The sequence below is a fragment of the Aquarana catesbeiana genome, linkage group LG04 (assembly GCF_042186555.1).
Source record: "Aquarana catesbeiana isolate 2022-GZ linkage group LG04, ASM4218655v1, whole genome shotgun sequence".
Taxonomy (NCBI): domain Eukaryota; kingdom Metazoa; phylum Chordata; class Amphibia; order Anura; family Ranidae; genus Aquarana; species Aquarana catesbeiana.
The window spans coordinates 625,112,409-625,216,029 of record NC_133327.1 but is presented as its reverse complement, the minus strand read 5'-3'; the positions used below and the strand labels follow the sequence as shown (position 1 = coordinate 625,216,029).

The following is a 103,621-nucleotide window of genomic DNA, read 5'->3' as shown; positions in this document are numbered from 1 at the left end:
CCTCCTGACACTCTAGGTTCAGACATGTTGTGTACACCTTTAAATAATACATTGACACAATGCAGATTGATTAGCTGTCTCTGGCTCTGGGTATTAGTCCTCCTGGATAAACAGCCAGGACTCGGTTAAAAAGGTCCCCTAAGGCATGACAGTTTGAAATCACAGATATAGAATATCAATGTACATAGACAATAAATGAACAAATCTCTAAGAAAGGCTACTGGTTACTGTCTATAATACCACTGCTAAAGGGGAACCCCATGCTGGCCTATTATACCTTTAATCCCAATGAGAGCAGGGGCAGATCCAGGGTCCAGTCTTGGGAGGGGCACTGCCAGAAAATAAGGTGTTGCTTACAGAACACATTTGTATTAAAATATATGTATTTAAAGCGGGGTTCCACCCAAATTTTGAACAATATCTGTATATATTCTCTTCCTTGCCTAGATGCTGACATGCCGTTTAAAAAAATTTAAATTGCCGTAATTACCTTTTATTTTTCTATTCTTCTTTGCACTTCCTGGTTCTCCTCCCGTGGGAGTAGGCGTGTTTCTATTCTCTCCCAGACTCCTGGGAGCTAGTCTCAGGCTTCCCAGGATGCCACTGAGCATGTGCGGGAACGAGCGGTGAATGCTGGGAGCACAGCATTCACCACATCCAGGAAATAAATGCTTGTGGGCTTCAAATGCCCACAATGAAGATGGAAACCGCCTGCAGTGAATAATATAAGTTATTCTTTCCGACGAAATCTGACACAGGCGGACATATCACACACAATATGTGAGTATGTAATGCTGAGAAGAAAAGTTTGTGAATGAACTCAAAAAAAAAAAAAAACGATAGATAGGTGGACCCCCGCTTTAACATATCATACAGGTCTAACCTTGTTTAAAACAGTGACACTGTTTTAAAGTGTTAGATGCATCCCCATGCCAGCATCCCATTTATTTGTATTCTGACACATGGCTGCACGGACACAGCCACTATGTCTCAATTAGACATGCTGGTGCTGGTCCCCAAATGCACCCTGCATGCATTCTGGGACCCACACATGACATATTGGGACACAATAGCTGTGTGTGTCAGTAGAAATAAATGGGATGCCAGCACAGGGAAATGTGCAACACTTTTTGGGAAATTCCTTTCTGTCATTCCTTTTAGTAAGTCCCATACTTTATTCATCCGCAAGCCAGTAAAAGACAGCCCGCATGTTAAACGCATGACTGCAGCACACCCTGTGTGAATGAAGCTTAAAGATGAATTTTACTGTCATTCTATAATCTATAGCATCATTATCATCATGATAATCATACAATACAGGTGCTGTGGTTTATGATGATAATGATGATTGGTAATTGTAATACGCAGCATGGAGAGGGTTAATGTACTCACTGACGCATTCGTGACCAATGGCAATTAATTAACCCCTTTATGCTGCATTAGTAGCAGTGTTTTTTTAAACCCCTTCATGCTGCAGCATAAAAGGGGTTAATTAACACTGATGGTGCCACTGTCACTAATGCAGCACAAAGGGGTTAATTAATTGCCATTGGTCACGTCAGTGAGTACATTAACCCCCTCCATGCTGCGTATTACAATTACCATTGTAACTGAATTAACACCCGTCCCCATCCCCCGCCTCCCCTCCCCTCCCCTCCAAGTGTTAACCACTTCAGCAGTTCACACAGCTAAGACAGCTAAGGCAGTGTTGTGTTAAGGAGTTAAGGCAGTTAAGTAATCACTCACTTGCAGACAGTGCAGATGGGCTCTGGCTACAGGTCGGCAGCATCTTGTCTTCAATCTCGCGCTCCCGGCCTCTGAATTGTGACGTCACGCCAGCCGGGACTAGGGAGCTCCTGTCGGGTGGAGATCACTCCGCCTGACAGGGAAGTAACTGCTTAGAAATCCAGGAGCACGCTGGACACCCACCGCTCTGCTGCAGCTCTGCTAATAATACTACACAGTGTGTAGTGGTGCCGACGACCCCAGTATCACTGCGGTCTGTACTCCCATAACAATGCGAGGCCTGGGCCCCTGTAAATGAACTGATGGGGCACACTGAATATGTCTTAAGCCACCTGGGAGCCGCAAGAAGCGGGGGAAGCAGAAAAAGTCCCTGCAGCTGCATTTAGACGATGCCTCGCCAAACGTAAATAGCTTGCGGAGGGAGAAAGCCTTGGAGTCAAATATTTTCGGGGGGGGGCAATTGCCCCGTTGCCCCCCCCGGATCTGCTCCTGAATTAGAGATGTAGTAATATAGGTATTAGTGGTGTGTGCCTTTAAAAAGTAATAGAATAGCAGTGTCCAGGATGCAAGGCCTTGCAGTGATCTTCACTGGCAAGTTGGAGCTCACAGAACAAGAATTCTGAGTGTGGCACAGTGATATGTAGTCAAGACAAAGCAACTGAGCCTGGCTAGCAGTAATCCTTAAAAAAATTCCAGGTGTAAGGTGTCTGTATCAATGTTAATTTTGGCAGCCAATTTCCATTTAGTTTTAGTCTTAGAACTTAAATGGCATTTTAGTTTTAGTTCCATTTTAGTCTTCTGCAATTGTTTTAGTTTTAGTTGTATTTAGTTAACTAAATCTCCAGTACATTTTAGTCGACTTAAACTCATTTTAGTCGTCTAAAATCTAATGGGTGTAATTCAATTGTAATGCATTAGTTAACAATTCTCTACAATTTGCAAACTCATTATATACTGCTGGAGTGAAAAATCTAATATGTTATTTATTATTACATTGAGGTATGAACATGCACTACAGACCAGTGTTAATTTTGAAGTCAAATTTCAATTTAGTTTTAGTCTTAGTCTTTTGACATTTTAGTTTTATGCCCCGTACACACAAGCGAATTTTCCGTATAAACAAGAAGTGAAGCCATCTGGGCCAGGGCTTTTTCCTGAGGGAGATGATTTTAACGCTACGCGGATTTCTTCTTCTGTTATGGGGCTGTCAAGTTCTTTTATATCATTTTCAGTTAATTTGGTAAGCCCCGCCTCCTTCAGAAAATCACTCACCCTTTCCTCTTTTTTCCCTCCTCCGCTTTCCCTTGATCTCACGGAATAAAGAGATGTGAAATACTATCTAAATTCCTCAACTATCTCTCTCGATGAGAACCTCAAATCCCCTTTTTATTTTGAATTTTGTCGATGAAGTTTGTGTCTCTTTTTTTCCTCAGGATTTTTGCCGGGTGTTTGCCTACTTTGTTTCCCCACCTATATTTATCTCTAAGATGTCTATTCATAATCCTATTAGTCTCATTCTCCATTAGATCTTTTAATTCATCTCTTTTAATTGTCAGCTGCTGCAATAGAAACTTGTCTACTCCTCTATGAGCTTTATGTGTCTGTTCTAGCTTATAAATTTCTGTCATGAGTGTCTCTTTCTTTTTGGCTCTTTCTTTTTTCATATCTTTTTTCAATCGTGTGCAGTGTATTGCTGTCTCCCAGGGGCACGCTGGATTATTTGTATCCTGAATATGCAGCGATGGGATTGTATTGAGCCTTCAGCATTGCTGATACTAAATCCAGGATCTAAGTGGTGAATCCGGTGTTGGCCCTCCTCCCTCTAAAGGCTACTCCCTTAATTAGGAATATTGTTTACATGCCCCTGCTGAGATATTTAGCTATATCTAATATACTTTCTTACTGCTGATTGAACTTTCTCATGCTACCGTGACTTGCATAATTTTGCATTCCAATTTAAGATAGAGAGACATATTTCCTTCTCTGTCTCATCTGTGAACCTTGGCCGTGTCCTGAGGAAGCCTAACGGTGAAACGCGTAGACATACAAGGGCTCACTGCACAATAATCATAGATGCTATATGTTACAATTGTCATTGTTTTTTAGATATTGTATTTTTCAATAAATTTATATTTCTTATACTGCTATATCTTCTCCACTGGTTCTTAGCCTAAAAAGTCCTGGTAATACTCAGTACTACCTTATTTTGTATCCTAATTTTTTCATATACAACAACGTCACCTGGGCTCCAGTATCTAGCAGCGCTTGAGTATAGATCCCTTCAACTTGAAGAGAAACTATTGAAGAAGGCCCTACTAGGTTCTTTGGCAAATTCCTAATTTGTGACTCTATAGTCTGAGCCCTAATCAGCTTCTCTCCTGACTGTAAAGTCTTGTTAATTGCTTGACTAGAAGGGTGTGCGTTGACCTCCCGTGTCAATCTTCCGTTCCCTTGGGACTCACTTTTACATGCAGGCAAAGAAGGAGGAGGATGAGGAAATGACTTTGGTTTCCGCCTCTCCCTTGACTCCTTCTTGGCTTTTGAGCTCTGTTTTAACCTGGGACACTCAGTTGGCTCCTTCTCTGAGGTCCCCGGAAGTTTTCCTCTGACTTTAAGAAGAGTATCTTCTGTAACGCTTTTTAATAATTCTGTAAGCAACTGTGGGCTGATTCCTGCTTTGGAACACTTAAGGGTTGATTTACTAAAGGCAAATAGACTGCACTTGCAAGTGCAGTTGCTCCAGAGTTTAGTAAATGAGATGAAGCTTCACTTTACAAAGAATCCCAAATCACATGCAAAGTAAAAAAAAACAGCGTGATTGGATGATGGAAGTCAGCAGAGTGTCTGCTCATTTACTAAGCTCTGGAGCAACTGGACTTGCAAAGTACTTGCCTATAGTAAATTTACCCCATTTTCAAAATTGGGTTGTTCCTTAGATACTGTGGACACTTATCAACTACTTATACAGCAGGAAAACCTTTGCCAAAAACAAATTTCAATACCAGTAGGAAAAAAAAACACTTTTATCCTTGTTAAGTGGTCTTTTTTATCGCTGACTGCTCTACTGGCCTCAGGCTAGGCTGCAATGTAGGTAGCTGGCTGGTGGAAGATAATGACAGGACATGTGGTATTTTCTGTTGTTGGTGTGTAGATTGTGTGAGAGGGGATGGGGGTTGGGAGAAAAAAGATGTAACTGGCAGCAAAACATTTTATAGGGCCTGGGGTCACAAAGAAAGTTACAGAGTAGTAAAGACAAAACAGCGGAAGAGTAGGGTAACAGCCCTCATTGCAATGGCATGTACAGAATGCATGCAAAGGATACACAGGATATATGGCTGAAAGCAGCTATAGGCGATCTCTAATCTGTTATGTAATTCTCTTTACTGGAACAGCTCCCATCTGTGTCTTCTGTGAAGGATCAGCCCATATTTTGGACCTTTTTTCTTCTCTACCTTTTTTCACCTCAGTTGACTATATTCACTCCATTGGAAATGTGTCAGAGCATACGTGTGAACCACTTTCACCCCCTTTCTGTCCAGGGCAATTTTCACCTTTCAGCGCTGTCACACTTATGCCCTGTACACCCGGTCGGACATTGATCGAACATTCCGACAACAAAATCCATGGATTTTTTCTGACGGATGTTGGCTCAAACTTGATTTGCATACACACGGTCGCACAAAGTTGTCAGAATTTCCGAACGCCAAGAACGCGGTGACGTCCACCACGTACGACGAGACTATAAAAGGGCAGTTCAGTACTAAGCGCAGCACCCTTTGAGCTCCTTTTGCTAATCTCGTGTAAGTAAAAGTTTGGTGAGAGACGATTCGCACTTTTTCAGACTCATGGTTTTCAGATCGTATTTCTGCTGTTCAGTTTGTGCTTGTGGGTTTGTATCTGGTCTTCAATGTGTGCAGCGAGTTACCATTGATTTTTCATTGTGTTCTTGTTCGTTTGTTACTGATTTTCAGGTCGCTCTTCACAGGCCTTGCTGTTCTTCGGTGCGTTTTGTTACTTCGTTCTGAGCAGCCGACCGTTTTATAGCCATGTTGCGTATACGTACTCATTGTAGAGTTCGTGCTGTGCGGGGGCTTGGTGTTGGGGCCCTTACTTTGACACAAGCCCAGTCCATGAACAGGGCGAGGAGGAGTTCATGGACGAAGAATTGGTTGCTCCAGCGTGACCAGTTCTGTCATATGCCTTTGCTCCGTGAGATCCCTGAGAATAATCCTGACGATTTCAGGAACTTTCTCCAGATGGCGGACCCTGTATTTCACCGTTTGTTGGCTTTGCTGACCCCCTATATCAGCAGGCAGGATACCTGCATGAGGCAAGCCATCACTCCAGAGCAGAGGCTAGTGGCCACCCTGCAGTACATGGTGACAGGGAGAAGCCTGCAGGACCTCAAGTTCTGGACAGGCATCTCCCCCCAGGCTCTGGGGATCATTATCCCGGAGACCTGTTCTACCATCATTCAGGTCCTGCAGAAGGAGTATATTAAGGTAAGATTTTTATCCTTTAACATCACATTTTATTGTATTTAATGTTTGATAATATATTGTATTTCTTTCCTCACTCCCTAATTACCATGATTGTAATATGCTGTGAATGTCCCCTTTGTCCTCATGCATGCTGAATTTTTATGTAATTTTTTTTTGTCCTTCATACATATTTGCCTTCACTTACCTCCCCAGCATGCTCTCCTGGGCCTATATTCACCTCGTGTAGTCACTTAACAATGTATTTTGTCAGCTCCATAGTAGTGCTTTACCCTAAATACCCCCTAAAATGTTGAAAATTGTGATGTGTGCTTTAAATTCAGGCAGAGTGCCAGAGGCTTTTTTTTAGGGTCCCAAAATCATTTGGAACCCTCCCTCCCCCCAACTGCTAACTCAGCTGATACCAATCCTTTATCTGCTGACTTTGCCAAACCCATACACACTATACCCACCTCTTTTGTGGTCAGATTTATGGATGAATTTCCCAAAGTATGTAGTGCAAGGGCCTGCTTGAATACTTTCAAATGGTACTGTTTAATTATCTTGATAGGTAATAGCAGAATGTAAAAATCTGCTGAAATGTGTACGGTGTGTATTTATCTCTTTGTATTATGACACTTCTTACCTGTCCAGTGGGCTGCAAATAGTGTAAAGTAAGGAGTGGCTGGCCAAAATAATACACATTATTTAGGCATTCATCTCCTAATGAAGTGGAGAGGGTTACCTGTAAAAAAACCCCCTATAATTTTTTATAAATGGCCCATGAGAGGGGGGGAGGTGGACCTTATACCTTTGTCTTTAAATACTCCCTAAAATAAATGTTATACTGATGTTGGCCAAGAATGTTTGTGTCTAATCTGCTTTCCATGTTTATGTGCAAAATGATTAATTTTTTTTTCTTGTTTTACTCCACAGCTTCCTTCCAACCCACAGGAATGGCTGACTGTGGCCCCCCACTTTGCCCAGCGGTGGGACTTTCCTAACTGCGGAGGGGCAATTGATGGGAAACACGTCCACATCGTCCCACCACCCAACTCGGGGTCATACTATTACAACTACAAGGGGTTCAATAGTATTGTGATGTTGGCGGTGGTGTCAGCTACTTACGAGTTCCTGTATGTGGACGTGGGGAAGAATGGCCAGATGTCAGATGGTGGAGCCATCGCCCACACGGAGTTCTACAGGTGTCTCCAGAATGGCAGCTTGGGCTTGCCACCTCCAGAAGACAATGCGGAAGGACTCCCATTCGTCTTCATTGCGGATAAAGCGTTTGCGCTGGGGGGCCATCTTATGTGGCCATTCCCTATGAGGACCCTCACCCCGGACCAGAGGGTTTTTAATATCCGGCTGGCCAGAGCCAGAAGAGTGGTGGAGAACACGTTTGGACTAATGGCCAGCCGGTTCCGCCTATTTCTTACACCGATACACATGGCGGAATATAAACTCAATCACATCATCCTGGCTTGCTGTGTTCTCCACAACTTTTTTAAGGAGAAATTCTGTGAACTATGCTGGCTCAGTTGGGCCTGAAGCCGGAATTAATCTCAATGAACCAACCCTGACGGCGCTTAAAGCTGGCCATCCTGGCTTGCCACCCCTGAGTTCCCGCGAGGTCCGTATAAGATACATAGAATACTTTGCGGGTAGGGGGGCCATCAATATGCCAGACAATGTCTGAGACATTTTTAAAATACATTTTTTTTTAAACTGAACAAATATTTGCTTACATTTACTGCTTGTCTTTCTTTTAGCTGACCCTTAATGAAATACGGGGGTCGTGAAAATGGTGTGATTCTGTAAAATTGTAAAGCACTGTTGGGTGTTATTTACTAAAGGCAAAGACACTTTGCACTACGAGTGCACTGGAGACTGCACTTGTAGTGCAAAGTGGATTTGCCCTTAGGAAATAACCCCCATTGTCACTGAAAACACCAATTTTGCCACAAAAAATGTTTATGAGCATTGAAAGAAGAAGCCTCACATTGTTGATTATCAATCTTTTTAATCCAAGCACAATCACATGTGCATTTATAAAAGGTTTTTAAAACAAACCAACATGTTTGTTGTATAACAAATTTTTAGGTCACATTAATAAAAGTAGAAATTGCCTTTTAAGGTAAAACAGGCATGTTTCAAACCAACAATAAATACACAAATCTGGAACATACAAAGTTCAACTTTTATAGAAATTGAAGGCAATATCAGACATGAGTATTTATAAACTGTGTTTGATATTGCGTTCAGCAGCTGGGGTGAAGTCACCCCTGGAAAAGCCAAATTTTGAAGATGCACACAAATTGCCAAATGTCAACATATGCTAGCTGCCATCATGGGGGATCAAGGGACGTGTTTTGTGGGTACAACCACTTCCTCTCAGCTACTTTATTATTGAGGAATGGGTTGCACCCCCAAAACCCATACATTGATCTCCCATGATGGCAGATAGCACATGTTGACACACTGTGTGCATCTTCAAAATTTGGCTTTTCAGGAATATGTCAAAAAATGTTCAAAAAATTTTCCGGACAAAAAACTGAAATAATTCAGGATTTCGAGGGGTTTTAAACTCTCCTTAAAACATCAATGATGTTCTTCATTTTGTTTTGAACATCATTGATGTTTTGCTTGATGTTTTCCAAGTCCCTATTACACCCCATGATCTCCCCGATCAGGATCTGGGCACTTTCACTGGTGAAATGACCTTCATCCACAACATCACAATCACCTAAAATATATTAAAAAAAAACCACACCATGTATTATAAATATGCCGGCATCCATCTATTACCTGAAGCTGTGGTCGCAGACACTCACCTGTTGTGATGATAATTTACACCACGTCTCCCTCCTCCTCCTCTGGTTGTGTTTGTGGGATTTCCACTTCTTCATGAGGTGGGGGGTCTGTTGTCTCCTCTGATGAGTGGTGTCCTCTGAGTCTTTTCTACCCTATGTTTTATAAAATAGGTATACTTAGCACACAGATATTTGATGGCAGAAAAAGGAATATGAAACATTGCTTGGAAGTGGGGTACAATTGTCTGTTTTGGCAGAGTTCCAAGATGAAGAAATATTTTTGTCCTTTGTCAAGCTTGACTACTTACCTGTTTTGTTCAAGCTTCACAGATGGAGTCACCCCTATAGTATACACTGGAGCACCTGTGTGGGCCCCCTAATAAAAAGGGTGTTCTGGTGTCCCACACTAGTGCTCCAGCGTCCAGATGTGTAAACAGCTGCTGAGTGTCCTCTCCTTACACAGAATCTAGTTTGCAGTTCATTCTAGTCACAAACCCATCTAGACACCAAAATTATTTTAAAAGAAGTAGGCCATAAAAAATGAATTGAACTGCATTTGGACAAAACATGGTGTTTCCTACGAATGAATAATGTGTCCATGAACATGAAAGTTGCCATTTTAAACTGTACAACAGTAAAGAAAAGCACATGGAGCAGCACAAAGGTAATAAAAATAAATAATAGGAACACAGGACAACCACTTACTTTTTTGCAGCACTCTCCTGATCCTCCTATACTGATTGTGCTCCCTCAATTTGAAGTCCGACCACCGCTTCCTGAGTTGATCCTTGGATCGTCGTACCCCAAAATTTCTGTGCAGACTCTTCACAACTTTTGCCATGATCTTGGCCTTTCTGACATTGGGGTTGGTCCATGCTTCCCGTCATAGTCGACCCTCTTCAGTATGTCCACCAACTCCACCACCTCCACAAAGGACATATTTGATGCCTTAAATCGTCTCCTCCGGGATCGTGAAGTTTCTGGCTCCGGGCTTTCCTCCTCCTTGTTGCTGTATTTATCAGACACCTGCTCTGTCTCCGCCATGTGCTCTTCCCCACTGCGCCGAACGAAAAGGGGCCAGGAATAGACTAGAAAGAACATCAGGGGCGGGCGGAGTTTCACGCATGCGCAGTGTATATAAAGCGTAACACGCGTGTGTCGTACGTATGATCTGTGAGCGGAGGAAGGAGTATAGGAAGCGCTGATTGTGATAACGAAGGTAACATTTAAACCTGGGCCTATACTGCTTAGAGATTGAGGCCTATATTGGGACAAGATTATGAGAGTTTAGCCTGACATTAGGATTTGTCTTGTGTTGTGTCTTGCAGAGAAAATGGATATATTGAAAGATCAGGACTTTATCACCATATTCATTGATATGTTCAGGGAGCTGCCCTGTCTGTGGCAGGTAAACAACCCACACTATAAGAATCAAACAAAGAGGAAGTCAGCGCTGGATCAATTGCTGGAATTTGTGAAGCCGGTGATCCCCAAGGCAGACATCACCTATTTGAAGATCCTAATTGGTGGCATGAGGAGCACTTATTTAAGGGGGCGCAAGAAGGTCCAGGATTCCCTGAGATCAGGAGCTGCAGATGACATTTATGTCCCCAGGCTGTGGTACTATGACAGGCTGCATTTTCTAGCAGGTCAGACTGAACCCAGGCCAGCACTCTCCACTCTTCCTTCCACGCTTCCTTCCCCCCCAGCTGAGACTTTTGACGTCCAACCTGGGCTGTCCAGGCAGCAACATGTGGAGGAGCCCAGCTTGAGCCAGGTATAGCATTCTTCTAAATATTTCTGGTTGTCAAATTAATGATGTTAAATATATGTTAGTTTGGAGTACTAATTTATGATTGTGATTGATGAACCAAAAACTAAAACGATGTCCCTTTTTCATACACAGGAAAGTCTCAGCCAGGAGGTGGCCGGGCCAAGTAGGCTGCCCGATACCCAGGTCCCTCCCCTCTGCCTTCAAAGAAAAAGTGGCAGGAAGAGGAGTAACCTGGAGGAGGCTGCAATTGGCCTATTTTGAAAGGCTACTGAGGCCCTCAGAACACCCCACAGTGTTGAAGAGGATTTTGCTGACCTAACAGCATGCAAAATGCTGCAAATGGAGGGCCAACGCCTCTTATGTGAGTTTCTCATTTTAGAAGCACTAAAAAAGGGGTTGAGGGGCCAACTCACATGCCAAAGACACATTTATGAACTCACCCATGGTCCTCCTCCTGCTCCTCCAGGTCCTCCTCCTCCTCCAGGTCCTCCTCCTCCTCCTGCCACACCTCCAACACCAGAGCCACAGCCGGGAAGGAAGTGTGTAAGGAAGACCAGAGAGTGATGGCCTTGGGTTCAGTCTGGTCTGGCAAAAGATGCAGGCTCTTGTATGACCACAGCCTGGGAACATACATGTCATCTGCTGCTGTTCATGATCTCTTGGACTTCTGGACCAGATTGTACTCCCTTATATATGGACTCCTCAGGCCACCAATTTTGCAGTAAAATAATTGATGTGTGCCCTGGGGGCCAAAGGCTTCGCCAATTTCTGCAGTTTATCCAGCGTTGCCTCCCTCTTTGTTTGGTTATGAGCCCTTAAAAAAGGAATTTTTATTTCGATTATACTCGCCTATGTGTGTTTTCCTTCAAAAAGGACAGTTTGTTTGTGAGGAGGCAGGTACATTTCAGAAATACAATGTTAAATTAACAAGAGACACCAACACCAAACAATCTCCTTGAGATTAATAAATAATACAAGATAATAATGGTGTTGTGGTAACTTGACACACAAAACACACCCAAAAATATTCTGGAGTAAAAAAAAAAAGATAAATAAAACACAAGATCAGGCTTTAAAAAAATCCTAAAAAAAATTATTTAATCTAAAAACATCCCAAAAATATTATTTTTTCGGGAGATGTGACAAATAAAAATATTATATTGATGAAATCACGAGAAATAATAAAGAAAGAAGTTTGTGAGAAGTCTGTGTGAATATGAGCAGCAAAACTACTTCATTCTTCTAGCATTATAAAGAAGAAGAGAGTGCGCTGCATTAAACAATTTAAAACATTGCAGCCTGATGAAAGTGCTATATCCATTTCAAACGCTAATTTTACCAGACCGAGCAGTTCCGTCTCGGGAATTTATTCTGAGCATGCGTGGCACTTTGTCGGAATTGTCCACACGCGGTCGGAATTGACACGATCGGATTTTGTTGTCGGAAAATTTTATAGCCTGCTCTCAACCTTTGTGTGTCGGAAAATCCAATGGACAAAAATCCGATGCAGCCCACACACACGGTCGGAATTTGCGACAACAAGCTCCGATCTCACATTTTCCTTTGGAAAATCCGACCGTGTGTACAGGGCATTAGAATGACAATTGCGCGGTCATGCAACACTGTATCCATATAACATTTTTATCATTTTTCACACCAATAGAGATTTCATTTGGCGGTATTTAAACCCAGTGGGTTTTTTATTTTTTGCTAAATAAACAAAAAAAGGCCGACATTTAAATAAAATTAAAAATTAAAATTTTTCAGAGTTTGTTATAGAATTTTGCAAACAGCTAATTTTTCTCCTTCACTGATGTGTGCTGATGAGGCTGCACTGATGAGCACTGATTCACTGCACTGATTGGCACTGCTTAGGTGGCACTGATGAGGCAGCACTGATGGGAACTGATAGGTGGCACTGATGGGCACTGATGAGGCGGCATCGGTGGGCACTGATGAGGGGCACTGATAGGCGGCACTGATGTGCACTTCTAGGTGGCACTGATGGGCTCTGATAGCCGAAACTGAAGGGCACAAAGAAGTGACACTGATAGGAAGCACTGATGGCCACTGATAGATGGCACTGATAGGCACTGGTAGGTGGCACTGATGGGCACTGGTAGGCAGCACTGATAGGTGGCATTGATGATGAGGCACTGATGGGCACTTATTGGCATCACTGGTGGGCACCGATTGGCAGCCCTGGTGGGCACTGATTAGCAGCACTGGTGGACACTGATTGGCAGCACTGGTGGGCACTGTTGGGACTGCACTGATAATCAGGACACTGATAATTAGTGCCCTCATTATCAGTGCCAATGTAACTTTAACAGAAGCTGGTTATCGGCTTGTGTTTACATCCTGTGTGTTTACATCCTCAGCTGGCTCATCAATCTCTACTGCAATGAGGTGATGATGTCTCTCCATCAGGAGACGCCATCACCTCACCCCAGCGGAGATTGCGGAACCAGCTGAAGACACCGAGAAGCCGCCACTCTACAGCGTTGCACATGGTTTAGCTTCCGCAGCCACAGCGCTCCTGTCTGTTTCTGCCCAGCCATTTCCTGGCCGAACTCTGCATTTCAGAAAGAGTGTTAGGCAGGCAAAGGACACCCAGACGCTAATGCACACCATGCAACTGGCCTCTCCATTCTCCAGCGCTTCCTTTCCACTACCCAGCATCTTTCCAGCCGATCTTTGCACAACACCAGCCGCTCGCCTGCCGATCTCTGCTAGGGATGCTAAGACTTCCACAGATGACAAGCCGATATTTCCTCCATCAAATGTGAGTGCTATATTTATTCATCACTACCAGTGGCAGCCGCTCCATAAGGGTCGCAGGGGTGCCGCCCCCCTAATAGAAACCGCCCGGCCCCCCGATCTACATGCAGGGCACCAGATGCAAGGATTCCAATGGAGTTTTTTTTTTTAAGCACATGATTAAAGCCTGGGGTTTTAATTGGCTTCAAAAAAGGGTGGGCTTGGGGTGCAGAGCACTGCACCCAGAGCCCACCCACTTGTGTGACAATAGCAAATTAATATTCACTATTGTCTTCTTGCTCAGTGGTGGCTGGTGAAGTTATAGGATGGGGGGCACCAGACCCCGCCCTTCCTTTTTGACTCCTCCCACTTGGTGAAAATGGTCGTGTTTTCAGCGAAACAGTGGGCGTGGCTCTAAGGTGGTGTGGTTAGCGTCTGAGATGAACGAGGGATGGAGGGACAGCAGGTCCAGATCCTACACAACAATAGAAATATGTGTATTCTAGAAAATTTAACAATCAGCAGATAAAGATATTCCAAACACCTGGTGTTAGCACTTCAATCATCCCCGCACCATGGTTGTTATGGTGTCAGGATGATTGAAGCGCATTATTTTTATTATTATATTGTAATATAAAATGAAATCATTCAACTCACCATAATACAGAATCAGTGGGAGCCCTGAGCGTGTCACTAGCCACGTCGCCTGCCACCAGATGCCATCAGGTATCCCCAGCGGAGTCCATCCTTACATCAGGTGCCCCCAGCGGAGTGCCTCCTTACATGCAGCCTGTGTCACATAAAATGCAGCCTGTGTCACAAAAAATGCAGCCTGTGTCACACAAAATGCAGCCTGTGTCCCACCAAATACAGCCTGTGCCCCACTAAATACAGCCTGTGTCCCACCAAATACAGCCTGCCTGTGTCTCACCAAATGCAGCCTGTGTCCCACCAAATACAGCAGCCTGTGTCCCACCAAATGCAGCAGCCTGTGTCCCACCAAATGCAGCAGCCTGTGTGCCACCAAATGCAGCAGCCTGTGTCCCACCAAATACAGCAGCCTGCATCCCATCAAATGCAGCAGCCTGTGTCCCACCAAATACAGCCTGCCTGTGTCCCATCAAATGCAGCAGCCTGTGTCCCACCAAATGCAGCAGCCGGTGTCCCACCAAATGCAGCAGCCTGTGTTCCACCAAATACAGCAGCCTGTGTCCCACCAAATGCAGCAGCCTGTGTCCCACCAAATGCAGCAGCCTGTGTCCCACCAAATACAGCAGCCTGTGTCCCACCAAATGCAGCAGTCTGTGTCCCACCAAATGCAGCAGCCTGTGTCCCACCAAATAAAGCAGCCTGTGTCACCGCCAAATAAAGCAGCCTGTGTCCACCAAATAAAGCAGCTTGTGTCACCGCCAAATAAAGCAGCCTGTGTCACCGCCAAATAAAGCAGCCTGTGTCCCACCAAATAAAGCAGCCTGTGTCACCACCATTGGAGACTGAGAGACTCTGGTGGTATCCTCAAGTGGGGGAATCCACAACCAGTCAAGGGTTAGTTCTTCCTCATCGCTCTCCTCTTTTTCAGCCTCCTTGGAGTTAGATGCAGGGGTCCCACGAGTTCTAGATCTCAAGGTAGGGGAGCAGGGTGCATCAGAGCAAGGAGATAGAGATACTTGAATAGCTTCAGATATGGGCAGCAGGTGGTTCTGATGCAAGGTCTTGAGTGGACCTGTCTTCCCTTGAGGGTGAATCTGGTAATCGTTTGCAGACGATGTATGGTTGAGAACGCCAATGAATGAGTGGGAACCACAGTCTTCCTACTCATTCGACGGATGCCTTTTGTTCCTGCACTACATGTTGCAAAGCTTGCCTCAGCTGGGGGTGGATCCTCTTCACAGTAGTACCCTTCACAACCAACAGGGTGAGCAATCTTCTCACAAGGTTTGTATTAGTTCCTATCAACAAGGAATTTCGTCCTGCCCCAGGGGGCCGAGGGGAAACAACGGCCAAGGTGTCAAAAGTTTCTGGCTTCCCAGCCAATAAAGGATCAAATACTAGCTCGATAGGGATATATCCATCGTAAGGGAACTTTTGAGTACCTATGTCCCAGATTTCCAGCTCTTCCAGCTTACACAAGGGGATATGCTTCAGATGTTTGTCATAAAAATCCCTATACAACAATGTCACCTGGGCTCCAGCATCTAGCAGCGCTTGAGTATAGATCCCTTCCACTTGAAGAGAAACTATTGGAGAAGGCCCTACTAGGTTCTTTGGCAAATTCCTAATTTGTGACTCTATAGTCTGAGCCCTAATCAGCTTCTCTCGTGACTGTAAAGTCTTGTTAATTGCTTGACTAGAAGGGTGTGCGTTGACCTCCCGTGTCAATCTTCCGTTCCCTTAGGACTCACTTTTACATGCAGGCAAAGGAGGAGAAGGATGAGGAAATGACTTTGGTTTCCGCCTCTCCCTTGACTCCTTCTTGGCTTTTGAGCTCTGTTTTAACCTGGGACACTCAGTTGGCTCCTTCTCTGAGGTCCCCGGGAGTTTCCCTCTGACTTTAAGAAGAGTATCTTCTGTAACGCTTTTTAATACTTCTGTAAGCAACTGTGGGCTGATTCCTGCTTTGGAACACTTAGGGGTTGATTTACTAAAGGCAAATAGAGTGCACTTGCAGTTGCTCCAGAGTTTAGTAAATGAGATGAAGCTTCACTTTACAAAGAATATCAAATCACATGCAAAGTAAAAAAAAACAGCATTTTTGCTTGCACGTGATTGGATGATGGAAGTCAGCAGAGTGTCTGCTCATTTACTAAGCTCTGGAGCAACTGCACTTGCAAAGTACTTGCCTATAGTAAATTTACCCCATTTTCAAAATTGGGTTGTTCCTTAGATACGGTGGACACTTATTAACTACTTATACAGCAGGAAAACCTTTGCCCAAAACAAATTTCAATCCCAGTAGGAACAAAAACACCTTTATCCTCGTTAAGTGGTCTTTTTATCACTGACTGCTCTACTGGCCTCAGGCTAGGCTGCAATGTAAGTAGCTGTCTGGTGGCAGATAATGACAGGATATGTCAGAGATCCTCAAACTACGGCCCTCCAGCTGTTGCGGAACTACACATCCCATGAGGCATTGCAAAACTCTGACATTCACAGACATGGCTAGGCATGATGGGAATTGTAGTTCTTGAACAACTGGAGGGCCATAGTTTGAAGACCCTTGGGATATGTTGTGGCATTTTCTGTTGTTGGTGTGTGATTGTGTGCGAGGGGATGGGGGTTGGGAGAAGAAAGATGTGACCGGCAGCAAAACATTTTATAGGGCCTGGGGTCACAAAGAAAGTTACAGAGTAGTAAAGACAAAACAGCGGAAGAGTAGGGTAACAGCCCTCATTGCAATGGCATGTACAGAATTCATGCAAAGGATACACAGGATATATGGCTGAAAGCAGCTATAGGCGATCTCTAATCTGTTATGTAATTCTCTTTACTGGAACAGCTCCCATCTGTGCCTTCTGTGAAGGATCAGCCCATATTTTGGACCTTTTTTCTTCTCTACCTTTTTTCACCTCAGTTGACTCTATTCACTCCATTGGAAATGTGTCAGAGCATACGTGTGAACCACTTTCACCCCCTTTCTGTCCAGGGCAATTTTCACCTTTCAGAGCTGTCACACTTTGAATGACAATTGCGCGGTCATTCAACACTGTATCCATATAAAATTTTTATAATTTGTTTCACACAAATAGAGATTTCATTTGGCGGTATTTAAACCCAGTGGGTTTTTTATTTTTTGCTAAATAAACAAAAAAAGGCCGACATTTAAATAAAATTAAAAATTAAAATTTTTCAGAGTTTGTTATAGAATTTTGCAAACAGCTAATTTTTCTCCTCCTCACTGATGTGTGCTGATGAGGCTGCACTGATGAGCACTGATTCACTGCACTGATTGGCACTGATTAGGTTGCACTGATGAGGCAGCACTGATGGGCACTGATAGGTGGCACTGATGGGCACTGATGAGGCGGCATCGGTGGGCACTGATGAGGGGCACTGATAGGCGGCACTGATGTGCACTTCTAGGTGGCACTGATGGGCTCTGATAGCCGAAACTGAAGAGCACTGAGAAGTGACACTGATAGGAAGCACTGATGGGCACCGATAGGCACTGGTAGGTGGCACTGATGGGCACTGGTAGGCAGCACTGATAGGTGGCATTGATGATGAGGCACTGATGGGCACTTATTGGCATCACTGGTGGGCACTGATTAGCAGCACTGGTGGGCACTGATTGGCAGCACTGGTGGGCACTGTTGGGACTGCACTGATAATCAGGACACTGATAATTAGTGCCCTCATTATCAGTGCCGATGTCCCTTTAACAGAAGCCGGTTATCGGCTTGTGTTTACATCCTGTGTGTTTACATCCTCAGCTGGCTCGTCAGTCTCCACTGCAATGAGGTGATGATGTCTCTCCATCAGGAGACGTCATCACCTCACCCCAGCGGAGATTGCGGAACCAGGCGAAGACACAGAGAAGCCGCCACTCTACAGCGTTACACACGGTTTAGCTTGCCAGCCACAGCGCTCCTGTCTGTTTCTGCCCAGCCGTTTCCTGGCCGAACTCTGCATTTCAGAAAGAGTGTTAAGCAGGCCAAGGACACCCAGACGCTGATGCACACCATGCAACTGGCCTCTCCATTCTCCAACGCTTCCTTTCCACCACCCAGCATCTTTCCAGCCGATCTTTGCACAACACCAGCCGCTCGCCTGCCGATCTCTGCTAGGAATGCTAAGACTTGAACAGATGAAAAGCCGATATTTACACCATTGTGAGTGCTATATTTATTCATCACTACCAGTGGCAGCCGCTCCATAAGGGGCGCAGTGGTGCCGCCCCCTAATAGAAACCGCCCGGCCCCCCCAATCTACATGCAGGGCGCCAGATACAAGGATTCCAATGGGGTTTTTTCTTTTTAAACACATGATTAAAGCCTGAGGTTTTAATTGGCTTAAAAAAAGGGTGGGCTTGGGGTGCAGAGCACTGTGCCCAGAGCCCACCCACTTGTGTGACAATAGCAAATTAATATTCACTATTGTCTTCCTGCTCAGTGGCGGCTGGTGAAGTTATAGGATGGGGGGGTGCCAGACACCGCCCTTCCTTTTTGACCCCTCTCACTTGGTGAAAATGGGCTTGGTGTCAGCGAAATAGTGGGCGTGGCTCTAAGGTGGTGTGGTTAGCATCTGAGATGAACGAGGGATGGAGGGAGAGGGATGGAGGGACAGCAGGCCTAGATCCTACACAACAATAGAAATATGTGTATTCTAGAAAGTTTAACAATCAGCAGATAAAGATATTCCAATCACCTGGTGTTAGCACTTCAATCAACCCGGCACCATAGTTGTTATGGTGTCAGGATGATTGAAGCGCATTATTTCTATTATTACATTGTAATATAAAATGAAATCATTCAACTCACCATAATACAGAATCAGTGGGAGCCCTAAGCGTGTCACTAGCCACGTTGCCTGCCATCAGGTGTCCTCAGCGGAGTCTGTCCTTACATCAGGTGCCCCCAGCAGTGTCTCTCCTTACATGCAGCCTGTGTCACATAAAATGCAGCCTGTGTCACATAAAATGCAGCCTGTGTCACAAAAAATGCAGCCTGTGTCACACAAAATGCAGCCTGTGTCCCACCAAATACAGCCTGTGTCCCACCAAATACAGCCTGTGTCCCACTAAATACAGCTTGTGTCCCACCAAATACAGCCTGCCTGTGTCTCACCAAATGCAGCCTGTGTCCCACCAAATAGAGCAGCCTGTGTCCCACCAAATGCAGCAGCCTGTGTCCCACCAAATGCAGCAGCCTGTGTCCCACCAAATACAGCCTGCCTGCGTCCCACCAAATGCAGCAGCCTGTGTCCCACCAAATACAGCCTGCCTCTGTCCCACCAAATGCAGCAGCCTGTGTCCCACCAAATACAGCCTGCCTCTGTCCCACCAAATGCAGCAGCCTGTGTCCCACCAAATGCAGCAACCTGTGTCACCACCAAATACAGCCTACCTGTGTCCCACCAAATGCAGCAGCCTGTGTCCCACCAAATGCAGCAGCCTGTGTCCCACCAAATAAAGCAGCCTGTGTCCCACCAAATAAAGCAGCCTGTGTCCCACCAAATGCAGCAGCCAGTGTCCCACCAAATGCAACAGCCTGTGTCCCACCAAATAAAGCAGCCTGTGTCACCACCAAATAAAGCAGCCTGTGTCCCACCAAATGCAGCAGCCAGTGTCCCACCAAATGCAACAGCCTGTGTCCCACCAAATAAAGCAGGCTGTGTCCCACCAAATAAAGCAGCCTGTTTCACCACCAAATAAAGCAGCCTGTGTCACATCAAACCCCCCTTCAACCCCCCGTTACTTACCTTGCTGTGCGCTGTCCTCTCCAGTGGTGTCTCCTTCCACAGCGGCGTTGGAGCGGTCCGCTCCTCTCATACTTCCTGTTTCCTCTCTCACAATGGGAGAGAGAAAACAGGAAGTGACATCAAACTCAGATGTCAATCAACCCGCCCGGCCGTAGTAATAGATACTACAAGCGCTGGGCGGAAGCTACTCTGCGCTTAAAAAAGCCCCGCAAGGCGGGCTATATGCCCGCAAATGAAGCGCCACGTCTGCAATCTGGTGATTGCATAGACGTGGCGCTTCCCATAAGTGCACTCTTTCCGGCGTCGCACTGTGTCCGGCATCCGAACACAGTGCACTTAAGGACCTTTTTTTGTAATTTTTTTTTTTTAAGGGCCAGTTTTAAAAAAAAATATTTTTTTTGACATTCCTTTTTTTTTTTGTGACTGCCTGGAGGGGGCAGCCATTGTTCCTGCTTCTCCTCCCGGCCAATCATGAAACAGGAGGAGCGCATCCGTCGTCTCTGCATCGCCGCCAAGAGCTAGAAGCAGATACAAAGATTGCAAACCTGCTTGAGAGATTGGCAACCCTTCTCTGCACAGGAAGGAGGAACTTGAGAAAGAAATCCAAAATTCCAAAAGTAACTGTTTTATCTGAGATTGCAAACCAGGCGAGTGTTGTGGATAAGGCTCCTAAAAGGAGAAGAAATCTTCTTGTTGGTGATTCAATTGTAAAAGGTGTTTCTTTAGGAAATCACGTGGAAGTGTCAAATGAAGTGAGGTGTTTGCCTGGTGCTACTGTTAGGAGAGATAAAAGGCGCATTTTAAAAATTGTCAAAAAAGCTAGTGAAGAGCGCAATATTGATGTTGTTGTTCACCTTGGCAATAATAGTTTGTCCCAGAATTATGTACGTTCTGTACAGAAGATTTTTCAGAATTTGGGCCAGAATCTTCGACAGTAAGGCTTCATGTACACGGGAGATAGTAACCCAAATTTAAAGAGTCCGTTTTGCCGCGTTTGCCTTTAGAAGCGTTTGAATATATATATATATATATATATATATATATATATATATATATATATATATATATATATATATATATATAATATTTTTTATTTTTTTTTTATTTTTTTTTTAATTTTTTTTTTAATAGCCAAACAAGAAAAACGCCTGTAGACGAAAAACACGGCTAAATGCGATTTACTGCGTTTTGCTGCGTTTAGAAGCGTTTGGCGCTTGAAATGCCTCTAAACTCAGCTTCTGAACCCTTTTTTTTGCGTTCCAAAAAAAGCCTCTAAACTCAACTGCCTAGAAACGACTATAAACGACCCTGTGTACATGTACATGTAATGATAGGATAACATAGAGGAGAGTTCAGGAGCAGTTGAAAAAAATGCCCAACTGCTCCTAAGTGTCAGTTTACCAACAGCAGTGTACATGAATCCTTATGCCCTGTATACACTATGGGATTTTCCGACGGAAAATGTTCGATGGGAGCTTGTTGTCGGAAATAGGCTCCATCGGGCATTTTCCATCGGAATTTCCGACACACAAAATTTGAGATCTGGCTTGTCGTACATGTTGTACGTCACCGCGTTCTTGACGTTCGGAATTTCCAACAAGATTTGTGTGACTGTGTGTATGCAAGGCAAGTTTGAGCCAACATCCGACGGAAAAAAAACATGGATTTTGTTGTCGGAAAATCCTATCGTGTGTACAGGGCATTAGGGTGTACTGTTATATTTTCAGAGGTCTTACCTGTGCATAATGGACAACAAGAGAAAGTACTTTGTATAGCAGTGTTCAATGTTTGGCTAAAGGATTGGTGCAAAGCTGAAGGCTTTGGTTATGTTAGTCATGATGCTATCCAGTAGTCTGTCCTTGAGCTGTACAAGAGAGATAGTATGGAATTTAGGAATTTTTTTTGGATATGGGTTTAAACTGAGTAATGGGGGCAGAGATGTAATTTATGTCCCCAGCAGATTGAAATAATTGTGAGGGTTTATGTTGCTAAGGACTGGGCTGATGGGGTGGTCACTTCAGTTGAAGTTTCTGGTGGTAAAAAATAAAGCAGTAGATAGCAGTGTTTGTCATGTCGTGTGCAATAATGCTCATAGTTTAGGCAACAAGCTTTGCGAGCTGACAGCTCTTATATCTAGGAACAACTTGTACGTTGTTGCAATTACAGGGATGTGGTTCAAGGATTCAAATGACTGGGAAATAACTATACCAGGGTACACACTATACCGGAAGGACAGAGTAGAAAAGAGGGGAGGTGGAGTCGCCATATACAGTATGTCAAAAATAGCATAAAGCTAACATTAATTCAAAAAACTAAATTCTCTTAGAATTGGTCTAGTATACAGACCCCCCCAGGACAAACTAAAGATTATGATAACTTGTTCATTGACGAGATAACTCAAATGGCAATGAAGGGAGAGGCTTTGATTATGGGTGACTTCAGCATGCCTGACATTTACTGGAATTCTCAAACTGCTATTACGAGCAGGGATGTAATGAAAGCACTAAATAGGGTTTCTATAAAACAGTTAGTAAAAAGCCCAACCCGAGGTGACCGTATTCTAAACCTAGTACCGACAAATAGGGAAGGACCGTTTGATGTTGGGGTGGGAGAGAATTTGGGTTCTAGTGATTACCAATGCCTTTGGTTTGATATTAAATGAAGAACTGAAAAATCATATTTAAAAACCAAAAGTTTTAGATTTCAAAAGGACAAAATTTGCTAAAATTGGGTAATTTCTAAAAAATGAATTGAACGGTTGGAGTAAAATGGAGTAAGTAATTAGGAGTAAGTAATCAGTGGGCACTATTAAAGTCTACCATTCTGGAGGCAACTAGATTATATGTCAGGCATGTTAGTATGAATAAACAGAAGAAAAAAAACAATAAGGTTCACTAAAGATGTAAGTAGGATAGTAAAAGAAGAAAAAAATTGCATATAGAAGATACAAGGAAACAGGAGTTGTAGCTGACAGAGAGGAGTATAAAAAATAGACAAAAAGGAGGCCAAACACATTATCACAGCTGCCAAAGCACAGAAAGAGGAGGAAATTGCTAAATCTTTTAAGAAAGGATATAAAACTTTTTTAGGTACATTGAGAATAGAAGGTAAAAATACAATGGGATCATTAAAATGAAAACTGGGCAGAACACATATGTTGAGGGAGACCTGGCTGTAGAAAACCATTTAAACAATTACTTCTGTTCAGTGGCGTCACTAGGGGGGGCCATGACCCCCCAAGCATTATACTGTGTCCCACCATGTGCCCCACCAAATAAAACAGTTTGTACAGTGGGGCAAAAAAGTATTTAGTCGGCCACCAATTGTGCAAGTTCTCCCACTTAAAAAGATAAGAGAGGCCTGTAATTGTCATCATAGGTATACCTCAACTATGAGAGACTAAATGTGGAAACAAATCCAGACAATCACATTGTCTGATTTTTGAAAGAATTTATTTGCAAATTATGGTGGAAAATAAGTATTTGGTCAATATCAAAAGTTCATCTTAATACTTTGTTATATATCCTTTGTTGGCAATGACAGAGGTCAAACGTTTTCTGTAAGTCTTCACAAGGTTGTCACACACTGTTGCTGGTATGTTGGCCCATTCCTCCATGCAGATCTCCTCTAGAGCAGTGATGTTTTGGGGCTGTCGCTGGGCAACACAGACTTTCAACTCCCTCCAAAGGTTTTCTATGGGATTGAGATCTGGAGACTGGCTAGGACACTCCAGGACCTTGAAATGCTTCTTACGAAGCCACTCCTTCGTTGCCCGGGCGGTGTGTTTGGGATCATTGTCACGCTGAAAGACCCAGCCACATTTCATCTTCAATGCCCTTGCTGATGGGAGGCGGTTTGCACTCAAAATCTCACGATACATGGCCCCATTCATTCTTTCATGTACACGGATCAGTCGTCCTGTTCCCTTTGCAGAGAAACAGCCCCAAAGCATGATGTTGCCACCCCCATGCTTCACAGTAGGTATGGTGTTCTTTGGTTGCAACTCAGCATTCTCTCTCCTCCAAACACGGCGAGTTTTGTTTCTACCAAACAGTTCTACTTTGGTTTCATCTGACCATATGACATTCTCCCAATCCTCTTCTGGATCATCCAAATGCTCTCTGGCAAACCTCAGACGGGCCTGGACATGTACTGGCTTAAGCAGGGGGACACGTCTGGCACTGCAGGATCTGAGTCCCTGGTGGCGTAGTGTGTTACTGATGGTAGCCTTTGTTACGTTGGTCCCAGCTCTCTGCAGGTCATTCACTAGGTCCCCCCATGTGGTTCTGGGATTGCTCACCGTTCTTGTAATCATTTTGACCCCACGGGGTGAGATCTTGCGTGGAGCCCCAGATCGAGGGAGATTATCAGTGGTCTTGTATGTCTTCCATTTTCTAATTATTGCTCCCACAGTTGATTTCTTCACACCAAGCTGCTTGCCTATTGCAGATTCGGTCTTCCCAGCCTGGTGCAGGTCTACAATTTTGTTTCTAGTGTCCTTCGACAGCTCTTTGGTCTTCACCATAGTGGAGTTTGGAGTGTGACTGTTTGAGGTTGTGGACAGGTGTCTTTTATACTGATAACAAGTTCAAACAGGTGCCATTAATACAGGTAATGAGTGGAGGACAGAGGAGCCTCTTAAAGAAGAAGATACAGGTCTGTGAGAGCCAGAAATCTTGCTTGTTTGTAGGTGACCAAATACTTATTTTCCACCATAATTTGCAAATTAATTCTTTAAAAAATCAGACAATGTGATTGTCTGGATTTGTTTCCACATTTTGTCTCTCATAGTTGAGGTATACCTATGATGACAATTACAGGCCTCTCTCATGTTTTTAAGTGGGAGAACTTGCACAATTGGTGGCTGACTAAATACTTTTTTGCCCCACCGTATATATGTAGCGGGTGTCCCGCATCTTGCTGGGGCCGCCGCCAAGTTGACACAGGTTCTCCTGAGAGGCAGAGCATCCCTGACAGCTCCTGCAGGGGATTTCTCATTGACATTGTGCATAATACGAGCGGCGCTTGCACAGCCACGGCCGCCCGATCTGCTCCCTCCCCCTGCATCCTCATTGGCAGGGAGGAGAGCGAGTTGCAGGAAGGACTCCACCAGCACTGTGGGGGGGGCGCCAAGCCTCCCAGTATCTCAGTGACAGTGAAGAAAACAGACTAATTTCTCCTGGAGAATCAGCCTGTAAATTCTGAAACTGGTGAGGTGACTGCAGGCTGAGTCGAGTGTCTATGACACTCTTACACAGCCCAGCCACCCACCCCCACTCCCCTCATGGACAGGAGAGCAGAGAGGAATACAGCTCCTCCTCCTCCTGCCCCTATTCCTCCTGTGTCTTCCGGTTTTGCTCACACTATCCCCGGAGTGCAGCTGTATCTGAAGACAGGGCTGATGCAAGGATTTTTGACACCTCAGGCGAAACTTCATTTTGCTGCTCCCGCTGGCTCCGCCCCTGGATCCACCCCCTTTGCCTGAACATTAGTGTCACAGGAGCCAGCGCTAGAGGAAGCATGCGGCTGCAGTAGAGAGCACTGATCATAGAGGTGCGCAGGGGATGTTTGCTTCCGTTCCATCAAGACATGTCCTCCAGTGCTGCGCCTCTATAATGACACCACATCCCCTGTATCCCCCTAGATGTGCACGCTTTATCCCATTAGCGCCCACTAGAGGTTATAATATTTATTACAGAGGTATCTATAATACGGCACTGCAAAACTTACATAGCGCAGAGACGGAGAGTAGGGTAACCAGTGGCCAGGCACCCTAGGCAGCAGTGCACCCTAGGCGGCCGCCTAGTTTGCCTAGTGGTAGCACTGGCCCTGTCTGAAGAGAGGGGATGTGTTAGTGGGAAATATGAAAAACAGCAGCTGCGGATTCCTCTGTGTGACAGTGATTTCTGCTTCCAGCCTTGACCCGTGGGTGTACACTGCAGTACACTGTGTTCACTGAACTGTCCCTATCTCCATCCCTCTCCCCTATCTGTCTCCCTCCCCCTCCTGTTCTTCCAAGACCTTCACAAACTTTCAGTTCCAGTTAGGCGGGTAATAGATGGTACACATTTCTTTCCTGCAACCACAGATTTCAGGAAAGAAGTTTGCATGATTACACATCAACACAGTCAGTGCTGACAGGGGAATCCCTCCTGCCCAGCAATTGTATTCTCCTGACAAACAGTTTTTATCACTAGCAGCTATAGCGACTGCTAGCGATAATCATAAGAGTATCCAGCAAGCTGGTTGTACCCAAGTTGATTAATCAACTTGGTACATTCAGCCTGCCATTAATGGTACAAATCTCAGCCAGTACCTGCTGAACTAGTTGAGATTTAAATTGTCTATGGCTGGCCTTAGCCCATACATTGATCACTTTTTCATTCAACTGTTAGGTCTAAAAAATATTGTGTTTATTAGATTTGACTGGGAGCATCACCTGGATCACATCCAAATGGGCATGTCAACAGAGAAGGTTATACATCATTACTGCTGCTAGGTGACCAGCTGGGAGCTCAGCTCTCTACAACCAATAGTGCCAGCCTTTCCCTGCATGTACCCATAATGTCACCAGCACTAGGTCTTAATAGACTGCCACCACTGCCAAGGAGACAGACCACCACTGTCAATAGCAGGGGCAGGACAGCAAGAGGAGGTTCGGGAACCCCACAGTGGCAGAACACCATTGCCCGGTCACAAGTGCAACCTTTGCAACCCTGGTAGTTCTCCCACTGCTTTGGACCCTTATATTTTCCTGGTTTGCTGGTGACATATCTTTTTTTCTGCCACCCCAGGGGCCTCAATACAGTAGGAAGGGGGCTCACTGCAGAACATGTGAAAGGGTCCCATTGTGGGATCATAATAAAGGGCCCCAGGATATAATTATATATAATTGCATTTTATAGTTGGCCCCCCTACTTTTGTCCCTGTGCCCCCCTAAATATGAAAGCTGGAAACGCCACTGCTTCTGTTCAGTTTTTTCAGAAATAAATTGCACTAACAATAACAAGTTGGGGAATCATATTGGTTCTAGTAATGACAGTTAATTTTTAGGTCTTCTGGAGACAGAGGTAGCAGAGGAACTGGCACGGTTAAAGCTTAATAAACAATGGCCCTGATGGCATTCATCCCAGAGTTCTAAGAGAACTTGGAGATATAGTTGCTTAACCATTAACGGATCATTTTAATCAACCTCAACAGAAGTTCTCCATGACTGTCGGACAGCTAATAATGTACCCAGTGGCAGCTGATGCTCAATATTTTTTTTTGGGGGGGGGGGGCAGCAAACAAGCCGCGCGGGAGGCGGCGATCAGTGGCCTTACCTTAGGAGGCCTGTGCTGCTCCTCACTCCAGCTTGTCGATGCTGCCGATGCAGGAAGCTGATGCTGCTCCTCGCTCCAGCTTGCCGAGGGGCCGTCGCTTTTCCTCACGGCCGAACAGGCGTTGCTTCTTCTCCCGGCCGAACAGGAAGTGGGTCCTGAAACCCGATTGGCTGGGAGTCCTAAGACTGGCGGCCAATTGTGTCTCAGGACAAGCTTCCTTATTGGCAGGGAAGATAAGCAGGAAGACATTAGCAAATATTAATTTGCTAATGTCACCCAACAAGGTGGGCTTAGGGCGCAGTGCTCTGCGCCCCTAGCCCACCCTTTTTTTAAGCCAATTAAGCACTAATCATGTGCTTAAAAAAAAAAACCCCGTTGAGATCCATGCATCTGGCGCCCTGCATGTAGATTAGGGGGGCGGGCGCATGGATCGGGAACAGTGCCCCTGCGCCCCTAATGGAGCGGCCGCCACTGATTGTACCTATCCACAAGCAGGGCAGCAAGGTAGAAGCTGGCAATTACAGGCCAGTGAGTTGAACATCAGTTGTAGTCAAGTTAATGAAAAGAAGGATCATTGATTGATCATACACAACTTGCTGGACCCAAAGCCAATGTTTTGGACCAGGGACAACAAAGCTACCTGAATTTTTATTTCTTTCTCTAATTGAAATTAATCATATTGGGGTGCTGCTGCTGTATATCTGTTAACTGTATAGTTACAAAAATCGAGCCAAAAAAAAGCTACCTGATAAGGTCCCCCCCCCCACAATGGATGTAAGAATTTAAAGATACACATTTGTGGATGTGGCACCAAAACTGTGGGTGTGGCAAACCCACCCTAAAGCCTCGTTCACACGGTTCGATTGTTGGAAGGGGATTGTCTGTTGACAGACTGTTGTCCGAAATTCTTGCCGTTAGTACGCTCCTTTTGACAATTGTTGTCCAATTTTCCACCAATAAATGTTGAATGACAGGCTAGTAAATTTTTGTCAAACGACAGCTCCACGTCAGATTTTCTGATGGTCAGTACACAAATCACAAAAGTCGAAAATACAAACACGCATGCTCGGAATCAATGCTCACCAAACACGAAATTAGCAGAAGGGGCCCAAAGGGTGGCTCTCAAGAGCTGAAATTCCTCATAGTATGTCACTACGTTTGTGTTTGTGGCATGACAATTTGTGTAACGTTAGTATGCAAGACAAGATCCTGGCACACGCCCTTTTGACAAAAATCAGATGCTTAGTTGTCCAACAATCATACCGTGTGTACGAGGCTTAAGAGAGGGGCTTAAAATTTGAGCCTATGTACAATGTGCAAGGGTCAGCTGTATGTATAATGTATATAGTGCAGGGACCAGGATTAATTAACACATAGAGTGCAGGCAGTGCCGATCCTGACCTCCCTGGGGCCCTAAGCAAAATTCTGCTAAGGGGCCCTCTACCTGACCCGTGGTGCTGTGAGCTATGTAAACCATTTGCCATTGCACATCAGAGTCCGCACAGAGGCCCTCCTTACATCAGAGTCAGCACAGAGGTTCCCCCTTACATCAGAGTCCGCACAGAGGTTCCCCCTTACATCAGAGTCCGCACAGAGGCCCCCCCTTACATCAGAGTCCGCACAGAGGCCCTCCTTACATCAGAGTCCGCACAGAGGCCCCCCTTACATCAGAGTCCGCATAGAGGCCCTCCTTACATCAGAGTCCGCACAGAGGTTCCCCCTTACATCAGAGTCCGCACAGAGGCCCCCCGCTTACGTGTCCCGCCATTACCTTCATTCTTCATCCTGCTCCTGTGATCTCCACTGTTCTGCTCTCAGCTATCCCTAGTGTGTGTTTCTGCCTGCAACCCAAATTCTGGCACCTGTATTATCCTCTGAGCACTCCAGCATACCTGTATTATCTGTGATTCCCTGTGTGTTCCAACCAGAAACTTGTTACCACTAAAAGCCAGCCCTCCTCCATCAGGGGCCTGCCCGGGGGAGGGGAGGAGGAGGAGGACAGAGAGGCCATCCAGGAAATAGGTTCTGTTGGGGATCGTCTGAGGCCAAGCAGATTGGAGCTCCGGGAGCAGAGGCAATCCGCCCTTGGCCCCCCCCCCACAGCGGCGGGGCCCTACGCAGCTTGCGTAGTGAGCGTATAGGGTGGATTGGCTCTGAGTGCAGGGATCAAGTGTGTTTAATGTACATAGTGCAGGAGTCAGGTGTGTGTAATGTACAGAGCACCGGGGTCAGTTTAGCAAGGGGCACAGGGAGCTATAAGTGCTGACAGCCATGGGCCATGGGAATACTTTCCCTGCAGGAAAAAAAGTCCTTTCTGCCTTTCTCCCTGTACAGGAGTGTCAACTCTACCCCCTATCAGAGACCCTGAAGCTGCATTATTATTTATTTATTTATTTTTATTTATTACACGTACTTATACAGAGTCAAAAATGTATGCAATGCTTTACTTATACAGTATATTGTACATTCACATCACTCCCTGCCCTCAAGGAGCTTACAACCTAACTCACATTCATACAGGATACATACTAGCGCCAATTTAGCCAGGAGTCAATTGGCCTACCAGTATGTCTTTGGAGTATAGGAGGAAACCAGTGTACTTGGAGGAAACCCATGCAGGCACAGGAAGGACATCCAACCTAAAGGCACGAAAACACTTTCCCCCCACAATATGATTTTTTAAAAATGTTATTTACATTGGTTTGCCAACCTTCAAAAAACATACTACTTGCCTCATTCCGAGTTGTTCGATATCTACAGGTCAAACATTATGTGACATCCACTCCATGTTTAAAAAAGAACTATTTACCTCTCAACACCTTTTGAAGCCATGTGCAAAGACAATTCATACTCCACTGGATTGATCCCCCTTTTTATAGCACTTTAACCTCCAGGTAGACTCAAGAACCTTTAAACTAAGTTAGCAAATGTGAAAAAGATTTACAGCTGCCCATAGATCACAAACATTAGGTTCAAATCTGGACTACTACTAAGTCCCGCTCATGTAATGCAACTGCCTTTGAAGTTAACTGTAAAGTACTACTTTGGTGGTACATGGTACCAACTTGACCAGCAGTATTAACTGTGATGCTTCTTCATTTTGCTTTCCTGGTTGTTCGGACATAGGCTCATTTATTCATATTTGGTGGACTTGCCAGGTGGCCAAATGTCTATTGTGAACTTGCCAAGTGGCCCAGCTTCAATGGCGGCAAGTGCATCTTGAATACCATTCTTCTGACAACGCTTCTGATTAAACCACTTGAAGCTCTCCTCAATCGGAAGTCTGTGGGGATATGTAAACTTCAGTTTATTCTCATGACCCATGTTCTCACTGCCACGTAAGAGACGATACCAAATGCTTGGCTAAACATATATCAGTGTCTGAGGTGAAATTCTGAGTCCACTGGACTATGCTTAATGAGAAATTGACAGACCGGCTTCAGGACAACATGCCCAAATTTCACTGAGTTTGGGAACCATGGGTTTCTCATAACCTTCCACGAGACTTTGACCACCCCCCATTAAAATTGTAATGATCTCCACTCTTGCACACACTGACATATGGACACAGTGGTCCCCCCTTGCTGACTTTCCCCCATCTTTTACACTTTCTCAACTATCATACTTCTGTTTCTAATAATTTCTTGTCTGACTCATTCAGGTCAGTCATTACTGTTGTTGACAATCATAATGTGATTCATAATAGTTGTTCTTCCTCTTTGAAGTGTATTGTGACTCTATCGATAATACCTCCATGAATAAATAAATAAATGTGTTTACATACCTGCAAACTGCTATTGTTGCGATCAAAAATTCTTTGTATTACATCGGGATTGTCTACTGTTATTTTACATTTTCAAATGGGAAGACTGAACAAGAAAAAAAAAAAAAAAATTGCGTTGGTACATGGCAGTGTCCAGTTTACAATGCCTTTTTTTACAGTAGTTTGTAGATTAGCAATAAATATAACCAGAATTTAATAACAAGATTTTCCCCCATAGACATCAAGAAGATTTTCCTTTAAGTTCAGGTTCACTGAATTTTCAGGAGAGGTGTTTTGTAGTCTTGACTTGTTCTGATATAGTAGAGTGAGTAAGCAAGCAAGCACTATCACCCTAAGGCTATGTTCACATTGATCCAACACGAAAGTCGCATGACTTCTGATCTGACTTTGCACTGCGACTTCAGGTCCGGCTTCCATGCAACTTCAATGAACGGGATCCAATTTTGATCCGACTTTGAGATGACTTGTCCTTGTGACCACTCAAAACATTTCTTTTGCCTCTGGTATTAATGAAGTCTCATGCCAAATCTATGGAAAAAAAAAAACAGCATGGGTTCCCTCCCAAGACCATACTAGATGGATTTTCAGGGTAAAACCCACGCCCAAATAAAATGATGTGGGGTCCTCCCCCAAAATCTATACCAGACCCTTATCCGAGCATGCACCCCCACCTCAAAGCACCTTGTCCCCATGTTGATGGGGACAAGGGCCTCTTCCCAACAACCCTGGCCAGTGGTTGTGGGGGTCTGCGGGCAGAGGGCTTATCGGAATATGGAAGTCCCCTTTCAGAAAGGGGGCCCCCGGATCCCACCCTCCCCACCCCTTATGTGAATGAATATGGTAATGTACCCTTACCCATTCACCAAGAAAAAAGCAGTGTAGTGTTACAAAAACCGTCAATCAGGGTGTCATCTTTCTCTGCTTCCTTTCGTTGCTTGGATAAGGGTCTGGTATGGATTTTGGTGGGCCCCTACGCCGTTTTCTGTTTTTGGTGTGGGGTTTACCCTCAAAATCCATACTAGACTGAAGGGCCTGGTATGGTTTTGGGGGGGACCCCACGCCATTTAAAAAAAAAATTGTGGCGTGGGGTTCCCCCTCAAGATCTATAACAGACTCAAAGGGCCTGGTATGGATTGGGAGGGGGGCATGCTGTTTTTTTTAGGAGATTTTACATTGCTAACATTGCATACAATTGATGTCAGAGAACAAGTCGTATGCCATAAGTCAGATCAGTCAAGATGATTATCTGACTTGGATGTGACCTCCATTCAAATTCAAATTTCAAAGGGCTGAAATCACACCCAAGATGGGTCAAAGTAGTGCAGTAACCTTTTTCAAAGTCGGTCCTACATAAGTTGGACAAGTTAAGACGGCTCTCGTAGGGAACCATTGAGTTTGACATGTCATGCGACTTGTGATCTCGAAGTCAGAGCACATGTCTGACCAGTGTGAAGTGTCCCTAAGACAGTACGTGTGTTACTGATTGAATCACCAGGTGAAAATAAAGGAATGAAAGCTTTAAAAAAGAAAACAAATGCAGCCACCACACCTAAAGACTATTAAGCTGAAATTTGTAAGAGTGTGTTTGGTTTTTATGTTTGCTTTCTGATTTACTTTAACTGAAGCAGAGAAAATGTGGGTCTCCTTGCCTTGCCAGACATGCCTGTGCAGTGTGGGAGAACTGTGTAATTCCTAGGACTGGATGGACGGAGAAACAAATCTTTTGGCAGGTAAAACAGCTGCCATATACAGTGGGGACGGAAAGTATTCAGATCCCCTTAAATTTTTCACTCTTTGTTATATTGCAGCCATTTGCTAAATTCATTTAAGTTCATTTTTTTCCTCATTAATGTACACTCAGCACCCCATATTGACAGATAAACACAGAACTGTTGACATTTTTGCAGATTTATTAAAAAAGAAAAACTGAAATATCACATGGTCCTAAGTATTCAGACCCTTTGCTGTGACACTCATACATTTAACTCAGGTGCTGTCCATTTCTTCTGATCATCCTTGAGATGGTTCTACACCTTCATTTGAGTCCAGCTGTGTTTGATTACACTGATTGGACTTGATTAGGAAAGCCACAAACCTGTCTATATAAGACCTTACAGTGCATGTCAGAGCAAATGAGAATCATGAGGTCAAAGGAACTGCCTGAAGAGCTCAGAGACAGAATTGTGGCAAGGCACAGATCTGGCCAAGGTTACAACAAAATTTCTGCTGCATTTAAGGTTCCTAAGAGCACAGTGGCCTCCATAATCCTTAAATGGAAGATGTTTGGGACAACCAGAACCCTTCCTAGAGCTGGCTGTCCGGCCAAACTGAGCTATCGGGGGAGAAGAGACTTGGTGAGAGAGGTAAAGAAGAACCCAAAGATCACTGTGGCTGAGCTCCAGAGATGCAGTCGGGAGATGGGAGAAAGTTGTAGAAAGTCACCCATCACTGCAGCCCTCCACCAGTCGGGGCTTTATGGCAGCCTCTCCTCAGTGCAAGACACATGAAAGCCCGCATGGAGTTTGCTAAAAAAACACCTAAAGGACTCCAAGATGGTGAGAAATAAGATTCTCTGATCTGATGAGACCAAGATAGAACTTTTTGGCCTTAATTCTAAGCGGTATGTGTGGAGAAAACCAGGCACTGCTCATCACCTGTCCAATACAGTCCCAACAGTGAAGCATGGTGGTGGCAGCTTCATGCTGTGGGGGTGTTTTTCAGCTGCAGGGACAGGATGACTGGTTGCAATAAAGGGAAAGATGAATGCGGCCAAGTACAGGGATATCCTGGATGAAAACCTTCTCCAGAGTGCTCAGGACCTCAGACTGGGCCGAAGGTTTACCTTCCAACAAGACAATGACCCTAAGGACAGCTAAAATAACGAAGGAGTGGCTTCACAACAACTCCGTGACTGTTCTTGAATGGCCCAGCCAGAGCCCTGACTTAAACCCAATTGAGCATCTCTGGAGAGACCTAAAAATGGCTGTCCACCAACGTTTACCATCCAACCTGACAGAACTGGAGTGGATCTGCAAGGAGGAATGGCAGAGGATCCCCAAATCCAGGTGTGAAAAACTTGTTGCATCTTTCCCAAAAAGACTTATGGCTGTATTAGATCAAAAGGGTGCTTCTACTAAATACTGAGCAAAGGGTCTGAATACTTAGGACCATGTGATATTTCAGTTTTTCTTTTTAAATAAATCTGCAAAAATGTCAACAATTCTGTGTTTTTCTGACAATATGGGGTGCTGTGTGTACATTAATGAGGAAAAAAAATAACTTAAATGATTTTAGCAAAGGCTGCAATATAACAAAGAGTGAAAACTTTAAGGGGGTCTGAATACTTTCCGTCCCCCACTGTATGTATTTCCTCTGTGTATTTAGTTATTTTCTTTATCTGATATAGTGAGAAGTATGACCAGAGTGACACATAGTTTTCAGCAGCAGAAGATTGCCATTGGTAGGTTTTGGATCAGAGGTTCCGTGCCTCTGCCCTATGAGTTCTCTATACACCCCTAGAGGATTCACCAGAGGGCGCTTGCTAATATCTTATCTGGATTCTCCATAGGGAGTTATAGGATCTATTGCAGACCTAGGACACTTGTCAAGTCAGTGCATTACAGATGTGTTGGAATTGGAAGGGGAGAGGAATATGGGTGGATCAATAACTGTCAAACTCCAGCCAGATAAGGACAAATCAGATTTGTGTGAAGTTGCATACCTTCCAATTTTCTTTCACAAAGATTTATTAGTATGTTAGCCAATTTGTCAGGACAACATATAGATGGTTACATAATGCAATAAACAAGGGACAAAGAGAAAAAATAAAAATAAAATACATATGGGAAGTGAGAAGAAAGGGACCTGAACATCAAGAATATGCTGGCGCTAGCCTCAATGCTCCTTGGGATAAGCAGAGAAAAAAAGGATTATAAGTCCAGGAGAGGCGTTCTAAAGCGTCTCAGGGAGCATAAGGCGTCTATAAGCAAAAGTGTCCTCATATACTGTAGAACCCATCATAGCCATATAAGAATTTTGATCAAAGGTCTTCTTGTCCATGTGGATGTAACTCAAAAATTAAGACTGATTCAGGAAGGAAACAAAGGGAAATATTGAAAATACAAAGTTATATAAAGCATTACCAATCCGATCAGGACTATCCCTGTCTGTCTGACAGGCAAATGCAATCAGTACATTAAGCATTATGAACTGGAAAGAAGGAAGCAACCAATATGAGAAGAAAGAGTCTGAGAAGGAGAAAGGTAATAAGAAAAGAAAAGAAGAAGAGAGTCAACGGGGTGTGAGCCAGAGGAGCCTTAAATCGAAAGGAGCATACTGTCGAGCCGGGAAGGCTGAGTATACATAATCCATGGTCGCCAAACTCTAAAAAACTTGTCACGCGTGTCTAACAAAATGGCTGTTAATTTCTCATTCACCATGACATTATTCATACGGTTCTTGACTGCCTCAAAACTAAGCATAGGGGGTTTTGCATGCCTTAGCAATTGTCAGCTTAGTTGCAGCAAAAAAAATGTTGTGCCAGTTGCCTTTCCAGTCGTAGCAATTTGGCAATAGGTTTGCTTAGAAGGGCTTCATAGGGGTCCCTTTTAAGATTAACATAAAATAAATTCCTGAATAAGAGCATAGACCCTGACCCATAACCTGCACGCCCTCAGGCATGACCACCAGATATGTGCCATTGAACCTTCCTGCTAACATCCCCGAAAGCAGAGGGGAGAGTAAGTTGGTATAGCGCGGGCCAGTCTAGCCAGCGTGTAATACCACCTATATAGCACTTTATAGGCATTCTCCAAAATAAGAACGTTTTTTGAGCATTTGGAAATAGCTATAGTCATAGCCTGCCAGTCCTCTCGATCAAGCTGCCTTCCAAATTGTTTTTCCCATTGAAGATGATAGGGTCTAAGCGGGGGCTTTCTTGCAGAGATTATAGAAGAATAGATCAGAGATATCAGGCCCAGGAAGTGGGGTCTAGCTCTACATATACTCTGAAAAGGGCTCAGAATATATTGGGTAGGACGGGATTTAATGAGTTGTTGGAGGAAATGACTAAGTTGTAGGTAGCTATAGTGTTCATGCAAGGGGATACCATGCGAAGAGCGTAGGGCATCGAATGACAGTACCCTAGTAGGAGTGAACAGGGAGTGTATATCCGTGAACCCATTCGTGGTCCACCATGAAAATTGTGCCGGGTTTTCATAGCCTGGAGGAAACAATGGACAGTGGAGAAGTCGCAGGAGTGGGAGGTGAGGGGAGATCAGACCCGCAGAATATTTAACAGAGTCCCATAGTCATAAAGAGTGGGCTAGACATGGTCCTATTACAGTTGGGCGGTGGATTGGAGGGAGCCAGGGTATAGAGGAAACAGGTATGGGGTCAGAATCAACATGGTCAATCGTGGCCCACAGCGGCATCTGGTATGTGTCAAGAAGATGGGAGAGCGGAGCTATGCTTGCCACTGTGTAATAGGCCTGCAAGTTAGGGACCGAAAGGCTACCATTGATCCATCGAGCATACAAAACCTGTTTATCGATTCGAGGAAAAAAATAAAGCAATTTCGGGAGATAGGACATATGGATTGCAGTTATCCTGCCAAACCAAGATAATGGTAAATGGGACCAAGAAGAAAGTGTGTCAGACAATCTTTTGAATAAGGATTGGGAAATTGGCCTGGTACAATCCAGCATATGTTGGGGTAAGGCGAATTCCCAGGTAAGGCAACGAAGAATACCACTTCCATACCTCCCAACTTTCTAAAATAGGAATGAGGAACACCTACTAGCAAAAGTATGTTGGCATAGGATACCCCCCTGCCACGCCCCCTTAAAGGAGAATTATACAAAAAAAAAAATTAGTTTAAACCCCCAAGTGCTTTTTTTTTACCACTACTATTCATTTATACAGGGCTTTTGAAGTTTACAAATGCAGCAATTTAGAAATTGGATGAATGGTTTAGCTCTGGGAAACACTTTTTGAAAGTTAAATAGTGCATTTTATTTACAACTATATAGATCAAACCAAAATGAGGGACAACTGAAGAGGAAAGTGGGACAGAGGGACTTTGCTTTAAATCAGGGATAGTCCCTCGAAATTAGGGACAATTGGAAACTATGACGTTGCCCTTCAAATTAGTGAGCATCTATAATACCTTCGATTCCAATACCTAAAGCCAGGGGCACGTTTTTATTTTAAAACAATAATTCATTTTTGTTTTTTATTTTTTTATCACCAGTGGAGATGTTCTTATAGCTGTGGATGCCCACAAGTCTGTGATTGAGAGGAACTGATTTATGTATTACAGCTGAAAAGATTTACACAGGCAAACCAACCATAACAAATACATTTTTTATTGACTTTTATTAGGTGTTTTTTTATGTACAGAAAAAGATTTTTTACATGAAAGCAATACACTGGTCATGTTTTATATTCCTGATAAGGGTTATAATTATTTAAAAAGAAGATAATTCTGCTGCTGAGCGAACAGGTAGTCTAAAGACAATGCACAGTCACCGGTTCCATGTATGTGTATGGAGTTCTCTTCATATCAGTGCAGCACAGAGCCACTGTAAGAGAAAACAAAATCAGTTACAGACAGTTAATGTATGGAGGTTTTGTATATATATATATATATATATATATATATATATATATATATATATATGTGTGTGTATATATATATATATATATATATATATATATATATACACAGTTGTGCTCATAAGTGTACAGCCATTTTTTTAAAAATATGAATGACACAAAAACTTTTCTTTCATTCATAGTAATGCCCTGTACACACAGTCAGATTTTCCGACGGAATATGTGCGATCAGAGCTTGTTGTCGGAAATTCTGACGGTGTGTGGGCTCCATCGGACTTTTTGCATCGGAATTTCCGACACACAAAGTTTGAGAGCAGGCTATAAAATTTTCCGACAACAAAATCCATTTGCGTAAATTCCGACCGTGTGTGGACAATTCCGACGCACAAAGTGCCACGCATGCTCAGAATAAATTAGTTTATAGTCCCGACGTACGTGTTTTACGTCACCGCGTTCAGAACGATCGGATTTTCCGACAACTTTGTGCGACCATGTGTATCCGGTTCAATACCGGGCAAGTTCACCCCCTTCCTTCCCAGGCCAATTTTTAGTTTTCAGCGCTGTCGCACTTTAAACATCAATTGCGCGGTCGTGCGACCTTGTACCCAAAAGAAATTGACGTCCTTTTTTCACCACAAATAGAGCTTTTTTTTGGTGGTATTTGATCGCCTCTGCGGTTTTTATTTTTTGCGCTATAAACAAAAGAAGAGCAACAATTTTGAAAAAAACACAATATTTTTTACTTTTTGCTATAATAAATATCCCAATTTTTTTTTTTAAAAACACATTTTCTCCTCAGTTTTGGCCGATACGTATTCTTCTACATATTTTTGGTAAAAAAAAAATCGCAATAACCGTATATTGATTGGTTTGCGCAAAAGTTATAGCGTCTACAAAATACCGGATAGATTTATGTCATTTTTAAAAAAAATATATTTTTTTATTTTTTTAGCGGCGATCGCGATTTTTTTTGGTGACTGCGACATTATGGCGGACACATCGGACACTTTTGACACATTTTTTGGACCAATCACATTTATACAGCGATCAATGCTATAAAATTGCATTGATTACTGTGTAAATGTGACAGGCAGTGAAGGGGTTAACCACTAGGGGGCGGGGAGGGGTTAATATGTTTCCTAGGGAATGATTCTAACTGAAGGGGGAGGGGACGCACTAGGGGAGGAGACCGATCTGTGTTCCTCCGTTCTGGGAACACAGATCGCTCTCCTCAGAGCTGATAGGCTGTGGATCTGTGTGTTTACACACACAGATCCACATGCCGGGCCGGTTAACGGGCAATCGCGGGTGCCCGGCGGACATCGCGGCCGCCGGGCACACGCACCGGGTCCCGAGGAACGCGGCGGGCGCGCGCGCGCCCCCTAGACAACCGGGAATCCCAGGACGTCATATGACGTCCACCCAGGATGGGAGATCCCATCTGTGGACGTCATATGACTATGGGTGGGTAGGGAAGTGGTTAAGCAAAACAAGTTTGAGCCAACATCCGTCAGAAAAAATCCATGGATTTTGTTGTCGGAAACTCCGATCAATGTCCGATCATGTGTATTAGTGTTTGGCTGAAGCCATTTATTATCAATCAACTCTGTTTACTCTTTTTAAATCATAATGGCAACAGAAATGACCCAAATGACCCTGATCAAAAGTTTACATACCCCAGTTCTTAATACTGTGTATTGCCCCCTTTAACATCAATGACAGCTTGAATTCTTTTGTGGTATTTGTGGATGAGGCTCTTTATCTTCTCAGATGGTAAAGCTACTCATTCCTCTTTGCACAAAGTCTCCAGTTCCCGTAAATTCTTGGACTGTCTTTCATGAACTGTATGTTTGAGATCTCCCCAGAGTGGCTCCATGATATTTAGGTCAGGAGACTGAGATGGCCACTCCAGAACCTTCACTTTATTCTGCCGTAGCCAATGACAGGTTGACTTGGCCCTGTGTTTTGGATCATTGTCATGTTGGTACGTTCAAGTACGTCCCATGCGCAGTTTTCTGGCTGATGAATGCAAATGTTCCTCCAGTATTTTTTAATAACATACTGCATTCATCTTGCCAACAATTTTGACCAAATTTCCTGTGCCTTTGTAGCTCACACATCCCCAAAACATCAACGATCCACCTCTGTACCTTTCATCACAGGCTTTGTTGACTCCTCCCCAAATGTAGCGTTTATGGTTGTGGCGAAAAATCTCAATTTTGGTCTCATTACTCTAAATCAATTTGTGCCAAAAGATTTAAGGCTTGTCTATTTGCTGTTTTGGGTATTGTAAGGGGGATACTTTGTGGCATTTGCGTAGTAATGTTTTTCTTCTGGCGACTAGACCATGCAGCCCATCTTTCTTCAAGTACCTCCTTATTGTGCATCTTAAAACAGCCACACCACATGTTTTCAGAGAGTCCTGTATTTCACCAGAAGTTATTTGTGGGTTTTTCTTTGCATCCCGAACAATTTTCCTGACAGTTGTGGCTGAAATCTTAGTTGGTCTACCTGACCGTGGTTTGGTTTCAACAGAACCCCTCATTTTCCACTTCTTGATTAGAGTTTGAACACTGCTGATTGGCATTCTCAAGTCCTTGGATATCTTTTTATATCCCTTTCCTGTTTTATACAGTTCAACTACCTTTTCCCGCAGATCCTTTGACAAATCTTTTGCTTTCCCCATGATTCAGAATCCAGAAATGTCAGTGCAGCACTGAATGAAAGATGCAAGGGTCTGTCAGGAGTCCAGAAACTCATTGACCTTTTATACACACACACTAATTACAAACAAACAGATCACAGGTGAAGATGGTTACCTTTTAATAGCCATTCAAACCCCTTTGTGTCAACTTGTGTGTATGTTATCAGGCCAAAATCACCAGGGTATGTAAACTTTTGATCAGGGTCATTTGGGTAGATTCTGTTACCATTATGATTTAAAAAGAGTAAACACAGTTGACTGATAATAAATAGCTTCAGCCAAACACTAACCATGAGTGAAAGAAAAGTTTTTGTGTTATTCATATTCTCTGAAAAATGGCCAAGAAATCATAAATTCTGCCAGGGTATGTAAATTTATGAGCACAACTGTGTGTATATTCTCTTTCTTATGGTCAGGACTGAAAAAAAAGAAAAAATATATATTTTTTTTATATCTGCATGCATCCAGCAGGTGGTGCTTGAGGCTGGGTTCACATATATGCGAATTGGATGCGCTTTCAATGGAGCCGGTTCACAAATGTGCGGGGAGGCCGCGGTGCGGTTTTGAATATGGTCCTGTGCGTTTTTGGGTCCGGATCAGGTGCAAATTCAGGGAATAATTCGCACCTGAACTGGTGAACAGAAACACATCAGATTCCAGACCAAACCACAGCCACATATATGTGAACCCAGCCTAAAAGTTTATCCAATGCCAGCCAAAGACAGACATTTTTCCAAGCTTAGTGACTGACTGGAAAGATCTGCAACTCAATAGGTGGTGTGTTGCACTTTTGCAGAGAGACCGCTGCTTCCACACAGAGAACAAGGATCCTTCTCAGCAGCTTAATGAAAAATAAAGGTCCAGTTGGGCTTTAAATGGTAATCTGTAAAACAATGATATTTAACCAGTTTCCACCCGCCCACAGTCAAATGACGGCAGGGTGGCTCTCGTTCTGGGACGCCATCATATGACGGCGTCCCAGAATGGCCGCTCTTGCGCACCCGCAGGAGCGTGCAGCGATCGCGGCCGCGTCGTGTTGCTAGGACACGGCGCGACCCCGATCTCTGTAAAGAACCACCTTTGGGGTTCTTTAACCATGTGATGGGCTGTGTCCAATCACATCAGTTCACATGTAAACATGGAAATGCCAGTAATCTGCGCTCCTCACCGCACACTGACAGAGTGTGTGGCGAGGAGAGCAGATCAGCCTCATCACCTCGCAGGGGACAACAAAACATGTAATCAGGGCACTGATCATCAGTGCCCTGATTACATTATAGCGCCAACAGTGTCACCAATCAGTGCCAGCAATCAGTGCCCACCAGTGCCAGCAATCAGTGCCCACAAGTTCCAACAATCAGTGCCCATTAGTGATGTCAGTCAGTGCCCATCACTGCTGTCCATCAATGCCCATCAGTGTCACCCATCAGTGCCACCTATCCGTGCCGCCTATCAGTGCCCATCAGTGCTGCCTATCAGTGCTTATCAGTGCCACCTATCAGTGCCCATAAGTGTGGCATATTAGTGCCTCCTCATCAGTGCCACCTAATCAGTGCCCATAAGTGCTGCCTCATCAGTGCCCTTAAGTGCCACCTCATCAATGCCCACCAGTTCAGCCTATCAGTGCTCATCAGGACACATCAGTGAAGGAGAAAAATTACTTATTTACAAAATTTACTGACAGAAACTAAGTTAAAAAAAATTATATATCACATCGCTTATAAACTTTCCCCTAAAATTAGCAGTTTCTATGAGCTGTAAATATTAATATGAAGTCTTTTAGTCCAAAATGGAGAAAATTACCTCAGATAAGGACAAACTGATTCTTCCACTCTTGTCTGCGTCCAGTATGTCAAACATTTCTAAAAAAACAAAAAACAAAAACAGTATTTTTACTGGTATGCTGTATTGCTACAATTATTATTCATACAAAAGATTGGGATATAAAAGCTAATGCTTAATTGGTTGCCTTAGGAAGTGAGGTAATATCTTTCAATGGGGACACATATTTAAGAAGGAATGCCCCAGGACCATCTCTTATACCCCCATGATCTTCGGATTGAAATGTTTTTTGGTTCATGGCATGTTTGGTTGTTTTTTAATATTAATATATATATATATATATATATATATATATATATATATATACACACACACACACATACACACTATATTGTCAAAAGTATTGTGACGCCTGCCTTTACACGCACATTAATAGCATCTTAGTTCATAGGGTTTAATATTGAGTTGGCCCACCCTTTGCAGCTATAGCAGCTTCAACTCTTATGGGAAGGCTGTGCACAAGGTTTATATGTGTGTCTATGGGAATGTTTGACCATTCTTCCAGAAGCGCATTTGTGAGGTCAGGCACTGAAGTTGGACAAGAAGGCCTGGATCACAGTCTCCGCTCTAATTCATCTGAAAGGTGTTCTATGGGGTTGAAGTCAGGACTGTGCAGGCCAGTCAAGTTCCTCCACCCCAAACTCCCTCATCCATGTCTTTATGGACCTTACTTTGTGCACTGGTGCGCAGTCATGTTGGAACAGGAAGGAGCCATCCTCAAACTGTTCCCACAAAGTTGGGAGCATGAAATTGTCCAAAATGTCTTGGTATGCTGACGCCTTAAGAGTTCCCTTCACTGGAACTAAGGGGCCACCATAATCCCCCTCCAACAAATGATTTGGACATGCTCAATGGGTGACATGTCTGGTGAGTATGAAGGCCATGCAAGAACTGGGATGTTTTCAGCTTCCAGGAATTGTGTACAGATCCTTGCAACATGGGGCCGTACATTATCATGCTGCAACATGAGGTGATGGTCGTGGATGAATGGCACAACAATGGGCCTCAGGATCTCGTCACGGTATCTCTGTGTATTCAAAATGCCATCAATAAAATGCACCTGTGTTCGTTGTCCATAGCACATGCCTGCCCATACCATAACCCCACCTCCACCATGGGCCACTTGATCCACAACGTTGACATCAGCAAACCGCTCACCCACACAACGCCAACACCTCATGTTGCAGCATTAAAATGCACAGACCCATTTTGCAAGGATCTGTACAGAATTCCTGGAGGCTGAAAACATCCCAGTTCTTGCATGGCCAGCATACTCACCAGACATTGAGCTTGTTTGGGATGCTCTGGGTACAACATTGTGTTCCAGGTCCTGCCAATATCCAGCAACTTCGCACAGCCATTGAAGAGGAATGGACCAACATTCCACAGGCCACAATCAACAACCTGATCAACTCCGTGCGAAGGAGATGTGCTGCACTGTCTGAAGCAAATGGTGGTCACACCAGATACTAACAGATTTTTGGACCCCCCCAATTCAATATAACTGCACATTTTAGAGTGGACTTTTATTGTGGCCAGCTTAAGGCACACCTGTGCAATAATCATGCTGTTTAATCAGCATCTTGATATGCCACACCTGGGAGGTGGATGGATTATCTTGGCAAAGGAGAAGTGCTCACTAACACAGATTTAGACAGATTTGTGAATATTTGAGAGAAATAGGCCTTTTGTGTACATAGAAAAAGTCGTAGATCTTTGAGTTCAGCTCATGATAAATAGGGGCAAATAAAAAAAGTGTTGCGTTTATAATTTTGCTCAGTGTACATACACATATATATATATATATATACATACATACACACACATGTAATATGTTTGAACAATTGATACGTGTATTTGTATGGATCTTGCACTACTCTTTTATGTGATGTGATATATAAAATTATTTTGTGTCTTTAATATCTGCCAGGAGTTCAGTTGAAAATATATTTTCTCCTACATGACGTTTATATCCATATATGAATGCATGTACCTCTCCATAGATCAGTGTCGTTTTATTTTCCTTTTTACACAACAAGGATGACAGGGGGCAGTATTGAGCAGCTTGCAACACTTACTGAATAAAGTCTCCAAGCGAATCAAACATGCTATAAAATCTTCAAAATTGATGGACAGATCGCTGGAGACGTATCGCTGTACAATTATCTCCTGAATCCTGGTATTGAGGTTAAAACCTGCAAATAAAATAAAATTCATGTAACTGTTTAAAATAAATTTAAAGTCCTTCTTGTAGAGGTCATCAACACACAACATCGTTTTGCATCCAATCAGGCAGGTCGTTGCACTACATAGTGTTTGGTAGATCTAATGGAGATTGTACAATCAGACTGTAACATGTGTGAAGAGCTTTACAGGTCACCTCCCCACCTTCAGCCTGTGACTGGACAGTGAAAGGAGGAGCAGCAGACTGATGAGCTCATCTCTCTGTCACTCTGCTCTCTCCTCCTATCAGCACATCCCTTAGTGCACAGTGACGGACTCTCAGTACAGAAACCTACCGCCCATAGATGCATGTGTGGCATGTGGGTGTTAAAGCCTTACTGTCTTTGCTGCAGCACATATGCATTACATGGGTGACAACAGGTTAAAGTAGTAGTAAAATCCGCTTTGTGATTTTTACCTACTGGTAAGCCTATAGTGAGGTTTACCTGTAGATAAAATTAATATCTCCTAAATGGGCACTGTTTAGGAGATATTCACACTGGATGCAGCCGGTGACGTCACCATACCGGACCTTCAGAGCACCGTGACGGAACACAGGGGTTCCCGCGTGCATGCGCTGGAAGTGTCATCGTCATGGCTCCGACCCTTCACACAGCCGGAGTCTACGAACCCGGAAGCAAGACTGGGGAAAGATGGAAGCTCTCTCAGCTGAGTAGCGCACCACTGGAGGGCTTCATTCTAAGGTATGTATTTCATAATGTGCTAGTATGCGCTGCGTTACATACTAGCACATTATGCAATTGTCTTACAGGGGACACAGGGGACACAGGGGACAATTTTTTTGCTTAATGAATACAAGGCTGCAATAATATGTGCTTCTTTATATAAATCTGCCTGAAGTTCACTATTGTCCGTTGTGGGTACAGCAGCACTGAATAGAATAAGGCTTCTGTACAGCTATAGGCTCCCTCCTCATCTGATGAAGCTACCCCCTGTCTAGAGATGTAACATTTCTGGAAATTTTGAAGCCATGAGGGAAAAAAAAAATCCCTGTTTTTTTTCTCTAGAAAAAACGGAAATTTTAGGAACAATTGAAAAAAGTTCAGCGTGGAGTAGTTTTACAAATTTAAAGTAATTTTGTCACTATTATATGCATTATACTTGAAATAAAAGTACAGCTTATTCAGTAAACTAAACTTGCTTTTTTAAATTTTTTAATGATCCAGAAGAAGCAGGAATGAGAAATCTGGAGAGAAAAGCTACTCGCACTTTTATTATGGTCCTCATTATTTCATTCCATAAAGTATTTTTAATGTCTTTAGGGGACCTCTGGTATGCTAGGATCGGTTGTGTCATGCTTGTAGCATTTTTGAAAAGAATATTTCATCTGACAATATTTGCAAATTGCAGCTTTGCTCTTAGCAGAAATTGCACTGTGGAAATGTTTCCAAACTCTAGATGTTGGTCTCACCATTTCACTGAGAGGAGGAAAAGAAAAAAACAATTTACTGAAGAGACTATAGGGAAACATTATGCTGTGATGGTGGAGAACATTTATAGGAATCATTAAAAGGTTGTAAAGATAAGCTAATTTGTCAGACAAATTGACCCTCGTATCTGTCAGTTAAGGCTTGAGAGGACAGAAACTATCATCTACTGCAGGGGTAGGCAACCAGTAGCTCTCCAGCTGTTGTGGAACTACATTTCCCACGAGGCATTGCAAGGCTGGCAGTTACAATTACTCCCAGAGACATGATGGGACGTGTAGTTCTGCAACAGCTGGAGGGCCACAGCTTGCCTACCCCTGATCTTCTATATCCCAACAATCACCCAACTGTAGAAGGTACAAGATGGAGCTCACAAGCAAACTAAACTGGAGCCTTTTCCCTGCAATGCCCTCTAGTGGCAGAAATGCATATTTCTCTTGTTTGAGAACTGCATTGAGAAGTACAGTGTTACATGAATTGTATTCCAGGATTTACTTGTCTTCAGCTGAGAGACTTTATATAAAGTCTCAGAAATCTTTAATTAAGGTCTTCAACACATTTTATAGTTTGAATGCCATATCATATGTCGTATTTATCAGCGTATAACATGCATTTTCCCCCCGGGAAAATCATGTGTGCGTGTTATATGCTGATATAGGCTGCCACCGAGGGGAAGGAGGGGACAAGCGCTGCCGAAATAGAGCCAGATCTCCTGTGTACTCGGCTCGGCGTCACACTCAGTCCCGCCCCCTGGACGGCTCCTAGCATGAACGTCCCGGCATTGGACCGGCGTTATGTCCATCATAGGATCCGATCCAAGGGGTGGGACTGGGCATGATGCTGAGCCGAGTACACAGGAGATTTCAGCAGTGCTCGTCCCCACCTATCCCTCGATGGCAGCATATATAACGGCAAGGCTGCAGATCGACACTGAGCAATGCTGCAGGTGGGCACTGATTAAACTGCAGGTGGGCACTGATTAGGCTGCAGATGGCCACTGATTAGACTGCAGATGGGCACTGATTAGACTGCAGGTGGGCACTGATTAGACTGCAGGTGGGCACTGATTAGACTGCAGGTGGGCACTGATTAGGCTGCAGATGGGCACTGATTAGACTGCAGATTGGCACAGATCAGGCTGCATATAGGCACAGATCAGGCTGCAGATGGGCACAGATCAGGCTGCATTGAAGCTCACTGACCATTATTTTGCTTCAAAGTGGTTTATTTAAAAAAAAATTTTTTTTTCCTGAAACTTCCCTCTTAAATTGGGGTGCGTGTTATACCCCTGTGTTATACACTGGCGCGTGTTATAGGCCGATAAATACGGTATATATTATTTATCATTGTAAAAGAACATATTCAACGCTCCTTTTTTTTTAAAAAAAAGGATCCAGAAAAAAATGGCTTTTGAAAAAAACGGAATTTTTTCCCAACTTTTTAGTTTTTTTTTTCCAGGCCTTTCCATCTGTACACCTGTCAGTACAGAAAATTAGAGGGGTTCGGTCACCTGCTTTTTGCAGGGCATTTCTCATTTCATGGGCATCGATGGATCCGGAGTGATTGGCATCCACGTCCAGGAAGATTTTCTGTAAAGGGAATCATAAAGAAGAACAAATTGTAATTACTGCTAGTAACGTGGGCAGTCCTGAATGTGAAATCTAGGCAGTCCAAGGCTATGCAAGCCAGCCATACATGGATCGAATTTCAGCCAGTTCAGCAGGGACCAACCTAATTCCGATCCATGTATGAGCACTGTGGGTGTACGGGTGTACAGAAGCATATTTTTGGAAGGGTTCTACTACCCTACTTTGGTGCAACTGCAGTGCGATTTTGGCACCATAGACTTCAAAGGAAAGCACCAAAAACATATGTGCATGTGTTTTTGATGAATTTTTGCAGGTTGTAAGGCTCCTTAACAACAAGCATCCATCCTCCTTCCTCTACCAAAAACACATTCAAAATGCAACCAAGATGCACTACATAATTGCACTGAACATTTGATCAAATCACAGCTGCACTAATGTAAACCTAGCCCGAGGGCCTATACATACATAAACGGACAGCTGCTGGACAGTAAACTGCAGCGACGTGCAGCCATCACATCTAAGAATTGCTAAGCTTCAGTATATAGAATTCCTGATTTTGAGTTTAGATACACATTAAGCCAAAACACATGTTAACCAATCAGATTGTTTGGACGAAGATCAGCAAATACTGAATACTGATTGGTTGGCCTGGATTACAAGACTGCTCTGATTTCTTTTATGTTACTGAATAGATTTGCATCGATCTTGTGAAAAATGTTTAAAATGTTTACATATTGAAACATTAAAAAGGTTCCCATATCTAGCAATTAATCTCATATAAAATAAGAGATCTTTACCATGTAGCGATCCAGCTTCATGCAGAGGGTTTTATATTCTTCTGCACTCAGAGTCCCCGTATTGTCCACCTGTACAGTGTGTGGTTAAGGACTCTTCCAGACAGTGGTAAAACAGCACAGCACAGAGCCCTAGTGCAAGATATAAAGCTATCCCCCTACAGCTGGCCCAGCACAGCACAGAGCCCCAATGTAGGATATAAAGCTATCCCCCTATAGCTGGCACAGCACACAGCCCCAGTACAGGATATAAAGCTGTTTCAGTTTGAATTCACAAATCAATTTGAATTCAAAATGGAAACATATATAAAATAGGATGATGATTTCTACTTAGGCTGCTTTATAGAATAGAATAAAACAAAATAAAATAGATTTGAAAAATAAAAGAATAGAATAGAACAGAATAGAATATTTTGTAATCTATTCTATTCTGTTTTATGCTATTCTGTTCCATTCCTTTATTTTCTATTCTATTCTTGTATTTTCTATTCTATTTTATTTTATACTATTTTTTAACTCTATTCTACTTTGCTTTATTTTATTCTACTCCATAAAGCAGCATAAGTAGGAATCATCATCTTATTTCACTTTTATACCTTTTTTTTATACCTGTATTTATTGCAATATTTTACCATTTCAAATTTGAGTTCATTTTTTTAATTAGAATCCATGTTCAAATTTAAATTAAAATTCATTTTTGTATTCGAAAAATTCATTGCATTATAATTTATTTTTGGATTTATTAAACTTTGTTACTATTGTTATTTGGAAATGCAGATACATCCGAATCTCCAAATAATGAAATTTTGTCCGAATTTCAATTTGTAACACATCAAATCGCACATGTCTAATACAGCTATACTCCTACAGCTAGGCCAGCACAGCACACAGCCACAGTGCAGGATATAGAGCTGCCCCCCTACAACTGACTCAACAGAGCACAGAGCCCCAGTGCAGGGTATTTATGAATCTACACATCATCTTTATACAGTATGAATAGTAAGATTCGATTCATTTTTGAAAGGATACATCCATTAGATTAATCATTTCTCTGCATGTCCTCAGGCCAAATCCATCAGATTTAATATCTGTATCTGTAAAGGGAAAAGTAACAAAGTTGCACATTTTAAAATATAACTAAAATGTTAAATTAAACAGCCCCATATCCCCCCTTTCATCATTTATTGTGCACCGGTAGTCGTAGACTTTGGATCAGATGCGGATTAGGCGCAGGACTGATGCTCAGAACTTTGAAGCCAGCAGCTTGTGCATTATACCCCTAATACGATCTCATTTAGTGGCTTCAATCAAAGGATCACATCTTCCAGAAAAAGAGTCAAAGCTTATCTCACCCCAAGAGCAGAAATGTAATATATTTCAGCTTACCAGTCCTTAGGTGTGATGGCTGTGTTTGTTTCCAGATTTTTTTTTTCTTTATTTTCACCTGGTGATTTGTCCAGTAGCACACTTTCTGTCGTAGAGTGACAACACTCACTTACTGCACTGTATCTATGGAGGAGCAACATTGTCACCCCAGGACAGGAAGTGTGCTATGACTACAGAAGAACAGGCTCTAGCATACATAGGTGAGTTTAGTAATTGTGGTTTGTTATGGAGTGTACTCTCCACCACCTGGATAGGGACAAACAGTGGTCTGACTACAATAATAATAATAATAGTATTAATAATAATAAATATTAATAATAATAACAGTGGCGGCTGGTGCTAAACTTTTTTTTTGGGGGGTGTTGGGGGGCGGCAAACAAACCCCCTCAGGTCTGCACTCACCCTTCCTCGGCTTCTCCTCCCCTCCAACCCGATCCACATCCTGTCCTGATTGGGGAATATTGATTTGCTAGTGTCAAGTGAGTGGGTTCGGGGCGCAGAGCCCAACCTTTTTTAAGCCAATTAGACCCTCAGGCTCTAATCATGTGGCTTGAAAAAAAACTCAGAGAAACCCATGAGTCTGGCGCCATGCATGCAAACTAGGGGGGTGGCGCCCCAATGCCCCTTGTGCACTGGCTGCTCCTGAATAATAACAATAATAATTTTCTCTAATGTTTTTGGATATAGCCACAGCCAGTGATTTTACATGCACATGTGGATGAAGGAATAAAATCACACGAATCATGTACTGATTTTATAAAAGCAGACCTCTGGTCACATATTAAAAATGGCATATGATTCAGTCTTTCACTAACATTAACAACAGCTTTTCTTTATATGGGCTCCCCTCCCATCCTGTACATTTTATCACCTGTTGATCCTGCCAACAGAGTCTTATTTTTTTTTCTTCCTGTGATAGGGTGACAGTTCTTCAGTAAAATGGCACAACAATATTGTCACCCTGTGGACAGGGTAGTAATATACCAAAAATGTCACATAGAGATGGATATCTGTTCTTATTGCTAATGTTCTAGTGTGAATTTGTTTGTGATACTGATTGAGGATGTAATAAATGAGATGAAAAAAATTAAAATTTCAAAAAATTCTAATTCAGCAGTTGTGTGAGATTGTTCTGATGTAGTGTGAGAAGAATTTTCAACTTACACTTTGACAGCTTCTTCTTCAAAGCCCGACTCAGGTCTTCTACATTGAACTCCTCTCTCTGCTGCTGCAAACATGACGGGAAACAATGTAACAAGCAGAAAAAAAAAGCCATTCTTTACATTTATTTCACTAATAACTATAAAACGTGTAATCTGTCTATAATTGGGATGTCAGTTACCTCTTCATCTGATTCCTCACACCCGTTCTGAGGTTCCACTTCTGGGGCAGAATTTGATAAAGGCTTCACAAAATAAAATATTATTATTTAATTTTCATTCAAACTAATTAGCTATTTTTAAGACTGATAGATATATACTGAGAAAGAAAGAAAGAAAGAAAGAAAGAAAGAAAGAAAGAAAGAAAGAAAGAAAGAAAGAAAGAAAGAAAGAAAGAAAGAAAGAAAGAAAGAAAGAGAGAAAGAAAGAAAGAAAGAAAGAAAGAGAGAAAGAAAAGAAAGAAAAGAAAGAAAAGAAAGAAAAGAAAGAAACTTCTAACAACAATTAAAGTGTATCTAAACCCAAACATGTACTGTAGTCCTTAGATGTGATGGCTGCATTAAAGTGATATTAAAGACTTGTTTTTTTTGTTTAAACATCTTTGTTTTTTGTTTAAAAATAACAATCATGTTATACTTACCGGCTTTGTGTAATGGTTTTGCGCAGGGCAGCCCAGATCCTCCTCTTCTTTGGTCCCTCGCCGACGCTTCTGGTCCCTTGCCAGCAACTATGGGGGCACCCAAGCTAGGCTGCTGCTCTGTGTGTCCATTCAAAACCATGGCTCAACCCCACCCCCTTTCTCTCCTCATTGGCTCGCTGACTTTGATTGACAGCGGTGGGAGTCAATGGCGCCCACTGCTGCCTCAGCCAATGAGGAAGAAGAATCCAAGGTTCTCGTGCAACATCGTTGGATAGAGATGGGCTCAGGTAAGTATTAGAAGGGCTGAGGGGGGCTGCTTCACACAGAAGGCTTTTTATCTTAATGCATAGAATGCATTAAGATAAAAAAACCTTCTGCCTTTAGAACCACTTTAATTTTCTTTTTTCAGGCTAAAACTATTTTCATCAAGTACAGGAAATATCTCTTGACCACAATAGAAATCCAACTTGCTGGGGATGGCACTGAAATCTCAAAATGATCAGCCTTCCCATCTATCTTCTGTGAACTACAGACCCCCCATCCTCATATGTAATTGAGATGAGGAGATTGGGAGTTGTTTTGTATTCCTAACACACTTTCTATTCTATGATTCACCTCCATAGATGCATTACAGGGGGTGAGCGTGGTCACCCCACAACAGGAAGTTTGTTACCGGCAGGATTACCAGGTGGTAATAATGAAAACTGGAAAATGAATGTAGCCACCATAACTAAGCTTTTTTTGGGGGGTTTGAATATACTGCAAATGATAATGTGAAATGTACACACTAATAATGACGAAATATTATGATTTCAGAAAAGTCTGGAAGGACATAAAAGGCATACAGGCTGAAGACCCATATATACATTATATAAATTGTGAACAGCTTTGAATTTACCTCATAGATATTTGCTTCCACCACATTGCCAATTTCACTAAAACAAATAAAATACATTTTAAAAATTGTCACTGTTTCTGAATAAGGACAGATTGTCTTAATGATACACCTATCCATTGGAAATGCTAGTTTCATAAAGGTTTGCTAAAATGTACAGTGGAAAAGCTAACATTTTGTAATATGTAGGTTGTTTGGAAGTGTAATGAGATACAATGCAAATTATACACAAGGGACCTGTTAATTACTGTTATCTCCCCCCAACTTAAAGTGGTAGTGAATCGCACAATTTAAAATTTTTTTTGTAAACCCAGCAAGGTAAAGGCATAATGTGATGCATACTAGCACATTATGAAATACTTACCTTAAAACAAAGAATTAGAATTAGAATTAGAATTATTGAAGCTCCTGAAGAAGCGACATTTCAGGCTGCAAAACATGTAGAGCGAGCAATTCTTTTTAATCTATGAGGACTGTGGAAACTACCAAGAGGAATGCTACATCTCAGTGTGGGCATTTTTTTAATATTGCCACACAGGAAGTATTAACCAAGTGTTACCTCTAGGATAAAACCACTGTGTCCCATATGTTGTAATATGTTGTAATGTTCACCGATTTATGTGGGACATTGTTGTGTGTATGTACACATGCAGTCAATGTTGACCAGGCCAGAATTGAGTTGACGATGGTCTATTTTGTCCAAACCAACTCAATTTTTATATAACAGCTGAAAACCCTTTGATGTGTTAATCTCATGCAAGTCTACCTAGGGGTGTGAGGTATGGGCTGTTAACCTAATTGAACATTTCAAAGGGTACATTGTTTAAAGGACCATAGAAGAAATATTTATTGATGGTAATTAGACTTGAGGGGGTAACAATGGGATCAAGGAGTGTTTTGGGTTGGCCTAGCGGAGGCTCCCTCCTGTGGGGCTAATTTATCAGGGGGGCTTGTTGATATGCAGGACTGTAGGTATTCCAAGGGCTCAAAAGGGTGTTCTGTTTATCTAATTAATATATCTAAAGGGGACTTGTTGATGTTGATATGCGGGAGTGCAAATTGGGGTGGTTCACGGCTGTTCACGGCTGGGAGTTGTTGTCTGTTTGATAGACTAAAGCTAATCAAAAATTGAAACAGCCAATCTAGGTGAATTAGGTGAATTAGCTCCAAACTGTAAACGTGTAAATAGTGTTTTGTTTTAACTTCAAACAACGTTTAAGGACCTTGCTAATGAGTTTTTGTTGGAGAGTTTTGTCTTTCAGGTACGTCTGGAAATGCTGGTTTGCATGTGAATAGCAGAAGCACAGTCTGAAATTGCTGTCTAGTGGGGGAGAATTATGGGAGAAATGCTGAATAGACAACAAGGAATTATAAAGAATTCATGGACTCTCTCGAAATTCATCAAGCAATGGACCTTTTTTTCTTTTTTCTTCAATGCCCTAATTTTAAATTTTTCTCCCTTTTCCTGATATATTTTGCTTTTCATTTTTTTATTTTCTTTATGTTTTATTTCTTGAACGTTATCTTAAAACCAAAGAGAAGCATTTAAACCTAAAATGATTTTCATAACATCAGTACATATTACACAATGCATATTGATCAATATATTTGATATCTAAGGTGAGATGCTGCACAATGGCTTGGCATAGCATAAATTATAGCATGTTGGGTGGTTTTCCTAAATTTATAAGAGGGGTGAGTGAAATTCATCACTCTAGTCATGATTTGAAACTTTGTTGATTCAGTTGTTTATAATATGCTAAAGGCTATGACATATATGGATGAAAAAGACCTTTCTACCTTTCATGGTGAAGATACTGGCAAGAATTTCCGCTGCCGCTTTGTCTGGATAGAAGATCTGATAAACACTGATGACTCTATCTGAACCATCGTGTGGGGGGTATATCTATATGTATATGTTGGTATACCATTCAGGTGTAATTGTGGACTGAATGATCCAAGTAACTGCTTTATTGAAGGCAATGAGGGGTCGGCCTACAGCAAATTACAAAAAAAGCAAATTGTGGCTGGCAATCAACAAAGATGGACTCATGAATGTCAAGTGCAAGGAAATAGTTTTACTGCCATATCCAAACCTTTTTTGACCTTGAACGTGAGTGCTGGTACATTGATGGTTTTTCTTACTATAAAGATGAAAGTAGAGTGTTTGCGTAAAAGTATCTTTAAAAATGAAAAGCTTGAGCCTGGAGATGAGAAAATCCTGGACTTATGTGGATTGGAGTTCCCAGAGCATACCAAGTTTACGTTCAGTGAGATGGTGAGAGATGTGATGAAGTCAGACCGAAGAATGGACTGTGACATCAGCTCGTCTTTGCGCAATATTCAAGATCTTGATGTGATATAATAAGGCCTAACAGCTATATGGGCCACTGACGTTTACCAAATCCTTTTCCAGTCATGGTCTAAAAGTCATATTATCTAATAACTGTTTCATGGGGATATTTTAGAGGCTGGCGAAGAGAGATGTAACCAGTTTCAACTTCATATTTTATATGAGCCATTGTAAAGCATCCAGTACCTTAAATCGTAATGATATTTTTTGTTGTTTGATTTATGGGTCAGTTCTAGTAGTTAGAACCGACCCAAGTGGGGGTATATGTTGTAATATGTTGTAATGTTCACCGATTTATGTGGGACATTGTTGTGTGTATGTACACATTCAGTCAATGTTGACCAGGCCAGAATTGAGTTGACGATGGTCTATTTTGTCCAAACCAACTCAATTTTAATATAACAGCTGAAAACCCTTTGATGTGTTAGTCTCATGCAAGTCTACCTAGGGGTGTGAGGTATGGGCTGTTAACCTAATTGAACATTTCAAAGGGTACATTGTTTAAAGGACCATAGAAGAAATATTTATTGATGGTAATTAGACTTGAGGGGGTAACAATGGGATCAAGGAGTGTTTTGGGTTGGCCTAGCGGAGGCTCCCTCCTGTGGGGCTAATTTATCAGGGGGGGCTTGTTGATATGCAGGACTGTAGGTATTCCAAGGGCTCAAAAGGGTGTTCTGTTTATCTAAATAATATATCTAAAGGGGACTTGTTGATGTTGATATGCGGGAGTGCAAATTGGGGTGGTTCACGGCTGTTCACGGCTGGGAGTTGTTGTCTGTTTGATAGACTAAAGCTAATCAAAGTCCTAAATTGAAACAGCCAATCAAATTGCTCAGCCATTCAATATTTAGTGAATATAACACGGCATTCAGTCTATAGGTTTGGGGAGTGAGGCTTGTCTGTGTAGTGAGTGAGGCTTGTCTGTGTGGAAGTGAGGCTTGTCTGTGTATGAAGTGAGGCTTGTCTGTGTATGGCTGGGAAGACACAGACCTAGGAGATGGGTTTCTGAATTATATTTCCTCTGTCGGATTTCTTTGTCATCTGTGGACTTTGGACTTTGTTCTGTGTTGGAAGTCAATAAAGTGCATCTCTCTGGAAGAATTGGGTTGCTGCGGAAGAGTACTTACTAATTAATTATCATACCCACTCTACATCTATACACCCATGAATAAACCCGATCACATCATATCACCCAGTATATACATATTTATATTTTCGATCACTACACCATATTGCTTTATCACATATATTTTGTGTTGTATATGTATGTATTTTATGTGAATTATTAAAAATTGATATATATATATTTTTATACGTGCCTACAAAGTCCATCATTCTGTTATTTAGCATCTACCTTAGAACAAAGTCCTCCTGCAGCGCACTGTCACCGTTGAGAGGGCTTCCATATTCACTCGAAATTCCTTTCGGGTTTGGCCGTCTGATTGGTAGCGCCGCAATGATGTCACTCCCATGCATGCGCGCAGGAGTCACAGACCGTGGTATTGGGGGTCTGAAGGAATGGCACAGGTATGCCATCCCTTCAAAGTGCATGAGCCGATGACATCACCGGCTGCATGCAGTGTGAATATCTCCTAAACCTTGCAATTGTAGGTGATATTCACGGTGCCTACAGGTAAGTCTTATTATAGGCTTACCTGTAGGTACAAGTGCAAAAATAGACTTTACTTCCACTTTAAGCTGGCCATAGATGATGCGATTTTCCTCTACAGGAAAGAATATTGCTTGTTTTCCCCATCAACATGGTTAGTTTGATGGGGGGAATCCTCCCTGCTAAGCTATAGTGTTCACCTGGCGCGGAAGGGGGGGGGTGCGGGGAGCAGTTGCTGCCGGGAGAACACAATGATTATTGCTAGTGGCTATAGCCATTGACAATAATCACATGCCGAAAATCTGACATGCTGATTGTACAATCAGCTTGCCCATAAATGGTTCGAATCATAGCTGGTCCCATTTGAACTGGCCGAGATTCCAACCATCTATGGCCGGTTTTATACTAAAGCTGGCCGGAGCGATATTTGACTGGTGCAGCAGGGACTTGATGAATTTAATCAGTATGTGGGCTCCCCAAATCGATTATTTAATCAATGTCTTTCGGCCAATCAGCAGTTGCAGCCAATCAACAGCAGACACTGATCAGTGTCTTCAGACGGTAGCAGGTGCTGCTGTCAGAATTCAATGTCTTGGTCGTGAGATTACTCCATCCACCTTGTTTGTGGGTTTGTTGGTTTAAGACTTTCCAAAGCTGGCAAACCCTTGAGATGGAGGCAGAAAAAGACCCCAATCTAGTTTGGAGACTGCCCACTCGAATGCAAAATAAGGGTTATCTACATTGAGAATATAGCAGTATAGGTCCCAACATTCCAGCGCTGTCACATGGAGTGAATTACATTCTCCTCCATACCCAGAAGTACTGGGTATTTCCTTTGGCTCCTGATGCTAAACAGAGCAGTATGGGAGCAAAGGAAATTAAGTATATGCTGCTGACGATGACAGGATCAAAGAAAACCCATTCTTAGCCCCAACTTAAAAAGCCACAGCATTGCTTTAAAATGTGAAAACATCTTCATGTACTCTTTCTACTTACAGCCCATTGGAGTTTCTTTCTGAGAAGACACGAAGAAAGAAGTCAGCCTCTTCAGAAGGACTGTAGGTGGTTGGGATGATTATGTAGTCTCCAACAGGAAGCAGGAACCGGTTGGATACTTCACGGTGATCTTTGTAAATATCCAAACGGGCTACGTCTTTATTTTTCTTCAAGAAATCTTTCCCCAGCTGCAGATTGGTAAGATTCTGGAGACAATATGTAAGGATCCCAATTAACTAAGCTTAAAGAGCACCTGTCATATTAGCCATAGGGCTCTCATCTCAGGTGCCTCATAAACAAGCACTTTAGAATGGGGAATGGTTAAAGCAGAACTCAGGAACACTGCATTGGTTAACCGCTCGTTTTGTCCAAGGGGGACACAGAAAGGCTATACTCACCTGATCCTTCCATGCTCCAGAAAACAGCTCTCCCCAATGTCCAGCGTTGGACTGTTCCTGCCGTCCTCACATCCAGAGCTGGTCTATGGGTGTGATGATGTCAGGAACAGTCCATGCACAGCATGTGGGGGAGCAGGAGCAGCAGGGACTTGTACCTGGAGGATTTGCGGATTAGGTAAGTATATCTTCACTCTCCTCACCCCTAGACAAAAACGAGCAGTTAAATGTTAACCAGTTAACAGGGAAAAACTTTTTTTTTCCTGGAAATCTTCTTTAAGACCTCTGCCAGTTTTTTTTAGCTCCTATTAGAGAGATTTCCATTAATTTCCTGTCCCAGAGATCCAGAGGTGATCTCTTCAAAGGTGGGGATATTCCCTCTTAGACAGTTGTCATGAGAACTGGGGCCCCCATTGGAAGATTTCTCCCTTCCTCCTGTTGTTGTGACAGCTCTACATTTTTGTTCTAGAGACAAAGGTCATCCAGACCAATTAAGAGAGTGAATATCCTCAGCTGCATTTCAGCAATAAAAACCTAGCAGGAGTTATAACCTTTAGAACCCTCTATATAATACGAAAACAAAACTTTGGCCTTTACATACACTTTACTCTGAACAAGCAGATAAAGCCCTTTAAAATTAGTCCTCATTCACCTCAGGAGCTGTATGCATTGTGCAGTAATTCATCTTCACATTATTGACAATGAAATCTTGGCTCCATTCTTATTACTTTCTGTTGCACCAGGATTTTGATAGGCTACCAGCCCTATAATGTGAGCACCCAACAGGTATTTCTAAGGTCAAGGGCGGTTCACACCTATGCATTTTTGGTGCTTTTTGCAGAAACGCACTAGAGTCCATTTACCATTATTTCCTATGGGACATGTTCACATCTATGCTTTTTTTAGCTGCTGCGTTTTTGGAAAGGGTCAGGGACTTTTTTAAAGCAAAACGGTGCATTTTTGGTTCAAAAGATTTCAATGAAAAAGCTACCGAAAAGCGTGCAGTGTGTTTTTGCTGCGATTTTGCTGCAATTTGTGTTTTTTTAATTCACCCAACAACAAATTGGCCAAAAAATGCAAAAAAAAAATGTGTCAAAAACGTGTGTGCAAAAACGCAAAGTGCACCGCAAAAAGCACTGCAGAAATGGATCAAAAGCAAACTGCATAGGTGTGAACCAAGCCTTATAAACTGACTGAAACCTGACACGCACAGTTTAATACCCTGTTTACACGGGTGTACTTAAGTTCTCAAAAACTTAAATTGTGCTACTACCCCAATAATCCAGTTTGGCAGGAAAGACTGTCCTCCTTTAGCCAATACACAGGCTCCACAAGCCAGCAATGAAGATTTGGAAAAGATGCAATCCCTGACTCACTTTTGTCACAGCATAAAGTCCATTTTGCCTTCAAAAAGTATTTATACCCCTTGACAATTTTCACATTTTGTCATCTTACAACCAAAAACATAATGTATTTTATTAGGATTTTATGTGACAGACCAAAACAAAGTGGCACATAATTGTGAAGTGGAGGGAAAAAGATAAATGGTTTTCAACTTTTTTTTATAAATAAATATCAAAAAATGTGGGGTGCATTTGTATTCAGCCCCTTTACTATGATACCCCTGACTAAAATCTAGTGGAACCAATTGCTGTCAGAAGTCACCTAATTAGTAAATAGAGTCCACCTGAGTGTAATTTAATCTCAGTAAAACGACAGCTATTCTGTGAAGCCCTCAGAGGTTTGTTAGAGAACCTTAGTGAACAAACAGCATCATGAAGGCCAAGGAACACAGCTATATAGTTATGGAGAAGTTTAAAGCAGGGTTAGGTTATGAAAAAAATATCCCAAGCTTTGAACATCTCACAGAGCACTGTTCAATCCATCATCCAACAATGGAAAGAGTTTGGCACAACTGCATACCTACCAAGACATGGCCGTCCACCTAAACTGACAGGCCAGTGCAAGTGGCATTGGCATTAATGCAGAGAAGCAGCCAAGAGGCCCATGGTAACTCTGGAGAAGCTGCAGAGATCCACAGCTCAGGTGGGAGAATCTGTCCACAGGACATCTATTAGTCATGCACTCTACAAATCTGGCGTCAAGAAGAAAGCCATTGTTGAAAGAAAGCCATAAGACGTTCCATTTGCAGTTTGTGAGAAGCCATGTGGAGGACACAGCAAACATGTGGAAGGAGGTGCTCTGGTCAGATGAGACCAAATTTGAACTTTTTGGCCTAAAAGCAAAATGCTACGCCTGGCGGAAAACTAACACATGGTGTTGGCAGGATCATGTTGTGGGGACCCTTTTTTCAGCAGGGACAGGGAAGCTGGTCAGAGTTTATGGGCAGATGGATGGAGGCAAATACAAGGCAATCTTAGAAGAAAGCCTGTTAGAGTCTGCAAAAGACTTGGGACTGGGACGGAGGTTAACCTTTCAGCAGGACAACGACCCTAAACATACAGCCAGAGCTACAATGGAATGGTTTAGGTCAAAGCATATTCATGAGTTAGAATGGCCCAGTCAAAGTCCAGACCTAAATCCAATTGAGAATCTGTGGCAAAACTTGAAAATTTCTGTTCACAGACGCTCTCCATCCAATCTGACAGAGGTTGAGCTATTTTGTAAAGACGAATGGGCAAACATGTGCAAAGCTGGTAGAGACATCCCCAAAAAGACTTGGAGCTGTAATATCAGAGAAAGGTGGTTCTACACAGTATTGACTTAGGGGGGCTGAATACAAATGCACGTCACACTTTTCACATATTTAATTGTAAAAGATTGGGAAAACGATTTATAATTTTTGTTCCATTTCACAATTATGTGCCACTTTGTGTTGTTCTATCACATAAAATCTCAATAAAATAAATTTACGTTTTTGGTTGTAACATGACAAAATGTGGAAAGTTTCAAGGGGTATGAATACTTTTTCAAGGCGCTGTATATTATATAGTTGCGGTTTATAAATGGAATAGTACTTTTGTTAGATTGGAGGGCAGTGAAAAAGTGCTACTTTACATTGGTGGTCACTATACAACATTGGATATCAGAGGTCAGTAGGGGGCCACTTATAGTGGTGGCCAATGAAAAGAATGCCCTGTTGCATTGGTGGTCAGCGTAGCGCCTCCTGCTAAGTGTTGTCAGTATTGGAACTTTGCAAGTGCCATCACATTGTAGATGATCAATCCATCCTTAAAGGTACCCTTAGTATTCACTGGAGGAACCCCTGAGTTTTACAGAACCTTGGTTAAGAAAGGCTGCTCTTTACCATTTTTACCATATCAAGTTGGAAGGTATGTGCATGGAGAAAAAAAATGAACTCCGCACCTGTTTAGGGACCTGAAAAAGATATAATAAAAGGCATTGTGTAACTACAAAAACAATAACAAATATAATAAAAATTACTATAATCAATAACAACAATGATAATTACACATGATCTACTATCCAAGTAATATGATGCATTATAAAGACATTTTAAAACTGATTACACATGTAGTGACCCAGTAGGCTACTTGCGTTCAAATTTAGATTTTGGTCTCCCTGTAGGCAGGGAGAGCAACAATTGTTTAGTAGTTTCAGTTCTGGGTTTTGCTGGTGCAGACTTGGTTACTTTCCTCTGCATCCCATTGAGTAATGAGATATAGCGGGTGGGAGAACACAGACCCTGGCCTGCATAATAATGCCTATTCAGCCAATCCTTGGTCAGGTAAGAAAGTGAGTGACCAGAAGGGGCTGAGAGGGGTATAAATAGGCTGGGGCCCAGAACTGAGGTCTCTTGTTCCTGGGGGAATAAGGCCCAGTCTAAGGCCTATGTCATCGCTGGGAGACTACCTGTAGCTGCAAGAATCCTTTTCGGGATCCCAGCTTTTAATTTGGCTGAGGGACCTCTGGCTTTGCCTCCTGAATATTTGCAGAGAGCTGATCTAAGGATCCAGGACACAGGCAAATCAAGTACAGAAACTGACTGATACTACAGGCGGCAACACACACCGCAATGCACAACAGACCTAATTTTTTCCACAACACAATGCAGAAGCCCAATGCATGGTGCATTGGTTTAGTGAGTTGGGTGCCATCCAAAATGAATAGTACATGAGATTGGTAAAAAAGAATTTATATGTCTGAAACTGAATTTAACACATACAAATGAATAAGTCAGAGCAATGACTCTTCCTCCCTCTCCTCCCTCCATACAACTCCTTTTGAGGTTTCAATGAGAGACAGCCTGTCTGAAAGGAGATAACTCATTCTGCCCCTCTTAGATAACCTAAAGTGCTTTGGGAATCCATTGCCATGATTTTAATGTTCATTTATAAAAAAAAGACAGTTTGTATAGTAAGCTTAGAATTTACAAACTTTCAATTGGTCCTACAATTTCCTTGTGAACCCACTCTACATGGACAGGCAGACAGCCCAGAATTACACATGAAGCTAACCTTGTATATATAGTAGCCAATTCTTAACAAGTTCTCTCCTTGCGGTTTCTTTCTCCGACGCTCTTTCTGCATCAGACTGACCAGCACTGTACAGCGTGTCTCCCCACTCTCTCCTTTGCAATCCTCATCAGGGTCCTCCAGGGTGATCCGGAACTGTGGATTGGTCCAAAATGTCACTGCCAGAGAAAATTAAGCCAGTTATTAAAAGAGTCCTATAAAATATACAATGGCTTAATAGAAATTAATACACATTTCTATAAAAGTCATTAAATAATCTTTCAATTCAGCTACGGTAAATACTTGAAATCTCGCCTTATTCCAGTAGCCACACACCAGCTGAAGGTTCACTGCGTGCAGTAAAATAGCATACTGAGGTCCTCTGAAAAGTGCTGTCCCATGTCACTCCACACTGTAGTTTGTATGTTGCATTAAGAGAGACTTGTTGAGCCTGTGTCCACTCCACCAGTCCAGGGTACCTCTGTTACCTCACTCCCAATAACAGAATGGGTTCTCGCCGTGCACAAAGCGTGGACCTTATGCATGCACTCACGTTCGTACTCATGTGACCAGGCCATGGATCTCTGTAATGCAGGTTCGTATCCGATTGCTATTAGATACCGACCGCTAACAAGGGAGCCAGACAACGACCCCCTCGCTATGGGAGGACCTGCCTCCTTACTAGGTACCACCCCTAATGACTGGTTGCTTTGTGTCTTGATTTTGTACTTGGTTACTCTTATCAACTACACTCCTCTTCTTGTCTTGCTGAGTTAACCCATTGTAGTGCTGTTACTTTATACCCAGTTGTGCTTTACAGACTCTGGTTCTTTAGATACACCAGAACCAACATACACCAATTCAAATAACTTCAGACCAGGCTCATAATTGTTAGTATACTTTACAGAAGAGGTGTGGCATAACAGTTCAATATGAACAACGTCTTTCCCCTAACTCTAACTATAGTAGAGTGGCTGTCTAAGTATACCTCTGTGAGATGAGTGTCCATTATGAAATTGTCCAAGACCTAGATGTCCCCGAAAGCCCCAGTGGGACGGGCTAGGCAGGCTGGCTAGGTCCAAAAGCCCGGGAACTGAGGCTATAACAGTTAACCCTTACCCCAGCCTGGGCCAGCCACTATCTCACTAGTAACCAAGCCCAGACTGGCCATAGGGCACACAAGGCAATTGCATGTCCTTGTGGGGCCAAAAGCAGCTGCAGAAGCTGGGTTGCTCCTTGAGCCCATGAAACTAACTTGGCCTCTTCATTTTCGACTGCCCATTCAGTTCAGCCGTCGGGGCCAGGGGGTGGAAACTAGAGGTCAGCTGACCCATGACCATGATGGGGAGGAGCTGCCGCTTGCCACAGACACCACGGAGCCAGGCCAGAGAGAAAATGAGAGCCAGACTGCCAATGATGGCATGTTTCCTTACTATTAGAAAACATTATAGGAGCGGCGTGGGCAGAAGAAAGGGAAGAAAGAGGGAAGAAAATGGAGAGGTAGATTTCTCTATATGTAGCTGCTCCTCCTATCCAAAGCCTGTCCTAGTGTCTTTCTGCTGCCCATCCCCCCTGCTCTCCAGCCCTCCGACCCTCCCCTGCTTTACGGCTCCTCCAGTGTTCTTCACCCCCCCCACCCACAGTGCTCTCCACGCCCTTCCCAGTGCTCTCCTCTCATGCTCTCTGCCCCCAATCTGTGCTCTCCATCTCCATCTGCTGTCAGCTTCCCCCATGATCTCCACCCCCTCAGTGCGCTCCGCCCCCCCAAGTGCGTTCTCCCCCCCAGTGCTCTCTGGTCCCCCGCGCTCTCTGACCTTACCGTCCCCCCCAGGGCTCTCTGCCTCCCCCCAGTGCTCTCTGCCCCCCCCCCCCCTGCTCTTCGCGTACCCTATCTATCTATACTATAATTTATGTGCCTATAAGTGCTTGTAGTTACTTTCACTTAACCAGGTGTGTTAGAGGGGCTGAGGTTGTTCTTGGAGTCGAGGCACAGAACAGAGAACCCAAGTTACCAAGCGGCTCGTTTGGGGGTAGCGCTAGAGAATATCAATGTTTTTCATTTTAATTTACAGTGTCAAAGTAATGTATACTGCATTTTGGTCACTTTTATTTTACTTTTTGTTATTTGAGATTTTGAGCTAGAGCTATTGAGCTTTGTAAACAATATTTCTTAGTGTCGTGTGGTGAGTAGGAAAAGGTTGTGACAGGAATTTTTTATTCTTACAGTTGCTTCTGCATCCTCCTGCGTTCACTCCTGATGTCCACTTTCCATTATATCCAGTTAGACACCACTTATGTATGTCATTACAACATACATTGTCCAGATTAAGGTGGCAGATTTCAACCCGATAGAATTCAACCAAGAAGGAAGAAAAAGGCATCCTGCAAAACACAAAAAATTCAACTCTGACAGACTGTATACATATTATTTAATTAATTATGTGTTTTGGTGCAGTACAGTATTCGTGCCTTCATGCTTTTCCTGCCTCTATAAATGTCCATGGATCATCATCTCAGGCCTATAATTATTAATTAAAGTGGTTGTAAAGGCTCAAGGTTTTTTTACATTCATGCACATGCATGACAGTAAAACACCTTCTGTGTGCAACAGCTCTCACCCCCACAATACTTACCTGAGCCCCTTCTTGATCCAGCGATGTGCCCGAGAGCTGCGGCTCTCCTGGGCTTCTTCCTCCTTATTGGCTGAGACAGCAGTGGAAGCCATTGGCCACATCCAGATCTGCCATCTCCCACAGCCTCCACATCATCAGACATGAGCTGTATAGCAGGACGCTCCTTCCAGTGATGGTGGCACCCAACCAGTTTTACTGTCCCCTCTTTGTCTACTAGTCATATCTACACATGTATTCTAGTGTATCCTGAAGATGTAAGTCAAATGTGAAACACGTTGATCCACCATATTGTACATAACTTCTGTAATACAGTAGAACTGGTGATCTATAGTTGTGTATTTTAAACATATTTAATGTAAACATAAAGCGGTATACTTTTTTTATATATTTGTGTTGTGGCACACTGAAAGTTCCTATTTTCCAGCCTCCATTTTTTTAAATAAGAAGTATTCACACAATTGAAAAATCTTTCTTGAATCCCCTAGGGTGATCCTAGTGATCCCTGTTGTGCATTAAAAGTACATTTTTATTCCTTTTGTGCTATAATGTAGCTACACCCCAGCCTGAAGCCCAATTTATGGGCTAGCCAAAATTGAAGCTACAGCACTGCACTAGGCACTGCCCCCTCTCTAAGACTCTCATCATGGGCACAGGGAATTGTTTACCATCAATGGCTTTTACTCGTGCCATTCCTTTATTCTGTGTCGGTCATTGCTGGCAGGGCTGTGTGATCTATCTGCCCATGCAGTGGATGTTTACTACCAGCTCACAGATAGATCACACAGCCTCAGAAGTGCAGATTGTTTTTTTACTAATGGCTTGTGTTATGAATGGAGCTGACCCCTCCCCCTGCTGTGCTGAATAATGGCACTTGACTCCAACATGTGCCTGCTGCTAGAGACGAGCGATGTCAATCAACCCTCATTAAATAGTCTTCACATTGTCAGCTGCATGGACAGACAGCAGTAGGGGGCATTCTATTTACCAAACTACCCCATGAACTAAAGCACATATCAGAATGGGACCTGGTGCCCCATGCTTTTCATGCTCCATGCACTTGGTCCCCTGGGGTGATTGATAATGATTTATAAGATGTGGTGATACTTTAAAACTTACATGAGATTTTATTGACTGGATTTAGATTTTGGGCTTGTAAAGAGCCTGTATGTGTGTTGTTTACAGAATTTTTTACACATTTTAAAGTTTGTATATGAAATGTGATCATGACGCAGTAGGAGAACTTATTGGAGATGCATTATACATTTTCCTCAGAACTCACCAGGTCTCTCCATCATCACACTGCAGATTCAGCTGAGCCTTAACTTCTGCGTCAACTTCGTTCCATTCTGGAGCACTGTAGGAGGTAAAAAGTCACAAATCTCATCTGCTAGACTTGTTTAAACACATAATACAGTACTTATCCATTTTACTTGAAGCAAAACTCTAATCAAAAAAAGAATCCATTGACAGATAAAAAAAATATCACTGAAATACTCTCCTAAAAAAAAAAAAAAAAAAAAAAAAAAAAAGACCCAGGGAGCTGTGAAATTTCAACATACAGGACACCAGAAAAGTAAGCATATTGCCTTTTCTTATACATACTTGGCTTTTTTTACAAGTGACACTGTGGGGACAGGGTCACTTTAAAGCCCAATTCCAGCAAAATTGGTTTGACATGTTTTGGATAGAGTGGGGAAGGGAAAAACCCTATTTTTTGTGGCCTGTGTCCCCATTTTGGAAGATTAATTTAATGAATCTGAGTGTCAGACAGAACATTTGGCCCATGTGTATATTGGCTGTTTGGCTGGCTTCTGTCGATGGGGTATGACCGAAAAAGGTCTGCCGATCGGTATCTGATCAGTGCTCTCAGCCAATGGCTGAGAGCACTGACTGGTGTGTTCTGGCAGGGAGGCCGTCCCCTGTCAGAACACAATAGCTCAGCATGGGAGATTACTGTACTAACATTGCATAGTTAGTACAACGGCTCCTCCTAAACTCCTCGTTTTTTTCTGTTCAGCTTGCTGGGTGGAATGAAAAAAAAAATAATAATGTGTATTATTCCGTGTACACACGGGTGGACTTTTCGACATCAAAGGTCCAATGGTCTTTCCGAAGGACTTTTGAACAAACGGACTTGTCTACACACGATCACACCAAAGTCCGACGGATTCGTACGCGATGACGTACGACCGGACTAAAATAAGGAAGTTGATAGCCAGTAGCCAATAGCTGCCCTAGCGTCGGTTTTCATCCGCCGGACTCGAGTCCGTCGGAAAGATATGAAACATGTTCCAAATCTAAAGTCCATCTGTCCGACTGAAAAAGTCCGCTGCAGGTCCGATGAAGCCCACAAACGGTCAGACTGTCCGACGGATTCGTCCCATCGGACCAGTCCGGTCTAAAAGTCCGCCCGTGTGTACAGTCAGAAGAATAATTGAGGTAATACTTCTCCAATCAGGTCAGAGACAGAAAGGGCCAAGAAAATGGATCATAAGTACATCCAACCAGGTTCCAGTTGGCTGTTCGTGCTGCCACAAGGACATGCCAACTTTCCAGCCGAATTTAACCCTAAACCAGGCTAATTACCAAATTACCAAATTCTTTTGATCCATCCTCTTAAAGTGATTCTAAAGACTCATTTTTTTCACTATAAAAATAACAAACATGTTATCCCTTTCATGCCTAAGCCTATTTCTGACATTTGTTGCTTACAAGTTAAAATCCATATTTTTTGCTAGAAAATTACTTAGAACCCCCAAACATTATATATATATATTTTTTATAGCAGAGACCCTAGAGAATAAAACGGCGATCCTTGCAATATTTTATGTCACACTGTATTTGCGCAGCAGTCTTTTAAACGCAATTTTTTAGGAAAAAAGATAATTTCATGAATTAAAAAAAAACAAAATAGTAAAGTTAGCCCAATTTTTTTGTATAATGTGAAAGGTGATGTCACGCCGAGTAAATAGATACCTAACATGTCATGCTTTGAAATTGTGCACACTCGTGGAATGGCGACAAACCACGGTACCTAAAAATCTCCATAGGCGGCGCTTTAGAAAAAAATAATGGTTACCAGGTTAGAGTTACAGAGGAGGTCTAGTGCTAGAATTATTGCTCTCGCTATGGCGATTGCGGCGATACCTCACATGTGTGATTTGAACACGGTTTACATATGCGGGTGTGACTTACTTTTTTTTTTTCTTATTTATTTTATTTATAAAAAATTTTTACATTGTCACTTTTGAAAAAAAAAAAAAATTGATCACTTTCATTGCTGTCACAAGCAATGTAAACATCCCTTGTAACAGTAATAGGTGGTGACAGGTACTCTTTATGGAGGAATCAGGGGTCTAAAAGACCCCAAATCCCTCCTTTGCACTTCAAAATATTCAGATCGCCAGAAACAGCGATTCTGAATACTGTAATTTTTTTTTAAACTGCGCCATTAGCAGCTGAGTAAATCGGAAGTGACGTTGTGACGTTGCTTCCGTGTTTACACGAAGAAGACTGGAATGAATGCATTAAGATAAAAAAAACCTTCTGACTTTACAATCCTTTTAAACCCTGATGAAATGTGTGCCGCTTGATTCTCGAAAAGTGTTGGATTTCTGGAACAATCTTCTACATGGTTTTACATTGGAATGAACGTGTATCTTGACTTGGCACTTCAATCTCAACCTTTTTGCATCAGGATTTTATTGCCCTCTGTGTCCCAAATTAGACTTTAACTTGACAGGCAACCCCGGTGTAGCACCCTCCTCGTATAGAGTAGGCTGCTAGGACAGTTTAGTTTGGCTACCCTGTAATCAGAGGAGCTGGGGTTGATTGGTTAGGGTTGCTCAGTGTTTCACAGCTGCTTTGTTGCTAACCCTGGTCTTCTAGAGGTTTCTAGAATTATAGTGGGAGGAAGAACAGAGTTGGCAGCCTAAATATTTATTGGACTCCAGCCAATCCCTGAGGAGGTGTGCCCAATGGGTGGTGGGAGGGTCTGTAAGTAGTCAGAGGCCTAAAGGGAACAAGGCAGTGTTCCTGGGCCCAGTTCTGTAGGAGGAGACCACAGTGTGGGGACTCTGCTCCTGGGGCAGTAGTGCTAGAGAAGCCTTTGTGAAGACATCAAGGTCCCAGTTTAGCTGGGGGGGTCTGTTCGCAAGTTCAAGTCCAGGGATCAAGTTGGGTCTGGAGTGGCTCACGGTAAAGAGCCACAAGGAATTTGGTGGGAAACATCTGTCCTATGGGGGTGTGAGTTTACATCTCCCCCACAAGGAAGAACATACTTATCACTCCAGGCACCATTCCACTCTTTATAACCCCATGGATTCCTCACTCGGACAAGCTGCACTGTGTCTCCACGATAGCTGACCTGAAATACACAATCCACAGCACATAAACTGGGATTATAGCTTTGAACCACATCTCACAAATCAATGAAGATGGCAGAAGCGAATTCTTTACCTCTTCAGCGCCGATCAGAGAATATGCGTGATTCTTCACAACATTGGTGCTCACAACTATTTCACCTGATCCAGAGTCCGATTTCTGTTACAAGAGAAAAGCAGGATCATTATTTGATTTAAGCGGAACATGCAAGGTTTTTATCATTTTTTTAAGCCGAACTCCAGCCTCATCCTAAGTCTTCTACAGTTGTACAGGCTACTTTCCTTTACTGTAATAGTTTACTCTAATTTCACTGCACACTCTGAGCTTCTCACAGTGTACAGTGTCCTCCCCAGACTTTCTGTTTATGTTCTGCCTCTTTTATCTACTGGATTTTGGTTCTTTAAAGCATGGAGGCCCGTTTCTTGTGAAAAAGAAAAAAAGCATGGAGGCCCAGCATCACATGTGGGTGTTGTCTAGGGCATGGAAATACAGCCTGCCCACTCCTCCAGACTGACATCCACTTATCAAGGCTTTTTGATATTTGCATGACTCTTCCCTAGAGCCTGCTCGCTGCTTGCATCAGGTCTGATGGCTCTTGAGAGAAGTACTGAGGCAGGGTGCTGTGATATTTTCAGGAAGCTATGTACAGCACCCTGCCAATCCTTCCACCAGCCATGATCTAAATGCAGTGCATAGATATTTGATTTTTGTAATTATTTGTGTAAAAGCATTACAAATAAAATTTGAATACAGAGGACTTCCACGATGCTCAGTGCTTAGCACTGTCCACATTTTTATTGCCAGCGTCTGTACAGTTTACTATACTTTATAGACTTGTCTCTGAACGAAGATTTTTTTTGGTATGATCGAATATAGAATTATTTATAGAGAAGAAGAAGAGATGGGACTCACACTACTGCAGGTGACCAGGGACTTTGCTTTCAAGGGTTTACAAATTACCTGGAACAAATTGTTCAACGCGTTTTCAAGGTAATATAATTCACCGACACCTCCAGTGAAGTCTTCTAGAGCTTCCAAAGATAAGCAACCTTTTAGCTGCATATAGGAAGATGTCCCTGGAGTTTTGCTGAAGTTTTGCTGAAGTCAAGTGGGCATTCCATAACCTCCCATCCCTATCCAAGTTATTAACCCATTAATAAAAAAAACAAAGTCACGGACTGTTCTCTGACTCTGGGTGCTTGTGAAAATTTGGTGTGCCCGGCTGTGCAGGAGTTGGGGTTTCAAGTTCATCAGCAGTCCCTACGGGGGTGTGCTAGATTTGGGGGCTCATCCGGGATATTGTCCAAGGTAACTTGCAAGGCCGTTGCTACATTTTATAGACTTGTCCCTGCTAGCATTTTTTTTTTAAATGCAATATAGAATTATTTATAGAGAAGAAGAAGAGATGGGACTCACAGTGCTGCAGGTGACCAGGGACTTTGCTGTCAAGGCTTTACGAATGATCTGGAACAAATTGCTCGGTGCTTTTTCAAAGTAATATAATTCACCGACACCTCCAGTGAAGTCTTCTAGAGCTTCCAAAGGTAAGCCGCCTTTTAGAGCCTCATAGGACCCATTCAGCCTGTGTGATAATACAAGAGGTAAATGGTGTCTATAATTATTCCATTACTGAAATAATAAAACAGCAAAGAACGGACTTTTGTGCAATATCTTCCCCAATGAAAACTAGCATGGCAATCATGTATTTATTTAAATTTAGTTAAAAGTGTAACCCTTGCCATACTTCTTAGAAAAAGTTTAAATACATAAACATAAACCATCTTCCCTGCCGAAAAATTTAGAATTCTTGTCAGTAAAACTTGTGACTGATGCATGCCCTCATTTACTGCATAGCCAGAAGGGTGTCAGCAAATCACTGTCAAAATCCTGAAGCTTTCTATGTCATCTGTTGGCCATAAACTATGAGCATCATCACACTCCCGTGCTCCTCCATGTTTCCTGGCTGGTTCTGCACTCTTCTGGATGAATAGAATGAGTGTACAGTGCCTTGAAAAAGTATTCATACCCCTTGACATTTTCCATATTTTGTCATGTTACAACCAAAACCTAAATGTACTTTATTAGGATTGTATGTGATAGACCAACACAAATAATTGTGAAGTGGAAGGGAAAAGATAAATGGTTTTCAAAATTTTTTACAAATAAATATCTGGAAATTTATATTAAGCCCCCTTAACTCTGATACTCCTATATAAAATCTAGTGGAACCAAATGCCTTCAGAAGTCACCCAATTAGTAAATAGAGTCCACCTGTGTGTAATTTAATCTGGCTCGCTTTTGTCATAGCATAAAGTCCATTTATTACAGTGCCTTCAAAAAGTATTCACACCCCTTGGAATTTTCCACATTTTCTCATCTTACAACCAAAAACATACATGTATTTTATTAGGATTTTATGTGACAGACCAACACATAGTGGCACATGATTGTGAAGTGGAGGGAAAAAGATAAAAGGTTTTAAATTTTTTTTTTATAAATAAATATCTAAAAAATGTGGTGTGCATTTGGATTCAGCCCCCTTTACTCTGATACCCCTAACTAAAATCTAGTGGAACCAATTTCCTACAGAAGTCACCTAATTAGTAAATAGAGTCCACCTGTGTGTAATTTAATCTCAGTATAAATACAGCTGTTCTGTGAACCCCTTAGAGGTTTGTTAGAGAACATTAGTGAACAAACAGCATCATGAAGGCCAAGGAACACACCCAGACAGGTCAGGGATTAAGTTGTGGAGAAGTTTAAAGCAGGGTTAGGTTATAAAAAAATATCCCAAGTTTTGAACATCTCACGGAGCACTGTTCAATCCATCATCCGAAAATAGAAAGAGTATGGCACAACTGCTTACCTACCAAGACATGGCCGTCCACCTAAACTGACAGGCCAGGCAAGGATAGTATTAATCAGAGAAGCAGCCAAGAGGCCCATGGTAACTCTGGAGGAGCTGCAGAGATCCACAGCTCAGGTGGGAGAATCTGTCCACAGGACAACTATTAGTCGTGCACTCTACAAATCTGGCCTTTATGGAAGAGTGGCAAGAAGAAAGCCATTGTTGAAAAAATGTGAAAACCATTTATCATTTTTCTTCCACTTCACAATTATGTGCCACTTTGTGTTGGTCTATCACATAAAATCCCAATAAAATAAATTTACTTTTTTGGTTGTAACATGACAAAATATGGAAAAAAATGGGTATGAATACCTTTTTAAGGCACTGTATACAATTCATAGGAATAAATAGGGTCATGGTGCTTTTGATCACTTGCCCATTCAGGAGAGGAGCATTTTGGCAGAAAAAAAACACCAAAAGCATGCAAACGTGTCTAAATGCGCCAAAGCGATAGGTGCGTTTAGTGCTTGAACATTCATCCCTTTAAATGGCCATTATAAATTAATATTCTGGCCAATGAAATGGCCAAACACCCAAGCGGCTTGAATGTGTTTTTGAAGCTGCTTTTCTCCTGCCAGGAGAAGAGAGTTTAGAAGAGCTGAGCACAAGCCCAGTGTGCATGGGGACTTAATCAATTACATTTTTGGGCCAAGGTAAAAGTTACAGCTCAGGGAGAATTTTTTAGTCTTTGGTAAGTCTCCTGATTGTGGGGCATCACATTGCACTTACTTGGCGTAGGCTTTCTCCAGGAGGGCGCTCCAGAACTCACAGGCCGCTGTTGACTTTACAAAGAGCAATTTCCCTTTCTTTGTTGGCAGCCGATCGTCCACCACAACGTCCACCCACTGCCCGTACTGCCAGAACTGGGGGAGACAGGTTACAGGTTAGTATAGACATCGGCGAGTCATGGTTGTAGCTGAATTATGAAACAAATTCTGGGTTTAGTGATGCTTGTGAGGTGATTGGGTGGTATAATTTAGTTTTATTTTACAGATTATGAAAGTATCTCTTGATATTCTTCCATGTAAATATATACTACTCTCCCTTCCAAGTCTTTTTCCATGCTATAATTTTATTCTGGAACCCTCCTTTGTGCTATTAGCGCACCTGTTAGGATTAGATACCTTGAAATATACAGTAAGTCTATATGTCTTTTAAAATGCTGCAAGCACAGAAAAAAAACAGAAATCCAGTGAGCACCCAACTTCCTGTGGGAGATGACAACGCTGCTTTTGCTGTACTGAGATATCAACCAGTGTTCAATCAGATCTGCAAAATCTTAATACATTTCAAAAGCAGTTCATCAGTGCGCATGCATGCAGTCCCGATGGCAGACTTGTACTGACCGGGCTCCACACATCCCGAACCCTCAGCAGCTTCCAGCAACGGACCAGGGAGGACCGGTGGAGGTGCAGCTCACTATGCAGAAGAGAGCTGCGGTCTTCCTTAAGAAAGACAGTGGGCTCGGCCCCACAGACCCACTCTGCATGCCCTCCTCCAGTCCTCAGCAGTCTCCCAAGATGGCGCAGCAGCTAAAAACAGGCATACACAATAGCCCACGTGTATCTCCCTCCTGGAGAGAAATGGCCTGGCTCTGCATAACAGGGGATCTGCAGTTGCTGTCCTCTGTTCTCACCATCTACAGGAGGATCAGTCAGCTTCTTCCCCGGGTGAGCACAGCAAGCCTTCTCCTCCCTTCCTTCTGGGCTTTGAAGCCTCTCCTACATCCTACATCGCACCGTGTCTGAAATGGCAGACATAGCTATCAGAAAATCCAGCTTTGTGCAGGGTTCAGTGCCTCCCCAGCAGCCAGCATACTCTGCAGATGCTTTCTTACTAGCCAGCACTTTTACAACAGGAACTCTCTAAGGATTGCAGGATTATTACCACTGAAGTTAAAGTGTTACTAAACTCGGTAATGCTCACAGCTTATAAATCTTCTTTTTACATTAAAATACTGCCACAATATACCTTTTTGGATGATCTATATACCACGGTTACATGTTAAACTGCACAGTTTCTCCAGTACTAAAAGTTCAGGAAGGAGGAGATTTTCACTACAGCCTGTATACACGCCCACATGTGTGATGTCAATATCATGTGACCTAGCTAGCTCTCAGAACAAGTAAATATTCTCTCCAGCATAAAAGACACAACTGAGCATGTGCAGGTCGGCTACTCTGCCTGTGTTAGATGGCCTTCCCCAGATAGACAGTGCAGGAGGGAAGGATCTGTGCATACAGGATATAAAACAGCCTTTTTCCACAATGCAGAGGATTAACCCCTTAAGTTCTACAGTGAGTATAATAAGCATACTATGCTGCATATACAGACTGATTTCACTGTTGTAGGTTTAGTAACACTTTAAGCAAGATCTACAATCTATAGGAGAGAGGCTTGATGTTATAGAAAACAAGATGAATAGCACAATTTCAAGGGTTAATCAGAATTCTAAAGTCCTCACTGATTCACAATCTCAACCGCATCATTTGGAGGTGGATAGGGCTCACCGAGCCATGATTGCTCCCAGATCTGATGACTTGCCAAGCGACATCGTAGCCAAGCCTAATTTCTACAAAATTAAAGAGAAACGTGGCAGTGACAAGATCCAGACCTGCTATCACATTATTGGGTCAAACTGTCCAGTTATTTGCGGATCTTGCACCAGCCACGATACCGAAGTGGAGATCTTTGAAACCGTTACTTGCACAGCTCACAAATCAAAATATCAAATATTGGTGGGCATTTCCGTTCTGGCTTCTCTTCACATACCGCGGCAAAACACAGATAGAAGTGTTGTTATTTATTTATTTTTTTTACTTAAATGAAATTTGGAGGTGTTTTGTATAAATTTGTTGTACAGAACCCCCCCCAAAAAAATGTAATGTCCTGCTTGTGTGATGGGCTCATTGATTTTCCCAGGCATCTGCACTTAGATACAAGTCAAATTTTAGGCATCCTGTGCAAAAAAAATTTTGGTGCAGACGATGATCATTTTTGGTGAGATACGCAGAAAGGGTTAGACACTGCAACTTTTCTCATTAGAACAAGTGCATTAACTGATTAATAGTGAAAAGTCACTCCTATTTAGATTCACTCCGCAGGTTGATCAAATGAACAGCTTTTTCTTCAGAGTAGAAAGAGGTAAGAAATTGCAACAAACTTTGTTAAAATTTCTTGCACAGTACTGTACATTGACCACCCAAAGGAATTTTTTTTTTTTTTTAAATAACAAAAGTGCAGTTACTCTTTAAGTCACTGTGCAGGGACAGACTTGCCAGAGCCCCGTTCTCCTCTATGGGAAGATCGGATGAAAATGGACAGCATGTCCGTTTCCATCCGATCCCATCTGATCCGCTGGGCGGATGGCGAACGTATCTCCATCCGTCTGTTTTCAGCGTATCTTGTTGGATCTTGTCGGATCAGATGACAGGCGGGTGTCAGTGGACACATCTCCGCTGATATCTGCCTGCCCAAAGAAGTCAATGGGTGGCCCGCTCAGATCAGCCTGAAAAATGGACAGTCGGATCTTTGCGGGCCGCTCGTGTGAAAGGGGCCTAAGTATATGTCTGGACAAAATTATGAAAAAAAAACATTCATCACTTCTCATTGTAAGTACAGAAAAACATCCAGTGAATACACAACTTCCTAACTAAGCTGACAGCCCTGCCCAGTTATCCCCTGCTGGACTACAGTACTACAGTACACCCCCACCCCCCCTAATGTTCTTGAAATAGAGAAGGAGATGGAATGACCCTTTAATACAGCCCAGACTGCAGGGAAGAATGTCCGGCATAATTATTATTATACAGGATCTATATATAGCGCCAACAGTTTGTGCAGCGCTTTACAACATAATGACAATATCTGTAAATCTCTAGCTGCCTGCATGGCCTGACTGTGTTCTGTTTCCACAACATAAAATCTTTATACCATTTCTTATAGCGTGTCATAACTGAGTTCTCTCTCATATTTCTCTGACATTTTGTTGAATTCCTGACATGTTACGTGTTTGTCCTCTACATCACACGAAACAATTCCTCTTTCTTGTCTCAGCTCGTCCCTTTTATATTGCCTGACATTCATGACATAAGTGACATCACTGCCATTAGTCACAATGAGTGTGATAAAAATCCTCTAATTACATAGGTCACTCTGGAGAACATAAATCAGGCTTTTTTCAAAATAATAGAAAGAGCAATGTAGAACAGTATCGGTCCTCCATACAGGGCTGATCTAAGGCTACATGCACACAGGCATATGAATGTATGCTTCATATATGCTGCCAGAAGTTGGAGGAAAAAATGCCTGTATTGTCATATATGTCCATGCATGTTAACATATGTATGGCGTTTAGAAGCTTAAGAGCATAAACTCATTCTATTGGCTATAATGTTCATTTATTCTAGCAACTGGAATACATTTAGGCACATATGCATGCTGGTAGGAGCCTAGGTTCACATTGAGGGCGGGTTTGAAATCATGCGAGTTCAGCTGAACTTGCACGATTTCAAGCCAGCAGAGCAGTCCGACTTGATTTGATAGACATCTGTGCGAGTTCATGTACAGATGTCTATTTAAATCGCCCCCGAAGTCGCCAAAAGTAATACAAAGTCGGCGTTGCACTTATTCAGTCGGTGCCGTTGCCGGCAATAGCCGGAAATTTGACATGCGATTTGACATGTCAAAACAGCCCGATGTGAATGTAGGCGGAGTCACTCATAAAACAATAAAGGTTCTTTTAATCAGTTCCACTGAGGGCACCTGTGTAGGTCTCCAGAAAAAGCCTGCTAATAATCATGAGTATTTGCGTCTGTTTCTCCACCATAAAATGAAAAGATCAAAAGAAAACTATAGAACACTCACATGTAAACGATGCCATGATCGAGCGGTGCCCCTCACGTGACGTCATGCCACCGCAAGTGCCGAATCATGGCGGCAATTACATGTGAGTATTCTATGCCTCATATGATATGTGCATGTATGTTTTAGGCTGGGTTCACACTAGCGCAAAGAGTGGCTGACAGCAGGGGTCCGGTGCGTCCCCGTTCAGGTCCGATTTCAGCCTGAAATTTTATCTGAATTCGGATCTGAAACAGACCAGAAGACGCACAGGACTGTGCAATTCGCTCCGGAGCCGCTCCGTAGATGTGTGAACCGGTTCCATGAGGAAACCCGCATCCAAATCGCAATAGTGTGAACCCAGCCTTAAAATGGATATTTTAATAAACCATACAATAATATGATACCTTGTTTCCTCTGGTATCATGATATGGTGGGAGCGACCGATTGTCCCCTAATAATCTATCGTTTGAGATTCTTGGAGCAAGTGAATGCAGTGTTGCTGGTATTCGTATACTCCCTGCTGTGCTCACTGGATTGTTAGGGGCTCGTTACCATAATCTGGTGAGTTTGCACTGCATGCGGGGAAGATGAAATGAAGCACCGAGTCTTTATGTTCTGCTATCATCACGGGTGTTCCTTCTCTATCCACTTTTAACAACATTTGGATGATATACTACACTAGGAGTTTTCTTTTCATTTTCTGGTGGGGAAAGAGACACACGTACTCATCATTAATAGCAGGCTTTTTCTGGAGACCTACCCAGGTGCCCTCAGTGGAACTGACTTTTTCTCCCATATTTATGCATAAGGAGGACTTTTGCACTTGATTCTTTATGGACTTGTTTTGGGTACTATTACCCTAAAGAGGACTTTTGCACTTTATTTGCTGATTGCCTTGTGTGTCAGGAGCTGCATAACAGTGCTGCAATTTTTTGTATATTCTATTTGAGGCTTTGTGTTTTCCTTTATTGCTAGTGGCTAATACTGTAACTTGCGCTGATAGTTTCTTCATTTTGTATGCTTGTATGAGGGTTTAGGTCCGTACAGACAGGTGTAAACTGAGCTGAAAAAAAACCTCCTCCCTAAACGCTGGTTTGGGGCATTTTTTTTTTTTTTTTATGCCCCGATCACTACTTTAAAATATGTCTGTAAACAACACAATGTGCATATGTATATTAGATAACCCAGAGCTGCTTTCAGAGGTATCAAAAAAACAAAACAATGTCAGACACCTTTTAAAAGCAGCATTTTTCATGCCCATGTCTGTGAGGTCTTAATCTGCAATCCACTTGTTGGTACTACTACTCAGTCTAGCTATAGATGGGCAGATGTATCCATGAAAAGGACAGACGAGGAGACATTTGCCCATTCCGAGGAAGTGACATCTTCCACATCTTACCACCTCTCTACTTCCTATCACCGACAATATCTAATAAAGAGTCACTCATAAACTGCTACAGGTTAGGATGCCTTCCATATGTGAATAAGCCCCATGCAGATCTACACCACAATGATAGAAACCACCCACATTGATAGAAACCACTAACAGGAAAAATTGAGACCTTCGTTACTGTCCTTTTCTAGGTGTGGCAGCATAACTGGAAATAATTGTTTGCTTTAGCTTCCTTCATTCCTCCTATCGCCTAGCCTGGATTTTTTATATATATTGGCTGATATAAGTCAATATAGGACTTCCAAAGCAGATCAAATTGGGACTTGAGTTACCTTGAAGTGGAAGATCCCTGCATAGTTGTTGTCAAAGCTTTGATCTCCTGGAACCACAAGGTTCAAGCACTCTTCATTTAGGGTGAGAGATGCAATGGAGCAAAGAAACCAGCAGTCGCCTGTAAAAAAACAATAAAATGTTATAACCATACAACGTGAAAGACAAAGGCATTGTTGGGGGAGAACGTTTACTCCATTTTCTAACTGTTAGTGGGGACAATATGATGTCTGAAAATTAAAAGGAACAGGATGGAAAATTTTTCTTGCACAAATTAATTTTTAACTATATGTGGTTTTCATTCAGAAAGTCCATTCATTCCAAAATCGAATGTTAAAAGCGAACACATTTTGAATGACATTCCCCAAGTCATCGAATGTACTGACAATTTTCTTATGACTGTTCATATGAATGCTGAAAATCTGCGAGTTTATGGTCAGCTCTACACTTACACATTATACCAAAAATTAGAGGTTGATGTCTGCTGTAAGCGGCCACATCCCTATATGTTTATAGTTTCTCTCCATGAAATGGGACTTTGACGGCTGAGAGAATAGACATAATTTCCATTAAAAACCATATTTTTATTCATAGAAAATAACATCCAAAAATGTAGAAAAGTATATAAAAAATGAGGTACAGTAAAAATCGGGGTCCACAATTGCACATCACAATATTGTACATATCTATTGCAGTGATAGCATGGGCATATCCGTGGCGTTTTGGAGTCACCTGGCTCCTTCCTCAGGGATAACTCTGCAGTACAGTGTGAGTATAATACAGTGTCCCCAAGCTGTTAAAAGACTGGCCAGCTCATTAAAATCAAAACAAATAATTGCCAATACAGCCAAAAATGTCCTCCTATGATGGTGCAGGAGGGATAGGTGGGATTTGAACAACAAGCAGGGGCACACTTATCTAACACTGAGACCACCCAGTATAGTATTGCCCAAAAGGAAGGATATTGGAAAAGGATCAGGAAGCTGATGGTGGCCCCCTAGGAGAAGAGGTGTATGCACACCCCAACGATGTATCTAGGCGCCACTCAGTTGTTTACACCTCTGTCCCTCACAGCAATGTGAACAACATGAAAGGAACTTGACTGGCCTGCACAGAGTCCTGACCTCAATCCGATAGAACACCTTTGGGAAGAATTAGAGTGAAGACTGCAAGCCAGGCCTTCTTGTCCAATATCAGTGCCTGTCCTCACAAATGCGCTTCTGTAAAAATGGTCAAACATTCCCATAGACGCACTCCTAAACCTTGTTGACAGCCATCCCAAAAGAGCTGAAACTGTTATAGCTGCAAAGGGTGCGCTAAATCAATATTGAACCCTACGCACTAAGACTGGGATGCCATTAAAGTTCATGTGTGTGTAAAGGCAGGCGTACCAATACTTTTGACAATATAGTGTATATCTGATGCTATATCTGTTTTAAATTATATCTAAATCCAAGAACAAAATTGTGGGTGAAAGTGAATGAGGTCCTTTCCGAAGCGTTTCATATACGTAACGGGACGCATCAGGGCTGCCCACTTTCACCTCTGATCTTTATATTGACCCTAGAACCTTTCTTGAGAACTATCAGAGCTCATCCAGACATGAAAGGTATCACAACCAAGTCATGCGAGTATAAAGTAGCTGCCTACACAGACTATTAAGGGCCCGTTCACACTGCTACGTGGTGCGGGATCGCATGTGATTTGCACCGCACTTCAGTGCAAATCACATGCGATGTCCATGCGATGCAAATTCAGCCATACAGATAGTATGGTTGAATTTGCATCGCATTCGGACCAAACTCGCACAGGACCCTTTTTTTGGTCCGCAGCAGAATGAGTGTTCACACCCATGCGATCCGATAACTGCCCGAATTTGCAGATTGCACTGCGATATGCGAACTGATTTGGGGGTGTTATTAACTTATAATTGATACTCCCAGCAGTTCGCATAGGGCAGTGTGAACTGCCGCTGGGAGACATGCGATGCAGGAACCAGCCGTGGATTTGCAGGGTTCCCGCATTGCAGCAGTGTGAACCGGCCCCTAATCTTTTTCCTTACATCCCCTTCTGTTTCTCTTCCATCACTGCTTGCAGAACTTCATAGATATGGCCAACTGTCCAACTATAAAATTAATTACCAACTCTTCCCATACCCTGTCTTCTCTTCCTTATTTCCCCTCTTTATTTTTTTTACTCTTTCCTTTCCTCCTCTGGTCTATTTTTGCAGGTTTTCCGGCTTTATGTCGTTGTCCTAATGCCAGATACGACAGATCACGATCTGAGATCTGAATTATTACTCATAAAGGAGGGGGGGTGTGGGGTGGGGGCCCTCCCGTCCACAGTGAAGATCCCAAATGGGGTGGATGGTCGGGTTCCTGACGACACGCCTTCTCTCCAAGAAATACAGAGAGGTGTGAAAATAGTGCTAGAAATGTCGAACATATAAAGCAAGATAAATATATATCCAAACGCATGATGCTCTAGCCTAGATATACATGTAAATAAAGGGCATCTAACCGGCCATGTACAGTCGGATAGACGCATTCACCTCATCCAGAGAGAAAATAAGGATGACATAGTCTGTTTATAGGATTCCTGCAGGCCATATTGGCTGAAATATGTTTTTTCCCCTCTATTTCTCTCCTTTTCTATTTTTGTACTCAAAGAATATATGTTGTGTATTTTGTATATGCTATTCTCAATAAAAATCATTGAAAGAAAAATGAATTACAGTAAGTCAGAAGCTATGGGGGTGGAACAACCTTCCACGACCCAGCAGCAACTAAGTCAATCATTTAAATTTAAATGGACGAATTCACATATAAGATACCTGGGAACTAATATCCCTTGTATCCTTTGCAGGATTTTTGAATTCAATTTTTCTCCCTTTCGAACGCTCAAATTGGACCTCATACGCTGGGATAAGGAGACATTTACTTGGTTTGGCCGCTCGAGTATTTAAAAGATGAATGTAATGCCAAGACTCATTTATCTTTTTCAAACGTTGCCCATTAAAATCCCACAGAGTTATTTGATGGAGCTGCGGAGGAGGTTTACACTTTTTTTGTATGGGCGGGCAAACTGACACGATTACGGAGGGCCATATTGACGCTGCCTAAAATTAGGGGGGTATAGGTTTCCCAGACCCAGTAAGATAATTTGAGGCTTCTCACTTAACCAGAATCAAGGAATGGTGTGTACAATCTGTGGGTTGATCTTGAACAGGCGACCATAGATTTCACTCTGGTAGGTATACCTTGGTTTCCTCTGCGTGGTTGCCATACGGAGGTTACTTTACACCCTACGGTTGGAGAACCTTAAGAGTGGCCAAACATCTTTTTAAGACAATGCCTACTCTCTCCCTCTCACTCCAATACTGGGGTCATATACGTTCTCGCCGGGCCTGAATGACTTAAAATTTCAAATACTTCGGAGACCAAATGTTTTCCGATTCATTATTTTTGCGACGAATAACAAACTTTTCACTAGATGTGAAATCAAGACCCGATTCCAGAACAAGCCTGACTTTTTACGAAAAGCTCAATTAAAGTGGATGTAAACCCAATTTTTTTTTATATCATACTGTAGAGTATAAGATTTGCTCTAATTTGAGCCCAGTCTTGCCACACAGAGTTAATCCATCTCTGAGCAATCCTCTTTTATAGTTCAGTGAGACAATTCTTGACAAACAGAAAAACTTTGTCAAGTCCTCCCCCTTGCTGTGAGTGACAGGTGATTTACATATCTCGTGCACTAGCCTAAGACATGCAGTATTTTTAAATTCCCTCCCACTCCATTCTTCAGCAGCTCTGCAAGGATTGGCTGTTCCACACCTCACCATGATTTGGCATGCTGAAGTCATGTGATTACTTTCCTGTCTTTTCACTGGATGTTAGAGATCATAGCAGAAGTTCAGTGTAAGAAATACACAGGAGAAAATGAATATTGACAAGGGGAGTGTAGAGGTGGGCGGGGAGTCTACTGACATCACGACTCCACCCACCGAGCTCCAGACAACAGACCCGCCCACAGAATCTGCAGTTTTTCGGGTCTCATAACAGACAGAGGGGTGACATTTGACAGGTAAAGATACATGCAGGAGTCATGTATATCCTTATAGATAACCCCTATGGCAGTAGATTAGAAAGGATGACATTGGGTTTACATCCACTTTAAATGCTTACCTTAGGTCATTGCCAGTCGATCACCAATCCTTACGCTAGCTTACACCGCTTGAGCAGATTTGCATAAATGGGGATCAACTCCCTCACTCACTCTCATACTTTTATGCCCTCCTCACGAACCAAATAGAGACATCTGACCTGACCTTTTTACAGCAATGGGAAAATGACCTTCAAACTAAGTTCTCTCAGCCACAGAAAGACAGGATAATACTTTTTGCTCATAATGCCGTGTACACACGACCGGACTTTTCGTTGGACTGAACTCCGAAGGACTTTTCGACGGAGTTCCGACGGAGTTCCAACGAAACGGACTTGCCTACACACGATCACACCAAAGTCCGATCCTTTCGAACGTGATGACGTACAACCGGACTAGAATAAGGAAGTTCATAGCCAGTAGCCAACAGCTGCCCTTGCGTCCTTTTTTGTCTGTCGTACTACCATGCAGACGAACGGATTTTTCAATCGGACTCGAGTCCGTCGGAAAGATTTGAAACATGTTCTATGTCTAAAGTCCGACAGATTTTTAGACAGAAAAGGTCTGATGAAGCCCACACACGATCAAATTGTCCGAAGGATTCGTTCCGTCGGACCAGTTCGGTCGAAAAGTCCGGTCGTGTGTACACGGCATAAGGGCTCTCTGGCTAGTAGATACCAGGAGGAAGGTTATAAACTTCTCACACAATGGTATAGAACTCCAGCCAAATTGCATAGAATATATCCGCAGGTCCCAAGCACATGTTGGCGCTGTGGGGAATCTGTGGAGACCCTTCTATATATTTTTTGGGAATGCCCACAATTAAACAATTTTTGGACTGCTGTGGAATCTACAATTGAGACGCTGACTGAAGTTTCACTCGGGACAAACCCGGCGGCTTACCTGTTGAATGACACGCCTATGACACCCCTACGTCTAACAAGAAATTAAAAAACTCCTTACTGAGACATTTGCTTACGGCAGCTAGGGCTTGTAGTTTAGCCTGGGTGACAACCATGGCTCCCTCCATTGGTACAGTGGAGAAGGAAGCATAGCCACCTTAGGAGAGGAAGTGTGTTATTTGCAGGTTTACCAGGTGAAAATGAAAGAAAAAAAAGTCTGATGAATATAAACAAATGCAACCACTACATCTGGTAAGATGTAATATATTAAATTTAGGTTCTTGGGTTTAGATACACTGCATATTCCAAGATGAACTCGTCACTTGCCTTCAACAGAAATTACATGACCAAATGCCAGTAACAGATCTGAGCATCCCCTTTGATCATGTACAGAGCCACCAAAAGAAGGAAATTGAGATACATCTTTCTGCTACTAATTTCCTTTCATGGAGTGAAGGGATCAGACCTTTCATCACACATGCACCACATCCGCTCATTATGGTGCTGGAAGAAAGGTTGTAGGGGGTCTCTATAGTAAGTGTAGTGTGGATGGACTGATCGCTACTTGCTGACAGACCTTCCCATCTATAATCACAAGGAATACTGAACACCATTTGCTCAAACTTGCCGCTCACCTAAAGATCCTTGTCGTACATCAGCTCGATTTGCTCCCTCATTAATAAATTGAGGCTTTTCCTTTATTTCCTATTAGAGAAAAATGTAGGTGTTATAAAATGCTACAGATGCATGATTCAAAAAAAAGTATAACTTTGCCCAACACTGAACTGTTCTGTTCATTTCTGGAAGGATGCTGTTGGTTTTAGGCTACTCTCACACTGAGGCGTGCGGGTGCCGGCGGTACAGCGGCGCTACATATAGCGCCGCTTTACTGTCGTTTTAGCTGTGCTAGCGGGGCGGTTTTAACCCCCTGCTAGCGGCCGAAAAAGGGTTAAAACCGCTGCCCCATCGTTTGCAGCGCTGCCCCATTGTTTTCAACAGTGCTCCTGTAATTACACCGCTCCTAATGCGCTCCAAAGATGCGGCTTGCAGGACTTTTATGACCGCCCTGCAAGCGCACCGCTCCAGTGCGAAAGCCCTCGGGGCTTTCGCACTGGAGTGCATTGAGCAGCTCTTTGGGGGCGCTTTGCAGGCGCTATTTTTAGCACTTTAGCGCCTGCAAAGCGCCTCAGTGTGAAAGGAGCCTAAAGGAGACCTCTCCTGAGAGGACCATGGATGCTACGGCTGCAGGCTCCTTAATCTGCAGATCCTTGTTCCCTGCCTGTCATAGTGATCCTCTGGATTCAGTCCTTTGAGTCACTAATCCAGAACAACTATAGAGATAATGACTTTACTCAAACCTTATTATTTGCCTGTGTTCAATGCCAGTAACTTGTAGTATTAAGGATGAACAGGACAGCCTGGCAGATAGTATTTTAAGAAAAGGATCAACAATGGCATTCCTCTATTACTTTTAGGAAATGTTTGCTTTTAAGTGTATGTCAGAACAAAAAAAATGTATATTCATTACATCTCTGCAACACGTGTGCACATTTCCCCACCTAAAAAGTAGCTCCTGAACTTTTTTGGGCGACATGCTTCCCGCGACTGCAGTGCGATTTATCATGCGACAATCGCAGCAGACCCAGGCCGAGATTTTAGGTGTCATTCAAATGAATGGCATCTCAAATGCGAGTCTCGTGATTTGTCATGCACACATCAGTGCTTTCAAATCGCAGGCAGAATCTCTGCAAATCTGCCCGCGATTCAAAACGCTGAAGCGTGAATGCAGCCTCAATGTTGAGCCTAGAAGAGCGACAGGAAAAGTTGAATATACCTACCTCTCTTTTTTTGTTTGTTTCTTTTTGTATTGTTTATTTTGTTATTGCTCACTGAGCTAAGTTACGTACAAGCCATGGTTGCTGGAATATATATCTGTAATTTACCTTTATGATCCCTTGTACCTCGGTGTATAGCATACTGGTTTATTTTTTCTATGCTAGTAAGTACTGAAATTTTGTATTTTTACTTGAAATTTTAAGTAAAAAGTATTGTAACAGAAGGAACAATTAAACCACAGGTAAGATATAAAAGTCTCACTTACCGCAGGTCTTTTCCAGATGAGCCCTTGTACCTTTTCTGACTTTGGTCCAAGATCATTGACACCCAGAGAAACCTGAGCAGCTGGAAAAGTTGGATCTTCAAATAGCTTTCCAGATGCCAGGCACTGTGCCAGCAGCTCCTCATAGTCCTGGTTCAAGTATTTTACTGGGTTTTTATTGGTGCCAATGCCTAGGGCTGAGCGCCTATCCTTGGCCAGCTGAGCAGCACAACTTGCCATAGTGTAGATGCTCAGTACACTGATGTAGAGAGGTAAGAAGCTGCAGAGGCAGATTCCGTTTATATATAGAAGAGGAAACTTGCTGTCAAAACCCTAAGGGCAGCAGGGAGGAGAAAGGTCAGACTCAGAAGGGAGGGAGGGCAATGCTCAGCAAGGTGGGACAGGGTGTGTATTGGAGGATTATCTTTATAAAGAAAGTCACAAGTGTGTTTAGACCTCTGATAACACCAGAAAACACAGTCAAAGTCATAAAAATCCTTATGTAAGCACCTACTGAAACGGAAAGGGAAAGCCATACAATGTAATTTAAAAAAAAAAGGAAATAATAATAAATACACAAAGAAATTTGATTAATAATGAATATATATTTATTTGATAAGGGGCATTTCTGTTTCCAGCAGGTAAAAACAAATGTGGGAGTTTGTATTTCTAAGGACTTGGCTGAACTAGAAATCCAGCATGTTGTGTGCACCAATGCTTGTAGATTAGGTAGCAAGCTTTGTGAGCAATCAACTCTTCTGTACAAAGCTAGACTGGGTTGCGATTACAGAGACATGGTTCAGGGATTTAAATGACTTGGAAATAACTATACCAGGATACACCCTATGCAGGGAAGAAGAGTATGAAAGATAGGACGTGCAGTTGCCATTTCTGTCAAGATTTGCATCAAACTAATATTAAAGGAGAAGTACAGCCAAAGCTCATTTGGCTGTACTTTTTCTATTGATCACAGGAGTGCAGTTCGTTTTTCACTCCTGTGACCCGTTTTCAGCAGACAGTGGGCTGAAGTCCGCTGTCTGCTGACATCATAGAGCCGGTCCAGGCTCGGGGCAAGACCGCGACAATGGAGTCGGGATCTGCCCACATGCCTAGACCGGCACCCGGTTTAGCCTCTCAGTGAGCCACAGAGAGCCTGAGCTGGCCCCTCCCACCCCCTCCACAGTCCAGCACTCCAGTGAGCGTGGGGGGGCAGAGTAGAGAGCCGTGGCTGACAGTCACCAGCTCTCTGTTCACAGAGCCCTGAGAACCAAGCGATTGGTTGTATTAGACCGCTCGGTTCTCAGTGTTAGAGCCGGCAGGGGACAGATGCAGAATCAGACCAATGCAGCATCTGCCTAGGTAAGTATGATTGTGAAAAACAAAAAATCCCAAACATCTCTTTTATTTCAGAAAACAAATGAACTACTTGAAACCCTCTGGGTTTGTCGACAAACCAGCGAGGGATCTCCCCTTAGAATTGATGTAGTACAGTATATAGGCCCCCGGGAAAGTCAAAGTATTATAACCTGTTGGCTAATGAAATAACTCAAATGACAATGAAGGGAGAGGTTTTAATGATGGGTGACTTCAACATCCCAGACATTATTATAATACAGGATTTATAGTTTATGCAGCTATATAAATAAAGACAGTACAGTTACAATACAAATCAAGACACTTGGGTTAGAAGGGCCCTGCTTGTGTAAGCTTACACTCTAAAAAGGAAGGACAAGCAATACAAAAGTGATAAATGTATAGGAATGTGTTGATGGGGAAAGTAAATGTTAAAGTAGAACTATAGGCATATAGCACCCTGGAGTTTAGTCAGGGTTGCTCCTTGAAATTTACTTGCCAGGAATAGTCATCTTGGCTAATTGTTAGAGATTCATTGATTTCTCCCTAAGCTTGGCCTGGTTGCACTTTTCTCTCTTTCTCTTCTCTCTATCACTAGGTGGCCGGGTACTTGGTGGTACTAGATACGAGAATGGCAATACAAGGTCAGATTATGGGTATACAGTATGGGGCATCTCAGCCAATGGGCAGGGGTTTTCTTGAATCCCCCTCCTGCTTGGGTGGAGTCAGGTGATCTGTGTTCTGTGCCACCTGGATGGCTGCCTGGGTGGACATGTGTTGTATTACCCTGGCTGCTAGGCTGGAGATTGGGCCTATCCTGGGCACATCTGGCTGCTAGGCTGTCTGAGGACCTACCCAGAAGCAAGAGAGCAGTGCAGGGTTGGGATTGCGGCTTGCAGTCCAACCAAAAGAGACGGTTCTGCCGGCCAGAGAACCTGTCATGGTCTGAGGTAGAGGGGAGGATGTCGCCACTAAAGGACCAACCACCTTATTACCAGGGACCACAGTGAGTAACTGAAGCAAGTACCGGAGCAGTATTCTCACCAACCGGGGATGGTGAAAAATCGGGGAAACTTCAGTAGGTATCAAGCCAGGGACCCAGCCAGCGGAGGCAGTGTTGCCAACCCCCTGAAGTGAAATTTACTGGCAGGATGACCACATTTACAAACGGCACCGCTTTTTTACTGGCAAAAATCATGACAATTACTGGCAGATCCACATTTTTTACTGGCGCTGCAAAAAAGTACCTAAAATCACTATTTTCAGTGCTAAACAGTGCAAGGATACATATTTAAACTATAAACATATAGCTAGTGCTATTAGCAATGTGTTTAAGCTAAACAAAAGTCAAAAAACATATTTCTCCATTGACATGAAGGTCAGGTTACTATAACCCAGCTAGCACTAGGTTCCTTCCTTACATCAGAGTCTGCAGGGATCCCCCTTACAGTGAAAGGGAACTCTTATGTAAAGGGGAACACTGCAGATCATGATCTAAGGGGGAACTCTGATGTAAGGGGAGGCTGTGGTGACCAGAGACCACCTTATATCAGAGTCCACTGTGTTCCCTTTACATCAGAGTTCCCAATTACATCAGGGTCTGCAGATTGAGTTCCCTTTTGCACTGTAAGGGGCAATCCTGCAGACTTTGATGTAAAGGGGAATGCCAGGAACTCTGATGTGGTGGGCACTCTGGTGACCAGAGACCACCTTCCGCAGTGTGAATACACTAAGGTAAGGGGAGTTACTAATTTAGGGGGAAACCTTTATATCAGTGCCCCTTACATTATTGTATTCACTCCCCCTTACATCAGCAACCGCCCTAGACTGGCCTGGCGGTGCTGTCACTGACCTCCTCTCAGGTGCATCGTGCAGGGCTCAGTCAGATGTCTCCAGCTTGGCGGCTAAGGTTTTCCTATGGTCTCCTCTCCACAGTCCACACACGTCTGACTTCTCCCATGACCCCATGATCCGGGCGGTGCTCCCACTCTTGACTCCTTCCCCGACTCCCCCTCAGAGACTGCAGACATGATGTAGGAATAGGTCAGAGGCTGCGGACAGGAGATGTTTAGAGGCTGTGGGCACTGGGCAGGGGATGGTCAGAGGCTGTGGGGTCTGGGCAGGGGATGGTCAGAGGCTGCGGACAGGAGATGGTCAGAGGCTGCGGACAGGAGATGGTCAGAGGCTGCGGACAGGAGATGGTCAGAGGCTGCGGACAGGAGATGGTCAGAGGCTGCGGACAGGAGATGGTCAGAGGCTGCTGGCAGGAGATGGTCAGAGGCTGTGGGCAAGAGATAGTCAGAGGCTGTGGGCAGGGGATGGTCAGAGGCTGTGGGCAGGAGATGGTCAGAGGCTGTGGGCAGGGGATGGTCAGAGGCTGTGGGCAGGAGATGGTCAGAGGCTGTGGGCAGGAGATGGTCAGAGGCTGTGGGCAGGAGATGGTGAGAAGCTGTGGGCAGGAGATGGTGAGAGGCTGTGGGCAGGAGATGGTGAGAGGCTGTGGGCAGGAGATGGTCAGAGGCTGTCACTTCTGTCACTCACTGTGACCCTTTCATACCTCCAGTGACAGTCACAGTGTCCTCCTCCAGTCCTCTACCGGGCCGGCTTCACTCACCCCCCCGTAATGTCCTGCCGTGGCCGGGCCCGGTAACATGGCTCCTCCTGCTCCCCCCGCTGAACCGCCGAGAACTGAAGAACAAGCGGCGGCCGGCGGCTTCTGTTTAAAAATGGCGCCAGGCGGCGTCATTACATTACTGCTCATGCGCCGGCCTGCCGAGCTTGTGCGATCTTTCCCGAGTCCTGCAGGCTTCGGAACGGCGCAAGCGCAGTTGCATGGTCGGCCCGCAGCCATCTTTTTTACGGGTACCGGCTGCCCGTAACGGACATTCACGGGCGTCCCGAAAATGGGGTGATTTTTACGGGCTGCCCGTAAATTAACAGGTGGTTGGCAACACTGAGCGGAGGTGACGCTTGCAGAGCAGCCTTGTGAAGAGAAGCGGGGTGACACTTGAGGAAGATACCACCGTGAAGATTGGAGGCAAACTTTTTTTTAAAATTTTGGATAGGGTAAGGGAGGGTTATAACTTCTGTCAAATTTTTGTTTTTCGCCATCTGTGTCCTATTGCAGAGATTTCCCTTCACTTTCTGTCCCATAGCCAAACAGGCAGTGTGAGGAAATCCCTGCAAATTAAGGGAATTCCTTGGGGACCCCCAGGTAACCAGAACTAGTATCCCCATTGGAAGATTTCCCCTTTATTACTTTTCTTGGGACAACCCAAAATTTGGGATTTTCTTTTGCTTTCACTTTAAATGATAATGGTAAATAGGACAAATAGAGAAGGTGAATCTCCCTAACTAGAATACAGACAGCAATAAAAACCTGTCAAGCGTTCTAATCCCTTTGCAAATTATCCAAAACTAACAAAAACGTTTTTCTTTGAGTTATACTTTAAAGTGATTGTAAAGGATCACCTTGTAAAACAACCCATTCAGTTTAAAATTGAAATGAAAGGCAGAACATTTATATATAGATATAAAAAACATTATAAATACAATTTTTCCCCTTTTTTAAAAGGGATCACATTCCCTCTGTTCTCAGCTGCATAAGAGTTGGGGGTGGGAGGGGGAGGGGCAACAGTACACTGATCTTCCCATTGAATGTCTATGCATGGGGGTGTGTGTCAGGACAAGTCTGATCAATGGAGGAGAGCACACTGAGGTCCCAGCATAGCTAGAGAACTGACCATAGTGTGTTCTCCTGTTTAGTGTGGTCCGTTTCAATAGGAAAGCAGAGGGACGTGCAGGAACACCAAGGGTTTCACATAAAGGAAGCAATGCAAAGAGAACAGGATACTTTTTCATACAAGTACATGGTAACAAACATTTTAAATTATTATGTTAAGGCGAGATAGGCTTCCCTGAAGAGATAAGTTTTCAAGGAGTGCCTAAAGATGAATGCCAGGGTCCTGGTGATGGATCCTGGAAGGTAGGTAGGTTTCTCCATTATTTGGGTTGTGATTCCTTTAAGGGGATGATTTGAGAACATTTTGGAGTACTCAGGGGTTCTCATCCATGTAGGGTGAGCGGTTCCAGTTAGAGAAGGAAAAACTGGCTTACAGTTTTGCAAGATTGGTAAGTCCTTAAATAGGACCTGGAATTTGAAGGCTCAGAGAGACTTTGGGTGGAAAAGATCCTACAACCCTGATTACAGGGATATTTCCTGGAAAGGTTAGCCCGTCCGCAGGAGAGGCCAGAAAAGGGACAGGAAATAACCAACAGATGTCTATGAGGGAGAGTGTGAAGTAGGATGCACTTAGCTGATGACCCTTCCCTTGAACCCCTGAGGCAGCCGGGGATGTAACCTTGTTAAGGGATACGTTTTACAGGTGGTGAGCTGTAAGTTTGATTTTTATACTCAGAGTGTGGACAGTTTTATTGATTTTGTGAAATAAAAGACTTGTGCTTTTACCAATGTGGCTGGCTGGTGATCCTGGGCTCCCTGGTATTACAGCGGACAGAGTAGGAGATAGCAGGTAAGATTGAAGTAGGTAGCTCCAGAGGATGGTAGAGGCACTGGAATTGAACATGGGAGGAGGTGAAAAAAGGTGAAAAAAGCCTTGGGGGACCCCTATGCAGAGAAGAAGAGGAGATTATAGGTGGTACTGATGGAGCACTTAGACAATGTGCATAAGGCCTACTGACCTTACTGACCAAATCACCAGGTCAGCAGGTAAAACTAAGGTTTAAAAAAAATGAAATGCAGCCACCATATGCCACTGCATAGTTGCTAACATTCTCGAAAATATTTTAGGGACACTTTTTTTCTGTGTAGGTGGTGTATTATTTTACTTAGGGGTGGGGCATTCATTTGAGGGCGTGGCCTAATCGGAAAGAGAAAATGTGGCACGTGAAGTATACTGAGGTGAAAAAAGGGTGTGGTTGAAATGATGCTAGATATTGGGCGTGGCTCAAAGGGGGTGTGGTTAGAGTCTGAGATGACTTACATCAGTGGCTCCCTATTACTGTTCTCTCCTGGTCCCCTATTACTGTCCTTTCCTTGCCCCCCATTACTGTTCTCTCCTGGCTCCCCATTACTGTTCCCTCCTGGCTCCCCTACACTGTTCTCTCCTGGCCCCCATTACTGTTCCCTCCTGGCTCCATATTACTGTTCTCTCCTGACCCCCTATTACTGTTCTCTCCTGGCCCCCCATTACTATTCTCTCCTGGCCCCCCATTACTGTTCCCACCTGGCTCCCCTATACTGTTCTCTCCTGGCCCCCCATTACTGTTCCCTCCTGGCTGCATATTACTGTTTTCTCCTGGCCTCCTATTAATGTTTTCTCCTGGCCCCCTATTACTGTTCTCTCCTGGCCCTTCATTACTAATCTCTCCTGGCCCCCCATTACTGTTCTCTCCTGACCCCCTATTATTGTGCTCTCCTGACCCCCTATTATTGTGCTCTCCTGGCCCCCTATTACTGTTCTCTCCTGGCCCCCCATTACTGTTCTCTCCTGGCCCCCTATTACTGCTCTCTCCTGCCCCCCATTACTGATCCCTCCTGGCCCAGGTTGCGAATAACCAATAGGGGAGTGCTGCCCTTTGCTGAAGTCTGACAGCAGCTAAGATGAAAGCAGAGCCGGCATTGTTTAGAATGGCAATGGCGGTTGAGGACAGTGGTATTTGGAATGTTCCCATCCCCTGGCTCCAGACTCTCTCCTCAGCCCAGGCTTTCCTCACCATCCTGCCAGGCCCCGCTCTCAGCCATAGTTGGAGTAAGCATTACCTCTGGTCGGGTGTGCTCTGTGTTGCCGCAACTTGCTCCTTCATCACATGCATGCTGCACCTGGCCATACTCAAGGAGCGCTGGTGCGATCTCCCCTCTGAGGCTGGTCATGCCCCCTTACGAGCCCCATCAAATCACACTGCGAGGCATGCTTCACCTGACTTCCTTGCACTTCCTCGAGTCCTTAATACCGAGAAGTTGAACAGCTTTGCTGCTGGGGGAGCCAAAGGAGGTAGGGATCTGGGTTTGCCCAATGTCCGGGACAGAGGTAGATTTTTGGGATTTTGCCCGGGACACGCTCTAATTGGGACATTGGTCTGTTTTTCGGGAATGTCCCGGCAAATCGGGACTGTTGACAACTATGCCACTGTTGCATGGTGAGGTACCACTTCTAACCCATGTACTCTGTATGATAAGCACTCTTGACCCTCTGAACTTTGTGTGTTATGCACTCTTGGGCCCGCAAGTCTGTGTGTTTCACACTCCTGCCCCTGAAGTGTGTGCATAATGCACTCCTGACCCCTGCACTCTCTGCGATACCCACTCCTGACCCCTGTATTCTGTGCAATATGCACTCCTGAGCCCTTCATTCTGTGTGTTGCACACGTGTGACTCTTTACACACACTGGGGTTGATTTACTAAAGGCAAATAGACTGTGCACATTGCTAGTGCTGTTGCTCCAGAGTTTAGTAAATGAGGTGAATCGTCACTTTACAAAGAATACCCAATCACATGCAAAGACAATTTAAAAAAAACAGCATTTTGCTTGCATATGATTGAGTGATGTAAGTCAGCAGAACTTCCCCTCATTTACTAAGCTCTGGAGCAACTGCACTTGCATAGTACTTGCCTATAGTAAATCAACCCCATTTTCAAAATGGAGTTGTTCCTTAGAAATGATGGACACTTATCAACTAGGTTACAGCAGGAAAACTTTTTTCCAAAACAAATTTCAATCCCAGTAAGAACAAAAACACTTTCATCCTCGTTAAGTGGCCGTTTTATCGCTGACCGCTCTACTGGCCTCAGGCTAGGCCGGAGCCTGTCTGTAATGTTAATTGGTGTTGTCATGTGGTAGCTGTCTGGTGGCAGATAATGACAGGATATGTTGTGGTATTTTGTGTGTTGTTGGTGTGTAGATTGTGTGAGAGGGGATGGGGGTTGGGAGAAGAAAGATGTGACTGTCAACAAAACATTTTATAGGGCCTGGGGTCACTTCAAAGATAGTTACAGGGTAGTAAAGATAAAAGAGCAGAAGAGGGGGGTAACAGCCCTCATTGCAATGGCATGTACAGAATGCATGCCAAGGAAATATGGCTGGAAGAAGCTAGGGAGATCTCTAATCTGTTATGCAATTCTCTTTACTGGAACAGCTCCCATCTGTACCTTCTGTGAAGGATCAGCCCATATTTTGGACCTTTTTTCTTTTCTACCTTTTTTTACCTTGGCTGAATCTATTCACTCAATTTCAGTGTGTCAGAGCATGCATGTTAATGTGCATTTCATCTTTCAGTGCATTAGGTCAGCCCCGTTTTTGAATTGGCTGCTCAGCACACCAAAATGCACTAAAAATGGTTCATGTACAATTTCTGGCAGCACACCACATGTCCACTGGCAAGGTGCATTGGGGAGCCATTCAGAATAAACCAAAAATAGTTAATTGCTGCAATATGTGTATTAACGTAACAAAACAGTCTGAATGGTCCTGCAAACTGTCTGCACATCTATTTTTTTGAATATTTGACTTTATGCCTCACTGTTAACAGTTCACATAAGCAATTTTTTTCTGAATCTGAGGAAAAGTTTCTCTTCTTTGAGATCCTGGCAGTAACTGCACTTCCTGTTACAGATGGACAACACTAAAACCCTGCTTCTCATTTAGCAGCAATGTTGTCAGCCTGCCAAGTGCTCTTTCAGTTGGTTGTTGGGCCGTTTATTAGGTGTGCAGCTCAGCAACCAATTAGGGAGCATACGCAGCAGGCTGATAGTGCTGCTGGTAGTTTAAAGATGGTAGTTTTGCGTTCTCAACCTGCAACAGTTAAGCTGGCCATAGACAGTTCAAATCTCAGCCAGTTTGGCAGGGACTGACTGAAATTTGAACCATGTTTTGGCAGGCTGATTGTACCCAAGTTGATTGATCAATCAACTTGGGTACAAAAAGCCTGTCAGTTTTTTTAATGTGATTATTTCCAGAGGCTATAGCCACTAGCAAATATCATTGTGTGTTCTCTCGGCTGGGAGAGAACACACAATGATAATTGCTAGTGGCTATAGCCTCTGGAAATAATCCCATGAAAAGTCTGCCAGAAGAATACAAAAGCTCTGCAGGAAGGATTCCCCCATCAACCTGTTGTTTCAGGTGGAAAAAAAAAATCGCCCCATCTATGGCTGGCCTTAATGCTTTTACTGGCAGGATCTCCAGATAAGAAACATTATCATAGATTCACAAAAAAATTTTTTCATTAGGAAAACTGTTATGCCGCTGTTAGGGGCAACTTTTAAATAAGTTGCTTTAAGTTTATATTGCTTTGTCTAATTATTGCTTCATATAAGAAAGATGACACGGAGTCAGGTATGTCTGTATCACAGTTCTCAGCATAAAGGACTGCTGCTCTTTACTTCTTTAAAAAAAAGCCTTTTTATAGGCAATTATACAAACAATAGCATCAGCACAGCCCCCCCACACAGGGCAAGGGTAAACAACAACAGGAGTCACCTGGGTTACGAACACAAGCTTCAACACCATGGCAATATAGTTACAAGAAAACAAAAGCAGCTTCAATTGAGTTCAACAGCCAAAAAGTTAAAAACAGATTTACATGTAGGCATCATATTAAGTGAGAACTCTAAATTAAATCCCTGACCTTATCAATTTCCCCCTTTGACATCATCCTCTCCTTCCCCCTGGGTCCTCATGAATAAGTTCTAGTCAGTTTTTCCCCAGAGTCCTTTCCCTGACCGCGAGTTGTCAGAGGGGTAGAACCCATCCCCCTAGGTATTACCAACATCTTAAAATTCAAGAAGAGGAGTTTTATAGGAGTAGGGTGATGTCAATACACATTTATCGGTATGCCCTGTCTATTCTCCTAATTTTCCTATTTATTTTCCTGTATACACATATATTCGTGATTGTAAGTGATATTAATATTAGAATAATAATTACCATTGGACTTATCAACCAGTGAAAGGTATTGGTTGCTGTAGAAGACATTCCACTGAATATATCCCACCAATGTGGTGCAGTATCCTGTTGTATCTGTGAGGAAAGATGCACTAGTCTACCTTTGTCAATAATTGCAGATACGAGGTTATTCTGTAGGGTATGTTCTAGTGTTTCTATGTGTTGTCTTAACAACTCTGATTGTTCCAAAACCTGTTTTAGTGGGTCTAAAGAAATTATAAAGGGTGTAGTGTCAGTGAGATTATGTACCTCATAGACTGTCTGGTTCAAAAAGATAGGTGTCGTTACCCCATTGTAATATTTTAATCTTTTTTATACATCCCGCAAACGGCGCCGATTTATTTAATGCTGACATGGTGCGGTTGTCATTAGTAATGATACAAATATGCTGGGGTCCTATTTCTATGAATCTATTGTTCCCATTTATCGGTGTTCTTTGCATTTTGCATATGCTAGTTTGGTATTTTAACAAGCAAGGTTCATATACTGGGGAACTTCTGCCACATACCATTCCCTTATTAGTTCCTTCACATAGAGTTAAATCATGGGTTCTGTTTCTTTTATCTACATATTTCCCATATATTTCTGGATACCAAAACTCGTCTTTAATTACTAGTGGCATGACCACTATTTTACACATTTCCATTACATCTGCTACCCGATATGCTTCGAACCTTCCTACACACCATTTCTCCTCACATTCTATCTTTTCCCCTTTTACTTGGAACCATACACCATCGTCAGTTAAACCCTTAAAATATTTCATCCAGGTATGATAATTTCCCAACTGTAGTTCAGTCCTGGCCCTATTTATTTGTATATGATAGGATAAGAGGTTAAAAGAGCACTGTGTGAAATTTACAAACTGTTGATTTTGATTCCACAGCTGGAGCTCTGCTCCTATCGTGTGATTTATTAACCCTCCCAAAAATTGTAATAGGGGTATTTCTTGCAGTTGGGTTTCAAATGTGGTGGGTAACCATTTGCTTGTGATAGTCAAGCTGTCAGCTATGTGTCCCCCTGCATGCTTCCATCTGTTGTTCATTTCTTCTATCTCTACCGAGTTTAAAATTCCCATCCCTGTACCTGTCAGTCCCAATAGTGTGTCATACCATTCTCGTTTATACCTACACTCCGGTATAGAGGGAAAGGTGATATTGAATTTTATTTTTGTTTTCTGTTGTGATGTTGATACATTTATGCAAGTGTTTGGTACGGGTGTTAATATGGAAGATTCAATTATTGGCGTTACTTCTTCCTCCATTTGTATGTGAAATCCATAGGCCTCTGCACTCCAATACCACCCATCATTTCTCTCTTCCCTCCACCAAGAGGCACAGAGGAAAGTACTGGATTGATTAACGGTAATATCTGTCAGATTAAACATCCCTTCGGTTATATTCCCTCCTTCTGCCATGACTGTTAATATTTGGTACATTTGTCCCACTACCCGTTCCCGGGCTTGTTTCCATGTCTGTGAAAGGGATATTTTATGACACCTATGGTTCTTACTATTGTTAAAGGGGAAACCCATATTATCATTCCACTGGAAAGTTACGGTTACTTCTGAGAGGGGGTCTGCCTGTATCCATGCTATACCTACATCTACATGAAACGGTCGCCTATGTCCTTCAACAGTATAATTACCCACAGTGTAATCCTTATTTATCTCATATCCTGATACATTTGCTACTTTAGGATCATCTATACTCCATTCAAAAGTCATTGTTTCTTCTACCTCAAGTACATTAATACCAGGAGTCCATGCATATATTTGTAAAACAACAATCTTCAACAAAAAATATGTAAGTAGATATTTCATCATGTTGTTTTCTCGGGTTGTTTCTTGCAATGTGATGCGTGTATCCAGGTAGGTTTTCCTTCCAGCTTTACTGAGGTGGCTGTGGTCAAGAGTACTTGGTAAGGACCTTCAAACCTGGGTTCCAATGTCTTTCTGGTGTGTTTCTTTACATATACATAATCCCCTGGTAGCAGCGTATGTGTACCTGTTATTGAATTAGGGTCTGGAAGAGAAGAATACACACTTTTGTGGATCTTAGTTAGACGTTGTTGTAATTGTATCACATATGCAGTCAAACTATCACATTGCAATTGCATACTCTGTGGAAATTATAAACCCAATCTAGGTGCATTCCCAAAAAGTATCTCATATGGGGATAATCCTGTCTTTCCTGTTGGAGTGTACCTTATAGAGAACAAAGCCAAAGGCAGGCATTCTGGCCAAGGCTTGTTTAACTCTTGCATGGCTTTTTGTATTTTTAACTTTATTGTCCCATTTACTCTCTCCACTGATCCCGAACTCTGTGGGTGGTAAGGGGTGTGAAAACTTTGTTGAACCCCTAACATGGTCATCACATTCTGCATGATTTCTCCTGTAAAGTGTGTTCCCCTATCTGATTCTATGGTGATCAGTTTCTTAGCTGTGGCTTTTGCTGTAGCTGTTTTTACTGGATAACTTTCAGGCCAACCTGAGAATAAATCGATACACACGAGAACAAATTCAAAGGGGCCGCTCTTGGGCATTTGTATGTAGTCAATTTGCAGTCTCTGGAAGGGGCCCGGACCTGGTGTTTCCGTGGGGTTTTTACTCTCTGTCCTGGATTATTCAGGAGACAGATTTGGCAGGCTGCACAGTAGTTTCTCGCAGTACTACTGAATCCAGGGGCGAGCCATCCTTGGTTCACAATCCTATACATGGAATTGGAACTGACGTGTGTGGGTAGGTGAACTGCCGCTGCCATTGCTGGGTACAGAGAGGCAGGCAGGCATATTTTGCCCCCTTCCCTCCATACATTGTCAAGGTCTGGTGCTGCTCCCATTCTGACCCACTTATCTTTCTCGCTCTCCCCTGCTTGCTCCTGTAATTTACTCAGCTGCTGCCATGTTGGTTCTGGGATACTCACCTCTACCGCTGCTAAGGTCTCAGGGCTTCCTTCCCCTAGAGCTGCCTGTTTTGCAGTCAAATCTGCAAATGCATTTCCTTTTGCCTCAATTGTTTTTGCGCTTGTGTGTGCCGCTATCTTCATGATGGCCACTCGTTTAACCTTTTGAAGATTGTTCAGGACTCTCTTAATCCCTTCTCCATGTTTTACAGGTGTACCTGCTGCTGTCAGATAACCTCTAGCCTTCCATATATGGCCATAATCGTGCGCTACACCATAAGCGTAGGCAGAGTCAGTGTAAATATTCCCTTCTCGTCCTTTTAAGTATTCTAGGGCTTGTTCTAAAGCTTTTAATTCTGCTTCTTGTGCTGACATGTGGGCTAGTAAGGGCTATGCTTAAATCACCTGTGTATCAGTCACTACAGCATACCCTGTGTGATATTTACCCTTGTCATCAGCAAACCTACTGCCATCTATGTACAAAGTGTGCTCAGCGTTTAAAATTGGTGTATCTGTAACATGTGGGAATCCCATTGTCTCCTGTTCCATGAGCTGAAAACAATCGTGCTCATTTACTTCCTTAAACAAAAGAGTGTTTAGGTACCTCATTTCCTTTCTCACTAGTACTATTAGCACTATCATTCCCCCTTGCCAAATCTGGTGACTGAAGAGGCAAAAAGGTAGCCAAATTTAAGGTTGTACAGCGCTGAAAAGTGACATTTGGAGGTAAAAGTAAAGTACACTGTAACCTTAATTGCCTAGCCATGGAAATGTGTTTGGGCTGTACCTGAGACAAGATTGCATGTATGTCATGTGTGGTGTGCACTACAACTGGATTGTCTAGAACAATCTCTGATGACTTTTTTTTTTTTTTTTTTCTTTTTTTTTTCTTTTCCACTCAGCAAGGTTGCTTATCTGGGAATCGTTTTTCAGTTATCAATACTTCCAACTTCTTCCCATTCCTGCTTCTCATCATCGTGGGAATGAAATAAAATTTTTTTTTTTTTTTTTTTTTTTTTTTTCCTTCAGAACTTGTTTGCATTGTATTTAAACATTTTACCTTTATACCTTTATACATTTCTCTCCATCCCCCCCATCCCCCCTAACCCCCCCTAGCCCCCCCCAAAGACCGTGCGTCCCCTCCTGCACCCCCCTTCTCTCACTATCTTCATCCAATCCTTCTGTTTCGGTTTCCGAGGTCACTTAGCTGTTGATCTCTGGGTCTCTTTATCTTATTATCTTCCTACCTAGGCTGTCCATATTTCAGCCGCTCTCAGGGACATTTTAAACTCTTCCCACCTTTTCCATTTTTTCTCAAAGGCGCCCATTTTCAAACCCTCACTATATCTTAAATATTCTAAGTTATGTGTTTCATTAACTTTCTCTAGCCAATCCTTCATAACGGGTCTTACTGATCTTCTCCAATATTTGGGTATCAAGCTTTTGGCCGCGTCTAAGAGTTGCGGTAGTAGCGTTCTCAGATAGGCTTTATTGGGCATTTCACTCAGGTGAAATAGGCAAACCCAGGGGTCGTCTGGTATAGCGATCCCTGTTATGTCTTTAATAAAGCCCCTCACCTCTGTCCAATATGTTTTTATTGTCGGGCATTGCCACCAGATGTGGGTCATTGATCCCAACTCCTTGCACCCCCTCCAACAATATTGTGGGGGTCCGTTCTGGAATTTGTTCAGGCGATCTGGAGTCAAGTACATCCTGGTTAGGCATCTATAGTTTAACTCGAGGATTTTGCTGTTGACTGACGTAGCTGTTGCTCTTCTTAGGATCAATAGCCCCTCTGGGGGAGTGAGCTCCCTCCCCAACTCCTTCTCCCACTTCTTTATAAAGGAGGGGTTTTCCGTGTTCCCCAGTCCTATCAGTATTCTATATGTCTGGGAGAACCCCCCCTTCCTGTCTTTATCCTGACACATTTTCTCTAGTGGGCGTAGGTTTCCCTTTGATCTAATTGGTTTTGGGAGGGATCTAATGAATTGTCTCAGTTGATTGTACCGCCAAGTATTTATTACCAGCAAACTTTTTTTCCCTTTAATTCCTGATAAGTGCATATTTTGTCCTGCTGCATGACATCTTTTAACTGTATGTTTTCATCTAATAGCCATCTCCCAAACCACTCCCCTCTCCCTGGTGCAAAATATGCTGAATCCTTAAGTGACATTAAAGGGGAATTGTATCCCCAGTGCTCCCTCTTGTGAACCTTATCCCATATTTTGAGTGCGTGTTTAGTGATCTCGTGCGATTCGGAACTAAATTCTCTTAAGTGTGGGGGTATCCAGATTATTCTATTCAACCTGGCATTACTAATCTCCCTCTCCATTTTCACCCAGTGTTTATCTGCTTTATTTTTTACCCAATCTATTACTCTAGCTAGGCCTATAGCTTCGTAGTATTTGCACACATCTGGTGCTCCCCATCCCCCGTGACCCTTCGCTTTTATCAATTGTGTAAATTTTAGACGTGGTGCTTTCCCTCTCCAAATGAACCTTAGAAAAATTGATTGCAGCTTTCTTAAGTATGCCTGTGGAAGTGCCACTGGCAACATTTGCATTGTATAGGTAATTTTCGGCAATACCACCATTTTATATATGTTTATTCTCCCTCCCCAGGATAATTGTCCTAAGTGAATTCTACTGAGTTCTTGCTTAATCACGTTAAGAAGTGGTATGAAGTTGGCGTGGAAAAGCGTCTCGTATGAGGTTGTAATCTTGATCCCTAGGTAGTTTAGCTCCTTTTGCCCCCATAAAAAGGGGAAGTGCTTCTGATATGAATGATCCCTGGGGCTAGTATTAAAGGTTAGTGTTTCCGATTTATTTGGGTTTATTTTAAAGTTAGAGAGCTTGCCATACTCTGAGAGGGCTGACATTATGTTCGGGAGGGATATCCTTGGGCGCGATATGTATAGGAGGATATCGTCCGCAAATGCGGCTAATTTGTATTGATCTTTGCCTATCGTTACCCCACTAATGTCCGGGCACCGCCTGATCTTCTCCAGCAGGGGCTCCAGGGCTAATACGAACAAGACAGGGGAAAGCGGACACCCCTGTCTTGTCCCATTATACATCTCGAACGGCTCTGAGAGGACTCCATTTGTTCTTACTCTAGCAGTGGGTCCCGAATACAATGCCCCTATCCTTCTACGTATCTTAAACCCGAAACCCATCTCCTCGAGTGTACCCATCATGAAGTCCCAGTCTACCCTGTCAAACGCTTTTTCAGCGTCTATTGACAGGAGTAGACTTGGGACTCCACTTTTCTTCATCTGCTGGACCGCCAGGAGGGTCTTGATACTATTATCCCTACCTTGTCGGCCTGACACGAACCCAACCTGGTCTGGGTGCACTATCCTTTCTATTATGGGTTTTAGTCTGTCCGCGATTACTTTAGCATAAATTTTCGTGTCGACGTTTAGGAGGGAGATCGGCCTGTAGCTTGAGCATACTGTGTTGTCTTTACCTTCCTTTGGAATAACTGCTATTATGGCTTCTAGAGCTTCCTTTCTCAATTCTCCTTTTTCCCCAGCATCATTCATATAGGAGCACATTCTAGGTATTAGGAGATCCTGATATTTTTTGTAATAAAGCACCGTCAGTCCATCCGGACCTGGGCTTTTTCCCATTTGCAACCCTTTGAGCGCTTTCCTCACTTCAAATTCCGTGTATGGGGCTTCCAAGGTGATGTGTTCATTTTCTGAGAGCTTAGCCAGGCCACTATCTTCTAAATATTTTTTGATTTTCCCTTGCTTTTCTATCCTCTCCTCAGTACTAATTTTTTTATTTATAGCATACAGTCCCCCGTAGAACTCCTGGAAAGTCCTAGCAATGTCTTTATCTTTATAGGCCGTCTCGCCTGAGTTAGTTCTTATTTTCTCAATATAGTTGTTATTTTTCTTTTTACTTAGGACCCTAGCCAGAAGCCTCCCGGGTCTGTTGCCTCCTATATATCTTTCTTTTTTTACCCGATTATATACCTTGCGGTTGTCTATTTCTATAAGCTCTCGCATGGCCTCTCTTTTTTTGTATAATTCCACCAAAATCTCCTCTTCTCCCGTTTGCTTATGTCGTTGCTCCAGCTCCTGGATGCTTTTCTGTATGGTTAATCTTTCCTTGGCCTCCTTTTTCTTCCTTTCTGAGCCCGCTTTTATTAAGATGCCCCTAACAAAAACTTTATGTGCCTCCCATACTACTGCCTCTGAAGTCTCCTCAACCGAATTAGTTTTGAAGTAAAACTCTATTCCTTCCTTAATGCGCTGGTCTACATCTCTATCATGCAATAGGTCCTCATTTAATCTCCAGCAGCTAGGAGGCTGACCTCCTTTAACTGATTTCCACAGAGGGCTCACTGGCGCATGATCGGAGAATGTGATTGACCCTATTCCTGTGGCTTCTACCTCGTCCACATACCTATGTTCCACCAAAAAAAAATCTAGCCTAGAGTACGTCGAGTGTACGTGGGAGTAATAGGAATAGTCTCTATTATTCGGATGTTGTAACCTCCAAATGTCTAATAGTTGGTATTGATGCAGCTTCCTTTTGAGTTTGTTCATCCATA

General features: G+C 43.0%; 1 protein-coding gene across 1 annotated transcript; it reads right to left on the bottom strand.

Moving 5' to 3' along the window:
• Positions 1-42,192: 42,192 nt before the first annotated feature.
• LOC141141296 (calpain-8-like) lies at positions 42,193-86,193 on the bottom strand. Its single transcript, XM_073628971.1, has 20 exons — positions 85,842-86,193; positions 84,376-84,445; positions 78,677-78,795; positions 72,836-72,969; positions 70,615-70,780; positions 69,274-69,357; positions 69,096-69,181; positions 66,095-66,169; positions 64,407-64,564; positions 62,186-62,361; positions 61,074-61,085; positions 57,352-57,557; positions 52,394-52,430; positions 51,038-51,100; positions 50,860-50,923; positions 49,339-49,403; positions 48,313-48,381; positions 47,437-47,515; positions 44,334-44,450; positions 42,193-42,275 (listed from the first exon to the last, which is right to left on the bottom strand). The coding sequence occupies exons 1-20, from the start codon at positions 86,076-86,078 to the stop codon at positions 42,193-42,195; spliced, it is 2,100 nt and encodes a 699-aa protein (XP_073485072.1). The 5' UTR covers positions 86,079-86,193.
• Between the last annotated feature and the right edge of the window lie 17,428 nt (positions 86,194-103,621).

Coding starts and splice junctions, on each gene's coding strand:
- LOC141141296 (XM_073628971.1), bottom strand. CDS start 86,078: ATGGCAAGTTGTGCTGCTCAGCTGGCCAAGGATAGGCGCTCAGCCCTA. Junction 62,362..64,406: donor AGGAGGATGCAGAAGCAACT/GTAAGAATAAAA, acceptor TTTCTCTGGCAG/TGACATTTTGGACCAATCCA. Junction 49,404..50,859: donor GAAGAAGAAGCTGTCAAAGT/GTAAGTTGAAAA, acceptor TTCCCTTTACAG/ATACAGATATTAAATCTGAT.